General features: G+C 38.6%; 6 protein-coding genes and 2 long non-coding RNA genes across 8 annotated transcripts; 5 read left to right on the top strand and 3 right to left on the bottom strand.

Moving 5' to 3' along the window:
* The first annotated feature begins 16,675 nt into the window (after positions 1 to 16,675).
* On the top strand, positions 16,676 to 21,436 carry LOC117343197 (sodium-dependent glucose transporter 1-like). The gene is made up of 4 exons (XM_033905532.1): positions 16,676 to 16,824; positions 17,660 to 17,987; positions 18,465 to 18,750; positions 20,026 to 21,436. The coding sequence occupies exons 2-4, from the start codon at positions 17,688 to 17,690 to the stop codon at positions 21,078 to 21,080; spliced, it is 1,641 nt and encodes a 546-aa protein (XP_033761423.1). The 5' UTR covers positions 16,676 to 16,824; positions 17,660 to 17,687; the 3' UTR covers positions 21,081 to 21,436.
* Positions 21,437 to 24,906: 3,470 nt separating this feature from the next.
* On the bottom strand, positions 24,907 to 27,111 carry LOC117343196 (sodium-dependent glucose transporter 1-like). Its single transcript, XM_033905531.1, has 2 exons — positions 26,851 to 27,111; positions 24,907 to 26,646 (listed from the first exon to the last, which is right to left on the bottom strand). The coding sequence occupies exon 2, from the start codon at positions 26,515 to 26,517 to the stop codon at positions 25,462 to 25,464; it is 1,056 nt and encodes a 351-aa protein (XP_033761422.1). The 5' UTR covers positions 26,518 to 26,646; positions 26,851 to 27,111; the 3' UTR covers positions 24,907 to 25,461.
* Positions 27,112 to 33,665: 6,554 nt separating this feature from the next.
* LOC117343802 (sodium-dependent glucose transporter 1-like) lies at positions 33,666 to 45,017 on the bottom strand. The gene is made up of 4 exons (XM_033906315.1): positions 44,817 to 45,017; positions 35,885 to 36,185; positions 35,378 to 35,663; positions 33,666 to 35,117 (listed from the first exon to the last, which is right to left on the bottom strand). Exons 2-4 carry the CDS (start codon positions 36,116 to 36,118, stop codon positions 34,819 to 34,821), a joined length of 819 nt encoding a protein of 272 aa, XP_033762206.1. The 5' UTR covers positions 36,119 to 36,185; positions 44,817 to 45,017; the 3' UTR covers positions 33,666 to 34,818.
* LOC117343803 lies at positions 44,967 to 55,365 on the top strand. Its single transcript, XR_004536084.1, has 2 exons — positions 44,967 to 45,053; positions 54,559 to 55,365. It is a non-coding gene; the product is annotated as an uncharacterized LOC117343803 (long non-coding RNA).
* Positions 55,366 to 56,071: 706 nt separating this feature from the next.
* On the top strand, positions 56,072 to 63,307 carry LOC117343419 (sodium-dependent glucose transporter 1B-like). Its single transcript, XM_033905761.1, has 4 exons — positions 56,072 to 56,172; positions 60,733 to 60,997; positions 61,152 to 61,458; positions 61,691 to 63,307. The coding sequence occupies exons 1-4, from the start codon at positions 56,072 to 56,074 to the stop codon at positions 62,797 to 62,799; spliced, it is 1,782 nt and encodes a 593-aa protein (XP_033761652.1). The 3' UTR covers positions 62,800 to 63,307.
* A 6,472-nt stretch (positions 63,308 to 69,779) lies between these two features.
* On the top strand, positions 69,780 to 78,157 carry LOC117344128 (sodium-dependent glucose transporter 1A-like). The gene is made up of 4 exons (XM_033906775.1): positions 69,780 to 69,927; positions 71,420 to 71,741; positions 75,044 to 75,329; positions 75,622 to 78,157. The coding sequence occupies exons 2-4, from the start codon at positions 71,427 to 71,429 to the stop codon at positions 76,767 to 76,769; spliced, it is 1,749 nt and encodes a 582-aa protein (XP_033762666.1). The 5' UTR covers positions 69,780 to 69,927; positions 71,420 to 71,426; the 3' UTR covers positions 76,770 to 78,157.
* A 10,424-nt stretch (positions 78,158 to 88,581) lies between these two features.
* LOC117344374 lies at positions 88,582 to 94,473 on the top strand. Its single transcript, XR_004536166.1, has 2 exons — positions 88,582 to 88,761; positions 92,759 to 94,473. It is a non-coding gene; the product is annotated as an uncharacterized LOC117344374 (long non-coding RNA).
* A 38,215-nt stretch (positions 94,474 to 132,688) lies between these two features.
* On the bottom strand, positions 132,689 to 134,833 carry LOC117343418. Its single transcript, XM_033905760.1, has one exon. It carries the CDS (start codon positions 134,831 to 134,833, stop codon positions 132,689 to 132,691), a length of 2,145 nt encoding a protein of 714 aa, XP_033761651.1.
* Positions 134,834 to 144,179: the final 9,346 nt, after the last annotated feature.

Below are 144,179 nucleotides of genomic sequence, written 5' to 3'. Positions count from 1 at the left end.
TGTTCTCTTCCACTGTTTCCTGTTACGTCAGCGTCGACACTGATGTTAACTTTAAGCTATAATTGGCTCGGGGTAATAAAGGACCATATTAGTACGTGTCCGCCCTTATATCACTACCACTTTACATGTTATACGGCTGTTCAATATATTTCAAAGCAAGGATAGTTATGAAAGGTTAATGAAAACATAAGAAAGAATTTAGGGTCAGATGCTAGAAAATAGTCATTTTGTAGATTTCATTCATATCTTTATTCCCCCAAAATTTGAAGGGTTACAAATGACATCAATAATGTGTTACAAAGACAAATACGAAATGACAAAAATCATTGTAATGAGTGGTAATGAGTGGTAATGAAATGAAGTAAAGGAGGTAAAATAAGAAAAAATATACGATGTCATAGTAGAGACATATTGGAATATATGAAGTCAGTCATAGAACGCAATGACTGCCAACTTGCCATTATGAAAGTATATACACGTATATTACATGCATATGTAGTTTTTACAAAACACGCAGTTTATCTTTGTTAATTAATCGTAACGAGGGATACTTTTCGGCAAAAATACAACAATATCTTGCAAATGATACAAAAAGGCGATCTTCATGACCAAATATAAGTTTTATGACAACAGGAGGACTACCTAGGATCGTTACGATTTGAATCTCCCGCCACGAGAACTGTAGCGAGTAATACGTACACATGGACCGGATAGTCGTTAACTAATTTGGTGAAAAATACGTCACGTGAAGTTAGCACCAAGGGACTAGAACAATCAAGTATACAATAATAAACTGTATCTTCTACAAAGATGTTACAAATTGTGCACATGATAATTCGCAATTAGATGGAATACCACATAGCTTTACGACATTTTTACAATTTTTGTTGAGATAAGGGAAATAATTAGCAAGGTACCATGGTGGCGAAGGACGTATCAATGGGCGTGTCCCGATATGATTCTTTATTGTAGCCGATGGGTTATAACTTTCGCACTGCTTAATGTATTTTAATTGAGGATTAATATATTTTGTATTCCATCGGAGCAGTAATGAGGGCTATAAGTCACATGGTTTTTGAGGATTTAAATCATCTCCTCTCGACAAATATTTTGAATTATAATTGTTTTAACAATTTCACAGCTTTTTTTCATATGGTATTCAAACATTTACTCTCAAAGCCATTATGAACGCAGTTTTGATGTTAATGAAAACACGATTGGATGATATATACAATTGAAGTTTCAACGCGTGGTTCACGAGGACAGCTTACCGTTTACCTTGTTACAGGTGGTCAGTTCCCTACTTCCTATACCGGGGTTAACCGTGGGTAGGGGGGTTCCAGCGACGTATGCACCGTTTTACCGGGGTGTCTTGCTAGATAAGCTTTTCTGTTTACGAATTTACCTCGTGGTGTAGATTGCGTTGTCTAATTTCTAGTCTCTTTTTTCTAAGTGCGCACGTGAGCCGCTCGCGCACGCTGACCCGTGTCACCGGCGCGCTTGAGTCCGTTTTCACTACATTCCCCCCCGTTTTCTTTTTGGGAAAGTCCATAGCCATCTCCGAACGGGCACTAACCCTCACACCGGCATGGCCTAATCAAGATGGGGGCCCTGCTACCGGTCCACACTCAAGCTTAACAGAAGAAGGTCCGGGCGTTCTCCTCTGTGGCTCCAAGGACCTCTCTGACGGTAATGCCTCCCCGTATCTCTGCCACTTTCCTGGCTGTGATATCAATTAAGTGGGGGGCACTGCACGAACTTTCCGCACTTACCGGAAAGTAAGGGGCATCTGTCTCTAAAAGGAGCCGATCTAGGGGAATTGACTTGACAGCCTTTCTCTGGGCATCATTGAAGTGAAACACCAGGCCCGACACACTAAAGTAGGTGTTTGGATAGACTTCCAACCAACTTTCCACTACTCTCGCTGTACCGGAGAAACAGTGGAGTTGAATCTTCTGGCGTGATGATACTCCCTGCAATTGCAGGATATCCAGGCAGCGCATGAAGGCCTCCACTCCTGCAGCATCCCTCTTCATTCCCCTGATGTGCAGCACCAGTACCATGCCTGGACACAGATAGGACAGGAGATTCTTGAGTAGCTGCTCCTGAGGATACCAAGTATCAGGCCGACAGGTGTGATCGAGACCGACCTCACCGAGTCCAGCCACTCCAGGTACCACCAGCAAGTCCACCAGGCGTTGTTTGTCAACCTTGGAAATGCAGTGCTTAGGATGGACTCCAATCACCGCCTTAAAGCCTTCCTCCACTAATCGAGATATTTCGTCGACTGATGGGTAGGTTTCGGGGTCGCAGTATACCGCGACACCTCCCGAGACTTCTAGCTGGTACTCCCCTGGTGTTGTTGGCACCGCTGCTAGTACATCATGCACTGACGCATCATGGTGAAGCTTCAGGTACCTTCGTATCCTATCCAGATGGAAATGGCTATCGAAAGCGCTCATCACCGGTTTGGACTCCTCCATTCGCTTGGACTCTGGTACTGATATGTCCTCCAACGAATCCCCAGCATGCTCTAACCCCGGGTCCTCTGCCGATCTACCGATGGATACCCGAAGTCCTGATGACGTCTCCATGGCCTCTATCGGATCCTTCACGTCGACACCAGCCGTATCCTGGACCTCAGCTTCCGGCTCCACAAGAACCTGTTCAGAGGTAAAGGTGAACCTTTCCCTCAGCTCTTTCATCGTCCCCCTAGCTATCTGATTGGCAATAGCTTTCAGGCACCTCCAATGCAGGAGTGCAGCGGGAGAGTTTATTGGGGACAAGCTGAAATCCTGTGGAACTTCCCAGCCTTGCTCCTCACACAGTCCTACCATCAACTCCCTCTGTCTATCGGTGATCTTCCAACCTGGCTCAATGAACCTGTATCGGTTGATCCAATCACAGAGGTCTTGCAGCCCTGCTGTTGGCCCCACAGTGCATACAGCAAACATGGCCAGACACGAATATCGGGTCCGGTGTAGGTCCACTGTCAACGGATGACGCTCTTCTAAGACATTGGGGAGGTGAGCCTCGACTAGATGACGCTTGGGATACCAAGTTTCCTTGCCACAACCGCCTATCTTGCAAATCTCCCCCTTCCGATGACCTCTGTGAGACTTCTTCTCAGGTGGCTGACCCTCCTGACCTTGCAACTTAGCTTTCCGTTTCCGGTGCCTTGTTGGAGTGGGCTGTTCTTCCGGCTTGGAAGACTCCTTCTTACGGGAATAAGACGAATTCCATATTTCCCTAGTTCGTACTGGTACTTGTCCAACCCCCGAACTATGCTGATGATCTGTCCGTACCCGGACTGAATGAACCTTTGGTCCGGCTCCCCTCGTACTCTGTATACGTGGGGTCGGAGACCTTGCCTCTCTTGTGGAATAGGTTCCTTTGTTCCGTTGATAACTCCTCGGGGAGGGTCTCCGTTTTTGTGAGAAACGTGCCATACTCCTCCCCCTGCTCGAATCCGAGCCCCTTAGCCGAGAGCTAGACTGTCGCTGATAACGGGGGCTACCCCTCTGCGACTTGCCCTGATCCGTCATGTCCCTCTCTGCAGGCATTAATACAACGACACGTTGCGTATCTGTGTTTCCCGAGAACCGGGAATCCTTGCCTTCCGAGCTTCCTCCCCGTAACTGGGAATCCTGACCCTCACCGGTTGACTGATTGTCAACATAAAGGTCCTCCCTTGAAGATTCGCCGGCCAACTCCTCCTGGTAGTCCCCTCCCGAATGATTGGACACGCCCGACGAATACTTTTCCGGAGACGATCTCTTCTCTTCTCTAGGGCAGTCCATTAAGGCATCTCTGTAGGAGCGCTGATCCAACCTAGTCGGGCCATCTTGAGCGCTAACCTCTTCAACATATTTTGGGAGTGTCGGGTCCTGTTGAAGCCGATAGTCCCTCACAAGCTCGAACACCGCCTGCTCCGCGATGGATTCTCGGCGATTGTCACGACGATGACGGCGACCCTGTAATTTGAAGATGTTACCTTCAATCCAGTCGTCTGTAAACAATCCAGCGCTGCGAGCCTCCTCTGCCATGCGCCTTAGCCAACCCCGCCTGCCTTTCTTGATGGCGATCTTGACCTGCCCCATTACCGCTTCCTTCATCCTACGATCGGAGATGTTGGTCCTATACAGGTGGCTCATGACATCTCGAGCGTCCAGGGTGTCACCTTTTCGGGTGGCATCCTCTACTGTCTTGAGGTGTTTAGACATCACCTCAGTCCATCTGCCTCCGTACGCCATGCCTTCACCTGTGAAGAACAGAAAGAGAGAAACTATGCTTGAGTGACCACATTGTTCTTACAAGAAGAACACTTGAACCGGTCAATATCCAGGGCATGACCCATGGTACCATTCCCCGCAGTAGTCGCACTGTATCATAAATTGACCATTCCATGGCTTTCTACAAATACAATAAGCCTCATCATCTGCCTCCGTATCAACTTCACCCTCTGCCTCGTTACCCACCAGAAGATTGGATGTGAACTTGTTTATCCATGCAGGCATTTGGCGGTCCCTGCAAGGCTTGAGCTTATCGTGGTTTAAGACCAAGACCTTGTTGTTAAGCTGAACCCAAACAAGTATGGTGTGATCTTTTCCACAATTATACCGGGCCCTTTCCAGGGAGGGCACAACTTCTTGGATCTGCCTTTAGTTGCCCCACTATCCAGGATGTAGACAATATCTCCTTTCTGATAAGACCGCTTCAATACCCTGAGGTCATAGTTCCTCTTCATCCGGCGCTGTGTCTCCTTCAATTTCTGTCTAGCTATATGATGAGCTTCCTGCAAAGCGCCTATTAATCGATGAATATAGGGTGCAACCCCCTGTTGAAGGGGAGTATTACAGGACTCGAACATAAGATCTGCTGGGAGATTAACCTCCCTGCCCAACATCATCATATTTGGTGTCTGCCCGTGCTCCGGTTTACTGTCGATCTCATTGCTCCCGCAAGCTGAGGAAGTAAGACGTCCCAGTCTTTTTGTCGGTTACCAACGAAACACCTGACTGCGTCCATCAGAGTCCGATTGTAACGTTCGACTTGTCCGTTGGAGGATGGTCGATATGGAGTGGTTCGGGCCTTATGGATGCGCAGAATATCGCATATGGCAGTAAAAAGATCACTTTCGAAATTTCGTCCTTGGTCAGAAAACAACTGGAATGGCATCCCAAACCTTGAGAAGAAAGAGTTTACCGCCGCTTTGGCTGTGACTTCAGCTGTCTGAGAGGATGTAGGAACAATTTCCACCCATTTCGTAAACTGGTCCACCATCATCAAAATGTTCTCGTTCCCATTTTCTGTTCTTGGTAACGGCCCCAGGAAGTCGATATGAACCCTTTCCATCGGAGCTCCCGCATGGTGTCTCACTAGAGGATATCGGCCATGTCGATTTGGCTTCTTACTCCTATTACAGACCTCACAGGTAGTAACAAACCTCTCAACATCCTGACTAAGACCATACCAGGCGAACTTCTCCTTCACTCTTTCTCGTGTCCGTGTGATACCTTGGTGCCCGGCAGATGGCAGATCATGGTGAAGATGCAGCACAGTGCCCCGCAGACCTTTTGGCACTACAAGCTTCTGGATCCCGCAATCCTTTTCTTTCAAAAATAAGATGTCTTCCCTCACTCTCAATCGTTTCTTGTTTATCCAATAAAACTTGGGCGCAGGGCTCGAAAGAAATAGCTCTTCGTTAGCCGGTGTCGCCTGTTTTAGGATCCAATTCAGCACCAGCGTCAAATCAGGATCCGTGCTTTGTTCCCGTCTGATTTCCTCTCGGAAAAATCCCCAGCACATCTCTCTATCTTCCGCGGATTGCACAAAGGACACCACCTCCCCCTCTTCGGTCAGTGTGTGCACCTGACACAACCGTGAGCACGCCTCAATGTATATGGGAGTTTTATCTTCTGTTCCACCAGGGTCCCAGGTCTTCGACGGGAAAATCTTTTCCTGGCCTTGATTTACCGGACCCTTTGCTGCAATGGGGACCACATCATCCACATTTCCTATAAATTCGCCCCATCGATCATGAGCTCGTTGGCAATAAAGGCAACCACCACAAGGCAGATCCTCAAGCCGGGACCCATGGATGTAATGGCTGACCTCTGCAGACATCCTGGACAATGCATCTGCATTTGTGTGCAAACTACCTTTTCTGTGTTCCAGAACCATGTTGTACTGGCTTAACTCCTCTATCCATCGTGCCAACTTACCCTGAGGCTGCTTAAACCGTAACAGCCAAGTAAGACTATTATGATCGGTTCTTACCTTAAAAGGTCTGCCTAAGAGGTAATGTCGAAATTGCCGTGTTAACCGGACAATGGCCAGCAGCTCTTTCCGTGTAGTACAGTACCGCTTCTGTTCCGGGGTTAAAGCAAAGCTGGCATATGCTATCACTCTTTCCTCCCCATCTACTATTTGCAGAAGTTCCCCTCCTATAGCCTCGTCCGATGCATCGGTATCCAATACGAAATCATCATTCTGGTTGGGCAAGGCTAGTACTGGTGGTTGCATTAGCTTAGCCTTTAGCGTCTCGAATGCCTGCTGTTGTTCCCTCTCCCATCTGAAAGGCTTCTTTCCCGTTATGTTATACAAGGGAATAGCAACCGCTGCGAAACTCTGTATAAACAACCGGTGGTAATTCGCCAAACCCAGAAATCTCTCTACTTCTTTGGTAGTAGAGGGTACTGGCCAGTTCTTAATGGCCTCTATGTCGCTCGCAGACATGGCTAAGGTGTCCTCCCCAACAATCCGGCCAAGAAATTCCACCTTTCTCTGACAGAAGACACACTTCTTGGGTTTGAGTTTTATTCCGTAATACCGGAACCTGCTCAAAGCCTCTACCAAATTCTTAAGATGATCTCCGAAATCTTTGCCTAGAATCACTATGTCATCTAGAAAGGCCAGGGCAGTCTTCCAATTAAGGCCACACAGCACTAAGTTGATGACTCTAGAGAAAGTTGCTGGTGAGTTACATAGACCGAATGGCATCTTCACAAATTCAAACAGTCCATATTTGGTAATAAAGGCAGTTTTCTTTCGGTCTTCCTCTGTAATTTTCACTTGCCAATAGCCCCATACTGCATCGAGCTTGGAGAACCACCGATTTCCAGATAGTGTATCCACACAGTCTTCAACTAGAGGCAAAGGGTATACATCTTTCAACGTCAAATTATTTAGAGCTCTGTAGTCGATGCAATACCGAACCGACCCATCACGTTTCCGGACTAAGACTGGAGCTGACGCCCATTCAGAGACAGATGGTTGGATAACCCCTGCCTGCAGCATCTTGTTTAACTCCTCCTCCTCCTCTTTCACAAAGTGGATAGGGGTCCTCCTCATCCGCTGTTTCACCGACGTTGCTCCCTGGGTATCGATTCGATGTTCAATTTCCTTAAAGGTCCCTATGTCGAACATGTGGGAAGCGAACACATCCTGGAACTCGCAGATTACCGATGTCAACTTCTGACATTGCTCCTCAGATAAGTTTTCCGGCGACCGGGTCAACATATCCTTCACATGCTCTGGAATTGCTTTGTCATCATGGCCTTTAGGGTCCTCCACCTCACTAATGTCCAGAGTGGGTTTCTCCGCGTCATATTCCGGGAGAATCTCTACTCCTGTAGCCATTCCGACTACTTTACCCTTCTTGAGCACAGTAAATTTATCCGAGAAGTTAACCACACAGATTGTTGGGCTATCCGAGCTCCGGTGCACTGACCTGGGAATAACCCATCGGGGATTTTCCTCTGCCTCCACAACATAATCTGGGAGGACCTTATCCAGCTGGCATTTTATCCGTGCCACTGAACGTGGGGGTATCATACGTCTCTTTGCTACAGAGACCCTACTCACTCTGGGTAAACCCTCGCTGTTACCAACCCTGAGAGAGGTAGTGGTGGAACCAACCTTTAACAAATGATTCTCCATGTCAATATGAGCTCCTTGACGAATTAGAAAGTCAAACCCTAGGAGCATATCATCCTCAATAGGAGCAACGTGAATGACCTCATTATACACAGAAGCCCCAATCTGGAGTTTTACCGGTCCTATCTTAAGTCCTGTCATAGACATATCCCGCGCTGCCGTGAGGAATTTCATTTTGCACAGTGTTGGAGGCTTGGGGTCCATCATTTGATAAATCCTGTCTGAAAGGATGGTTGACTCTGCTGCTGTATCAACAATAGCATCCACCGTCACATTTCCTACCCGCACTGTGGTATGGTACAGGGAATTGGACTTAACCTTGTTTATTCTCATGACATCCAAATCTTCATCTCTGCCGTTGTCCTCTTTATCCGATGAGACAGCTGACTCCATGGACTGCACCCCTTGTATGGGTAGATTCTCCTGAGCCCAAGAGACTATTGTATCTGGCTGTTGTGTTGGGACAGTGCTGGAAGGACTTTGGTGTTTTATTGGGTTGAGGAATCGTCCTTCTTCTCCAACCCCACAATGTTTAAAGATCCCTCCTCTTTAAAGGTAACCTCCTTCTTAGCCTCTGGACAGTCTCGCATATAATGCCCAGGTTGATTGCACTTGAAGCAATTGCTATGCTTAGGTGATGGGCTACGACTCCGTCCCCGGGATTTGAATTCCGTGAGAAGCATATCAAACTTGCTTCCAATGTCCTTGTTTTGTGCATCCATCCTGAGGGTGAGCTGGGATAGTTGAGACTGCAAGGATGAAACACCTCCCTCCAAAGAAGCTACCCTCTGCTCCAGCGTAGGAGAATTGCTTGATTTCTTCAAGATGGAAGAGATCGGAGGCGTTTTTGTCTGTGAGGAAGTCCTCTTTTCCTTACGTGGTGCACCTGCAAACCGGCGCACCTCCCGTACATCTATTTCCTCATCCGATGACGCTGACGAGTCTTCATAATGCTGCGTCCTATATATTGGTAGTGCTTCCGAGCGGGACTTCTTTTTAGAATCTTGTGGATGATGGATACACCTATACCACTCGATCTCTTCAATAGCATCTTCAAGGGTTTTGTGTTTTTGCATGCAGGCATGCTTTCCGGCTTCCCTCTCCTTACAGCCCAGACAAAACCGCATTATGGCATGCTTCCTAATCCAGGATTCTGGTAAGTCCTTGTAAGCCTTGACAGCTAGACCGAGTACCCGGTCTGCCCAATCGTGCAGTGTCTCATCCAGGTCCTGGTTAGCCATTTGAAACTTGGCTTGCAAAGTTTCCTGAAGCTCTGAGGCCTGGAAGCGCTTGTCGAACTCAGCAATCAGTTTGCGATAGGACATTGAGGAATTCATCTCCGTCAACAGGTGGTAGAAATCACCAGCCTTCCCTGTCAACCCCCAGCATAAGGCATCTCTCCGTTCCTCAATCGTCCAGCCCGCCGCATCAGCATACCGTGTAAATTTTTGCTTAAAAAGGGACCAGTTTGACCGACCATCAAACTCTAGATGTTTGGGCAGGATGGGTGGTCTCCCCTTGCTGCTTCGTAATGGGGCAGTAAATGACAAATCGTCGTCACTTTCCTCATCGCGAAAGTATTTACGGTGTTTACTTGGGGGTCGGGATTGCCTGCCACGCCTTCGCCGGGTGTGGGCATAGTCCTCATCTGAATCCTCACTAAGGCGACCTCGGGACCGTGTACCGTACCTATGTTTGGGCTCAGTTTTCCTCATTGACCGGCGTGGAGTAACACATTCCTCCTCTGACTCCCTGTTATCCGGTTGAGCACTAGCTCCCTGCGCTCGGAATGACTCAGGTAAGAGGGCACCTTGTTGTTCCTCTATCAGCCGAAGCACTTCCTTAATAGCTTCCTGAGTACATGCCGCTTGGTCTGCAGGCTGCTGCTCAACAGTCTTGCACGGATCCCTCCCTACATTACTTGATGGTTGACCTGAATCCTGGTCATTGGACAAATGTGGATTGGGGGCAAAATCAATCGCTTCCATTAACCTGTCCGTGAGACGGATTCTAGGTATATCCCCAATATTATGGCTGGTAACATTACCGTATGTATACCGGTAGTCCATGATATTGGCAGCTACTTTCTTTCCAACATCCGGCAATGAAAGTAATTCACGTTCCTTACACCAATTGATCTTAAGAGCCATATTTGCTGTACCAAGGCAAATAAGGTTAGGTACTGAAGGAAACGTAAATGCAGCTGAGAATCTTAATATTATTGGAGATGCAGACGTGAGGTAAGTAGAAATGAATTAAATCCCCAAATAACCATAACAGCATCAACATAACACATATGCAAGAACCTGGACATGTAATTGGGTCAACATTAAATATCTCCGAAAACCGGAAAACAATATTAAATCTTGGTAAGATATGATCTTGGTACATAAATTGTAAACCGAGACCGGTCAACAATGTAACACACAGTTGACACCTGTGTATTAAAATAATGTATCAAAATTCTAGCCAGTAACCGGCTACAAAATTAATATATGAACACACAAACAATGTAACACACAGTGTCGTTCGATGAGAGCTGCTCACAAAATCAGGTTGATATATTAAACCAACAAATCAAACCTAAGTATCAATTTAGAAACACGTGGGGATGTTTGTTTACATATCTGCCGAAAAACCGGAAGACAGTGCTGCAGGGGATATGACGTCACATACGTGGCGCACGCAGCTACCCCTAAAAAAAAAAAAATATCGACAAAGTTCGCTGAAGAAACAAACAAAAAATAGTGATAGGGTTATAAAAACTATCCCCAAAGTTCTTAAAAGATATACAAATCCAATACTAAAATCAAAACAATTAAACCTAGCGTATGACAGGGTTTCTAATCCTGCACGCCTGCTGACAGAACTTCCGAGATGGAGAGTGGCCCCGTCAGTCGAGTTTTACCTCGTCGCCATTGAAGTGTCAACGCGTGGTTCACGAGGACAGCTTACCGTTTACCTTGTTACAGGTGGTCAGTTCCCTACTTCCTATACCGGGGTTAACCGTGGGTAGGGGGGTTCCAGCGACGTATGCACCGTTTTACCGGGATGTCTTGCTAGATAAGCTTTTCTGTTAACGAATTTACCTCGTGGTGTAGATTGCGTTGTCTAATTTCTAGTCTCTTTTTTCTAAGTGCGCACGTGAGCCGCTCGCGCACGCTGACCCGTGTCACCGGCGCGCTTGAGTCCGTTTTCACTACACAATGTATGTATCTTCGTTTTTTTTTAGCTTAGAACTAAAATATGTATTGTATCATTTTATCAGTTGTAGACGTAAAGAAAACGCATGGGAAATTTTATCTTATTTTCAACGAATAAAGCATAACTGAGGTCTTAAAAATTAGGGACAATATCTGTGATGGAAAGGGCTGTTTTCACAAAATAGCAAGCTGGACATTCGGAGAAATGGACTTGATGTCACCATTGATTTATTTAATTATTATTAATGAGGATCTGGCAATACCTAACTTAACTTAAAACATGTTTATAAAAAATCAAATGAAAAAAAAAAAAAAAAAAATTAGATACATTGATGAAAGTTGAAATCACTCTTCCCGTTAAGTAAATTTCCGTTCCAATATCACCGTTCAGACCTCGACCCCGATTGAGACAATGATGAAGTTACAACTCTATTTCACGTATGACTACTTGTAACGTGCAACAAGGACGAAGCTCTTAAAACTCTGACCTTTGACCTGATGAATATACTTCCGGTTTCTACACTCAATGATGCATCATCTCACGTACATGGCTGATACATTGTTAAATCTCCTAAGAGCTAGTTAACATCAGGACGATCTTCATTTGTTTGTTTAAACACACAATAGAGTATAAATGTAATAAAGCGGAAGTCCCTGTATTATCCTGACGTGATAATATAAATTATAAGCTCATTACTATGACTAGTCAGGAGTGGTCTAATTACACTTAATGCCTTTAACCTGGGACAGGATGCAACTGCTCTACAGCAGACAGCGAGAGTTTGGAGACAACGTATTACCCATTAATGTTTGAAAATGTTATAAGAGCACTTAACTACGTATTCTGTTCTCTCTATAATGCTACGATGTACCTAGCTGGTACTGATGATACGATGTGGTTTCATCCAATATACATATGTATTAAATTAATGATTTATTAGTTTTCATATATTGTACTGTTACAATAGAAAGATCGAATAAGACAGAAGGAGTGATTCAGTATTAAAGTGTTCATACACTCTTCTACTAACTGCTAAAAAACCGTTCATATTTTTTTCTTAATTGTTCTTTCATTATTTTTCTAAACTCTCAAAAATGCGCTCCTGAATGTTGAATTTTATGTGTTTCCGGATAAAAAAAGATTTGAAATAGGACTTTTGTAGAATAATGAATTAAAAACGCTTCATATGACTTCGTATGGGGACATTATATTAGTGTTTCATCCCTCGAGGACTCGTCAGTGATGATGGGGACATTATATTAGTGTTCCATCCCTCGAGAATTCGTCAGTGATGATGGGGACATTATATAACTGTTTCATCCCTCGAGGTCTCGTCAGTGATGAAGGGGACATTATATTAGTGTTCCAACCTTCGAGGACTCGTCAGTGATGATGGGGACATTATATTAGTGTTTCATCCCTCGAGGATTCGTCAGTGATGATGAGGACATTATATTAGTGTTTCATCCCTCGAGGATTCGTCAGTGATGATGAGGACATTATATTAGTGTTTGATCTCTCGAGGACTCGTCAGTGATGATGGGGACATTATATTACTGTTTCATCCCTGGAGGACTCGTCGTTGATGATGGTGACATTATATAACTGTTTCATCCCTCGAGGACTCGTCAGTGATGATGAGGACATTATATAACTGTTTCATCCCTCGAGGACTCGTCAGTGATGATGGGGACATTATATAACTGTTTCATCCCTTGAGAACCCGTCAGTGATGATGGGGACATTATATAACTGTTTCATCCCACGAGGACTCGTCAGTGATGATGGGACATTATATTAGTGTTTTATCCCTCGAGGACTCGTCATTGATGATGAGGACATTATATAACTGTTTCATCCCTCAAGGACTCGTCAGTGATGATGGGGACATCATATTAGTGTTCCATCCCTCGAGGACTCCTCAGTGATGATGGGGACATTATATAACTGTTTCATCCCTTGAGAACTCGTCAGTGATGAAGGGGACATTATATTAGTATTTCATCCCTCGAGGACTCGTCAGTCATGACGGGGACATTATATTAGTGTTTGATCCCTGGAGGACTCGTCAGTGATGATGGGTACATTATATAACTGTTTCATCCCTCGAGGACTCGTCAGTGATGATGGGGACATTATATAACTGTTTCATCCCTCGAGGACTCGTCAGTGATGATGGGGACATTATATTAGTGTTTGATCCCTCGAGGACTCGTCAGTGATGATGGGGACATTATATAACTGTTTCATCCCTCGAGGACTCGTCAGTGATGATGGGGACATTATATTAGTGTTTCATCCCTCGAGGACTCGTCAGTGATGATGGGGACATTATATAACTGTTTCATCCCTCGAGGACTCGTCAGTGATGATGGGGACATTATATAACTGTTTCATCCCTCGAGGACTCGTCAGTGATGATGGGGACATTATATAACTGTTTCATCCCTCGAGGACTCGTCAGTGATGATGGGGACATTATATTAGTGTTTCATCCCTCGAGGACTCGTCAGTGATGATGGGGACATTATATAACTGTTTCATCCCTCGAGGACTCGTCAGGTGATGCCAGGTAGAAAGCAGAAGAAGTATACACTGAACTGATTTCACAATTTAAAACATCAGTTTAAAAGTAATCTCTTTTTTCACATAAAATGCACAGTTAAGGAAAACCAAAAACAAATACAATTTTACAATGAAATCTTTACAAAAAAATAGCTATGTGAACGTTAAGAACGTAAACAAGCGGGAAAAATGACAAAAAAATATACATATTTCCGTTTGTTCACAGTAAATGCACAGTTAAGGAAATATGAGTAAAATGTTACAACGAAATCATTATAAAAATGGGGTTTGTCAACGATTACAACGTACACAAACGGAAAAAATAACAAAAAAAAAAAAAAAAAAAAAAAATACTCCTACACATTTAAAAAAAAATACAATATACATGTCAAGAGCTCTGATCAAATCAATTACGAAAAGGAACATGCAATTATGATAAGTTTTAGTTTCAATTGACACTTAATGTAAACTCTTGAGAATTAGTATGTCAATGTCGCCATTATCTCTCCCGGGCGTGTAGTGATGTTTTTTATACATTAATTTCTTCCGCGTTTTTTTACCCTATCTCATACTCTGCTTAACCGTGTCCTTGAAATGCTTCCGCTGCACTGAACAGTCCTTTAAAATAATAACATATCCTGAAGCATATGAAAACAATAAAGTTTTATTTTGAATCTCAAACATAACAATTCGAAATTTGTAACACATAATAACAATCAAACTTGGCTAAAATTCAACTTGCCCGGTTTACCGGAGAATGAAATGAGATTTCTCTGAAGTACACAAACTTACACTAATAAATGACTTATAGACACATCTCATATCGTCTTCATTAAAATTAGTTCTTAGTTTGAATGTATCCTGCATTAAAAACAAACCGACATATTTTCCTCCGTTCCGGTCCGTCTCCATTCAAGTATATATATACTCCAGACCTAGACTCGTCCTCGGTATATTTTCTAGGTCTGCTACATGAACAATATTGTGATAGCTTGTCCGATTTAGATCACATTTATGATGGGCTTAAGCGTGAGGATTTGAGGAGTAAACAATATCATGGTTGGTTATATATACATTTATAGGCCCTAGACTTGATGTTCTGACGTACCGTAGTGCCGGCGATATCACGTTAATTGTTAAATATTTCAAAATTTTATATGAAATTTCAACGGTTTACCTTTAGATGTTACAGCATACAACCACTACCTACCGTGTAAACACGCGCGAACACCCACAGTAATCCATACATATATGGTCAATACATATAGTTAAGAATCACTTTTACTAATTGTACACTATAATACATATACAAAATGTAGTTAAGAATCACTTTTACTAATTGTATACTATAATACATATAGTCACTGACAGTCTCCATTGGACATTTGTATCATCTTAGCCGTAAACAACTGTCGCCAAGACGATACATAACTAGTCCTCGGTCACCTTCTCCCAACTTCAATCTACTAATAAGAAATATCTTTAAAAAAGATAAACGGCATAGTTTTAATGCTAGTGGTTATAATGTAAAACTTTTTTTCATTTACCGCTACGTTGACCAATCACATACTTCATCTTGACCAGTAACGCCACCTGTCGCGTCATATCCGGGACCAAAAGAATATTATAGGGCTATGCCGAAAAATCACTCAATAGAATCGTCATCAAGAAACATAAATCGTTAACATACCGTGTCACTCACCACGATGTTTTGACATACTGAACAATGCCTAAACACTATTTTTAAACTGCTCCATTAACCTGTCCATATTTCTGATTTAAATATGGATTTGAAATGTAATAATTTTATACATGTATAATCGACTGTTGTTTGGGACGTCTCCTCATCCTTTTTTTTTACAGGTAATGAGTTCACGGACTTAATTAGATGACATGTGTTATGTCAGTGATGCGACCGGCCATTCCTTTTCTTTAACTTCATTTTGGCAGTTAAAGCTTAGTTTTAAAATCAAAAGATTGTATCTGAAAAATTAAACCTGTCATTTATATAGTGTTACCTCTGTTGACATTTAACCCATAGGAATTGGAGGTTTACTTTTTTTTTAATTGACTGTAATTTAAAATCAGTGTTTTGGTTCATTTCATTTGCTTTGAGCGATTTTCCCGTCCTCTTATTTTTTTTAATAATTTAAATAATAAATGTTTCTTGATGGCGGTCGTTTTAATTTGTTTTAGCAAATTGGCATTTTTGACGATTTATTTTTTTGTTTATTTGATTGAAATGAGGTGTGATGCCGTCTCGCACGTGAAGTTGCTAGCCTTGTCCTTTCCACAGTACCCAGACCACTGTTTTTTTAGATAATAATTTTAGATACGAGTGTCTGAACAAGGCGCCATCGAACGCCAGACATACACCATGTAACTGTGTTATCATATATATTGTCCTATAAAAGGCCGATCCGCCGTGATTTAGCGGACGCTTAGCCCGTTAATGATAATAATATGTTTGTCCACAATACAACGATTATTATTCCAAGATATACAATATACTACTCTAACATAAGATAAACTTATCAATTACACAGAACTTTCCGTGATATGTATTTTCCCTAGAAATACCGCACACATATTTATTTGAAAGTTTGAAACCATTACACTTGCGCAGTCGTCCACTTTCTTACTTAACAAGGTTAATAACCGTGCATATATGCTCGTAATACAAACAATGTTACAAATAAATACTTACCAACATATTTTTGAGAATTATCTTTGATATAGTGTTTTTTTAATGGTTTTCCTTGAATGTATTATTTGGTTCTAATGGATAGACGTTGGATAGCGATCTGATTACAATACAGATCATCATTACGTTCTCACGGTGGCCAGTTAGGGCTCATATTCATATGACTTTTCAACCAAACCAATAGTTTAACCAGAATCTGCTTTCCCTCGGCAGCCTCATGGTCGGCCCTTATTAAATAGATAGTAGAGTCCGAATGTCAACCAAACTAAGATGGCTGCGCCCATCGCCAGCCACTTCATGTCAAGAACGAGGATTTTTAGTGCCAAAAGTATTGATAGTTTGTGGATTTACCTTTGTTGTAACGAACAATACCCCGGAAGGAAATGAAGTAGTAGAACAACAAAAGATCGGAGGTACAATTTCAGTACTCTTTCGATAGCCCATTCGATTTATACACACCGCCGAACATGCATAGAAAAGAGACGCGTTTTGATAAACATTGAGGTCAACCGACCCAGTACCGGCCACCGTCAGATCTTCCTTACGTGCTGTATAGCCGTGATCTATATTTTAATCAGATTGCTCTGATATGTTCATTTGACATAGTTTTCGATTACACTTTAACTTTAGTTTATATCGCACAAGCAAAATCCGCCCGGGTCGCTGCACATATACACTGTAGCTATCTGTGGAAATGGATTTACTATTCACCCACTGGTTGAATTAAAAGTAAGAAGAAGCGTTCTGGCATTCAAAATTTTCTATGTGCTGAAAAATAATGGTATTGCCATATACAGTGTAGTGATAGGCTGCGGATATTTTACATAGCAAAGTTCACGGGCTTTAATTACTGCAAGGGATTAAACATTGCTTGATATTGTAAGTACGTGTAATTGAACTCTTAAGCACTTACATAACTGTTCGCAAACATATAGAAATACATTCCATCCATCATGCCATTTCCCTGCTTTGAAAAGTTATAAATGCAACAAAAATTGCTATTTATAACATTTAATTGAAACATTTGTTAATTTTATAGATCCAGTAATTATCATCAGTATTCAAATAATAAATTTAACAAAAGCAGATAAGCCTTCAAATCAATAAAGAAAAATTCAAATAAAATCACTTTGATAGCTTTGGCTATTTCAACATAATAATCAAGAAGAGTCGTAGCTTTTCAGGTTAATATTCACATTTTTGTTTTCAAATTGACAACTTCATTAGACTTAACCTTACCTTTCCCAGATTCGGTCCCCACAAATAGGCTGATTAAATGGACCCCGTGCTAGAATCACCGAGTGAGCTTTGCTTTGAGTCACTTCATACTGGCGAAGGGGACAAATCTGTCTCCGAGGAAGTTACACAAACACCCATTTCAAAAGACACAGAGGATGACAAAGAAGAAGTTATCCCATTGAATGAAGGTAGCGATATCTCGGAATTCCCTGTGGACGAAACAGTGGACGACACACACGGCGAAAGATCAGGAGTTATACAGAGAATAAAACACGACGCTGTTTATAGAGAAAATGTTTTTCTCAGTCTTACTATCTGCTGGACCTTTTTTGTATTGGTAAATATCCATCATAACAGGTCCTTTTTTGTATTGGTAAATATCCATTATAACAGTACAAACTGTCTTCCTTCTGAACTTTGAAAATTATGACATTTGTATAATCTTGGAGCTCTTGTACATCCGTATGAATATTTAAACATTTTGGAACTCAATTCAATTATCTCCTTCTATGTATCATCAATTTCGGCTTTCAGTTTCAATAACGATTCATAAAAGGACAAAACAGCAGTATAGTCATGTTTTTATCATTTTTTTTTATCTTTTCTATTTAACATCAAATTTGTATTGAAACATGCTAATTAATACCGTGAATGTCCATTGTATATACAACCATGTATCAACTTCATTGATATACTGAATCCTCTAGTGTTTGTGTTATCTAATTTGCTTTTGTTTTTTGGGTTTGGTCTCTTCAAGTTCTAAATAATTTAGCTAATGTTACATTGCTCCATAAACCTGTTGTTCTTTGTGCAGGGTTGGGTGGTAGGTCAGTTTGGTCCGGCTCTTCCTGAACTCCAAATCATCACCGGATCGCCCTTAGAAAAAGCGTCGGCGTTCCTAACAGCCGGAGCTACAGGGTACATGGTTGGTTCCCTCCTGAGCGGGATACTGTTTGATCGGTTAAACAAACACCTACTTGTGTGTTCCTTCACCGTCTGTGGTTTTGTCAACTTTATCATCATCCCTTGGTGTTACCGGTATGAACTGATGATCGTGGTACAGTTCTGTCGTGGGATGTTCGGTGGAGGACTCGATGCTGGTAACCTTGTATTTCTCTGAAAATAGTAGGGTAAAGTAAACGTATGAGAAATCTATAATGTTAATCAGAAACGTTTTACACTGTGATAGTTGGAAGTGATTATACATTTTAGTCATATGATGCATATTTGTAAGTTTATCCTATGGCACAGCGTCTGCGGTCTAAAACTCATCAATCATCAACCTTATCTATAAAAACTACTTATCATGAAACATTAATTAATTATTATTCATTTAGTTGAAACATCAAGTAACAAATCATGGAAAAAACCAAATAGGTGTCTTTTTCTTGGAACGGAAGGACGTGGCACGAAAATTGTGTGATTATTATACAAAGAACTCAATAATATACACATGATTGGATATTTTTCTACGTGATAATGAAGCACACTAGACGAAGGAGATTTATTGCCGTATCAATTCACGAATCTTTTCTACATAAACATACAATAGGCCCCGAGAAATATTGGAAGTCCAGCATTGAATCTATTGGGTCTATGCAAGACTGGCATTTTCTCAAATTTCCTCTTCATTCCTCTTTTTCTCTAAATCGCTTTAAACCAAGCGGAACATATATATATGGAATTTGTACCGTAAGAGACAAAGGGTAACCAACATACACAATCCAAAAGAAATTAACTTTGTATATTTGTCAATCTCAAATTTAATCATGCACTAAAATGAACCTAAGGAAACATACCTATGGAAATTGAGAAAAACCCCTAAGACATTTCTCTAGAAATAGACAAAACAAGGATCGTTTACAGACGGGCGGACAGACCGCGGACGACGGGCGGCTTTAACAGCCGGCTATCTAATGTTGGTTGGCCAAAATGTTAATTTGACATAATATTTGTAGGAAGAAGAGGGTTCAAATTAATATACACGAACATACAAGTAAATAAACAAAACGATATACTTATTTAATATACACACACATACATACACACACACTTTGACGATCAGATGTACTTTTTTCATTTTATATCGCCTTCCTGTAAAAAGGATATCCAGTGTGATATAGAATAAAGAGAAGAGAAATGGGGATGAATGTTGAAAAAGATATCGACAAGAACAAGATCTTATAAATTATACTGTTCAGGTTGTATTTAGCTAAACTAATCATCATACATTATTTATATCAGTATGAAATTAAGACACCAAGAGTGAAAGTTAAGCCAATCAAAATTGTTCTACCAACACATTAACATTTGCCAATACACCTGTATAAAGCCATTAGGTCACACTCCTGACTCCAGCTTGGTTCTTTGTCTAGGTGGGAATGCTCTCTTGGTGTGGACATGGGAGGGAGATGGACGCTCCTTCATGCAGGCCATACACTTTGCCTTTGCAATTGGTGGTATAGTATCTCCGATGGTGATAGTCCCATTCCTTTCGAAAATGGATAATGATGCAAATGTGAATCATTCACTTTCATTAACACCCGAGGTTAATATATCTGATTCTCAAGTGTTTACAGGTATATCAAGTCATCGTTCTGAAAAATGGGCCAACAATTTTACGTCATTTTCGACAGCACCATATAGTGACAGACCTGGACAGTCTAAATTGTACGTGGATTTTCTCATCACGTCAGCATTACATCTGTCATGCGCAGTCCCTCTGTTTTTATTATACATTCGCGCAAAGAAACAACATAGCTGTACAAAAGAAAGCAAAGCTGATGGAACTATTTCCCAAGTTCATCAGAAAGTGGACAGCAGCAGGAAAATTGTTGAATTTTGTACAATTTGCTTGTTTCTAGCACTGAACGCAGCTTTGGAAAATACATTTAATTACCTCCTTGTCACGTTTTGTATCGAACAAATGACGTGGACAAAAGTCCAGGGATCTTTTGCCACGTCGCTATTTTGGGCAACATTCGGAACAGGTCGGTTTCTAGGAATTTGGCTGATAAAAATGTTAAAGCCGGTAGTTTTGATTGGAGTATTTACAACATCGTTAGGGTTTGTTTTTTTAGCGTTTGTAGTGTTTTCATATTTAAAAATTGATGCTGGAATATGGGCATGCGCAGTGAGTGCTGGAGCTGCAATGTCAATAATTTTTCCCACCGTATTCACATGGACAAATGAAAGTTTTATCACAATGAGCGGGAAAGTAGCATCTCTCTTTTTGATATCTGCTTCCTGTGGCGCAATGATCAACCCAATATTGTTGGGTTATCTTATGGAAAACTTTACGCCTATGTGGTTTGCATATCTTCTTTTCGGGGACAGCGTTGCAGCAATAGCTGTATATATCATCATGCTGCTTCTCGTCAGGCGACAAGCGCGCACCTGTAAAGAACCTGCTGAAGAGGCCACAATGTAAAATGACCTTTCCAATGACGAGAGTATTTTCACAACCATTCAATGGTTTGACATTAATATCTATTCATGAATCCATCCAGCTCTTACACTTACAACGTGGTGTTGGTGGTTGTGTTGGTAGCTGTGTTTGTGGTTGAGGTGGTAGTTGTGTTGGTAGTTGTGTTTGTGGTTGAGGTGGTGGTGATATTATTAATAACGAAACCAAATCAATTGTGTATATTTTGGTAATGCTCAACCATTTCTTAAAAATTATCCCGGTTTAAAAAAAAAAAAAAAAAAACCATCTTTATAGCTAACGACAATAGCCTTACATGTACCGGCGATTGTTTCCATAATCAATACAAATTGATGAAATCTTCTTGTTGCCCCGTGTTCTTTTTTGTTTTAATCCTACTTAATAGTAAATGTTGGTATATATTTTTATATACTAGTATATATTTTCTCCAGTCTTGATGACTGCGGTGTACCTATGAAAAAAGGAATGAATGGCAATCAGACAAAACAAGATTATTATGATGTGTGAGCCTAGGCCGCATCCTGGCTGGTACTTTTAAATATATACTTGTAGAATCGTACATTATATAGTATATAGTACATAGTATATATTGTATACACCACTCAATCTGAGGATCAACAACGACCGTTGTTGTATTTAACAGAAACGCCAGGACTTGCCAGTAGTGAGACATTTCAACATGCCGAGGTTGACCTTTTGGATTAACCAATCAAATGACTACTTCCATAATCTTGGAAGTGAATTTTATATGTGCGAATTAGCATGACTAGAGTACATAGCTAGCATAATTGGTTAATTTGTTTCAAGTCATTTCTTATATAGCTTAATATATGCTGTGCCGAAATGGTTTGCTTCAGAAGCATACTGTGACGAAATGGTTTGCTTCGATGACATCGACAAATTGACAATACGCCATGAAATTGAAATACACATAATCTCAAAGGTCATCAGAACGTGACCCCTAATGGGATGTTGTTAGATGATCATGTAACGGAGTGAGAGAGATTATCTAGATTTCAATTAGATTGAGCCATACGAATGTACATGGCATGACATGCAGATGGTCCCCATTGACCTCGTGTAGGAGTTGGGATGATCGGCAACGTCTAAAAAAGGAACGAAATTGGATCAACCAACTCCAAACCGGCTACTCACTTGGCATGAATGAAAGATAACTCTCCACATGTTACGTAGTTGGAGGACCAATATCTGTTATAACTAGCGGCTCCACCACCTTTATCTTTCATATGTAGTTCAAATGACGGGATATTTATTCCAAATTATAGTTTCAATTTTCGCCACCCATAAATTGATGTTTTGTACTGGTTTGTAGGATATCAGATATCATGGATACTCGTAAGGCTGATCCCTGGTACTTACAGTGGACGGGGAATTCCAATCTGGGGAACTTCCGCTCTTTTTCACATCTAGACCTACACCATTCTATTCTAAGTAGGAGTATATATGTTTGTTTTTCAAAACCTAAGACTATTCTTAATCAAAACATCGCATGTAGGAAGTACCCATTCCATATGCTATTAATCAGAATACAATCCCTACAAATCTCGGAAACACACATTATTTAGGGACTGTGTGAAGCAGCAGCTGATTGGCTTAATGAGTTGTGCGATTACTTGTACAAGTAACCGGTTTGGTCAGGTATCGTGACCCCCAAAGACAGGAGTTTTCGACCACCCTTTCAATGGACTTTTAATGTTATGTATCATATTATAAGACAAACATTTTAAAGTCAGAAATATGTAATATGACACCTGAAGGTGTCAAGGTGTCATTGTTACCCACTGCCCGCAGGTTTGGCCGAGTGTTGTGGGACGCAATGAACCAAAATGCGAAGATAATCAAAACCATAGCACGCGCTGCCATCACATCGATTCATTTAGGGTAATTATTCTTTTTTCAAAACCTTTTTATTTTGACTATTTTTTCTACCATCTGTACACCACTTAAGAAATTTTCTAATTAATTACAATAAGCTAATTAATTATGGACCCAGGGGAACACAAACATAACGATATTGTTCATTGTTTATCTACTAAACTTGTGTAAGTGCTACATGGTCTATGTCTATATGTGATTGCTTGTAATTTACTAGTGTCTTGATAAACGGGCAGATTGCCTCGAAACTTCGTGATTTGTGTAACTATATATAATATATAATATATATATATAACATAGTAACACTATTGATAAGGAAGACAACTTTATGACTCGTGCCCTGACCTAGCCTAGTCAGAAGACAGCTTTATGACTCCTGCCCTGACCTAGCCTAGTCAGAAATACCCACAGCTTATACCATTGCTCCCCATCGGCGTTCTAAAGAGAACGTTCTATGGTGCAGTGATGGTCGGCCCGAAATCCTGACATGATCATAGTGGAAGTCGTCTATAAGATGATCGGGTGGCCGCGGTGGCCGAGTGGTTAAGGTGTCCCAACACTTATTCACTAACTCTCCACCTCTGGGTTGCGAGTTCGAAACCTACCTGGGGTAGTTGCCAGGTACTGACCGTAGGCCGGTGGTTATTCTCCGGGTACTCAGTCTTTCCGCCAACTCCAAAACCTGGCACGTCCTTAAATGACCCTGGCTGTTGATAGGACGTTAAACAAGAATACTTGGATCGCAATGTATTTACATACATGGATACTAATTATACACATTTTTCAAATGTTCATCGAGTACAACTACGACAGGAAATTCAAATACATGCATATATCTTTGGATCACCACACATAGTGCATATGGTTAATTGTGCTAATTGTTTGATATATAACATAGTAACACAATTGATGAAGGAAGGCAACTATATATGTATAGTAACACAATTGACGAAGACAACTTAATGACGCGTGTCCTGGCCGACTCATGATTTACGGCACCCAATCGCCTAGCCAGTCATATCCACGTTCTGAAAAAGAACGTTTCAATGAAGCAGTGATGGTCGACCCGATACCCTGACATGGTCATAGTGGCCTACTTCGAGCACCTTCTATAGTGACTACCATCTTATATAATAGAACTCACTTTAGTTACCTGTAATGTGCACGTGTAGAGAGCATGATTATATTAAATAGCTGACACACGAAGTATGCCAATGACAAGTAGTCTATGATATTGTGTATATACCTGGATCGCAATGCATTTACACACATGTACCCGGATGCGAATTGTACATACATATCTTCATCTCAATACAGCTACGACAGGGATTGTAATCATGACCTTGGGATCAACAACACATATTGCATATGATACATTGTGCTAATAATTAGATGCATAGTAACAAAAATGATTTTCCTTCGTTATTTGTGTTATTATCTTATCCATATCATGTATTCTATCATGACGTTAACATCAATGAATTATTGATGAGGCATGTCAACTATTGATGTAGTTAACAATGTACTCCAGCTCGCGATCGGTAGCACGCGCAGTGATGTGTACCACTGCCATCACGTGAGGCATTTGCTTTGCGGTGATGTTCCAGTTAATTTGGTCACTGTTTCTATATATGCATATTAAGACGTGTGTGCTTACACCTTGAAGGATGTCCATGGATAATACATAAATAATGTGCTATTTTCAAGATTATCTGCTACATTTGTAGGATTGGGATTATATTGATCAAGTCATTAAAGCGTTATAATACTTTCTGTAGAAATGTCAATTATGTTCATACAAGCTTAAGACTAGAGAAACATTTTCTCCATAACTTTACTTGCCGAAATTAAGTTTTCTATCTTGTTTACTGACGACAATGTTTTCCAGTTTGATCATGAATTGTTCGTTGTAAATCACTGAACTTCGGTCTATATTTTGTTGTGTAATTCTCATGAAAATTGTACCAAAGTGATTAACGCTACACGTCCTTATCCAAAGTTCTACATTTAACACTATGCGGGAAATGAAAATTGGTTGATTCTGAAGGATATTAAAGCCGATTGGAAATGGCGAAATTTATAACGTTTACTTTATTAAGAGAACGTGCAGAAAGAGAGCATTGTTTACTTCTATAAGCTGATAGATCAATTATTAAAATCGGATTGTTAATATTTGTACATACATGTTTAACACGTGGACACTTTTAATTAGTGAAACAGACGAACTCAGTGTACTGTGAAGTCACAAATATGGGACAGGTGACACAGCATCCCTCAACTTACAAAAACCAAACAAGTCCAATTTTGGCCAAACTTGGCATCAATATACAATAAAAGAGATTAGAACATACGGAGGGCACGATAACTGACCATCTCTCTGATCTAAGGGTGTAAAAGGCACTTAAAGGTCTACCGTGCACAAATCTGTATTCATTCACAAGTGTTTTTACCCCGGTAACCTCTCATTTCCTTAAACATGTTCGTTCGCTGTTTCCTCTTTGACAATGCCACGCGATTTACTGACATTAAATCTAGATTCCGACAGCCTCGCTATCAGTACTAGGACGAGGAATAGAATAATCAACACTACGCTCTCCCCAAACAACAGGTATGTGAACCACATAGGTGTGAAGGTTTCCATTAAGTATCCTAAAATGATTGGGTTAGCTATAGTACCACCTGACGATGCCATAATAAAGAGGGACATTATTTTGCCCGAAACCGGAAGTAGTTTGTCTTCTGTCAACAAGATCAGGGATGGATAGATTAGGGACATTGATGCTCCCGTGAAAACTGCGCATGCCCAGATACCTCCATCAATCGAGAAACTTGAAGAAACATACAACACTCCTAAATCAACACACAGAACAATGGTTAACACACAAATTATTTTTGTGGGGGAAACATATTTTACCACCCAAATTCCCGAGAAGCGGGCGAGCCCGAAGACAGCCCAGTACAGCGATGTGGCGTAGGATCCTTGGACCTTTGACCAGGCCAACTGTGTTACGCAGAACGATGCAAAATATGCAGTGAATGTTTCCTCCATGGCACAGTACACTGCCATAAACTGACACAGACAAACGAGAATTAGAATTTTAAATCCAAAAGTATGCTCCCTCGTTATCCGATTAACGGCTGTTTTCTTTTTTGAATTAAGTCTTTGTTGTTTAAGTGATCTTAAATACATAATAAACAACGGTATCGTACAAGATATGTTCATTGCTGCAGTTATGCAGTACGCTATATACAATCTGGATTTATCTAGGTCGTTGGTGAGTGAAAAAGAAGCATTATCAAAAATACTAGAATTGATAATAGTAGTGTTTGTATAGTAAGACACGTTGATATTGTAGTCACTATACGGAGAGATGTGCGTGTCATCAGTGGTAAATGTGTAATTTGAATCCTCAGGTGTGTCCAGGAGGAAAGGTGAAGTCGCCAACGGAGACACGATACCACCAATGGCGAAGGAGAAGTGTAAAGCCTGCATGAAGGAGTTCCCTTCTCGCCCCCAAGTGTACATGAGAAGAGCGTTTCCACCTGTGAGATAAGATTAGAATCAATAACTATTACCGCACGCTTTCTTCACATTTGTCCTTGTAATAAGTTGAAGGTCGAGGAAAGCTGGTCCAAATTGTGCAGACGCCCACCCCTGCAAAAAAAAAAGAAGTTATTTATGTATCAGGTTAAAGTTTTGTTAGTTTCTCTTTTGTTCCTAATGAAACCAACATCAATTCAAATCGACCCTAATTAATGCTTCTCCACGTACATATGATAATGCAATTATTTCTTAAAGGTTCAGTTACAACATACATTTTTTTTGTACATTAAAAATAAGTTTCACTTATCGACGTACCAAGGTGACAAAGGTCCAGCATAAAACCAGACTAACAATAACGTTTTCTTTATAGGCGGAGTCTGTTTTTAATCTGGACATGTAGGAAGTTTTCCTATCAGACGATTTACGGGGTTCACTGTCTATAAAGCCAGTCTTCTCCTCTCGTTCGTTACTATCGGATCTCGGTTGAAAGCTTCGAGACACTTCTCCGTCAGATACAATAATGTCTTCATTTTCTTCTGCTTCTTGCATGCTTGATATAACTTGCGATATATTCTGTTGTTTTAGTTTTTGTCTCACGAAAAGTATGGATGCTATCCTAAAATAAATAAATAAATAAATAAATTTAAAAGATAAATTAATAAAATAAGACGATAAGATAACAGCCGATTTGATACTAACACGGGGAGCAACTATTCTGTGGTGACGGGGTGGAGATATGTGTATTTGGAAGACAGCGATACAATGCTTAAAATACATATTGATTATGAAGACATGTTCACATGGTTTTGATGACTTTACGGGAAATTAGTCTCCATTTTCAAGCAAACCCAATTCTCCTAATAGAAGGTTTTTAAAAGCCTTTTTAGTATAAACATTATTTGACATCATTATCATAACTTTTAATTACGCATTGTACATTTTATAGGATTTGAAAATATTATTGACACAAAGTTCGTTAATTAGGATATTTAAAACTTCCACCAATAGATGACAGTAAAAGCATATAATATGTGAAGCATTGCGATGTCTGATTATAATATGTATTATAAAATAAAGGATAAAAAAACCTTTACCTCCTAGCGCTGGTCGATACGGTCTCCTCTCGTATGTCGGACTGGATTTGATCTTATCTCTAAATGTATATATTGACAGGCGTTACTCATTATATGGGATAACTAACGTTCTGTTTAACATGAAATATCCGCGTGGGGTACTCATTTTCGGGGTTATAAGCTATTGAGATATAGTTTAGTGGTAGAAACATTTTTTGCGAGTAATCCATATACTAAAGTAAACAAAGGGCCTGTTTCCAGTAATGTTAATTCTCCATAGGAGCCTGCCCCGTATAATTTCTTATCTAGTTCAACTACAGTTTTTTTCTTTTCCGAAGAATAATTTTACACCTTTCCGACACCCAGATTTCATAATGTCAGTGAAAATGTATTTTTATAAAATTGTCATTTTGAGCATCAAAGACATAAGGTCGTAAATAAAAGAAGGTTATCTCGAAATTGTAATTCGCAACATAGTATAAATTTCTTTGATACATACTTCCAAAACATCGTGTTTATTCATAAAACATAAAACAAAAATTTTCTCGGATGAAAATGCACTTGCAGAGACACAATTATGAAGAAAATGCCATAAAAGTGCAATTTTCTCCCGTTATATAGTTTTGGATGCAAATTTCCATCACAAAATCGGATAGAGCTTTTCTTGTTTCATATGTGTACCAAAAATCAGCTAATTCCAAGTGGTGGAACGTTCTCATATCGCCGCCTGAATGTGGTTGTAAATTGAAAGAAAAGGGGAAATGAGTAACAACCTTGTTTGAAACCCTATTATATAGCTTATTATATACAAAATTTTATATTGAATATCAGAGATGATATTTTCATGACAGTTTTATGATATCTAAAGACTAAATAAACAGTATCGATATAAAGATTTACACTGAGGACACCCTGATACATGAATACTGTTCTATCTCAAGTTGTCCTCTTTTGAATTTTCTGATCGTGTGGCCTTGTACATTTATCCGTATCTTCTTGTCTTTGTCTATACGTTTACGGAATCATTGACTGGACGCTAGCTATTCTTGTCTCACTTTCTTTGTTTTATTGTCCCATCTGCAAAGCGTTGTGGCTCTGTCAGGGTTGGGACCCTGACTTGTCTCACTTTCTTTGTGCCTGCCGACCACGCCATCGTTCTATTGCGTTCAGGTTCAGTCAGCCAGATAGATCAGGGACAGAGCTAACTTTTCTCAATGCCATCTTATCAGAGAATATGTCAAGGTCATGACCTCGCTATGGGATAAAGAAAATGTCGAAAAAAAATTTCTCGATCTGAGAATTTTCTTCACCGTAAATAAACGAGTATGATGCACTGAGACGGAATTTGAAAAATTTTTGATCATCGGATAAAAAATGACGGAGATATGGCACTTTGAAAATTTCAAAGTTTTCCCCGCCAAAATTCAAAAATCAAGCAAAAATGCCTAAATATTTTTCAGCTCCTTCATTTAAACACATAAAGACTTGATATTTGGCACAACCATAGAACGTAAGAGTGGCTACAAAAGAAGTTATTTTTCACTGACCTTGAACTTCATTCAAGGTCAAATAACAAAAAATAAATAAAAAATTAAACAAAAATTCTTTTGAATCAGGTTCTTTGTTCGTTCGTTTTTTTCCAATGCATCTTGTAGTTCATTGGCGGGGCTCACTTTTCTCCCCAATATGTTATCAGAAAATATGTCAAGGTCAAGGTCAAGGTCTAAGCGCGAGGTCAAATCAAGGTAAAAAAATTAAAATTCAAAATGAGTTATTTTTTGGTTGCATTGCAAAATGCATGATTAAAGAAGACGAACGGTGCAAGTTTGATGGTCGTGCGATAAAAAAATGACGTAGAAATGGCACTTTGAAAAATGTTTGTTTTCCCGCCAAAATTCAAATTTTCCCCCAAAATGCACCTAATTACCCTCTGCTCCAGAATCTTTACATACACAAATATTATATTTGGCACAATGATAGCATGTACGGATGCCTACACACTTGATTGCTTTTCAATGACCTTGACCTTCGTTCAAGGTCACAGAGGTGAAATGATCAAAAATCAAAAATTTCAAATTCTCTTTCAAACGGTTAATTTTTATTGTATATTAAAGAAAACGTTTGTTTGAAGATGTTTGTAACGTTTCCAGGTCAAAACGTCAACTTTATCTCAGAAAAAATACATAGGAAAACATTTAACTGCCAAAATTAAATATTATCCTACAATTACACTTGAAATGTTTTTCCTCCAATACTCTGATACCAACAGACTTGATAATTGGCACATATAAAGCATTAATGACTGGCTACAAAAGTTATGCACATATTTGACCTTGACCTTCGAAGTTCAAGGTCACAGAGAGGGTTGAAAGTCAATTGATGGGTTAAAGAAGGGAAGCGAAGAGAAAACGAAGAGAAAACGAAGAGAAATCGTAGGTAAAACGTACAAAAGCGTTCGTCAGAACGAGAATATGTCTGCAATCATTTTCTAGTTTGAAATCCCGTGTTTTGATCTTGATCAAATCTAGTTTTGTTTGTTGTTCTGTCTATTTGTCAGCCAATGTCTTCAACCACGGGGACTTGTGAAGTAGCCATCTTGGATATTTTTTAAGAAAAAAGTGTTTCTTTCACTTTTTTTCATATCTGTGTACATATTCTCAACATACCGAGCAAATACTCTCGTGTTTTTGTTAATTATCTAAAGAAAGTCGAAAATCGGCAATTCAAATTGGTTTGCATCCAACGCCCATAAAAGGGTGTATTCTCTAAAAAAAACACAGTTTTTGTGTCTAAAATGTTATCATTGAAAATTGCATTTTTGAGATTGTTTCTTCCATAAAACAGCCAAATGGCGCGATGATTTTTTGTCACAATCATGCCATGAATGTATTCTTTACGGTGACCATCATTTAGATTTTCATTAATATTTTACATAGCATGCACATTTTATCAACACTTAGACAGCTTCTGAAAGGTACAACTTTGAGGAGCCATAAAAAAACAAACCAAGTGACCTAAATCTTTATATTTTATAGATTTGTGACCACAACGGCATGGGCAATGTACCACCGACAGGAAATTTGAATCAGAGAAGGGGCCATTTTGGAAACAGGCCCTTTGGCCCATTAGGGATAGCATAACTTTGGAGAAAGATACTTTAAGATCAATTACATATGGTCTGCTTTTCCAAATGTCAGATTTAACAACCATTTAAGTTGAAGAAGTTGTAAAAATGGGATGAATAAATAGATCACAGTGACCTAGTTTTATTTCTGGTCTATTTGCCAATAAACCTTCCATTACTCATTCCAAAAAGAACTTGTTAACAATGTCTGAAAAACATGGGCAACTATTCTGAACCCCATGAGTCTGTGGTGGGGCTCCAATAGGCGTACGGGAACTGTTTTCATATCTATTGATTTTTTTTATGAAACAACAAGTGTGATTTTGACTAATTTGATACACGCACCAATGAGCTTCCTAGACGGACGACATTACTGTTTAAATTATTTTATTTTACTGGTATTCTGTATTTCAATACTCCCAATGTATCTTAGATGTCAGCATCATCATTTGAAAGTCCTAGAAGCCAAGTTAACTGAAAAGATACCGCTTTGTTCATTTTGGTATCATCGATTCACATCTCATAATGGACAAATTTGATTGATATCAAATAAACAAATTATAGTCGACCTTGCATAACTTGACAAGTGGTACTGGTTATATTAACAATGTTCTAGAGGTCTCCAGGTGTAAGAGAGTTGTTGGTCCTGAATGTTCATTTGCAGCACGATATTGGATATTTCGTCAGACCATCGGAGTGAGTTGATAAAATGCGAGTATTGCACATTGGAATCAATAAAAATACAAAAAATATAAACCTCAGCTATTACGTATAGCAAAGATTAGTATTTATATCTGTACTTCGGTTTACGTAAACATATAAACCTCAGCTATTACTTATAGCAAAGATTAGTATGTTAGTCTATAATTCGTTTTTTTTTGTATATATGTAACAGTTTCGTTTCGTCGGGTGGCCGCGGTGGCCGAGTGGTAAAGGTTGGCCGACACTTTATCACTAGCCCTCCAACTCTGGGTTGCGAGTTCGAAACCTACCTGGGGCAGTTGCCAGGTACTTACCGTAGGCCGTTGGTTTTTCTCCGGGTACTCCGGCTTTCCTCCACCTCCAAAATCTGGCGCGTCCTAAATGACCCTGGCTGTTAATAGGACTTTAAACAAAACAAACCGAACCTAACCTAATTCGTTTCGTCGTGTCAGATGCGTTCAGCCTTGAGCAACCAAGTTTCAGGGGAATACTCGCGGTTCCGTCCCGTACCGTCAGAAATACAAGCGTACCACACCGGTACCAAGTAAAACTCAAGACATGTCAAACTATACAAGTAACATTTATTAAACATAAATAGGCGGAGGCAGAAACATACAACGCTACAACCCTCACACAAGCTCAATACCAGCAGACTACATGTAAATAAACCCTAACCTACACGCTAGAATAGTACCTAACATAACAACATCCTACGCACCATCCCACACGTATTCACTAGCCCTCCACCTCTGGGTTGCGAGTTCGAAACCTACGTGGGGCTGTTGCCAGGTACTGACCGTAGTCCAGTGGTTTTTCTCCGGGTATCTGGCTTTCCTCCACCTCCAAAACCTGGCACGTTCTTAAATGACCCTGGCTGTTAATAGGACGTTAAACAAAACAAACCAATCTATAAGATGATATGAATACTTGGATCGCAATGTATTAACATACATGGATACGAATTATACACATATTACAAATGTTCATCGAGTACAACTACGACAGGAAATTCAAATCTATATATATAGCATAGTAACACAATTGACGAAGGAAGACAACTATCTATATATAGCAACACAAATGACGAAGAAAACTTAATGACTCGTGTCCTGGCCGACTCACGATTTACGGCACCCAATCGCCTAGCCAGTCATATCCACGTTCTGAAAAAGAACGTTTCAATGAAGCAGTGATGGTCGACCCGATACCCTGACATGATCTTAGTGGCCTACTTCGAGCACCTTCTATAGTGACTATCATCTTATATAATAGAACTCACTTTAGTTACCTGTAATGCGCACGTGTAGAGAGCATGATTATATTAAATAGCTGACACACGAAGTATGCCAATGACAAGTAGTCTATTAGATTGTGTATATACCTGGATCGCAATGCATTTACACACATGTACCCGGATGCGAATTGTACATACATATCTTCATCTCAATACAACTACAACATGAAATTGAAATCTTAACCTTGGGATCAACAACACATATTGCATATGATACATTGTGCTAATAATTAGATGCATAGTAACAAAAGATATTCTTCCTTCGTTATATGTGTTATTATCTTATCCATATCATATATTCTATCATGACGTTAACATCAATGAATTATTGATGAGGCATGTCAACTATTGATGTAGTTAACAATGTACTCCAGCTCGCGATCGGTAGCACGCGCAGTGATGTACACTGCCATTTCGGGAGGCATTTGCTTTGCGGTGATTTGGTTAATTTGGTCACTGTTTCTATATATGCATATTAAGACGTGTGTGCTTACACCTTGAAGGATGTCCATGGATAATACATAAATAATGTGCTATTTTCACGATTATCTGCTACATTTGTAGGATTTGGATTATATTGATCAAGTCATTAAAGCGTTATAATGTTTTCTGTAGAAATGTAATTTTTGTCCATGCAAGCTTAAGAGAATTAAGCGACTAAATGAGAATTTTCTTCAGACCTTTTGCCGAAATGAAGTTTTCTATCTTGTTTCCCGAAGACAATATTGTCGAGTTTGATTGTGAATTATTCTTTGTAAATCACTGAACTTCGGTCTATATTTTGTTGTGTAATTCTCATGAAAATTGTACCAAAGTGATTAACGCTACACGTCCGTATCCAAAGTTCTACATTTAACACTATGCGGGAAATGAAAATTGGTTGATTCTGAAGGATATTAAAGCCGATTGGAAATGGCGAAATTTATAACGTTTACTGTATTAAGAGAACGTGCAGAAAGAGAGCATTATTTACTTCTATAAGCTGATAGATCAATTATTAAAATCGGATTGTTAATATTTGTACATACATGTTTAACACGTGGACACTTTTAATTAGTGAAACAGACGAACTCAGTGTACTGTGAAGTCACAAATATGGGAACAGGTGACACAGCATCCCTCAACTTACAAAAACCAAACAAGTCCAATTTTGGCCAAACTTGGCATCAATATACATTAAAAGAGATTAGAACCTACGGAGGGCACGATAACTGACCATCTCTCTGATCTAAGGGTGTAAAAGGCACTTAAAGGATCTACCTTGCACAAATCTGTATTCATTCACAAGTGTTTTTACCCCGGTAAGCTCTCATTTCCTTAAACATGTTCGTTCGCTGTTTCCTCTTTGACAATGCCACACGATTTACTGACACTAAATCTAGATTCCGACAGCCTCGCTATCAGTAAGAGGATGAGAAATAGAATAATCAACACTACGCTCTCCCCAAACAACAGGTATGTGAACCACATAGGTGTGAAGGTTTCCATTAAGTATCCTAAAATGATTGGGTTGGCTATTGTACCACCTGACGATGCCATAATAAAGAGGGACATTACTTTGCCCGAAACCGGAAGTAGTTTTTCTTCTGTCAACAAGATCAAGGATGGATAGATTAGGGACATTGATGCTCCCGTGAAAACTGCGCATGCCCAGATACCTCCATCAATCGAGAAACTTGAAGAAACATACAACACTCCTAAATCAACACACAGAACAATGGTTAACACACAAATGATTTTTGTAGGGGAAACATATTTTGCCACCCAAATTCCCGAGAAGCGAGCGAGCCCGAAGACAGCCCAGTACAGCGATGTGACGTAGGATCCTTGGACCTTTGACCAGGCCAACTGTGTAACGCAGAACGATGCAAAATATGCAGTGAATGTTTCCTCCATGGCGCAGTAAACTGCCATAAACAGACACAGACAAACGAGAATTAGAATTTTGAATCCAAAAGTATGCTCCCTCGTTATCCGTTTAACGCCTGTTTTCTTTATTGAATTAAGTTTTTGGTGTTTTCGTGATCTTACATACATAATGAACAACGGTATCGTAGCGGATATGTTCATTGCTGCAGTTAAACAGTATGCTATATACAATCTGGAGTTATCTTGGTCGTCAGTGAGTGAAACAGTAGCATTATCAAAGATACTAGAATTGATAATAGTAGTGTTTGTGTAGTAAGACACGTTGATGCTGTAGTCACTATACGGACCGACGGGTGTGACATCAGTGGTAAATGTGTCAATTGAATCCTCATGTGTGTCCAGGAGAAAGGTGAAGTCGCCAATGGGGACATGATACCACCAAAGGCGAAGGAGAAGTGTAAAGCCTGCATGAAGGAGTTCCCTTCTCGCCCCCAAGTGTACATGAGAAGAGCGTTTCCACCTGTTAGATGAAATTAAAAACAATAACTGTTACATTTTTATGAGTATTTCGGCAACATTACCCAACCCGACGTATTGATTCATACATCTATAAAAACTGTGGGTTTTTTCATTTACACTAATTTGCATTATTCTTTAGAGTTAAATTGAGTGTTGCTAATATGGCTGCAGTCAAGTGACAAAATAATAATTTGATACCAAGGTAACCTGGAAGCGTCAGTAGATAGTAATATAGTCGAAATTGGCTAACTGCCAACTTACTGGCACCGATTCCTCCTTGGTAGAAGCCGGCACAAACGTGCACTGCCATCATGAGTTCGTACAAGAAACACCAGGGCAGGACGGCTGATATCACTGCACCCGCCAATGGAAAGATTGACACCAAAAGTAACTTGCTATATCTGTCAAAAAGAATTCCCGTCAAGATTGAACCTGCCAGGAACCCAACGGATCTAACGGTCAAGAAACCGGACGCTTTCTTCACATTTGTCCTTGTAATAATTTGAAGGTCAAGGAAAGCTGGTCCAAATTGTGCAGACGCCCACCCCTGAAAAAGAACATTTCAAGATAATTATGTATCAGGTTCAAGTTTCTGTTTTGTTCCTAATGACACCAACATCAATTCAAATCGACCCTAATTTATGCTTCTCCACGTACATATGATAATGCAATTATTTCTTAAAGGTTCTGTTCATCAGTTACAACATACATTAAAAACTTGCAATTTAGTTTAATTTCTTTAAAAATAAGTTTCACTTATCGACGTACCAAGGTGACAAAGGTCCAGCATAAAACCAGACTAACAATAACGTTTTCTTTATAGGCGGAGTCTGTTTTTAATCTGGACATGTAGGAAGTTTTCCTATCAGACGATCTACGGGGTTCCCTGTCTATAAAGCCAGTCTTCTCCTCTCGTTCGTTACTATCGGATCTCGGTTGAAAGCTTCGAGACACTTCTCCGTCAGATACAATAATGTCTTCATTTTCTCCTGCTTCTTGCATGCTTGATATAACTTGCGATATATTCTGCTGTTTTAGCTTTTGTCTCACGAAAAGTATGGATGTTATCCTAAAATAAATAAAAAATAAATTAATAAAATAAGACGATAGATAACAGCCGATTTGATACTAACACGAGGAGCAACTATTCTGTCGTGACGGGGTGGAGTGTGGTAGGTTACATAGATATGTGTATTTGGAAGACAGCGATACAATGCTTAAAATACATATTGATTATGAAGACATGTTCACATGGTTTTGATGACTTTACGGGAAATTAGTCTCCATTTTCAAGCAAACAAGTTAACTAATTCTCCTAATAGAAGATTTTAAAAGCTTTTTTCGTATAAAAATTATTTGACATCATTATCTTAATTTTTAATTACGCATTGTACATTTTATAGGATTTGAAAATATTTTGACACAAAGTTCGTTAATTAGCATATTTAAAACTTCCACCAATAGATGACAGTAAAAGCATATAATATGTGAAGCATTGCGATGTCTGATTATAATATGTATTATAAAATGAAAGATAAAAAAACCTTTACCTCCTAGCGCTGGTCGATACTGTCTCCTCTCGTATGTCGGACTGGATTTGATCTTATCTCTAAATGTATATATTGACAGGCGTTACTCATTATATGGGATAACTAACGTTCTGTTTAACATGAAATATCCGCGTGGGGTATTCATTTTCGGGGTTATAAGCTATTGAGATATAGTTTAGTGGTAGAAACATTTTTTGCGAGTAATCCATATACTAAAGTAAACAAATTTGGCCCATTAGGGATAGCATAACTTTAGAGAAAGATACTTTAAGATAAACTACATATGGTGTGCTTTTCCAAACGTCAGATTTGACAACCATGTAAGTTGAAGAAGTTGTAAAAATGGGATGAATAAATAGATCACAGTGACCTAGTTTTATATCTGGTCTATTTGCCAATAAACCTTCCATTAATCATTCCAAAAAGAACTTGTTAACATCGGCAACTATTCTGAACCCCATGAGTCTGTGGTGGGGCTCCAATAGGCGTACGGGAACTGTTTATTTTCATATCTATTGATTTTTTATGAAACAACAAGTGTGATTTTGACCAATTTGATACACGTACCAATGATCTTCCTAGACGGACGACATTGCTGTTTAAATTATCTTATTTTACTGGTATTCTGTATTTCAATACTCCCAATCTCTCTTAGATGTCAGCAATATCATTGAAAAGTTCTAGACGCCAAGTTAATTGAAAAGATACCGCTTTGTTCATTTTGGTATCGTCGATTCACATCTCATAATGGACAAATTTGATTGATATCAAATAAACAAATTATAGTCGATTGTGTACAAGAGTTGTTGGTCCTGAATGTTGATTTTCAGCACGATATTGGATATTTCGTCAGACCATCGGAGAGAGTTGATAAAATGCGAGTATTGCACATTGGAATCAATAAAGATACAAAAAATATAAACCTCAGCTATTACTTATAGCAAAGATTAGTATGTTAGTCTATAATTCGTTTTTTTTTTGTATATATGTAACAGTTTCGTTTCGTCGGGTGGCCGCGGTGGCCGAGTGGTAAAGGTTGGCCGACACTTTATCACTAGTCCTCCAACTCTGGGTTGCGAGTTCGAAACCTACCTGGGGCAGTTGCCAGGTACTTACCGTAGGCCGGTGGTTTTTTCTCCGGGTACTCCGGCTTTCCTCCACCTTCAAAATCTGGCACGTCCTTAAATGACCCTGGCTGTTAATAGGACGTTAAACAAAACAAACCGAACCTAACCTAATCCGTTTCGTCGTGTCAGATGCGTTCAACCTTGAGCAACCAAGTTTCAGGGGAATACTCGCGGTTCCGTCCCGTACCGTCAGAAATACCAGCTTACCACACCGGTACTAAGTAAAACTCAAGACATGTCAAACAATACAAGTAACATTTATTAAATACAAATAGGCGAAGGTAGAAACATGCAACGCTACAAACCTCACACAAGCTCCTTACCAGCAGACTACATGTAAATAAACCCTAACCTACACGCTAGAATAGTACCTAACATGACAACATCCTACGCACTTACCGTCCCACAGTCACCACCCCGCTCCTACCTAACGAAATACAAAGAGAGAGGGAGAGAGAAAAAAAGAAGTGAGCCTACCAGCCAAAGGCTTTTATAGACTCACAAACAATTACAAAACGCCTGAATCTATACTTCGTTGCCCTACAACGAAAATTGCGTGCAGAGTCTAATATGCTCGATCCTGGCCTAATGCTATAGAAAACGTAACCAATATAAATATATATATAAAATTATTGACCAATGAGCAGAAGCGCGTCTACATCCGGTAAAACATAAGACCCTGTGAACATGTCACTTACAGAAAAGAAATACCATTAAATATGACAGAATGTCAGCACTATTACGAACGTAGCCCATATAAATGTAACACAGGGTCGTTAACAGCCTCCCAGAGACCCCGTGTATATATAGATTCTAACACAACTAAAGCTTTTTAACTAGTAAAACCTATTCCCGCTACATACCTCCCCCCTAAAAAAAGACAAATACTAACACAAAGCATTTGGCTAGTATAGCTTATCTTGAATATACACTACACAATCTATATAACACTATCCATTCGATCTGTACACTAAAAATATTGAAAACATGTACATAACACACATAGTTATTTTTGACACGGTCAGCCATATTTGTGACCGTTTATACTACAGTTATTATTGTTGCATTTTCACTGTAAAAGTCCTCACCAGGCTCCCACTTTCCATCACTGGGTGACACAAAGGCACGGGCCTATTGTGCCACTTATTACCATACCGTTCCGTATATATCCAGGACTGGCCACGTACCGCGCACTATTTCACTATTTAATTTTAATTTCAAACATGATTTTACACAGGGTAACCACATCACATCCTTCGCAGACAATACACACAATTAGAACAGAAAAAAGAGGCCCAGAGGGCAGGTATCGCTCACCTGGATTGATGAAATATGAAACAAGAATGCTGATTTAGCATATTTGTCACTGGTATTGCTATGTCAATATATCATAGGCGTCTTATATGAGTACGTGAGGTTTTTATGCCAAAAAATGAATTTATCCATGAAATGAAATTGACTTTGGCGCAACCCCATAGGGATGTTACCACACAAGTGTGAGTGATATCCATTGCTTAGTTTCAGAAAAGAAGTTGTTTAAACCATTTGACCCCTTTTGACCCGAAATATGAGCTGATTTCAGAGAAGTTGCTCATATCAATTTAGTTAAATTGACCCCTTTTGGCTGCAGCCCCCTGGGGGGTCAATCCCAAAATTTGTACAATTTTGAATCCCCACCCCATGACCATGCTGCCATACAAATGTGAGTGATATCCATTGCTCAGCCCCATCATTTGTACAATTTTGAATCCCCACCTAATAGTGATGCTACCAGACAAATATGAGCGATATGCTTTGCTCGGTTTCAGAGAAGAAGTCGTTTATATCAATATAACCCAATTGATCCCTTTTGGCCCCGCCTCTAGGGCCGCTGGGGGGTCAGCCCCATCATTTGGACATTATGAATCCCCACCCCATAGTGATTCTACCAGGCAAATATGAGCAATATCCATTGTTCGGTTTCAGAGAAGAAGTCGCTTATATCAATATAGCCCAATTGACCACATTTGGCCCCGCCCCTCAGGCCCCTGGGGGGTCAGCCCCATCATTTGTACAATTGTGAATCCCCACCTCATAGTGATGCTACCAGGCAAATATGAGCAATATCCATTGCTCGGTTTCAGAGAAGAAGTCGTTTATATCAATATAGCTATATTGACCCCATTTGGCCCCACCCCTCAGACCCCTGAGGGGTCAGACCCACAATTTGTACAATTTTTTTGAGTCCCCATCCAATAGGGATGCTTCTTACCAAATTTGGTTGAATTCTGACCTGTGGTAATGAAGAAGAAGTCAATTGTTGACGAACGGATGGACGACGGACGGACGACGACGGACGCTACGGTATTGCATAAGCTCGCATTGGTCCTTCGGACCAGGTGAGCTAAAAAAAAACCCAGCTTGATTAGTAAAGGAGCTGAACACTTCATCCCTCCCTAGGTCGATTGCCCTCCTCTTCCTGGTGTGCCTGAGCCTAACCTCTCCCGCCAGTCTACCATCTGACTGCGAAACAATGTTTACTTCCTTATCCCTGCACTGATATACCGGGAGTTGTATAGAGAAGTTGGCTTTCCTAGATAATGCCTCCTCGTCCTGCCTTTTCCGCTCCTGCTGAGCTTCCAGTCTCCGCATAGCTTCCCCAGCACGCTATTACTGGCCCTTAAGGGATGCAGGGGGGAAACGTATCACAGTGGCCCTGCGATGGTAGAAAAAATGGGGATAAAACGTATGTAGTACCCCGCCATGCCTAAACAAAATTTTTGTAGGTGGGTGCCATTCAAATACTGCTCTATTTTTTGCAGGATCACAGCTTCTTCCAGCTTTCGATACAACTGTAAATCGGTAGAGCATTAGTAGAGAATTATGTTTTAGCCTTATCTTTCTCATCCCTGCCCACCTGCCAGTAACCATTTGCTAGGTCTAGTGTTGAGAACCACCTTGCCCCATGTAGCATGTCTAATGTGTCATCAATAAGTGGCAGAGGAAAGGCGTTTTTGGTCACCGCATTTCTTGGTCATCAAAACAACGGGAGCAGACCAAGGGCTGTTACTGGGTTCAATTACCCCACTTTTTAGCATCTTATCAAGCTCATCCTCAACCACTTGTTTCTGACTATGGGAAATACGACGTGCTGGTATCTTTATTGGCTCTGCCTGACATGTATCGAGTGTTCTCCTAGGTGTGTACGACCTAACTTACCATCAGGCCCCATGGAAATATCTTGATACTCTATAAGTAACTGCCTGATCTCTGACTTTTCCTCAGCTTCCAACTGATCTGACACCCCTTCCAATATTGGTTCTAAATGGCCAGGTAACTCACTCTCTACATCTGCCTCTTCAACCCTATGAACATTTCCCACTGTAGCTATGTGTGTGTTTTCTAACAACTTGACTGGTTGAGACGGCAAGTTCAATACTGACAAAGTTATTTGTTTCCCTTTCCTCGGTCGAACCAGAGTTTTGGCCATCAACAATCCCTGACATCCAAAATTCTTGAAAGGTTCCAGTATACCCTCTTCATGTACTACCTCACCATCCGGGGGAAATAACACTGTATTTTCAGGAATGGAGACTGTGACACTGACTCGTATCCTAGCACCAGTGTTAGCAGTGGCTACTGCAGGTTGCAATTTACATTTATGCTGGCCTTACCTGAGGACTTTATCCGCATAGCTTATCTTACCTTTATGCTTTGTCAAAAAGTCTACACCTATGATTCCACGAAATCCCACAAACTTTGCCACTACCACTTCCTGTGCAAAATTACTGTTCCCCATCCTGAAATTACACATGCATTTACCATACACTTTCAAATTGTTACCAGAAGCTGTTGTTAACCTTAAGTTACTTCTCTCTAACACAGGTTTACTCTCCACTGATATCTGGTCATACACCTCTATGGAAACTATGGTTACTGATGAACCTGAATCTATAAAATATTTTGAGTTTGTATTGGCTACTGAGGCATCAAGATATACACTGGGTTGTATTTCATTTAACATGGCCACTGGCCCAACCTTATCAACACTATCAGATTCTGGGGCTGTACTTTTTGGCTCAAGCCCAGCCCTTAGAAGTTTTCATGACCTTGACCTTCCTCCCCACTTTTGGAAAGGTAAAGGACGAATGTCCCTTATCCCCACAAACGTAACACGTCCTCTCTGATATGGTAACCTGACTAATGGGTCGTTTAGTATAGTTCCTGGGAGGGGCAGACAGGTTCTTGTTGAGTTTCGGTATTTTCTGTAACAGTAAAGTGCCTATATCTGGGTTCACTATTTCATTTTCTGAAGACCCTACAGCATGAACTTGACTGGCTTCCTCTGACATAGATCTAGGTTTCCTTAACACTTGTTTGTTTGTAATTGCTTCTAACTCTATAGCACTACTGATTGCCTCGTCTATTGTTTTAGGGTGACTGAACTGTACATGTTTCTTCAAGTCATATGTGTCTCAACCTTCAATGAACTGATTCACTATACAATGATCCGTCTCCTCCCCTATTGACTTTGGAAAGGCCAAAGATGACAGAGTTCTTAATCTGTAGCCAAGTTCTACTAAAGACTCAGTGTCTCCTCTCCTTCACTCTTGAATTCAAACTGATAGGCAAATTCCCTACCAGATGGAGAAAAACTTTCTAACAGCGCATCTTTCAGAATGTTATAGTCACTAGCTTGGCTAAGAGTCAAGTCTGACAAAACTTTTAAGGCTGACCCCCTAAAAACACATGATCAGCTGTTGAGCCTGCTCATATTTGTTCCAATGATTCCATACATCCACCCTTTCAAAATGTATTATAAAATCCCGAAAATTCACTTTCCCATCAAATGCCTGTGGTTTCTTTTCCTTGCGCTCCATGGGCCAATTCCCACCTACATTATACAAATTATCCATTGGAATTCGCATAGGGACACTGTGGGGATTTACTTGTCTAGCTTGTCCCTGTGACAGATTGTCATTTCCTTGCCAACTAGTTGTTAGGATTATATGTAGATGTACCTAGCCCCTGTGACTCATGTTCCTGCCAACTAACTTTACAGGTATGCCATTGTATTGCCTGTCCTTGTGACCTATCATGACTGCACTCTTGAATGGCCTCCTGTGATTGTGAAGTACCACTAGAGAATGCACAAGGCTGCCTGGGGACATTGGGGTATCTAGACTGTCCTGTACATGTACCAGGTCCCTGTATAGTAACTGAACTCTGTCTACTCTGATATAATGTAGTAGCTGTTGTATTTGATGATACCCTAATAGGGTTAGAATGTCTTATCTGAACATCAAACTGTGAAGGCACCGGCGTACTCGAAATTACAGCTGGCCCTACATTTGGAGTTTGAGTGTGCCTATTCGGGGTCACATACCGTTCACTCAACCTCGGTTCACCTACAGGGGGCGCTGCTCGCTTTGCCAAATTAGAGAATTAAGAATAGCAGCATAAGGGTCTACTCTGTCCCTATAGGATTCATTAGGACTTGCCAAACCCAATGGCGGCCATTTTGTAACATGATTGCGCAATCAGGGTTTTTCTGAACAACATCTATTTTAAAGTTCTTCTCAAATTCCACCTGTGGGATTCAGATCTACCTTACCAGAAATGATCCTGAGATGGCCCTGACGAAGTGTTATTATTTTACGGGTCGGCCAGAAATCCAAGATGGCCGGCATGGCAGCCATCTTGAAAAACACATTTTAACTTCTTCTCTTGTTCCACTGGTGCCATTGCTGGAAATTGGTGATGTGGTTAAGGAAGGAGAGCCAACAAAGTGTTGTTATTTTTCGACCTCGTAAAAACTGTGACATGTCAGCCACGGCGGCCATATTGTAACATGATTGCGCAATCATAGTTTTCCTGAAAAACACCTATTTCAAACAGCTTCTCAAGTTTCAACAGTTGGATTTAGCTCTAACTTACCAGAAATTATCCTGAGATGGTCCTGACCAAGTGTTGTTATTTATTGGGTCGGTCAGAAATTCAAGATGGCCACCATGGCCAACAGTCCCACTAAATTGTATATACTTGCTACAGAGAATACATAATACAATAGTATAAGGGTCTTTAATTTAGAGTCAGATGACCGTCAAGGCCCTTGGGCCTCTTGTTAACTAGTAAAACCTATTCCCGCTACATATATATAGACCTCAGCTGTAAGTCTATACTTTGATTTATGTAAATATATAAACCTCAGCTTTTACTTATAGTAAATATTAGTATGTTAGTCTATAATTCGGTTTTTGTATATATATATATGAACCTCAGCTGTAAGTCTTTACTTTGATTTATGTAAATATATAAACCTCAGCTTTTACTTATAGTAAAGATTAGTATGTTAGTCTATAATTCGGTTTTTGTATATATATATAAACCTCAGCTGTAAGTCTTTACTTCGGTTTATGTAAATATATAAAGCTCAGCTATAATTACAGTCAAGATTAGTATGCAAGTCTATAATTCGGTTTTTGTAAATATATGAACCTGAGATATTACATGTATTTGTAGTCGAGATTAATCTATAAGTATATACTTAGTACATGTTAATATTTGACCACCGTCTATAGATATCAATGTAAAAGTCTATATTTTAGCAGACTTCTATATATGGTTTCTATACAATTTTGATTTTCAGCCTATATTAAAAGTGAAGCGCAAGAGTGATATGCCCCTTGCTATGGGAAGGTCGGTAGATTTTAGCTCTGATGAATAAGGCGATTTACAGCAGTAATGCGAAGTGTATGTTTCCAGGATTCAGGTAGTATTGTATATAAGGATCTGAATGTTGAAACCTGATAGCAGTTTTTAGTGAACTTTGGCGAGAAAAATCCAATATGAGTCATTTACACGTACAAACATTGGGCTATACAGACATAGCGAATGCCGTGAAGGCACTCAATCGTATCCTAGTTCAAACAGGTAACGCTGTACAGGTAGATGTGTGGAAGTTGTGGTATGAATGTCATGTAGACCCGGCCGTGGTGGAGTGTGATTGAATCTATATGTGTGAAATACGAGGATAATGTTTACCTGTGTATGTTGGCTGCTCCCGGAAAGGACCTCTTGTTACTATTCTGATTCTACATTCGCTTTCTATCTGTAACCTCGCCTCTCATTGGTTGAACTCTAATCTCTTCTGTCATTGGATGGACTTGCTGTAAATTATCCCTATTGTTATTGTTCCGACAGTCTGTAAAATGCTCCTGGAGCTGGTCGGACTCTCTGTTCTGTGTCTCTGTCTGTCTACTAACCTCGTCTGCACGTAAGGTGGGTGTCTTCGTCTTATGTCATTTAGGGTATTTGCAGGTGAAGCCATGCGTGCTGTCCTGTAACGTGAGTGTTTGTTGACTGTATGCTATCCGGTAGCCACCGCTTAGGGGCTTGTCTTGTCATATTTATTGTTTGTCCATGTTCTCATATACTATGTATGGTGAATCCCCAGAATACAAAGCTTCTGGTAAAGTTTCATTTCAAACAAATTTAAGACCTCCAGTGTGTAGTACCCCATATTACACATATGACTCTCAATAATATGGGGATAATAATTTAGGTCCCCTAGAGATGTCTTCGGAACGAAGGTTGGGTTATCAACCTAGTATGCCTTATTCTCCATCTCAGTCTTTGTCTGTAAGCACCACTTTGTTCAAATACAAGAGAGGTCATGAGCACAAATGTTACAAATACTGTCCCTACATTTCCTGCAGGGTTAGGTAATGTAAATGTTCCACATTCTGGTTTTAGACCTCCAACTAGTTCTTCCATCTCTATAAAAAGGAAAGAATATATCCTCAAACGTGTGATGGGACAACAAGTTTTCAGGATTTCCTTATACATTTTGAACAAATTTCAAATTGGAATGGGTGGACAAACTTTGAAAATACCCAACAGATAACTATGTGTTTAAGGGGATCAGCACAAAGGGTTTTGTCAGAGTTGAGGCCCTCAGAAATGTTTACTTTTGATAAAGTAAAAGTGGTACTAACCAATAGGTTTGATCCTCCTGGTAGAGAAGCTGCTTACAAGTCAGAATTCAACAGTAGACATAGAAAAGAAGGTGATAGTTTAACGGTTTACGGCGAAGCCCTGAGATTAGCTGCCCGTAAGGCCTGCCCCAACAGGTAGATTTGTTAGGTTAGAAGGAGATATTGTTGACCAGTTTGTAGATGGTTTAAACAATTTTGAACTTAGTTGACATGTACAATTATTTCATGTCAAAACATTAGATCAAGCAGTTAGTGCTGCTATTAGATTTGAATCTTTCAGTGCGAGACATGTAGGTCAGACTCCAGTTAGGAAGCCAAGGGAATTGAACCCTGAAGCTCCGGCTTTTGTTCAGGCTATTCCCAACGACTCTAACAAAACTACAGAAGGTGGGTCTGAGTCTATTTTAGCATCCCTGATTTTAGAGCAATTTCAAAGGTTAAATAGGAAATTGAATTCCAGACACAGAAATCATCCTAGAGCCAAGAGTTCTGACAATTCCTCACAGAGACACTGTTACATTTGTAGCGGGCTGAAGTTAGCAGCGGATTCGTTATTTGTTATTGGAGATTCGAACAATGAATCAGCTGCAAACAGCGGATTGGGGATTCAGATTCTTATGTTTAAATTATGTTTCTTTTTATTGACATTTTGACGTTTGGATTCAAATAAAAAAATCCGCTGCAGCAGTGGATTGGGGATTCAGTAACATATAAGTGTTTTTCTTATAATATGTGATTGGGGATTCGAATAACGAATCCGCTGCCGGGGATTCGAATAACGAATCCGCTGCAGCTGCCAGCAGCGGATTGGGGATTCAATTACTTTTGGTATTTTTCTGATGAACTATGATTGGAGATTCGATTTTACATTTTGATTTTGTGATTCGAATAACGAATTTGCTGCCAATAGCATATTATGGATTCAGTTCTTGATGTATAATTGACGCATTTTTTTCACAAAGTACGAAAATGGTAATTTGCGGGTATTTCAATGATATAATTACTTTGTAATTCAATTAACAATAATGGGATTCTAGTTCGAATCTGCTGCCAAGAGTTTCTTTTCTTTCAATTGAACATGTATGTAACCAAATCCCCAATCCGCTGCTGGCAGCGGTTTCGTTATTCGAATCTACAATCATATCTTATAAGAACTAGATATGTCTGTAAGACATAAATGGCCCCGCCTTCACATGAAATAAGTTCCCGAAACTTATATTTATATTTTGACCAATAAGGGGCCAGAAAAATGGCTTCCAATTTTTTTTTTTACAAAAATAAATACTGCCATTGTCTTTGTATAGCCAGACTGCATATAATACCAAATTTCATGAAAATCGAAGGATATTTAAATATCGACCAATCAGAAATCTCTATTTGACGGCCATCTTGAATCGTTATTTTGTTGTTTTTGATTGTTTATAATGAGTGCTGTCATGGTATCATCTTTCCCATCAAGATCCATTAGAATCAATCAGATAGAACAAACGTTATTAAAGGATATATTTTCAGCCAATCATGGGCTGTGGCGGCCATCTTGGATGTTTGTATCGAGAATTATTCATTCTATCAACGTGACATTTTGATGAAAAATATCTCTTTTTTGATATGTTTCACTAGTGAAAAATATCACCTTTTCTGATTTGACCAATCAGAACACTGCTTACAAACGACAATGCGGAAAAGAAAGATTTGAAGTTATATGACGTTATAATGTAAGATAGAATATATAACGTCACGATTTTGCGTACATTTGTGAGCCGTTGACAAGGGACCGCAATGAATTCTGGGAGAGATTGAGCTGACTCGGTATATTTTGCTATGAATGTGTAATAAACATAATATCTAACAGTATCTTCAGTAATACCAACTATATTTCACTCCTGTTTTTCAAAAATATCAAAATATTAGCCACACTCGTGAAATATATTTGATATTACTGAAGACACTGTTAGATATCCCCCTCTATACCCCCATCCCCACCTCCCACCATTTCATTGCGGGGGTATAAAAATAACAATTGCACATTAGAAACTGAATCCCCAATCCGCTGCTGCAGCGGATTCGTTATTGACAGCGGATTCGTTATTTGATTCCCCAATTCGCTGCTGCAGCGGATTCGTTTTTCAAATCCCCATTCCGCTGCTGGTATCATATTATAAGACAAATTACTAATATGTAATTGAATCCTTAATCCACTGCTGCAGCGGATTCATTATTTGAATCCAAACGTCAAAATGTCAATAACAAGAAATATCATTCAAACATAAAAATAATGAATCCCAATCCGCTGCTGGTAGCGAATTCGTTATTCAAATCCCCAATCATATATTATAAGAAAAATAACTAATATATATGTAACTGAATCCCGAATCCACTGCTGCAGCGGATTCGTTATTTGAATCCAAACGTCAAAATGTCAATAACAAGAAATATCATTCAAACATAAAAAAAAAAACCTGAATCCCCAAATCGCTGCTGGTAGCGGATTCGTTATTCGAATCCCCAATCCACTGTCAGCAGCGGATTCGTTAATCGAATCCCCAATAACGAATAACGGATCCGCTGCTTACTTCAGCCCGCTCAGGAAAACTGGACAGAGCTGGTCACGGGGCCAGAGGATCAGCTCTTAAATCTGAGAGTGAAGGGCCCGTCAAAGTGCTAATTACAATTCAGCCTAGTTTGTTCGCTGGTGTTGGTGTTGGTGGTTTGAATACTAGTTTTTTAGTGGATTCTGAATCATCAGTTACACTCATTGATATTGACTTATACAGCAAATTAGACCAAAGGTGTAAGCCTGAGTTGAAAAGCTGGCGTCTTAAGCTAACAACAGCCTATGGGAGTAATTTAGTGGTGTTTGGGAAAGCAGATCTTTCACATAGGAAGCTATCGTGGTAAAACTTCAGGAACTCAAAGGTATTTTGGGTATTGGTTTCCTCTCATGGGGGAGAAATGAATTTTGGTGAGAAGACTCTGAAGTTGGGAGGCCACAGGGAAGAACTTAATGCAAAGCCTGTAAGTAAATGTGCCCATTTTAGAGTGTCAGAAACTGTTTCGATACCAGGAAATTTTGAGTGTTACTTCCCGGGGTATGTTGATGTGGAAATGGATAGCAGAATAGGTGTGATGGAACCAAACAAACAAGTGGCCAACCAGGGCTTACTTATAGCCAAAACAGTGATAGCCCCTTGGATGGGAAAGGGAGATAACTCTGTCATTGTTAAACCTTACTGCCAAGGATATAAATATGCATAGTAATACTGTTGTAGTCTGTGTTTCTCCAGTTGCTCAGGTACATGGTATTCAGGATGATAGTGTTACACCGCGTGCTGGTTTACCTCATCATTTACAGGATGTACTAGACAGGACCTATTGGATATTGTTTTTGGAAACCGCTCTGTACAGTCAGCGGTAGCATGCAGTACCAACAGCAAATTCTCGATTTTGGTTGTTAGCCGCCATTTTGACGACGCGGTTCCAACATCAAGAAGGATAACTCTCACCGCCACGAAAACTTAGGAAGCAAAATACAGTTTGAATGAGCTCTTCTAACATTTAATATAAACGAGGGGAAAAGAAAATGAAAACAATACAATGAACAACACAGTGAATTAAGTGTTAAACGCGTGCATCAAGGGTGGGTAGTCACTTGCAAGCATGAAAGGGCAGCCTTTTTCTTTGTTTATTTTTGGGTTTTTTCCATTTTTTTTTAACAAGTTGTGTTTTCAAATACATGAATCTTTTTTTATATTTTGATGCAATATTACAAAAACGCATTTTCGTAAGGCTTTTTTTCTTTTGTTTTTTTTTCTTCAATTTTTCTTCCTTTCTTTTAATTTGTTTTTCTTGTTTTCATTATTTTTTAATTTTCATAATGAGGTACACTGTAAATGATATTCATTGCTTGCAACTTAGTAGTTCAAGCAAATTAATACTGCCAGAAAAATGAAATGTTCAGCAAAAAGATTGACTGATTTATCCTGCTGTCTCTTTGTGCAACACATGTAACAAACATGATACCATGACCGAGATGCAAACTTGTCCCAGGTAGGGTCAGACAATCCTTTCTTGAGGTGAATTTATCAACCAGTCCCCATATGATGCTTTATGTAAACTGCAGGAATGACAACTATTGCTTGCCCTGTCCAGGAAAGTTGTTGGTACATTGAAGGAACACCTGATAAGAGTTCAGCTTTTATGATTAATTAAATACTGCAGGTTTTGATCTGCCTTGTTTACACCACCAATATGGGAAATGTAGTCTGTTATTAGTTCTGGGCAAGATATATTTCCCTGGCAAACTTGTCATCTTCTTGTTTAATAATCTGTGAGTCTGTTTATACCTCTGTGGCAGGTTCGATATGAAAAGTAGAGAGTGCAGTAACACATTTTTTTTGTCTTTCCATACAACAGATACCAGTGGGCCTTTTTTGTACAATATCATCTGGCCTTTTCTGCATGATATCCCTTGGTAGATCATGGCAGTTGGACCTTAATTACTATAGACCTTATATATATAATTACTGTACAACAGTCATAGGTGTTCTCATTCAAAGTGATGTTAAATATAAGAGTCATCCTGGTATACATGTCCCCAGCCTTGACCCTGAATACCAGTCCCCTGTAAACATTTCTTCACAACACTGGCTAGAGTTCATTCTGCATTATGGCATCTTCCTCCAGTTAATTTATTATGAACACACCAGAAAATGTCATTATAATATAGGGATTTATTTGTTATGAGTGGATACATTTTGAGTGTTAATAAATTGTATCTTTGCACTATAATTGTGATTGGGACAGCATTACATATGCACCTTTATGGATGTTGTATGAAGTTTGAGATTCATGTATTCACAATGAGTACAACTCAGTATGAATGTAATAAAAAATGGGTATTAAAAAAATTCAAGTACATGTAGGAGAAAAAAATACCATAATCAGCTGATAATATTGTATCTGATGAAGTAGTCAATTCATTACCATAAAGTTTTACTGACAGCCTGGTTCATGACCACACTCAATGCCATACAAAGACACAGGAAAGCTTTCATTTAACAACACTAACAGCCTTTCAATGCGGCCCTTCCTAGGTTGCTTGCAATTTTGTTTTATTCCGGATTTGTCACTTGTGTCAATTTCGAATTTGCAGTGTTGAGCATATAATTCCGATCTCCTCTATCAGTGTATCAATTAATACCTGATCTAAAAACAATGCCAGATAATCCACTGACTCCTTGTCTTAAGTCAAGGACCTTGTGTTTCCCCTTGATGTAAAAATATGTCGTAGCCTTCTCTCAAAATAATCGAAGCCGTAGAAATTTTCAGATTTTGACAGCACGCAAAATAACTACATGACAACAAAGATCGCTACTTTATTGGTAGATATAATACGTTTCCATGATTGTAACGAGAATGTAAAAAACGATATGAATTACAAGTTCAAAATATTTTAAAAAATCACGCAATTAAATATAAACCAAATCGTGAATTCGTATCAATCGACGTACTCACATGTGTGTGTTTATAGAGCCATCTTGGATAAGATATGGTCATGTGATCATGATCTGTGTTACTAAAATTAGAATACTCGGTCTTCTGTTTGTGTTAAAAATCCGAATTATTAGCTCGTGTTCCCGATAAAGTATCAACAGAAATACAATGAAACATACATATAAAACCATGCAAGTAGTTTTGGAACGATGTCTTTGATAGATGGTGGAGATTTGATCATAAAAGCTAGCGAGTTGGCAGACACTGCCGCGCCGCTGACGTGATGCACCAGTGGTTCATTCAATTAATCAAACGTATCGTTGTTTCTGTGTTTTTAATTCACGAATATGTGAACCATTTGTACAAAACGTCAATTTACTGATAGGTTCACAAACAGTCAAAGGAGTGAAGTCAGTGATTTATAACAGGTCCTGATGGGGCTGGTTTGGTTTGGTTTGGTTTATTTTGTTTAACGTCCTATTAACATCTAAGGTCACTAGGCAGGACAAAATTAGTCAAGCACCCTATAGATACTCAGGGGTTCACACAAATAAAAATGGCACCCAAAAGGATATCGCACACTCAAAAAATAGTGGTAGAAAAGGAGCTAGACAGTATGCTGGAGAAGGGTGTTATTGAGCCTAGCTCAAGTCCCTGGTCAGCTCCAATAGTCTTTGTACAAAGAAAGATAGTTATGTTCGTTTCTGCATTGATTATAGGAAACTAAATGCTTTCATAAAGAAAAACGCATATCTCTTACCAAAAATTGATTAAGCATTGGACACACTTTCAGCCGCTAAATGGTTTTCCACATTAGATTTGGCAAGTGGCTATTGACAGTGTCGCATGGATGAGAAAAAGGAGAAAGACAAAGCTAAAACAGCTTTTGCTACCCACAAAGGGCTTTACGAATTTAATGCCATGCCTTTTGGGCTCTGTTATGCCCCAACAACCTTTTCAAGGCTCATGCAGCTGGTGTTAGGGGGCTTACAGTGGTCAAAATGCTTGTGCTATTTAGATGACGTGATTGTTGTCGGCTCCAAATTTGAAATTGCTATGGCAAACCTGATCAGTGTTTTCGAATGCTTCCGTACAGCTAATCTGAAACAAAAACCAAAAAATGTACCATTTTCCAAACCCAAGTTTCATATTTATTCATAATTTCATAGATCTATCTAGACCTTTGACAAAATTGACCAGGAAGGGGAAAGTGTTTCAATGGGATGAAAAGTGTCAGACTTCGTTTGAAAATACCTTTTTAGTAACTAGCCCTATACTGTCATATCCCTAGAGTACTTACATCTTAGACGGTGATGCTAGTAGTACAGCCATGGGATGTGTTCTGTCCCAAATCCAGGGTGGAGAGGGAAAAGTTTTGTGTTATGCTAGCTAGTTAAAGAATTTTAAAGAGCAATAAGGTATATTCGCTATGTGGATTAGCATTATTGATATGTTTGATTATGACATACTACACCGGCCGGGTAGTCAACACAGTAATGATGTTGGCCTGTCACGCAGACCCAAGAAGCAGTGTGGTAGGGGAGCATGTCCTGACTGTTTTAGACTAGAAGAAACTACAAATGTAGTCTCCTCATCAGATGATGGTACTCCATCGATCGAAGCTCCGAAAATGTTTTCTAATTGGTTAGATTCCTGGGGTATGGATTGGTTAGAGAGGGAACAGTGTGCTGGCCCTCATATTTCAAAGTTCAGACAGCTTAAAGCTGATAGGAGAAAAACCCTAGAAAGAGTGAAACTATTGGTTTAGCTTATGAAGTTAAAGTATACTGTCAGATTGTGGGATATGAGTTCCGAGTCTGGGGATGGGTTATTGTATGTCAGAGATGCTGGACTAGATGGTAACACAATGTATAGGGTCCTAGCCCCTGTTAGGGTTAGAGAGCAGATTCTGTATCAAATACATAGTAGTAAGACCGCATACATCTGGGTAGGGATAAAACAATATATCAGATCAGGAGAAGGTTTTACCAGCCTGGCTTGTCTGATGATGTTAAACGCTGGTGCAGAAAATGTGAAATTTGCGCACGTCGTAAACCTGGTCCTTTAGATAGAATTTATAAAGACATTCTCAGTGGTTTACCTGTATACTGCAAACGGTATGCGTTGTATTATGGTTGTCTGTGACTATTTCTCCAAGTGGGTAGAAGCTTATACTCTTCCTAATCATACAGCTCATAGCATAGCTGACAAATTGTGTTCGAAATTTATTAGTAGATTTGGGGTGCCATACCAGATATTAACGGACCGCGGAGGCGAGTTCGAGGGAGAATTATTTACCCTGTTATGTGAAAAGTTGGGGATTTTAAAGAGTCGTACAACCCCATATCATCCCCCACCAAACGGCTTAGTTGAGAGATTTAATAGGACACGTATACAGATGTTATCAACTTTTGTTAACACCGAATACGATGACTGGGATGACCATTTACCATACGTTCTCATGGCATATCGAGCCACTCTATTAAAGAGCACTTGGTGTAGCCCTAATCTTGTAATGATTGGGAGAGAAAATAACTGTCCATAAGATATAGTTATAGGAGTGCCCACCCCTGCAAAGTATCCAGTTTGTCCAAATTTGTATGTAAAGTGGTTGCAGCACAGTATGCGAAACACACTCGATTTTGTTACTAAAAGTTTGGATGCTGAAAGACAGAAAAACAATTATGACTGGTTTAAAGCCTCGAATCTATGGTGTTGGGGATTTTGTTTTGCGATATTACCCCCTGCTTTGTCCTGTAAACTTGGGAAGGGATGGACAAGTCCATATAGGGTTGTAGGACTTGTGTCCCCTTTAACCTACATGATTCAGAGTAAGCCAAGCTTGAGGCCCATGACAGTCCATGTGGACAATTTAAAACCCTTTGAAGGTGACTGCATCCCAGAAGCATGGAGGGAGAAAGAAGGTGTTGTGTCTGCCAATGACATATCTGTTTCTCCTCAAGCTGACTCTGACATTGACCTTTCCAGTCCTGACCTTGAACCTGTAGAAAGAACTCCTCATCAAAGTCCCAAACTTAGTAGGTTTGGCAGGAAGATCAAACCCAAGGTCATTTACAGTCCCATCTGATGTGCAGAAGTGTCACTGTTCTTGTCTTGTCTTTGTATTATGTTATGTTATTACTGTTTATATTTCGTCTTATGGGGTTATACTCTCAAAATAAAGTTTTATTTGAGTATAACGAATTAATTAAGCTTCTTTAGAAGGCTGAAGCCTGTATATTAAATAAAGATTAATGTCTGCGAACTTCATCTTTAACATTTTTTTTTAGATACAGAAATGGCCAAGGCAACCGAGGTGGAGCTTATGGTAGCACCGGAGGAGGTCTCATCTCTGAACGGGGATCTGAGAACAATTTGAGTTGAGGGAGGCATGCAGTACCCTGTTCCTGCCTGTGGAGTAAAGGTTTACAAAACCTATCTAGGCATGTTGAGACACTGGGCGGACAGTCATGCCGTGTCTGTGGTGAAGTTCCATTGCCCAAGGTGTACAATTTTTCCATATCCGGGGAAACTAGGTGCTTAGACACTTCAGGAAGCGACACTAGCTTCCAGTGGCAGAAGCTAAAAGGCTGGTGGCCACAGTTACATCATGTAGGATGGCAAATCAAAAGTGTATTCCCCCTTATGGAATAAAGGTTCCCCTTCGGAGGACACCGTCTACCAATTTCACTGAGGAATTTAAGGATGAGGAACTGCTGGAGCTCTTCAGTAATGGGTACCACCTAAACATGTGAAAGGGACATTTGTTTTGTGTTCTGCTATGTTGAAGGCCCCTTATAACTGTTGACTGTTAATTGTTACATTTGTTGGATGTTTGAACTGTTATATTGTTAATGGTTAACTGTTACATTTATTATCTAATATTTACATTCTGTGTGACAGTTTCCCATTACTCCTGTGTTAAACCAGATGGTATTGATCACCGTATAAATGAAGACCAGATTACATGACGTCACTTCCGTCGGCGTCAAAAAAATGTTTGGCAATGCGTTGCGGGTGAATCAAACCAGATTTGTAACAGCGTGTATGTATTATTGCGAATACTGTCAAATCAACAGGAAATAAAACATTTTTTATTTTCAGATTTGATTTATTTTGCATGCAATTTTTTTGTACTTAATATTAATTGCACAAGTAAATCTGTTTTAATGCAAAAGAAGTGTAACTAGCTCAGAAGCTAGTTTTCTAATTCGATACAAAATGATAAATTTTACGGTATCTTTCAACCTACAGCCAAAGATGATTGTCATCTGGTTTAAGTTATTATAAAGATAGTCTTAGGAATTAAAATTCTGGGTATATCTTGCAGGTGAAAAATGGAAATCAATATGTTATCAATAAACATTTTGGTCCATTCTCTGAAAATATGCAAATTTCAACACCAGTTTCCTCCGTGTCAATAGACTTATAGTCCGTTTCGGCGAATCCCGCACCCCACGAAACACCGTTGCCAGCTCCCGATATTCTCCCTGATAACTCCGTCTCCCATTTTTTCGCTAATTCATGGCATTGCCACAGAAAACAGACAAATAACACATAAAGAAATAATCAAGGCATCGACTAAGCTATTTATATCACATACGAAGTTTATACAGTACGCAAAACCGTCAAAGACTCGCTGTTTTTAGCAGTGAAAACGTAAACAACGATCCTTCGTCTCCACTCGCGTCATTAATGTGCCTTAGCTTGAGCAAATCGCGAACTCTTCACTGCAATCAACACCCCACAACGATAGATTAGTTATTTCTGAATATGCAAAAATTAATTGAAATTAGATTAGCTATCGATATGTCTCTCCGAGATAGGATCGAAAAGTTCATGCTCGCCGAGCCACCTAATGGAAAGGGACACAAGTTCTGCGCCCTCCAAGTCCATCAATCTTCTCCACGGTGAATTTAGGTTTCGTAGTGATAGGCAGAGATTTCAATAAAGTACTTAACGAGAAAGACAGCAAAAGTAGCATAAGGAATTGTAAAGTACGAAATACATACAAGACATACAAATTGTTAGACATATGGAGAGACAAACATAAGCAAAATTACCAATACACATGGAGACGAAACAGATATTTAGCAAGCAGGATATATTATTTTTGGATAGAAATAATAATTTTTCAAATTGAATCGGATATTAGACCTGCCCAAATAAAATTTACTGATCACCAAGCAATAGCATTGAAATTACTTATAAAAAAAGATAATATAGTCGGTCAAGGAATTTGGAAAAATAGCATTTTAGACAACAAAGAATACATAAGCAACATACACCAATGTATTGAACAAACTTTGCAAGAGAGTAGAGAGGGAGGACTGAACAAAAGGCAAGCATAGGACTCATGTAAAGCTAAAATAAAAAGCGAAACTACATGTATAACATTTTGTATAAAAAAGGCTAAAGAAAAAAGGTCAACAACAAACAAGTTAGGAGATAGGTTAAATTCTTGAAGAATAAAAATAATGTTTCTGCAGAAGAAGAAATAGAAGATGACACTTTGGAAAAAAGAGCTAGAACTATTGTATGAGGTAAGGGCACGAGGGGCACAAATAAGGGCGCGATAAGAATGGTTAGAACAGGGCGGTAAAAACCACTAGATATTTTCTGGGCCTTGAAAAACAGAGACAGTCTAAAAGTGTGATTCGAATTATTAGAGATGAAACAGGAAATGTAGTATCGGAACCTAGCGACATTATAAGAACTATATACAATTTCTATGACAAATTATACATTTCTTTAAATGTAAGTAAAAATAAAATTAATGAATATATCAATAATACAGAATGAGATTATAAATTAACAGATAATGAAAGTAAATCTTGCGATGGCTATATAACTTATGAAGAGAGCACTAAGGCTATTTTTAAAATGAAATTAAATCAAAGTCCTGGCACCAATGGAATTTCTGTAGAATTTTATCTATGTTTTTGGGACAGATAGGGAAAATAGTTACTTACAGAATCATTAAATGAAGCGTACGAACATCAAGAACTAAGTGAAAAGCAAAATGTAGGTTTAGTTTCCTTAGTTTACCAGAAAAATGATATATTAAGTCTTGAAAATTGTAGACCAATCTCTTTACTAAACATAAATCATAAAATCGCTGCATTTGTTTTAGCTTCATGATTGAAATAAGTAATGCCAAAAATTATTTACACAGACCAAAATGGTTATATAAAAAAGGTTTATTGGATATAACATTAGACAAATTCAAGATATTATAGATTATTCGGAAGAGTTTAATATAGACGCGTGTATACTTTTTCTTGATTTTGCAAAGGCGTTTGACACCAAAAAAATAAATGGGATTTCATGTTTTCTTGTCTATCAAAATTGGGGTTTGGAAATTCTTTTATCAATTGGGTAAAAACTTTTTATGCAAAAATAAAGGGTCGCGTTAAAAATAATAACTGGATAACGGAGGATTATGAAATAACAAGAGGTATTCGGCAGGGCTGTCCACTCTCATGTCTTATTTTTGTCATAGCAGTAGAAGCAACAGCCTGTAGAATCAGAAATGATAGAAATATACCGGGGTTAAAAATAAACAGAAAACAAAACAATTGCACAATTGGCAAACGACACTACTTTGAAATTCTTAGACATATCTAATGCTTTAAAGATTATAGAAGGTTTTGGCAATGTATCTGGTCTGAAGTTGAATAAGGGAAACCAGAGGGGTTATGGTTGAGAATAAACAAAAAACAAAAGTAGAATACACGAGGGAATTAAATGGACACGTGATGAAGTTAAATCGTTAGGAGTCTATTTTGGAACTAACAAAAAAGTATGCATTAATCTAAATTGGAAAATAAAGAAGACATCGATAGATGCATTATTAAAAAAATGAAAATAAAAAGAAAATTAACTGTTTTTGGAAGAATCCTAATAGTAAAGTTATCGTAAAATTACGTGCCTCGCTAGAACACAAACAATTACAAAGGAAAAGATAAAAAAAAAAAAAACTTCAGCAAATGATCTATGCGTTCATATGGGATGATATGAGAGAGAAAACGTTATGAGAAATACAATGATTGGAAATTATGATCAAGGAGGGCTACAGGTTAGAGATTTAGAGCCTCATATTGATATGTTAAGGTTAAGTTGGATAAAAAGACTTACCGACGGTAATACTGCCAATTGGAAAATAATACCAAGATTAATGTACAAAAAATATGGAAATGATCTATTCATTTTTAAAATGAATATCGAAAATTTGTCGGATATTGAAAATGTCAAGACTAATATAACGGATTTTTATTATGATATATTAGAGTCATGGGTTAAAGTCAGAGCTACAACTGAAATAAATGGATTTTTAGATATAAAAAAACAATCAATAATATGGGGGAACAAAAATAGTCGCTGTAGAAAATCTTTAATTCACAAACTATGGACAGAGAGTGATATTATTTTCGTAGATGATATATTGAATGAATACGGACAAATTACGGATGAAGAGGTTATTTGTAATAAATTAAACGACAAAAGAAATTGGATAACCGAGACATTAAAAGAAAAAAAGTAATACTTAAACAGTGGCAAAGCATATTCCGATCGGAAGAATCACGATGATATTAGGATCTGTGTCTGCGTATGTCAGTGAGTCTTCTTTTGCGACTGTATAGGCGTCAAACGGATCGAATGAGCATTTGTGTATATTAGTATGTACGTATGTATGCATGCATGTTTGAAGGTAGGAGCATGTAAGCGAGTACGAAAAGAAATAGTAATGAAAGTAAGCAATGAAGCATGAAACATGTAGTGTGTTGTGTAAATTGTAAGAATTGTAAAGAGTCGATATCACTATAGACTTTGGTAAGTTTTGGTTGGCTGATAGTCATAACCTCTTGGCTCTAAATGGGGGGGAAAGTGAAGCGCGTGTATATAAATCTGTCATAGTATGTTAAAAGACAGTGTTCTTGATAAGATAAGACCAAGTGCGACATTCGACAGGTGGCATTATCGACAGGTTACTGTAAGTATTATATCTTATATTCTACATAAACTATCAGACAACATAGCGCTATAAAGTAATATTTAAGTATCGACAGGTTACTGTAAGTATTATATCTTATATTCTACATAAACTATCAGACAACATAGTGTTATAAAGTCACATTTAAATATCGATAGGTTACTGTAAATATTAAATATTATATTTTACATTAACTATCAGGCAACATAGTGCTATAAAGTAACATTTAAATATCGACAGGTTACTGTACATGTATATCTTATATTCTACATTAACTATCTTATAAAGTAACATTTAAGGTATACAAGTACTGATATATTTCTCCAGCAAAATATAAAATAAGGACTGAGAAGCGTTGAGATCTGTCCCCGAACAATCTGACGTCTTTACGTATGAGGGTCTCATTCTTTCGTACAATGAATAATATATAGTTAAGGTCTTTAATAACACAATGTCGTGTGTTGAGCCGCTGGACAATCAAAATCTGAATGTTGTATGTCGTATGTCGAGCTGCTGAACATTCAAAATCTGAATGTCGTATGTCGAGCTGCTGAATATTCAAAATCTGAATGTCGTATGTCGAGCTGCTGAACATTCAAAATCTGAATGTCGTATGTCGAGCTGCTGAACATTCGAAATCTGAATGTCGTATGTCGTATGTTGAGCTGCTGAATATTCAAAATTGAATGTTGTATGTCGTATGTTTAGCCGCCGAACATTCAAAATCTGAATATCGTATGTCGAGCCGCTGAACATTCAAAAGTTCCCTCTTGGCTAGTGAAAACACACAATATGAATGTTTTGAATGTTGAATGTCGTATGTTGAGCTAGCTTCACGCAGTCAATATGTTGTTATTCTGTATGGATGCTAAAAGAACATGAGAATAGTAAGCTAGATAGTAAATACAAATGTACATGAACTAGGGTAGTCACATAACGCACAACACACCCATACATCATACTCATCCATTCAGAAGTCAAACATATAAATAATGAATTACTAATACATATAAAACTGAGTTAAATGTAACTTTGTGATGTTTTATAACAATATAACATGATGTGATAATTGCTTTTCATTGTTGCACTCCAAAACAAAGTGTTTTAATTTACATACTATGCATTATATAACTAGAATTAAAATGTTAATTTCAAATATTTTAGACAAGGTTACATCTCAAAAATAAAACATCTAAGGAATCGCTTTTATGTCTAGAAATAAGAAGCTTCCCCCGGATTCATTGAAACCGTATGAAGATATGTCTTTATGCATAGCTAATGATTTAAATTATTGTTTTGAATTGCAGGTTTATCAAGAATTCTACTGGATCTCCTTCATTCCCTACCAAACCAATTCCACTTAAAGCTAATAAGTTTCCTTCTCGCGTAGTGACAAGATATACATATATATATGACAGGATTTCTTATTGAGCCATTAGCTAATATTTAATTTAATTATCATCTTGTGATACATTAGATTAGATCAGAACGTATCTCCTCATACTCCTGCTATGCATGAAGCAGTGGAAAAATATCATGAAGAAAATATTATTTATTCCAAAGAAGAATCTCAGAACGTCGACTTGACCACGGAGAATGTGGATCGAGGAGAGAAGACTGGATTTATACCCGGAGTACCTCCTGATCAGAAAACTTCCTGGGTGACGAAATTCATATCGGACGCCATCTATAAAGAAAACGTTATTCTTAGTCTAGCTTTATGTTGGGCCTTTGTCACATTGGTACGTCAAAAAGAAGGGGCTGATGTTAAAAAATAATACAATATGTCCGGCAAAATTCAAAGCCTTCAATACAAGGCTCACGACTTATCAATCAGCCCTCGTATTCATTGACCTTTGTAATATATTAAAAACACTTTAAACAATCACCTTAAAGTTGACGCATGTTCTGTTGCAGGGTTGGGCGTGTGGTCAATTTGGACCAGCTTTCCTTGACCTTCAAATCATCACAAGAACAGACGTAACTGAAGCGTCTGGTTTCTTGACCAGCAGATCTGTTGGGTATCTAGCGGGTTCTGTGATCACTGGAATACTTTTTGACAGATTTAGCAAGTTACTTTTGGTGTCGATCTTTCCATTCGCGGGTGCAGTAATATCAGCCGTCCTGCCCTGGTGCTTCCGGTACGAACTCATGCTAGCGGTGCAGTTTTTTGGCGGTTTCTACGGAGGAGGAATCGATGCTAGTGAGTTATATATTTTTACCTTCTATGTATTTATTACCATTAATTAACGGTATCAGGTTGCAGATTTGCTATATAAAGCTATGCGTGTCCATGACAAGGCCATAACTGCCAATGTTTTAGCAATGTTTCTTTGTATGAATAAAAAGCACAAACATATTCATAGTTTTCTCAATTAACTTACCCAATAGTAAAAGTACTGAACAAAATAATGTTCATTTCCTTCATCTTACAGGTGGAAACGCTCTTCTCATGTACATTTGGGGGCGAGAAGGGAATTCCTTCATGCAGGCGTTACACTTCTCCTTCGCCTTTGGTGGTATCTTGTCTCCGTTGGCAACTTCACCTTTTCTCCTGGACACACCTGATGATTCAAATGACACCTTTACGACTGATGACACACTCTTCACTCCGGATAGTGGCTACAATATCAATGTGTCTTACTACACAAACAATACTATTATCAATTCTAGTACAGTTCGCAATGTTATCACTTTCGACAATGACAATGACATCTCTAGACTGTATATAGCATACAGTTTAACTGCCGGTATGCACCTGTCCTGTGCCATACCCCTGTTTATTATATATCTGAGATCACGAAAACCCCAACGAAACCATATACCAAAGATAACAGACCGTGACGATCAACGGATAACGAGGGAGCATACTTTTGGATTTAAAATTCTAATTCTCGTTTGTCTGTGTCTGTTTATGGCAGTGTACTGTGCCATGGAGGAAACATTCACTGCATATTTGACATCGTTCTGCGTAACACAGTTGGCCTGGTCAAAGGTCCAAGGATCCTACGCCACATCGCTGTACTGGGCTGTCTTCGGGCTCGCTCGCTTCTCAGGAATTTGGGTGGCAAAATATGTTTCCCCTACAAAAATCATTTGTGTGTTAACCATTGTTTTGTGTGTTGATTTAGGAGCACTTTATGTTTCTGCAAGCTTCTCGATTGATGGAGGTATCTGGGCATGCGCAGTTTTCACGGGAGCATCAATGTCCCTAATCTATCCATGCTTGATCATGTTGACAGAAGAAAAACTACTTCCGGTTTCGGGCAAAGTAATGTCCCTCTTTATGCTGTCATCGTCAGGTGGTTCTACAGCCAACCCAATCATTTTAGGATACTTAATTGAAACCTTCACGCCTATGTGGTTCACATACCTGTTGTTTGGGGAGAGCGTATTGTTGATTATTCTATTTCTTATCCTCCTACTGATAGCGAGGCTGTCGGATTCGAGATACGGTACCAGTCACTCACATAAAAACGACATTGGAGAATCGAATCAAAAATCGAACGAATATGTTTTGGAGCGTGAAAAATTATCGGCGTAAATGGTAGCAATTCAAAATATCACATAGCAGATAGTATAATAAGATCCTGTTCATCACATAACTCAAGTCACGAGTGTAAGAATATGTTATTACATAACTTGTACTTATGACAATTTAAGTAAACACTTTCAAATTTGTTTCTTCACTTGCATATAAGACAAGGGAATTCCGACTCGGACGTACGTTTTCACTATCACTTTCACAATCGGACGATGTCACAGATTTATTGTGACGTCAAAGATACATTTACATTGGGGTGACTACATAGTGCTCGGTGTGTGTTAGCCTTATGGGTTGCTAACAGTTTCAAAAGTACGAAGCTGAAATTCAATTGAGCCTGCTTCGATCTGACGTTTTGACATGAGACCGTCTGAGGGGGAGAGGGGTTCAAAGTTAAAAAAAAATTAGGAGCGAGCTCCCAGACAATTTCAAAATCACAATTTTGGAGCGCGCTCCCAAATATATTTTTGACTGCGCTCCAACATAATCGATATACTGATTGATGTTGATTAAATTGATTTAAACGTGATCAGGAAACCATTGGAATGTCTTACTGTCCGATTTTCTTGTCATTTGTACGGTTGACGTCTCTCAAACTATTGAGAGCAAGATTAACCTCTCGGACTCGTCAGTGAAAGATGAGGATTACATCCTGAATCTTCTCGGACTCTTCAGTTTGGTTTGGTTTATTTTGTTTAACGTCCTATTAACAGCTAAGGTCATTTAAGGACGGCCTCCCGTGCGTGCGACATGCATGCGTGTGGTGAGTGCGTATGTGTGTTTTGGGAGGCTGCGGTATGTTTGTGTTAAGTCTCCTTGTGATAGGCCGGATCTTTTGCCGATTTATAGTGCTACCTCACTTAAGCATACTGCCGAAGACACCCAGCAGCACACCCAACCTGGTCAAATTATACTGACAACGGGCGAACCAGTCGTCCCACTCCTAATATGCTGAGCGCTAAGCAGGAGCAGCAACTACCATTTTTAAAGACTCTGCTATGTCTCGGCTAGGGGACAGAACCCAAAGCCTTCCTCACAGCGGCGAACGCTCAACTAAAGGCCAAAAGTGAGGCATTGTCAAGGGAGGCATTAGGAAGAAGAAAGTTGTTCAGAAAGAAGAGAAAAGATAAGATCCCAAATTTAGTCGCCTCTTACGATCATGCAATTGGGGCAGCAGGTACAATTCTTACGCCCTACCTTCAGGGCTATCGGACTCTTCAGTCACGGATGAAGATTACATCATGAATCTTCTCGGACTCGTCAGTCACGGATGATGATTACATCATGAGAGAAGATATGGCGGCGTGAGCAGGTCGTATGTGAGAAATGGTTAAAGTGAAAAGTGAACCACCTGGTATGCCTGAGCTGGTAGTAATGTGAACATTTTGACTTTGGTAATGTGTTTATTGGTAATAAACGGAATAGCAAAAAGCGAAGGGTTATCGGAGATCACTAACCCTAACCCATGATCAATAGGCCTAAGTCCAGTGTCGACACGCGTACAAGCACGAGCATTGAGTGTCAGTCTGTATAGAGTGATGTGTGAGCAAGTGCTCACAGTGATTTATTCAACACAGACACAGCCTCGGCAACAGGCTCAGACAGACATGTATTTCAATTCTGGTCTACAAGCGTCATCTTCCAACATTGCCCCGTCTCCTCCGCCGGTACCATGCTATCCGCCCCAACAACCACGACTCGACTTGGTTATTAATGACATATATAATAGACTTGGTAAACTAGACGTCCTGGATCAAATAAATGTCAAACTTCAAACTATGGCTGAAAAACTTGGCAGTATGGACAAGGCTATTGTTGATATCAAACGCCGGTTAGCTGTCCATTCGGACCGCATCGAAAACAGTGACGTTTGGTATTCCATGCTTGAAGAACGTCTCGGTACAGTCGAACAACAGCTTGACGAGGCACAACAACAAACCTTTGAGGTAAAGGAGATGCTGCTTGGGGCTCAGACACGCTCTATGAAGAATAACTTCTTTTTTGGGGACATTTCGGAAAACGAGACTGATTCCGGAGGTCATCCTACTGACACTGAAACTGTGCTGCGTGACTTTATAAACTTTAGAACTAGAAATAGACGAGGAAAATATACCATTTCAAGTCGTTCACCGTCTCCGACCGCGTCGGGATGGTAAACCAAGAACGATCGTCGCAGTATTCAGTAATAGGAAGGACAAGGATAGGGTCAGCAGCTCCTATAAAACAAACCTAATTACCACATCAACGAACAGTTTCCCTTTGAGATCAACGAGCGATGAAAACAACTCTATCCAATCATGAAAGAAGCCAAAAGACGGAACCAACCGGCAAGGTTGAAAGCAGATAAACTCTACATCAATGGTTAGCGATACTTTCCCCCACAGTCCCAGGAAACGACACCCGCAGTCCCAGGAAACGACACCCGCAGTCCCACGATACTTTCCCCCACAGTCCCAGGAAACCACACCCGCAGTCCCAGGAAACGACACCCGCAGTCCCAGGAAACCACACCCGCAGTCCCAGGAAACCACACCCGCAGTCCCAGGAAACGACGCCCGCAGTCCCAGGAAACCACACCCGCAGTCCCAGGAAACCACACCCGCAGTCCCAGGAAACCACACCCGCAGTCCCAGGAAACCACACCCGCAGTCCTAGCTCGACAACCACCGCGTGCGTTTGTAAATGGAGTCCGTGGCGCTCAACAGCAGAATTCCGCTGGATACCACAAGGGGCGCGTAACAAGAGGTCCCCCCTCTGGACATTCACCGAAAAACAAAAACCTTGATGTATCAGTTATAAATGTCTGTGGTCTTAAATCCAAATTGATATTACCAGAGTTTAGAGATGTGATAAAATCAAATGATATAAAATGTACTTGTTGTTATAGAAAGCAAAACAGATGAATATGACGTATTGGAATTACCCATCGGCTATAAATATCATGTTAAGCATAGGAAAACATGCAAAAAGAAATCTGGGGGGATTGTGGTAAACTATAATGAGAAGATAGAAAGTTACTTAAAATTTCATAGCTCAGACTGATTATATCCAATGGGTAACATTCTCAACAAATTACTTAATATAGATTCAGATGCACTTTTTGGATGTGTATACTTACCTCCTAAAAATTCTAAGTATGTTGATAATGATGCATTTAATGATATTGAAAATGAATTACTTGATATGTCGAAAGGACACAAATATGTTGCTCTGATGGTTGATTTTAATGCAAGAACAAAAAAATCTTCTAGATTACTCTGTACCAGATCGAACTTTTTTTGGTTCTCTACATGTTACTGAAAATGATGAATTATATGCATACATGTATGATTTTGAAAAGTTACCATTATATCAAATACCCTTGGAACGCTGTAGTGAAGATAAATCAAACCCGAATAATGTCGGGTATCAGCTGTTAGATCTTTGTAAGAAATCTAACTTGTATATATTTCTAATGGAAGACTTGGAAAAGATTGTCATATTGGTAAAAAACATGTAATGATGCCAGTCTAGTTGATTATCTTCTTGTCTCAGCAGATTTTTTTTAGTATTGTTGAAGACTTTGATGTAAAAGATTTTGATCGCATGCTATCTGACGTTCATTGTCGGCTAGAATTCAATTGTACCTGTAAAGATAGTCACTTTGCCAATTATGCACCAAGGGAGACTATCGAGGCAATCAATTTTGAAAAATGAACTCGGACAAAAACAAGAATTTTCAAAATATATTAATGAAAATGAAACTGGAAGACTAGCAGTGCTAATGGAAACTTTAAATGAAATATCAAATTAATTTGAAATGGATAATGCCGTAATTGAGATACGGACTATATTCTCTGACACGTGTAAATCAGTCTTTGATATCAAAAAATGTTTACACACTTAGTAAAGCTAAAGAATATCGTAATACTGTGAAAAAATGCTTTATGGACTTCCAGGGGAAAATAGAGGGAGAAATAAGAAAATGTCAAAACATGATCCAAAAAAGTTTTGGGATATTTTTAATAAAATAGACAGTACTAAGAAAAGTGTTCATGTGGATAAATCTAAAGAGGATATTTTTGATTATTTTAAACATCTAAACACTGACCATACAGTCATTGAAGAAGAAGAATTTCATATACAAAATTTAGATGAATACATATATGATGATATTTTAAATGGACCAATATCTGAGATAGAAATTCCGAGAGCGGTTCGTAACCTGTGTAAAAATAAAGCTTGTGGAAACGATGAAATTTTGAATGAATATATGAAATATTCAATAGAATCTTTTATGAATATATATGTTAATTTGTTCAATATCGTATTAAATACTGGTATTATACTACAGTCATGGACAGAAGGCTTATCAAACCAATGTACAGAAACATAAATGACCTGGATAATTATAGAGCAATAACTTTAGTATCGTGTCTAGGAAAACTTTTCACAGCTATACTAAATAACAGACTGAACCAGCTATCTGACCAAATTAACCTTATTAGTGGAAATCAAGCTGGTTTCAGGAAAAGCTATTTAACCACAGACAATATATTTATGCTGCAAACACTTTTATCAATATGTCTATCCTTTCAATAAAAAGTTATACTGTTCCTTTATTGACTTTAAAAATGCATTTGATACGGTGTGGACAAGTGTACTTTCGCAGAAACTATTAAAAAGCAATATTACAGGGAAATACTGAAAGTAATTTACAATCTGTATACCGATACTAAGTCATGTGTTAAAATGGAAATGCACATATTTAGTTTGTACAAGTAGTATCGGTTTAAAACTGAAATTTCGAACTTCAAATTTTCCGCTTCCACTGGAAACGGGAAGGTGGATAGGAATCACTTCGGGAGGAAGAAAATGCACACTATGCAATATAGATGAAGTCGGTGATGAATTCCATTATTTGTTTAAATGTGAAAAAGACTCAATTTGCAAAACTAGAGAAAAATGTATGCCAAAGTAGTACTTCACAAACCCAAATACTGACAAAAATGAGGGATGTTTACAGTATGTAACATTATACTTATTGAAAAAAATAAGTTTATTTCTTGTGAAATTACAGAAACGTATTAATAACAGTTAAGATGAATACATTGAACATTATTGGAAGTACCTTACATGAGCTTAATACTTTTTACACATACATTGTATTTACAAACCATATATATATTAAGCTGTGGAACTTTCCAGACTTATATTGTGTATTGCCAACTTTTAAGGATTTTTTTTATATATACATGTATATGACAATGACACTATATATATGTCAATGTAAAAATAATTAACCCTATTGTATAATCTCTAAATACAGTTAAAGGGAGATAACTACTCCAAAATTTACAAAAGTCAAGAGGTTCTTACACTAGTTATTTTCCACAAAAATGAATTTCCAAGTATGTTTTATGCAGCTTCGATATAGACTTAAGCCTACTGTACACTTTACTTTTAGTAGTGGCATAAATTATGTTGTATTGTAAAGAAGATGAGTACGTTGTGAATTATTATAGTACACGTAAGGGGCGATAACTTTCCCCAGATTTCCACCAGTCTAAAGGACAAATAAGCTATTTCTAGTGAGACAAAGAATTACAATAAATCTCTGTATAAGTTATGAAGCTTAGTGTTATTTACACACATGTGTGTATTGTAAACATAACTTTTTATAAGGACTCACACATCTGAATAATTTTTATATGTTATTACTAGTGACCCTATCCCTGTATTCGCTCGTTTGAAGTTCAAATGATGTGAAATGTATATCAAATTAAATTTTGAAGTTTTTTTTTATCGGATAAATGTTGTTATTGTATAGGTTTATGGCATATTAGAGCTCACAGGTACTCGAAAGACAGTAACCCTACTGGGGAACCCCTACCTGGGGAATTCCCGCCTTTTTACACCTCGAATCCTACGCCATTCAATTTTCAGTAGGAGTGTATATTTTTGATTTTCCAAACCTCAAGACCCTACACTTTATTCTCGTATATAGAAAGTACCCATTTCATATGTTATTTACTAACAGAAAACAGCTACAAACCTAAGAAACACATTTTCCTCAGGGACTTGGTTCAGGGGAAACACCAGCTGATTGGCTAATTTAGTTCACTGTTGTGCGAGTCCTATAAGTATGAATTTATTTGCTATAGTGTAGAAGTTGCCAGTTATTGTCAATTAATATTCTACTACATTCATCACGGATGATTAGTATATCATGAATATTCTCGAACTCGTCCGTCACGGATGAGGATTACCTAGCTAATATATAGAGGCAGCGAGAGAGGAAACTCAAAATAGAAAGTACATTTGTAGGCGTTTCTACATTATGTATGTTTGAGGCGCCGTTTGCATGAGACTGGGATTTCAAAAAGAAAAAAAAATTGCCAGTTGTACCCTTCATGCTATAATACTGGATTTGTTTACTTAATCAATTACTGAACGGGCATGAATAAATAAACTTAAAATTTGTTGGTATTGGCCATTTACATTATTGTACGTTTTGTACCACAATATATATAATGGAACCAATAGGCCAGGCCACAGACATACCGGGATACTGACTGAATATAGTTTATATTACAGATTTGCCGTAAAGGTATTGAAAAACAAGTACGCTTTTATAAGCAGTTCTAAGTGAGAAAAAAACGTAACATTTTTTGCACTGCCGGGCTTGGTAAATGAAAGTTTGACATGAAAATTTACAGGGCGAGGCAGTCAAACTTTTGAGAGTTACTAACGTTATAGATTTTTACCCAAATTATGACACGTATCCATTTAAAATCCCTGTCCTTAAACAATCTAATAATTCGACGTGCAACTAAACTCTGAAGTTATACGCAGTTAAATTGAACAACGAATTTTATTACAAGATTGTAGATTTTACATGTCACCGTCCTTCAACTTGAACTAGCCACGTCTGGTGTTGATGCTCTTTGTCGCTATTTCTTGGCATGGTCGGGGATTAGTTTTCCTTCTGTACACATGGATTGATTAGTCACCACAACGTGTGTTATCTAGTCCGGACTCGATCCGAAAGGATGATAATGTTCCGGTCATCTTGAGTTGGGAGTGGAACCCATTTACTTGTGGAGAGAGATAAGTGTGATGCTGTAACAAAGCGTGTCAATATATCGGGTAAGCCCTAGTCTGGTCCGATGAATGCTGACGTCAAAGTATTGACCGATCAGCTGAGTTTGTGTACTAATCAGACAAATCTAAATTGATGGAAATAACATATGATGCTTCAATGAGTTTTAAGCAAGTTCCCCAAACCTAGTCGTCTACAAACAAAGGCTCCAAACAAAGGCTTGGCGTACTAATTCGTTATATTTGCCTACCTACTAAATCTTGTTACCAGTCACCAGAGTCGGTACGTATATATTGGAGCCCTTTTTCTCACGTTTGTTTCAATTAATCCGGACACCTTGTTTTTATTTTGTCCATCTAGGGATAAGCAACTATCAGTATATTCGATCCCCCGAAAAAATGATGAGGGTAGCACTAGCGGATCGGGAGGGGGTGGGGGGTGGGGGGGGGGGGGGGGGGGGGTCAGGACCTCCCCCTTTTTCGGATGAGGAAAAAAAAATTTACAGCCTTAAAAAAATGCAAACCCCGCTTATCAAAAATGTTATCCCTGAAAGGTTACTAAATTACTGGACCCCCCCCCCCCCCCCCCCCCCCCCCCCCCCCTTTTCAAATTCCTGGGTAGGCCTGTGTATTAGCATTGCAGATTATGCCGGAACAAAATCTTTATATCACGTTTTATCTGTTCTACAGGTAGGAAGAGACATTCCCAACAACGGTAGAATGAATTTTAGTGTAACCTTGTTCGATTTCAGTTGCATCCGGCTTAATTTGACAGTTATTTTTAAGGCATTTCCTGTATGGTTGGTTTAATGTGAGGAGACTAGAGACGTACATTTTGTATATATCACAATGAGGTTGACCCCTAGCCCGAGTTTCCTCTGGCCTACACCATACCAGACATGGTATCAGGGTCAGATGAAACTCAGGCTAGTTGACCCCAAACTTGACCAAGTCATACACAGTAACATATTTTGTGCACTAACTCCGAGACCTATCTATTTCTACCACATGTACAATACGCTGTTATTCCACTCTCAAGCCATTGTATAAATGTGCCGACTGTTAGATATATTGAGGTTACACAACGAGTGGTTGTTGGATATGGAATTTACATGTATTTCACACGAGTAAGTTATATTTTAAAAGTTACAAAAGACACAAGCTTTAGTGGGGGTCTTTTGTAACTTTTAAAGAATAAATTACAAGTGTGAAATAAATTCCATATCCAAAATCACGAGTCGTACGTGTGACCTGTTTCTACCACAATAATATTGACTTGAATCAAAGGGAAATGTGGCGAATTTTACATTTTTTAAAAGTTTCATAAGACACTCACTAAAGCTCGTGTCTTTTGTAACTTTTAAAAAATAACTTGCTCGTGTGATATAAATTCCATATCCAATCAGAATATTTCAAATTGTTTGATTTATAATAAATGTCTATGACATTCCCTAATATATTTTATTTGGATTTTAATGATATTCTGTTTGGTGATTGATATTTATATTATATGGATGTATTATTATTGTTTGGTTGTCAGGGTTACAATGGCAGACGATACCAAAGTACCAAATCAGGATGAAATCTTGTCACTACTGGATAAAACCGGACAGAATGATGAAAACCAGCTAAAAACATCAAAAGATGAGAAAAATCAGAACAATTGTGTGGGGGAACCTGGAGATCTGCTTCCTCCAGCTGAAGTAGAGAAAAGGGGAATAACTCCTACAGGATCAAAAGGAGAGATGGAGGAAGTAACCGCAGAGGAGAAAATTTCCTTTATAAAGAGAATGAAAACAGATCCATCATATAAAGAAAAAGTTATATTGAGCCTGAGCATCTGCTGGTCTTTTGTGATACTGGTAATTTATTTTTTGTTTCCAATTCAGGGCTCAAAGTGGCGCCTATTTTAGTGGCCATTGCGCTTTAAATTCACCATTGGCGACCAGTTTTTGACCTATAAGGCTATAACGAGCCTGTATGGCCACTTGAAAAATTGTGTAAATTTGTAATTTGGTCAATCTTTTAAAGCCAAGGTTGCAATTAATGCTAAAATGACATTCACAATGGAAAAAGTTAGAGATGTTATACTTATGTAAATCAATTATTTTTTTTTTTTTTTTTCCAAATTGAAGACAACTAGGCCAGGCAACAAACTTTTCCAATTGGTGTCTAGATTTTATGACTTGGTAGTTACATAGGCCACCTGGTAAAAATATCCACTTTGAGCCCTGTAATTTCTTGAGAAATCATAATCCCCCAGTTAATTAAGGGATTGAGGTATATAGCAATCACTTTTCTGTGCATGTGTTTCCAACAAGATATCTAATTATGGGCCCCAAAGGTAACAATTGAGCATTTTAGAATAAAACAATTGTGTTCATGATATTAAAGAGCTCCTTGACAGATTTATTTTAATGATGATGTGGGGTTGGGGGTATATCTATGTAAGTCCCTACTCAATATTCATTTATAAGATTACAATAACTTAAAACTGAACAAAGAATCATAATTAATAAATTAATTAGTGGAAAAAAATGTGATATACATCAGGTTTATTATCAAATGAAGATGATTGGAAAGAATGTTTTGATATGCCAGCCAACGTTTGTAGGGTGAGGGGTAGGGGTAATCTTCACTAGACCCTATCAAAATGGTAATATTATAAATGAGGGAACAACATGATGACAACAAACATCCAGTCACATTATACTGACAACAAACATCCAGTCACAATATACTGACAACAAACATCCGGTCACATTATACTGACAACAAACATCTAGTCACATTACACTGACAACAAACATCCAGTCACATTATACTGACAACAAACATCCGGTCACATTATACTGACAACAAACATCCAGTCACATTATACTGACAACAAACATCCAGTCACATTATACTGACAACAAACATCTAGTCACATTATACTGACAACAAACATCTAGTCACATTACACTGACAACAAACATCCAGTCACATTATACTGACAACAAACATTCGGTCACATTATACTGACAACAAACATCTAGTCACATTATACTGACAACAAACATCTAGTCACATTATACTGACAACAAACATCCAGTCACATTATACTGACAACAAACATCTAGTCACATTATACTGACAACAAACATCTAGTCACATTATACTGACAACAAACATTCAGTCACATTATACTGATAACAAACATCCAGTCACATTATACTGACAACAAATATCCGGTCACATTACACTGACAACAAACATCCAGTCACATTATACTGACAACAAACATCCGGTCACATTATACTGACAACAAACATCCAGTCACATTATACTGACAACAAACATCCAGTCACATTATACTGACAACAAACATCCAGTCACATTATACTGACAGCAAACATCCAGTCACATTATACTGACAGCAAACATCCAGTCACATTATACTGACAACAAACATCCAGTCACATACTGACAACAAACATCCAATCACATTATACTGACAACAAACATCTAGTCACATTATACTGACAACAAACATTCAGTCACATTATACTGATAACAAACATCTAGTCACATTATACTGACAGCAAACATCCAGTCACATTATACTGACAGCAAACATCCAGTCACATTATACTGACAGCAAACATCCAGTCACATTATACTGACAGCAAACATCCAGTCACATTATACTGACAACAAACATCCAGTCACATACTGACAACAAACATCCAGTCACATACTGACAACAAACATCCAGTCACATTATACTGACAACAAACATCCAGTCACATTATACTGACAGCAAACATCCAGTCACATTATACTGACAACAAACATCCAGTCACATACTGACAACAAACATCCAATCACATTAAACTGACAACAAACATCCAGTCACATTATACTGACAACAAACATCCAGTCACATTATACAGACAACAAACATCCAGTCACATTATACTGACAACAAACATCCAGTCACATTATACAGACAACAAACATCCAGTCACATTATACTGACAACAAACATCCAGTCACATTACACTGACAACAAACATCTAGTCACATTATACTGACAACAAACATCCAGTCACATTATACTGACAACAAACATCCAGTCATATTATACAGACAACAAACATCCAGTCACATCATACTAACAACAAACATCCAGTCACATTATACTGACAACAAACATCCAGTCACATTATACTGACAACAAACATCCAGTCACATTATACTGACAACAAACATCCAGTCACATTATACTGACAACAAACATCCAGTCACATTATACAGACAACAAACATCCAGTCACATCATACTAACAACAAACATCCAGTCACATTATACTGACAACAAACATCCAGTCACATTATACTGACAACAAACATCCAGTCACATTATACTGACAACAAACATCTAATCACATTATACTGACAATAAACATCCAGTCACATTATACTGACAACAACAAATATCCAGTCACATTATACTGACAACAAACATCCGGTCACATTATACTGACAACAAACATCTAGTCACATTATACTGACAACAAACATCTAGTCACATTATACTGACAACAAACATCCGGTCACATTATACTGACAACAAACATCCGGTCACATTATACTGACAACAAACATCCAGTCATATTATACAGACAACAAACATCCAGTCACATTATACTGACAACAAACATCCAGTCACATTATACAGACAACAAACATCCGGTCACATTATACTGACAACAAACATCCAGTCACATTATACTGACAACAAACATCCAGTCACATTACACTGACAACAAACATCCAGTCACATTATACTGACAACAAACATCCAGTCACATTATACTGACAACAAACATCCGGTCACATTATACTGACAACAAACATCCAGTCACATTATACAGACAACAAACATCAGGTCACATTATACTGACAACAAACATCCAGTCACATTATACAGACAACAAACATCCGGTCACATTATACTGACAACAAATATCTTATTACATCATACAGACAGCAAACATCCAGTCACATTATACAGACAACAAACATCCATTAAACAAAAACAAATAAAACAAATAAATAATAATTGTCAGCAGATATCATTTATTGAGAAATGTTTGTTAGAGCTGTTTTTTTGTCTGCAGGGTTGGCTGGTTGCTCAATTCGGGCCTTCCTTCCTCGACCTACGAATCATCACCAATACAGATCTGAAGAAGGCCTCTAGCTTTCTGACCAGTGGTTCTGTGGGATACCTGGTAGGTTCCCTCGTTAGTGGGATGCTGTTTGACCGATTCAACAAGATCCTCCTGCTGTTTATATACACCTTCACCGGAGTGTTTTTCTCTGCCGTTCTACCCTGGTGCTTCCTTTACGAGCTCATGATGACAGTGCAGTTTTGTCGTGGATTTTATGGCGGAGGACTTGATACAGGTGAAAAAAGAATTACATCAAGATTTGTATTCCTGATGTTAACATTGATAATATTTGGATTCTATCCGTTTCTACTTTCCTAATCTTAGTTTTAAACTTAAGTTTTTTACTACAATAAAATAATTTGTGTGAAAACACTAATATTACTCAAGATGAAATAGCTACAAAATGATTTTTAAATTCATCTTTCATTATTTCATGTTTTATTTACAAAAATAAAACTCATCTCGTATCTTTGTTTTCCATCAATCGACTATTTTTACATGTTAATACTCAATCTTAAAATTTTCAGGTGGGAATGCTCTGTTGATTTCAACATGGGGCCAAGATGGACGATCCTTTTTACAGGCTCTCCACTTTTCATTTGCTATTGGAGGGATCCTTTCTCCGTTAGCGACTGCACCGTTTCTATTGGAAGAAGGAAGCCTAAGAGCAGATAACTCTAGTCTGAGAATTAACAGCACAGCATATGACGGAGATTTGAACATATCTCAAATATTTTACAACACCTCAACAAGGTTCCCCTTAGAACCTGGTATATCAACCATGGTTCCGGACCCTGCGGCTGGTTACAAACCTGAAGATTCGAAACTATACATAGCTTTTACTATCTCCGCTGCGATGAATCTGTCGAGTGCAATACCATTCCTTATCTTATATTTACAAGCAAGGAAACGTAAGAGGAAAAATTCCATAAAGAACGTAGAGGAGAGCAAGAGAATAACGAGAGAGTTACCACAGACATACAAGGTGCTAGTCCTAGTCAGTGTGTGTTTCTATCTAGGGATGTATTGCGCCGTCGAAGACACATTTAACTCCTTTCTCACAACATTTTGCGTCCAACACATGGGATGGACCAAGGCTCATGGTTCCTATGCTACCTCCCTGTTTTGGGCTGTTTACGGGTTGGGTAGGTTTTCAGGAATTTGGTTAATCAAATGGATTAAACCTGACAGAATGATCTTTGGGTTTACAATAGCTTTAGGATGTGTATTAGGTGCGTTTCTAGGATTTGGACATTTTAAAGTTGATAGTGGTATCTGGGTTTGTGCAATCCTGACAGGAGCAGCAATGTCGATCATATTCCCGACGGTGTTTTCTTGGACAGAAGAAGAACTTTTGCCGGTATCTGGAAAAGTTGCATCTTTATTCCTGATTTCAGCGTCCAGTGGGACTATGATAAACCCCATTGTATTAGGTTATCTGATGCAGGTTTTGTCTCCGGCTTGGTTCACCTATCTACTGTTCGGAGAAAGTGTAGTGTTGATTATTCTGTTTATCATACTTTTATTGATAGCAAGGTTACTTAAATCTAAATTTGGTACAAGTTGTACATTTAAGGATGTAGAAATTGAGTTGAAGACCAGTGACGACATTGAAACAGAAAGTCTGGTAGAACCTGTACAAACAATACTATCAGATGAAAACAAACAAGTTTGATCACTTTTTGTATTATGTGTCTCAAATTATGGCCGAGAAAATGATATATCAATTTAATGCGTTTGTAAGGATAGTGGTGACCAGTCATTGTCAAGGGCTGTACTAGACAAGTTTTACCGGGGACTTCGCATTTTACATACCCTGTTTTACTACTGGGATTGAGTAGATGTTTTTTAACCCAATCGATAAAAAACACCATTTGCAGCCGAAATATCGCCCTTTTTGAGAAGAAGTTTTCTGTATTCTGCCCCTTCCTTTCAACAAAAATGAAAAATATTCATGCATTTTATACTTATTCCCTAAAATATATCATACTGTGTTGATTTGCCATCAAACACCAACCTAAATTGGACAATAAAAATGTCACCAAAAAAAATAATTTCTGAACTCTACAAGGTGTCTTTAATGACCGCTGCCAGGAGCTGATGCCCGACTAAACTTTCCCCAAATGACAAGAGGACAACTAACTGTATCTTTCCAGATAAACTCCCGGTAGCCTTTACAAATATTCATATTATATTCATTTTATAACATAAAACCGAATAGATTTTTTTTTTTTTTTTTTCTCTCTTAAGGTTTTATAAGGTTAGATAATGAAGGACTTTTGCTTAGATTTGACCATACTCGCATATTTACAACAAAGTATTTACTGAGGTGCTATGTTACCAACAAATTTACAAGTACTGGAAGGAGGAAATCTTATAATATATTGTAGATAGCTCTAGTCTGACAATTGTTAACATACATATATTGTACCTCTAATGTATTACAATACCTCAATGAGCTCCCTCCATTCCAGCATGTTTCTAGATTTCTGCCATCAAGGGCTTGTAACAAAATAAGTCTTGTAAATTTGATCATTTTATTTATTATCCTTTTTCAAGGAATTGATCTTTTATTTGATATATATTGTGCCACAGACTTACATGTTGTTTTTACCAGAGTATACCAGTGGTTGTTTTGTTTTTACCAGAGTATACCAGTGGTTGTTATCTATAGCATTTAAGCATTACATTAAGTTTTGATATATTGTAGTAGATTTGGTAACATTTGTTCATTCATTATTTTTAATTTTGATGTGTAAATTAAAGTATTTTCTGTGTCGAGATATGATAAAGACTTACAGCCCCAGTCAATCAGTTATGATCGGTCACACAAATGAGATAACCTATTTCTCACAAACACTTTCTATATTTATATATATCTGTTTGCTATATACCATATGCTATCGAGCTGCTGGCGTCAGTAAAGATGTCTGTAATTGGCCAACTGTGATCATTGTGATCAGATAAAAAATCATGGAGATATCAATATTTTTTCTAAAAAAGATAGGCACTTATGACATCAGTTTCAATAATTATGTTTAGAAAATAAAATGTTTGACAGAATCAAAGGTTTGCAGTTAATCAATTATATAGAATCAAACACCCACGTGATGTGGACCAAAAAACTTACCTTTTGTTGTTAATAGTTTATCTGTCAGGAGTCAACATCTGTTACAGAATGACAGGAACAAGTCCTTGAACAATGTAGGTAAGGTAAGCAGGAATGATGCTATCTGGAAATGGAAAATTAACAAAAGAATCAACGGTAATCATTCAGTTTGTAGTTGTAAATTGTTCAATAAAACATGGTTATGTACGGAATATCGACTTACACAGAGGTCCTGGTGTTAACAGTAATTCTAACTCAGAACTAACAAAACGATGGTTATGTACGATCGACTTACACAGAGGTCCTGGTGTTAACAGTAATTCTAACTCAGAACTAACAAAACGATGGTTATGTACCATCGAATTACACAGAGGCCTTGGAGTACAATGATAATAAGACAAGGTGTTTCAGAAGAGTAAGCGTCCTATGATTCATTATACCCCCGCAACGAAGTTAGGGGGGTATACTGGAATCAGGTTGTCTGTCCGGCCGTCCGTCTGTCCGTCTGTCTGTAGACACATTTTGTCCGGACAACTCCTAAACTAATGGGCCGATTCCAATGAAACTTCACACATATATTAATGATCATTTGTAGATGTGAATGCCACTTTCTTTTTCTCAAAATTATGGTTGCTTTGGCAACTGGTCACTATAAACAGGTTTTCCAATAAGAACCATAACTTTAAGTTTGTCCGGACAACTCCTCCTAAACCAAAAGGCCGATTTCAATAAAAATTAACACAAATATAGAGGACCATGTGTAGATGTGTATCTCACTTTCTTTTTCTCAAAATTATGGTTGCTATGGCAACTGGTCACTATATTACTGGGTTATCTTAGTTAGCCTCTAATTAACAGTTCCAATTCACCATTGACTCGTGCAGATTGCGGGGTATTAGTCAGCCATCCTGGCGACAGTTCTAGTTAGAAACACAGTTTTCATTAGTTAAATTTGAAGGAAAGGTGTTAAAAAAACCCAGGAAAATTAAGACAAGCTATGCTTAGATACCAAGCACATAAAATAATATGTTTGAATAATGCGTTTGAACTATGAACGCATTCTTTATAAATGACATGTTCAATTCGCGTAGATAAAATAAGACATACTGCGAAATTCCCCGTAAACATATCGCATGTGAGGGGTTGTTGACGTGTAGTAGTATTTATAGCCCCTGATATCTAATCATTGGTAAATAAAAATAAACCTGGAGGAATTTTACACAATTTTAAATAAACAAAACCTAGAATGATTACAAATTTTCCTTGTGTTATCGTACATTAAGGTAAACAGTTTTACAGAGGTTTAAAATATGTGTCCCAATTCATTAACAATATTCTGAATTTATTATGATATATGTACCATTATTAACTTTTATATATGTATAAAGGTGTCGTGTTTTTTAGTCGTATGACTGAAGTTTTCAAAACGAGGAGAATAATTGTTTATTTGACTGGTTATTTCCTGGTTAAACTCCAAACACTTACGATTATATTTTGTGATATGATTTAAAAGGCTCACTATCACATCACTCCGATCTTACGGAAACCATATGTTGGACTATTTACACACACTGTGACGTAACGACCGTGAACGCACGTGTCTCGAGATATTTACTCTGTAACTGCGTGATTGTCTCGGATTCCTATAAAAACTACAATCCAAATTATTATACAATGTACTTGCTAGATTTTTGATGATATATATTGTGGCCACAGCTTCCTTTTTTTTATTGAACTCCCGCGCGCTTCCACATATACATATGACTTGTCCCAAACCACAGAATCAAAAATGCAAATCAATAATTCAATCAATCGATACAAATCAATAATTCAATCGATATAAAAATAACGTATCATCCAAACACAGGTCCGATCTAGGTCTACCCTCATTCGAGTGTGTATGGCTGCACCTTAGTATATCTTGGAAATGATTACCTCTTGCTTTGATCACATTCCCCACTCCATTGAACTTGATTTCAACACTAATATACCTAATATAATGATAACTGGTGATTCCAATGCTGACCTCGACAACAATCACTCCTTACATCTTAATTAACTACGTACTCCCAATCTAACATAGAGCGTCGCCAGGAAATCGTAATTGTACTGCTTGTTGCTTGTGTTAGTTTATAAAGTTTAAACTAATCGATACAAACCCATAATCATTTAGTACAAATCAGTTATTTCGTTTACGGAAAAATATAATTTCTTTCGGTTGAATGCAATGAATTAGAATGAAATTGTTTTCTCCTATTATGGAGAGGGCCGCTGGGTGGCGTACCCGTGTCGGGTAGCGGAAAGTGCCGAAAGTTCCCGAGTAAGAAATCAGGTGTGCAGGTAGCGCACGTGCATTGTTCATTCAGCGAGACCACGTTGAAGGCTAAACACCTGTGCTAGTGTTACGTATTTTTTTTTACGAGTATGTATTTTGAATTCTTGCAGTGTATTGTCAGGAACAAGGGGAGAAGGAGGAATTTTATTTCATGGGTTTAATATTTTCTTAGATTTTGGTGGTTAAATTCAGAAAGTGGTGTACATGTATTTTGATGTATAAGAGTATTGGACACGTTTGTGGGTAATAAACGAACTAGCACTCGGCGTGGTCGAGCCCTTGCAATTTATTTCGGAGTTGTGTTATTTCTTGATATGAGATTATACGTAGGTTTTTGGACCGATACAGAGTCATTGGAGAACGCAATGTTCCCGATTGGGTATAAGTCACGTGATGTTTACGCCAAACTCCTGTAATTTTGCGTGATTTCCCTTTGTAATGTATTGGTACGGAATAAAAGGTATTTATGTTAATTTTATATATGTCCTCTGCTAGATGTCTTCCACCATGATATATAATCATAATTTGGCCTTTTCGACATGAATGAATATTAACGCATTTTTTTCAGGAATTAATTTGATCATTGACGCTTTGAGAAAATTAGTCAGATAATAGGTGGACGACAGACATTACTCCACGTTATAGCTGCACGCGCTGTAGACGTATGACGTGTAAGTTAGTGCCATTGTCAATGCACGGCTATCCGCCAAGTCCACGTGGTATAAAATCTGATTTGTTATCGTTATGGCACTTTTATCTGCTGACAACGATTGTCGTCACACTCTTAGAGAATTGGATTGTGAGCTGTCAGGGATGTACTGTAGTAAAACCCGACCACATTGTCCAGTACTTACGGACAACAGTTGCCAGTGACTCTAGGACTCGCATGCTTGAATATACTGGTATAATAGATATACAATGCTTTACAAAATCTTCAATAGTTAACATGGCAACGACAGAGCTAAATTGCGTGTACAGTACATTTTGTATGTCAACAAGGGATTATCACATTAAGACAAGCCATAATTCTAACTCAAAATCAATAACGGGAGGGAAATCATTTAACAGGTGACATGGAAAAAATAACAGGTTGTCCAGAAAGAGTGAACGTTATCTTTTACATGAGCGTCCTAAAGCTCGAGTCTGTGTTACACTCTTAAACTGAACACCTGAGTAGTGACAGGAGATCCATGATCAAGCATCGAAATTGTTGTCGACTCTCACGGTCCTCACCTGAAATATTTACCATAAATAACAGAAAATTCTATTTGTATCTTTGTGTCAGAGAACGGTGTGTTTCAGTCTGAGACTTACATTCAATAAAACCTTTTTCGAGTCGAAGACAAACATTCTATATTAGGTAGCGCGTGACATTTCCTGTCTTGTTCACGAGAATAATCAATCAATAAATTTCGTTCAGGACATCTAAGTAACCAACCTTTTCTGTCCTTATAATGTGACAGATTATCGGGTTGGTATTTTACTGGCGGAAATGGTGGTAAGCAGAGCCAACTTTGAAAATGCCAGTGTAGACAAAATGTCACGTAACATCGCTGAGAGGTCACATAAGGTGGTACAATTCACGTATCGGACATTTGATGTTTATGAAGAAACAAAAACATTTTACAAACACCGGAAATACAATTTACACGACCGGAAATATAGCACACATACCGGAAATACAATTTACACCCGAAGTGCAACTTACACTACCAGAATATCACTTACACGTACCAGAAATAAAGTTTACTTGTGCTGGAGATATAATATACATCATTCGAGAGGTCTGGGAAAGTTAAAACAGGGTCCACCTTCACCAAAGGGTCTATGAGCTACTTTCGCCTATAACAACAGCAACGACGAAGACGACAAAGAACATGGCGATGGTGATGATGACGAAATAGCACTCTTGCATGCAGACCACATTTCTATGATGCCTCTCTTGATATCAATATCAGCTACAACACCTACCACTTGTACGTGTCACTAATAATGGTCTGCCATCACTTCATTCCGTTATCACCTTTCAGACTCGATTGGGATTTGTTTTTAGTTCTTTTTAATTCATACAATTTGCTCAGTTGTTGCTGTTCAAAATGGCGTCCTTTTGAACCATACATGTATCACTGTTAAGATGAGAACATTTTGTTTTTATTGTGCACGTGCGAGTAACGATGTTATTCCTGTTCAAATAGTTTGACCAATGAAAACCGCCTATATAGATCTGATGTGATATCGATCTAGAACATTAATCTGACTCCGATTTCCAGAATTCATGTAATATTTGCCATCTACTGAGACTGTCCATTAATCAATATCCTATTAATTACGTAATGGTGATATCAATTGTCCGACGAGATTAAAATAATGTATCGTCGAATTTGGTGTTCAAAACCAGACAGTGGCAAACGTCCTCTGCTTAAGTGATTACGTCGGCCATGTGTATGTCTAGTCAACTGGTCAAAAGTCTTTAAATGAATAGAATGGTCGAAATTCATCATTTTACAATCATACAGTTTTGTAAAGTAATTTGACTGCGAGATTTGGTTGTTTTGATTTTAAAGTTCATCAGTAATTACGTATACTTCTCATGGTGTATGACTGGCCTAGCTATGTAAGCGTTATGATAGCGATATAATTATATAGCTGTCAGTCCTTTGAAGACTGTGCTGGACATTTAATCAGAGACAGTATAGATTTCCTCCTGGAACCATCATCGATTTTTATCTTTACTGTATTTGAAGCGATTATGACGTAGCAAGCTGAATAAGGTTTGACACGTGCTACATAGACATCTGAAGTTTTGAGTACTTAAAATAAATATGGCATCAGAGGTGTCTCTCGAGGGATACTATAAATATACATGACGTCGTGTACGTCTCGTGGGGTATAATGTTCTATGAACACGATGTAGCCATGGAACATTTCTTCGCTCTTGACACGACTTACGTGCTGATTTTAATATTTTGATATGAATTCTCAGACGATTTTGTCTATCATCGGCTACCTACAGTAATGTTCGTAATATTCACGGGAGAATTAATTTGCTATATTTGCGGTCATCAAAAAACCCAGTGAATAATATATATAGTGTACAAAGTATTTCCTGCAGAATATTACCAGGCGTAGTTGCACGAAATCTAAAACCCACGAACAAGGTTCGACTAGGTCAACCACAAAATCTAAACCCCGCGAACAAGGTTCGACTAGGTCAACCACGAAATGTAAAACCCGCGAACAAGGTCCGACTAGGTCAACCACGAAATCTAAAACCCGCGAATAAGGTTCGACTAGGTCAACCACGAAATGTAAAACCCGCGAACAAGGTCCAACTAGGTCAACCACGAAATCTAAACCCCGCAAACAAGGTTCGACTAGGTCAACCACGAAATCTAAAACCCACGAACAAGGTCCGACTAGGTCAACCACGAAATCTAAAACCCGCGAACATGGTTCGACTAGGTCAACCATGAAATCTAAAACCCGCGAACAAGGTCCGACTAGGTCAACCACGAAGTCTAAAACCCGCGAACAAGATCCGACTAGGTCAACCATGAAATCTAAAACCCGCGAACAAGGTCCGACTAGGTCAACCACGAAATCTAAAACCCGCGAACATGGTTCGACTAGGTCAACCAAAAAATCTAAAACCCGCGAACAAGGTACGACTAGGTCAACCACGAAATCTAAAACCCGCGAACAAGGTTCGACTAGGTCAACCACGAAATGTAAAAACCGCGAACAAGATCCGACTGGGTCAACCACGAAATCTAAAACCCGCGAACAAGGTCCGACTAGGTCAATCACGAAATCTAAAACCCGCGAACAAGGTCCGACTAGGTCAACCACGCAATGTAAAACCCGCGAACAAGGTCCGACTAGGTCAACCATGAAATCTAAAACCCGCGAACAAGGTCCGAATAGGTCAACCACGAAATCTAAAACCCACGAACAAGGTCCGACTAGGTCAACCATGAAATCTAAAACCCACGAACAAAATCCGACTGGGTCAACCACGAAATCTAAAACCCACGAACAAGGTCTCTTTGCAAACAAAATTTGTTTCATACCCCGATGAAACTAAAAAAAAATGACATCAATGCTTAAACATTTTTGTTATCCGTGCATTTATTAATTAGTTCGTTAATTTATTTCACCAGCAGTTTTACATTATAACCACCAGCATTAAAACTAATGGATAGATAGTCCGAATTCGGACTATAGGTTGTGAAGAGAACAATGTTATCTCGCATTGTGTTCTGTCGTTTGTTTCAGGGTAAATTTAACATATTAACTTGGATATATATAGTAATTCGCTTAGCGCCATCAATTTCATTCTTAATCATTATACAGGAAGGAAGTTCCCCTGAGACCGTTAATGTAAACACGGTAAAGAATCAAGTCTGTTCGGATCTGTGGAATGAAACAGCAATCAATAATAGTGGCATGAGTTGTTGTTATGGAAACTCACAAAAATATTATTTGATTACTATTTTTTAAAGCGAGTTGTTCGATAAAACAGATAACGTGTCTTCTGACATGTCGTATGATAAAAATACGTATAGCTGAACAGCAGTTTCTCAAGTGGACGAACGATTATACATTCCAGGGTCGTTTATTTTCACTCATATATACGCAATGCACTACATGTCATTTAATCTATTTCTCAACTTAAGCACGTTGTCCACTAGTTTAATCAATTTTATCCACTTTTATTTCTTGGTTGGCCAATATTAAAAAAAAATGCATTTACTTCATAAAGTATCATCATAAATACACACAAGAATATTCTTCTTACATGCTCTATGTACTGTTAAGGTAATATCAACTTAAGTGGTAGAGGTACATATTTTCTTTTCAGGAAAACTCGGTAGATGGCGCTGCGGTTAGTGTTTGATGATTTTTAGAAAAAAAAGACCAAAATGACACGTGTTCTACAGTGTTTAATCCTTAAAGAGGCAACAATAAAAATCAAATCTTTCGCTTCCATGCACCACTTCTCTGGCACTTCGTGGACCACCATGCACCACCACCTCCTTTGACATGTCGTGGACCGTCATGCATCCTTACCTTTGACATGTCTTGGACCGTCATGCATCCTTACCATGTCGTGGACCGTCATGCATCCTTACCTTTGACATGTCGTGGACCGTCATGCATCCTTACCTTTGACATGTCGTGGACCGTCATGCATCATTACCATGTCGTGGACCGTCATGCATCATTACCTTTGACATGTCGTGGACCGCCATGCATCATTACCTTTGACATGTCGTGGACCGCCATGCATCATTACCTTTGACATGTCACGGACTGTCATGCATCATTACCTTTGACATGTCGTGGACCGTCATGCATCCTTACCTTTGACATGTCGTGGACCGCCATGCATCATTACCTTTGACATGTCGTTGACCGCCATGCATCATTACCTTTGACATGTCACGGACCGTCATGCATCATTACCTTTAGCATGTCGTGGACCGTCATGCATCATTAACTTTGGCACGTCGTGAAACGCAACGCACCAGCTACTTCGAGACGTCTTGGGCCGACATGCACCACCTCCTTTGGGATACTGTGTTCCACCATGCACCACCTCATTTGGGATACTGTGTTCCACCATGCACCACCTCATTTGGGATACTGTGTTCCACCATGCACCACCTCATTTGGGATACGGCGTTCCACCATGCACCACCTCATTTGGGACACTGTGTTCCACCATGCACCACCTCATTTGGGACACTGTGTTCCACCATGCACCACCTCCTTTTGGATACTGTGTTCCACCAGGCACCACTTCCTTTGAGATACTGTGTTCCACCATGCACCACCTCATTTGGGATACTGTGTTCCACCATGCACCACCTCATTTGGGACACTGTGTTCCACCATGCACCACCTCATTTGGGACACTGTGTTCCACCATGCACCACCTCCTTTTGGATACTGTGTTCCACCAGGCACCACTTCCTTTGAGATACTGTGTTCCACCATGCACCACCTCATTTGGGATACTGTGTTCCACCATGCACCACCTCATTTGGGACACTGTGTTCCACTATGCACCACCTCCTTTGGGATACTGTGTTCCACCATGCACCACCTCATTTGGGATACGGCGTTCCACCATGCACCACCTCATTTGGGATACTGTGTTCCGCCATGCACCACCTCCTTTGGGATACGGCGTTCCACCATGCACCACTTCCTTTGAGATACTGTGTTCCACCATGCACCACCTCCTTTGGGATACTGTGTTCCACCATGCACCACCTCATTTGGGACACTGTGTTCCACCATGCACCACCTCCTTTGGGATACTGTGTTCCACCATGCACCACCTCATTTGGGATACTGTGTTCCACCATGCACCACCTCATTTGGGATACGGCGTTCCACCATGCACCACCTCATTTGGGATACTGTGTTCCGCCATGCACCACCTCCTTTGGGATACGGTGTTCCACCATGCACCACCTCCTTTTGGATACTGTGTTCCACCAGGCACCACTTCCTTTGAGATACTGTGTTCCACCATGCACCACCTCATTTGGGATACGGCGTTCCACCATGCACCACCTCATTTGGGATACTGTGTTCCATGCACCACCTCATTTGGGATACTGTGTTCCACCATGCACCACCTCATTTGGGATACTGTGTTCCGCCATGCACCACCTCCTTTGGGATACGGTGTTCCACCATGCACCACCTCCTTTTGGATACTGTGTTCCACCAGGCACCACTTCCTTTGAGATACTGTGTTCCACCATGCACCACCTCATTTGGGATACTGTGTTCCACCATGCACCACCTCATTTGGGATACGGCGTTCCACCATGCACCACCTCATTTGGGATACTGTGTTCCACCATGCACCACCTCATTTGGGATACGGCGTTCCACCATGCACCACCTCATTTGGGATACTGTGTTCCACCATGCACCACCTCATTTGGGATACGGCGTTCCACCATGCACCACCTCATTTGGGATACTGTGTTCCACCATGCACCACCTCATTTGGGATACGGCGTTCCACCATGCACCACCTCATTTGGGACACTGTGTTCCACCATGCACCACCTCATTTGGGATACGGCGTTCCACCATGCACCACCTCATTTGGGACAATGTGTTCCGTCATGCACCACCTCCTTTGACAAGTCGTTGGCCGCCATGGACAACCTCATTTGACAAATCGTTGGCCACCATGGACCACCTCATTTGACAAGTCGTTGGCCGCCATGGACCACCTCATTTGACAAATCGTTGGCCACCATGGACCACCTCATTTGACAAGTCGTTGGCTACCATGGACCACCTCCTTTGACAAGTCGTTGGCCACCATGGACCTTTATTGAATAATTTGGCTATTGACCGTCTAATCAACAGTTTGACATTTTTTTCGATCTGTTTTGAATTCACTGACAAAGCCTATAACGACAAAAGTGTGATGCATTTTAATTGGGTCTACTGTATCTTACTGTTTAGTTATGATATCTTCTGTATTTTGACCTCTTATCAAAAGGTCAACAAAGAGAGGCGATAACAGGTCTTTATCACTTGGTCTTTTCCTTCTCGTACTCCAGGAGTCTCCATAAAAAATCTATATTTTAGTTTACATTTTGCCCTCTTGTAATCGATTTTGAGTTTTGATCATGGTTTCTTCATTATGTTGATATTATTTAAATTAAACATTTTTAATCAGTTTTGAGTTTGACATTATTTCGTCATTTTGTTGATATTTAATAAAATAGATGTGTTAACCGTTTTTTTGTTGTTTTTTTTTGTGGTTATTTTTCTCAATATAACACAAACGTGAATTTAAGAGTCCGTCTCCTCGGCGATTGCCCCCAGTCACTTGGGAGAGTAAATGTCGTAACCTGCCAGCAGCCTTGTCGAACAGCTGTTGATGATAATCAATCACTCATCCCTGTCCTAATCAATTGTTTGTTGTCCACTCAGTATACCATCACAAACTATAGAACAAATACTGGCATGGGCTTAGACGTCACAGTGGGAATGAGGTCAGATACGAAAAGGCCGCTGTGTGGCGCTGTATCGTCCAATTGTCAGTGTCTTTCACACGCTTGCTCCCTGATGACTACCCACTCAATATCTAATTCCGCGGCAGTTAGACCAGTGATGTGCAGCGCTCAGATAGCGATAGGATTCATAGAAAGACAAGGGAACATCAATGGAGGGAATCTAACGGTAGGTACAATTGTACTTTACTTTAATGACATATTTTCTTATTGACTTCTACCATACACTTTATTTCGTAAGTACGGAGTGATTTTGATTACGATGTGAAATTGTGAAGTCTAAATTACTACCTAATGCCCATTTGTGTCATGTTAACAATAGTTACACTGACAGGTAAAAATGATGAAGAGGCGAGCTTAATAGATAATGACACTTTCTGACCAAAGATATAAAGTCCTATAGTTTATATACTTACTGTGTATGTCCAATGTAGTTTAACCAATTCATGACTCTACATATTTTCAATAAGCAAATGAAAATACTATAATTTTATTTATTCTATGGTAGTGCTATTTGAACATTTAAGTACGATCTCACATGCTTGATATATATTAGGGAAATACATGTTCATGATATTCCTCTACATGTGATATTTTATACAAATAAGCGTTTATATTAATTGTTGATAAAAATAAATAAGACTATTAGACGTACAGGACACTTCCTCGATCACCAATAAATAGATTTACAGATTAGATTTCACAGATTTCGTTTTCTTTTTTTCACGATTTTTTTTTCGGATTTAGCAATGTGGTTTTTATTTGAAACACTAGATGTTCTTCGCTATAGTTCCTTTCTTGCTTTTTTCAGTCTTTATAGTTTTCCTTTTATACGTGTTTCTCTGTATAGTCTTACATTTTCAAATATATGCATCTGTTCCAAGTCACACTTGTTGTATATAGATTACATTTTTATTTCAAATTAGTTTATTCACAATAAAAAAAACGAATTGTTTTTAGATAAGTGACCGTATGACAAAGATCAAGACAGAGACACGGTACTCTGACGGATAACATTTATAAAAAGTTAAAGGAGTTCGAGTGTTTATCTACTTTACTCTGACGGATAACATTTATAAAACGTTAAAGGAGTTCGAGTGTCTATCTACTTTACTCTGACAGATAACATGTAAAAAAGTTAAAGGAATTCGAGTGTTTATCTACGTTACTCTGACGGATAACATTTATAAAACGTTAAAGGAATTCGAGTATCTGTCTAAGGTTAATACTGTTGTATGGTCACCAGGTGAAAATGATCGATATTTTGAAATTTTGTTACCATTATCATTTTCGTAAAATTAAATAAAGCTTTACGTGTATTTGATGAGAAGGTACACTTAATTTATTCAGAAGACAATCGATATACAGGCATTACTCAAAACAGTTTGAGAGTTAGATATAATCGAGCAAAAATTAATAAAACTGCATCGAAAAGTTGATGATAAATTATCACATGTTTTGTCCTGAGTTGCTACATTAGTGAAAACGTTACAGACATTCAACACACATATGGTATGTAGGGATTCTCTTGTTCTTATCGCGCGTCGGAACATTTGTGAATAAATAAACAATAGCAAATTCACAGGATGAGGAACTCGCGAGTTATCCAGCAAGGTTAAGACCGCTCTACTGTTATACTGTAAACACTGTGCGGTCACAGAGCGATTCTTGTCTCGTTCGTTTGTATAAAAGCAGTTTGCTTAAAGTCCGTTTTACATTGATGTACCGGTCTTTGTTTACGTTAGGTGTACGCTAATGTGCAATATTTTGGACTTAAATACTCGACCTTCCAACAACCGACACGTTAACTTCATCTTTTCTCGGTACCCAAACTAACTATAAGATACTACCATCAACAGTAAATCTCATATCTAAAAAATATCATATAAATATATAGAGGATATCGAATGGTTTCCCGTTTAATATAACATATATTTCACGAGTATGAGAGAATATCGATATTTTCACGAGTGCGAAGCACGAGTGAAAAATATCGAAATATTCTGTCATACGAGTGAAATATATGTTATATTCAACGGGAAACCATTCAATTTTCTTTTTATTGCATTTCATCAACTTAAAAACAATATTAAAAACATCGAAAAATTAATACTCAAAAAGTGCAGGAATCAGTAATGACGTCATCTTTTTGTGACCTTACTCCACGTCAACTTGACGGCGCCATTTTGAAAGGACTGATCAGCGCAATTTAATCGTTTTCTGCTGTTATCGGAGAATCTGTGCATGAATAGCTAACGTCAAGTGAGTATTTAGTCAAAAACTAGTCAGAATATTTAAGAAATACAGCAAAATAACCAATTTATCTATCTCCGCTTCAATTGGAAAAATCGGCAAGTTTCAACGAGGTGAATACAAAGGTCCGCTCTGATTGGTCAAAAACGGAAAACTTATATTTTCACTGCAAAATCTTATATTTTCACTGCTCATCGCAGCAATGAAAATGTAAGTATTATTAGTTTCATAAATCTCTATATTTCACTGGCAAAAATGCAATAAAAAGAATTATTATCTAGCTTCAGATTATACAGACACTGTATCGAATAACAATAACCCCGACACCGCGACATTGGACACGTTCACAAATACAGAATGTGTTACATACTTAATATTTTTGTGTGCGTGTTTTTTGTTGTTTTTTTATGAATTTATAATAACTAATTACAATTCCGGAATATCTGCGCGCATCCAGATCCTTTTTATTGAATAATAGTTTTGTACGCCTGCGAAGTATTAACTTCCGTGAGAGAATAAAATGTCACATGGAAAGAACTCATGTTTGTGATCCTGAAAATATTTGCAAAACTTTCAGTCACATCATGATATACAGACATAATCATCACACACTGACTTAAGGACTTGAGAGTTAATATAACCGTAATTCTAACTCAAAATCGACATGACGAGACCAAAATTAACAACAACAACAACACACAAAAAATGTCTATTTTGAGGCAATTTTTGGATCCTTAAAAAATACGAAAAATGTCGGTATTTTTTGCCAATTTTTGTCCCATTTTTATCGTTTTTCGTTGGAATTTCGTTTTGGTTACCACCTCTCATTCTCGCCATGTTGTTTTATCTACACAGGAATAAATTCTGATTAAAACTGTATAATTTTATACTAGTAAGGTGCCGTACGCCCTATAAGAGGGAGAACTGTGGTAAGCAATTTACAGCAAAGAATTGACCGATCTCAGGTAACAATGAACATCATACCCTCAAAACCGAAACTAAGTCAGATCACCTGGGGTGATTGTGTGGTTTGCGGTTGGGGGTCGGGTTGTGGAGTGGGAGTATTTTTGTCCACTAAATATAGTTTTTGTATACTTTGGTTTGTTATAGGAACTCTCATTTCGATTTTTCCTGATGGGTAAAGCAGTCATTTTGCTTTCTCATTGTATAATCAGTATCTATTCCAGTACGTATCAATGTTCAGTCTGATGGGATGTATCTGACTGGATGTCATATCACAGGTGTCTACTTCTGGTAAGTATTAATGGGAAAATATATTAGACCTTCTCCTACTATATCAACAAGGTGTAACACTTGAGGATCTATAAGATGCATCGACTGTGGAACGGAAGTAGACTTGATTGGTCGACAATTATAGTTGGTATTGTTTACAGAGCTGTCCACCAATCAGATTGCCTCCCTACATACCGCTCCAAAATATACAAACTACTTCCGTTTCACAGTCGATGCATTGTCGGCTATCGCGATTGCTTTTGATCCATCTTCTCATCTTTAAATCATTGTCACATGACAAAATAATAATGATAATTTTATGTGCACTTTATATTTTAATCGGATTGAACTTAAATTCAAAGTGAATCAAAGCTCACCCCTCACTCCGCTTTTTCGAGTGATACACTATGTTGATATAGTAGAAGTAGTGTATACTATATTTGTTCTATTAATACTAACCAGAAGCAGACACCTGTGGTTATAGTGCCAATAGTTCGGGTGGGTGTCCTATCGGTAAATCATCTTTACGTGGAATGGGGCAATGACACCAAAGGTTCTTATTCCGCATAAACGTCTTAACCAGGTAAATATTTATATTAATGTATGTATATTATATATATAAACAAATGTTTTTATTTGTTTTTGTCGTATGTTTATGAAGGTTTCGTTTTATATGACAGATGTGACGAGAGAAATCATCAAAACGTGAACAGCTGTACTATCGGAAGTCTACCGGATGTAGTTATGACAAGTTAATAAAGACACGGAAATCGAACGATGCGGAATTTCTGACAGAAAACATTTGGTAATTCTTTACGTTCAGCTCTCTACAATGTTTGCCAAAAACTCTGCAGGTCCTGGAACAGTTTTCAATAACACTGATGATTATATGATAAATAAAACGGATATCTTACGAACAGGGAATACTACAACAGACACTCCGAGGTGGAATATATCCGATATAGGCCGAAATGCGTTAACAACTCATGCCATCGAAAAAGAGGACGTTTTAAATATGATTGATTCCCGGGAGGTGTCTCGGAATTTCCAGAGAGAAAATATCTCCAATTTGTTTGAAACAGGAAACCATTCCATGTTGTATGGGAACTCTTCTTGGCTGGTGAACGCTACTACGTCATCAAATTCTACTTCCGTTGATGAGCAGGGCCTATTGACTCGTGAGATTCGCCTCATCAAGGTTATTGTTTTAGGGGTTATAGTATTTGTGCTTCTCCTCTCAGCCAGCAAATTTGTTTTTAAGACGTTCTCGAGATACGGAGATAGTAAACGGTACGACATCGAGTCCTAAATTTTCTCTCTACACTGGAATTTGAATTTCAACCTTGAAAAACATGATTTATCGTATAGAGCTGGTCAAGGTGATACATGTATCTCATCGAGGGAAGATACTGAAATACAATAGTGATATCCTTCTATGGAAGTATGGGCATGCTCGTATGGAAATCGCCCTGGCGATAACACAATGACAACTGTTGTACGTAATGGACCTTTAAGATGTGATATTAAAGTCTCGTTTATTACAAGAGAATGTATTTAATTACCAATTAAATAATAATGTTCACAAATGTTCCAAACGTTAAAAGACATAGCCAATATTATTATCGTAATTAACGGGTTGCTACTAAGTGCCGATAAGGTTTCTTTGTCAATGTCGCCACTATTACGTCACAGTACAGTAATAATCCTACCTTTGGGCTACACTATTACTCTTGTAGGGTCAAAGTTCATTTTTATTGTCGTCCAAATTTCCGCGAATGTTGTCTGGGTTTCGCCAAACAAGATTCACCTAATACAATCCGGATTCCGGACAAATATTACTACGTCGATCATGACAAGACATTTTCGTTTTTATACTGAATTTGAAATCGTTTTTATGATTTTATATTGATAGACGGCAGCACAATTGTTAATTTTAAATGTAATCAAAGAGTGCTTCTGCCTTGTCACGTGGATCTACGAATATCCATCGATAGAATAAAAGATGAAATCTAGGATCAAGGAGCCATCAGGTCGATAACTGCTATTACATGAGATGTATTTTATATATATCATTTTTTACCACAATAGGTGGGCGTCATTCAACTCCCAAGGCATGCAGTAATCATTACAACTGTTGAATAACATTCAGTTTATACCACAAGAATAAACTCTAAATACATTTTGATTGGTTGTCACGGTAACCTTCGATCGGGACTATTTTTGATCACGTGATCCAATACATTTTGATTGAGTAACACTAGATGTCGCTTCACGAGGTCCCAGAAATGATAACGCCAAAGAAGTAAATATCACTTGTTTTTGTCATGTTTTTGAATATATATAGATTTCTATGAATTTGTTGCTTTGAATATAATAAAATTGCTTTATAATTTGACGGGATTTGTAATGAATTATAAGATTTCCACGTATTTCAGAAATTGTCAGTTTGCATATATATACCTCTATATACAACAACCACTCGCTGTGTAACCTCTATATACAACAACCACTCGTTGTGTAACCTCTATATACAACAACCACTCGTTGTGTAACCTCTATATACAACAACCACTCGTTGTGTAACCTCTATATACAACAACCACTCGTTGTGTAACCTCTATATACAACAACCACTCGTTGTGTAACCTCTATATACAACAACCACTCGTTGTATAACCTCTATATACAACAACCACTCGTTGTGTGATCTCTATATACGAAAACCAACCGTTGTGTAACCTCTATATACAACAACCAACCGTTGTGTAACCTCTATATACAACAACCACTCGTTGTGTAACCTCTATATACAACAACCACTCGTTGTGTAACCTCTATATACAACAACCACTCGTTGTGTAACCTCTGTATACAACAACCACTCGTTATGTAAACTCTATATACAACAACCACTCATTGTGTAACCTCTATATACAACAACCATTTGTTGTGTAACCTCTGTATACAACGGCTACTCGTTGTGTAACCTCTATATACAACAGCTACTCGTTGTGTAACCTCTATATACAACAACCACTCGTTGTGTAACCGCAATATACAACAACCAACCGTTGTGTAACCTCTATACACAACAACCACTCGTTGTGTAACCTCTATATACAACAACCACTCGTTGTGTAACCTCTATATACAACAATCAACCGTTGTGTAACCTCTATATACAACAATCACTCATGTAACCTCTATATACAACAACCACTCGTTGTGTAACCTCTATATACAACAATCAACCGTTGTGTAACCTCTATATACAACAACCACTCGTTGTGTAACCTCTATATACAACAGCTACTCGTTTTGTAACCTCTATATACAACAACCACTCATTGTGTAACCTCTATATACAACAACCCCTCGTTGTGTAATCTCTATATACAACAACCACTCGTTGTATAACTTCTATACACAACAACCACTCGTTGTGTAACCTCTATATACTACAACCACTTGTTGTATAACCTCTATATACAACAACCACTCGTTGTGTAACCTCTATATACAACAACCATTTGTTGTGTAACCTCTATATACAACAACCACTCGTTGTGTAACATCTGTATACAACAACCACTCGTTGTGTAACCTCTATATACAACAACCACTTGTTGTATAACCTCTATATACAACAACCATTTGTTGTGTAACCTCTATATACAACAACCACTCGTTGTGTAACCTCTATATACAACAACCACTCGTTTTGTAACCTCAATATACAACAACCACTCGTTGTGTAACATCTATATACAACAACCACTCGTTGTATAACCTCTATATACAACAACCACTCATTGTGTAACCTCTATATACAACAACTACTCGTTGTGTAACCTCTATATACAACAACCACTCGTTGTGTAACCTCTATATACAACAACCACTTGTTGTGTAACCTCTATATACAACAACCACTCGTTGTGTAACCTCTATATACAACAACCACTCGTTGTATAACCTCTATATACAACAACCGCTCGTTGTGTAACCTCTGTATACAACAACCACTCGTTGTGTAACTTTTATATACAACAACCACTCGTTGTGTAACCTCTATATACAACAACCAATCGTTGTGTAACCTCTGTATACAACAACCACTCGTTGTGTAAACTCTATATACAACAACCTCTCGTTGTGTAACCTCTATATACAACAACCACTCGTTGTATAACCTCTATATACAACAACCACTCGTTGTGTAACCTCTATATACAACAACCACTCGTTGTGTAACCTCTATATACAACAACCACTCGTTGTGTAACCTCTATATACAACAACCAATCGTTGTGTAACCTCTGTATACAACAACCTCTCGTTGTGTAAACTCTATATACAACAACCTCTCGTTGTGTAACCTCTATATACAACAACCACTCGTTGTATAACCTCTATATAAAAGAACCACTCGTTGTGTAAACTCTATATACAACAACCACGCGTTGTTTAACCTCTATATACAACAACCATTCGTTGTGTAACCTCTATATACAACAACCATTTGTTGTGTAACCTCTGTATACAACGGCTACTCATTGTGTAACCTCTATATACAACAACCACTCGTGGTGTAACCTCTATATACAACCACTCGTTGTATAACCTCTATATACAACAACCACTCGTTGTGTAACCTCTATATATAACAACCACTCGTTGTGTACATCTGTATATACAACAACCTCTCGTGGTGTAACCTCTATATATAACAACCACTCGTTGTGTACATCTGTATATACAACAACCTCTCGTGCTGTAACATCTATATACAACAATCACTCGTTGTGTACATCTGTATATACAACAACCTCTCGTGGTGTAACATCTATATACAACAATCACTCGTTGTGTAACCTCTATATACAACAACCACTCGTTGTGTAACCTCTATATACAACAACCACTCGTTGTGTAACCTCTATATATAACAACCACTCGTTGTGTAACCTCTATATACAACAACCACTCGTTGTGTAACCTCTATATACAACAACCACTCGTTGTGTAACCTCTATATACAACAACCACTCGTTGTGTAACCTCTATACAACAACCACTCGTTGTGTAACCTCTATATACAACAACCACTCGTTGTGTAACCTCTATATACAACAACCACTCGTTGTGTAACCTCTATATACAACAACCACTCGTTGTGTAACCTCTGTATACAACAACCACTCGTTGTGTAACCTCTATACAACAACCACTCGTTGTGTAACCTCTATATACAACAACCACTCGTTGTGTAACCTCTATATACAACAACCACTCGTTGTGTAACCTCTGTATACAACAACCACTCGTTGTGTAACCTCTATACAACAACCACTCGTTGTGTAACCTCTGTATACAACAACCACTCGTTTTGTAACCTCTATATACAACAACCACTCGTTGTGTAACCTCTGTATACAACAACCACTCGTTGTGTAACCTCTATATACAACAACCACTCGTTGTGTAACCTCTATATACAACAACCACTCGTTGTGTAACCTCTTTATACAACAACCACTCGTTGTGTAACCTCTATATACAACAACCACTCGTTGTGTAAACTCTATATACAACAACCACTCGTTGTGTAACCTCTATATACAACAACCACTCGTTGTGTAACCTCTATATACAACAGCCACTCGTTGTGTAACCTCTATATACAACAACCACTTGTTGTGTTATCTCTATATACAACAACCACTCGTTATATAACCTCTATATACAACAACCACTCGTTGTGTAACCTCTATACAACAACCACTCGTTGTGTTATCTCTATATACAACAACCACTCGTTATATAACCTCTATATACAACAACCACTCGTTGTGTAACCTCTATATACAACAACCACTCGTTGTGTAAACTCTATATACAACAACCACTCGTTGTGTAACCTCTATATACAACAACCACTCGTTGTGTAACCTCTATATACAACAACCACTCGTTGTGTAAACTCTATATGCAACAACCACTCGCTGTGTAACCTCTATATACAACAACCACTCGTTGTGTAACCTCTATATACCACAACCACTCGTTGTGTAACCTCTATATACAACAACCTCTCGTTGTGTAACCTCTATATACAACAACCACTCGTTGTGTAACCTCTATACAACAACCACTCGTTGTGTAACCTCTATATACAACAACCAACCGTTGTGTAACCTCTATATACAACAACCACTCGTTGTGTAACCTCTGTATACAACAACTACTCGTTGTGTAACCTCTATATCACCATTACCTAATTCTAGTAATGCACATTGAGCGAACATCTGTTTGTTAGGATCCTGTACCTATATAGGAACATACCGTCGTTACTACGTACAAGACTTCATTATCATAACAGCGGCATACTTGATATTCAAACGTGAATTAAAGACATAACGCAGTGTAGAAACATAAGATTCAAGTACATGTTGTCCGGAATTGTCCAGATCCGGTTCCTATAATAGTCTTGCCGTGCGCAATGATATTACACGATAATACAGTTCAGGAGAAGCCTAACATGCCGAAATAAAGTCTATTACGAACCTGGAATTAATTGTGTTGAGGACAACACAGGGCATACCGGAAATAAAATTGTCTTTAAATGGGATGAAATAAGTACGGAACGGGGGTTTAGAAGTAATTGTTTCACTACGATGTAGACCCGTGTGCTTCTGAAGCGATTATCTAATTGGAATATTGGAGCAATATTTCCTCTTTGTCCTGTAAACAGAGATATTAATGTATCATCATTTACCTGTGTATGCCATCTGATATCGAATTTTCAAGCTTTTGTGTCGGTTGCCCTGGGTACCGGATATCAGCCAATGAAATGCAGTAATTTTATTCATGAGCTCACACAAAGCCAAACTACTTCCAAAAATAGAACCAAATTGAATCTTAAATCTACGTCAATGGTTGATTTATTTTGTTCAGAAGTCGTATGTTTGTGAAATATCTGAAATAATCTAAATTTAGATGAAGCTACGAAGAGGTGAAAACCTAACAGTGTCGATATGACGTCAGTCGTATTTACCTGACATTACCTGCATTATATAAAATCGCTATTGACGTAGGTTGTAGGATTTTTCGCAGTTTCAGTGTGTGTCACTTGTATGATGACGTTAATGAGTCGTTTCTGGAAACGGTTATGATTAACATTCTTTGAAAGAGATGTTGCTGTTTATACAATATGTATGCCGCATGTGAGAAACTTCCATATTAATGACGTCATTGGCGCCAGTTCATTATGTATGTTGTAATTATTGATTGATAACTCACTATACTGGATACCTAGGTCAGCTAATACTTGTTACACAACAATAAATGTTAACATCTCAAAAATTTACAATGTTTTTAAAGGATAATTCTCAAGAGATTCTTATACGCCTACGTTTAAATACACGTATGTAGTGTTCGGTCGATGGAACAGCTGATGTTTTCGAGGGATGTTCTGTTGATGTCGTCGGAAACCGTCAGAACACAGACAGTAAGCAAAGTGGTTTCACGGAAATTTCAACAAACGAACATTGACAAATTTTTATCAAAATTCTTTTTAATGTACATTTTTAAAAGTGAAATGAAAACTTATATCAAAGTCCAGTATAAGCTTTATTCACTTAACCTCGTACAGTGTCTCCCGTACCACACGGTACAGTACCGTTAGTATACTTTCCCGTACCACACTGTACAGTACCGTTAGTCTACTATACCGTACCACACTGTACAGTACCGTTAGTCTACTTTACCGTACCACACTGTACAGTACCGTTAGTCTACTTTACCGTACCACACTGTACAGTACCGTTAGTCTACTTTACCGTACCACACTGTACTGTGCCGTTAGTCTACTTTACCGTACCACACTGTACAGTACCGTTAGTCTACCTTACCGTACCACACGGTACAGTACCGTTAGTCTACTTTACCGTACCACACTGTACAGTACCGTTAGTCTACTTTAGCGAACCACACTGTACAGTACCGTTAGTCTACTTTACCGTACCACACTGTACAGTACCGTTAGTCTACTTTACCGTACCACACTGTACAGTACCGTTAGTCTACTTTACCGAACCACACTGTACAGTACCGTTAGTCTACTTTACCGTACCACACTGTACAGTACCGTTAGTTTACTTTACCGTACCACACTGTACAGTACCGTTAGTCTACTTTACCTTACCACACTGTACAGTACCGTTAGTCTACTTTACCGTACCACACTGTACAGTACCGTTAGTCTACTTTACCGTACCACACTGTACAGTACCGTTAGTCTACTTTACCGTACCACACTGTACAGTACCGTTAGTCTACTTTACCGTACCACACTGTACAGTACCGTTAGTCTACCTTCTCGTACCACACTGTACAGTACCGTTAGTCTACTTTACCGTACCACACTCTACAGTACCGTTAGTCTACCTTCTCGTACCACACTGTACAGCACCGTTAGTCTACTTTACCGTACCACACTGTACAGTACCGTTAGTCTACTTTACCGTACCACACTGTACAGTACCGTTAGTCTACTTTCCCGTACCACACTGTACAGTACCGTTAGTCTACTTTCCCGTACCACACTGTACAGTACCGTTAGTCTACTTTACCGTACCACACTGTACAGTACCGTTAGTCTACTTTACCGTACCACACTGTACGGTACCGTTAGTCTACTTTCCCGTACCACACTGTAAGGTACCGTTAGTCTACTTTGCTGTACCACACTGTACAGTACCGTTAGTCTACTTTACCGTACCACACTGTACGGTACCGTTAGTCTACTTTACCGTACCACACTGTACGGTACCGTTAGTCTACTTTACCGTACAACACTGTACAGTACCGTTAGTCTACTTTACCGTACCACACTGTAGGGTACCGTTAGTCTACTTTCCTGTACCACATTGTACAGTACCGTTAGTCTACTTTACCGTACCACACTGTACAGTACCGTTAGTCTACTTTACCGTACCATACTGTACAGTACCGTTAGTCTACTTTACCGTACCACACTGTACAGTACCGTTAGTCTACTTTACCGTACCACACTGTACAGTACCGTTAGTCTACTTTACCGTACCACACTGTACAGTACCGTTAGTCTACTTTACCGTACCACACTGTACAGCACCGTTAGTCTACTTTACCGTACCACACTGTACAGTACCGTTAGTCTACTTTACTGTACCACACTGTACATTACCGTTAGTCTACTTTACCGTACCACACTGTACAGTACCGTTAGTCTTCTTTACCGTACCACATTGCACAGTACCGTTAGTCTACTTTACCGTACCACGCTGTACAGTACCGTTAGTCTACTTTCCTGTACCACATTGTACAGTACCGTTAGTCTAGTTTACCGTACCACACTGTACAGTACCGTTAGTCTACTTTACCGTACCACACTGTACAGTACCGTTGGTCTACTTTACCGTACCACACTGTAGGGTACCGCTAGTCTACTTTACCGTATCACACTATAGAACCGTAGTCTCTGTTTACAGATGTATATCTCAACACTGCAACAAGGTTCGGTAATGACTCTGGACATTATTGTTTTCCGCCCCCGTCATCAGATATTCCTAACATTACCTATTGTGACAATCTGTACCACCGCTACTGGACCACGGAACTTGCCATGTGTATAGCTCCTGAATTACCATAGAAATAGTTTATATATTTTCTCCAATTTGAGATTCGTCTAACTGCTACTTCAATTACTGGAACGTAGTTACGGCCACAGGCGCTTGCAAAGGAAATATGACTTTTAATTTTTTTTTTTTTGATATGACAGTGGTATGTGTAATCTGTTAAGCTGCAATATTTGTTTTGATATGCAACAAGGTTCGGTAATGACTCTGGACATTATTGTTTTCCGCCCCCGTTAAGCTGCAGCTTAACAGATTACACATACCACTGTCATATCAAAAAAAAATATTGAAAGTCATATTTCCTATGCAAGCGCCTGTTGTTACGGCGTGTTAGATTAAGAAAGAGCTACCAACAATCAAGATAAAATAATGTGAACTTAAGTTTAACAAAACGTCTACTATGAAATATCCGTTATATCAGTACAGACATATACTGTGATATTTACACGTTACCAATATTTATTTATAGTTCTGGTATATTTTTTCGATCATAGGACAAACATCTTTGGAATTTCTGGTAGGTTTATCAGGGACTGTTTATTTGTTTCAATCATGTTTAATCCTGGCGGGCATAACGTATGTCGGCACATATACACCATTCCTGTAGGTTTGTGTGTTTGAATTGCACGTACCAATGCACGGCCGTGTCTGTGACGTCATGCATGTGTACACGTGATGACAACTGTTTATATACGCCGCTGTTGTTACTGGCTACGTGTCAAGTCCGGACAAGGTTACACATACCGGTTTATACGGAGTTTGTTTTTTCTGTTGCATGTTTCATAAACACAATATCGTACTTACCTTATCAACAGAGTGGAGCCATATACATATATAGGTACTGTTTTTCTACACTGTAACACATGTGACATTTTATAGTTGTATAACGTTAACAGTTAACATATACATTATTATCAAGTGTTAATTTCCACGCCTCCTGATTGGCTAAAATACGGTCACATTCGTCCTAATCAAGAAACATTGCTGGTAAAAAACTGGTTCACTAGAAGTTTTGTTTTGTTTTTATATATATTCTAAATGACTTCGCCTTGGCAGGTTCAAGTGATGTTAAATATTTTGCCCACCATTGCAACATACTCGTAGATAAACACAATATGGAATTACTGGTTATTTTATTTATCAATGTATTTATCAAATCAATTTATGATATATTGGCTAAATGACATAATCAAGCATTTTCAAGTGTGTCATATTATAATCCGTTTCAATTTCATACAAGCAATTGCAAAATAGGCAATCATTAACTTAAGGATTTTGAAAAAGGACATATTATTATACCTATTATTAATGAATTAGTGTACTAAACGTTTTAATGCGCGAGGTTACTGTTTGTGCGATGTTGAAAACCTATTCAAATATTCTCATTTTTTTCTTATCGAAAATGGTCATTATTTAATAAAACTCTTATAGCCTTTTCATTTCTTTTTCCTGGGTTGATATTTTCTCTCAGGTTTATACAACCACGTATCGACCTTATCAAAGAGCGTTAACTGTATATAAGATATACATAAGGGATTGTTAGTCGCTATATGTGATGCAGATTGACAGTTACCAGCGGTCAGTACGCCTCTGGACAGTGTTACTGTCCAGTACAGACATCATAGAGTGTGATAGGCAATATGAGTACTGACAGACCAAGTTCATACAATGGTTACACTACACGGGGCTACTCTCACTGTACATCGTTAACACTAACAGTGGAACTGCTACCATTTTATATAGTCAGTACGCTATAATGGTCAGTAACGAAGGTATACTCATATTTCAAATACGCCAATGTATATTTCCTTTGATAGTGCATAGCAAATTAACAGGGCTGTATCAGTTTAATTGAAAACGTGATCGAGTTTCTTCTCCCATGTTCAACTTATCCGACTGACGGACGAGTATTACACACCGTTCAGGAGAAAAACCTCGGGAGAATAGTGAAAACAGAAAATCTTTGAAAAGATTGTAAACTACAAATAAAAATTACTAGGAGAATATGTCCAGGAGTTACGGAAGGGGCTGCGTCCCCATCGTCCACTGTGTAAATATATGTGACGTGTTGATACAATTAGGTATTCCTTACATATTCTTTTATCATAAACAAAGAGATACATGTACTAACTCTGTGATGTACAATGATAATTACGATGATCACATCACATAAATGTTTTTAAACGGACAAGTGGGCAACAAGCAAAATATCAAAAGTATCCTCAGCGACGCGCCGGCCGAGATGTCCCAGCAGTCACTGGTTAATGAAATGCGTTCCGTGCTGTCAGTGATAATATCTATCAAAGACAAATTGAATCAATCTGTCAGGCTCTAATGTAAAGGGATAGCGTTTTCCAATATCATTTGCTTCAATATTGGACCAACACTACACATGCTATTGACAGTAATCGTAATCCCCTCAACAGCCATTCTTTTCCATAATCGATAGGAACCATTTCCATGTTAGATACTTGTTTTCTTTTGAAATCCAAACATTTAGATTTACGAATTATAATGAATTGTGGTGCTATTGTATCTTCCCATCTAGATTAGAGTCCTACAATGTATATCTATCTGTTTAGTCCCCGCCCCCTCTCCCCCCCCCCCCCCCCCCCCCCCCCCCCCCTTCCCGGCTCCTGTTGTATGTAGTAGGACGTTACAAGAGTGGAATAACACAGCGTATTGTGGTAGAAATGATACCCCCCCCCCCCCCCTTGGTACATGTGATAATCCCCTGTGGTATATATGATTACCCCCCCCCCCCCCACCCCCACCCCTCCCCCCTCCCCACCAAACAGTGATCATCTTCATGTTGTTGTCCCGTTACTTGATTTTTCCCTTTAGCTGCCTCAAGGACATTTAATGATGAACAATACACAAACCAGATTTGTATTTAACGCCCCCCAGTTTTTATCGCCAATCCCTAGTCGCATAAAACGACCTTAGCGATAAGTTAAAATCACAGGAATGCTCGCCTGTCATTACGGATTGACACGATTGCGGAAATTGTGTATTGTGGTTTGAGTGTTTCTCGTGACTTCCTGTTTCTATCGTATTTTCATACTGTATATTATTTGATTTTCGCGAGAAAATATTTCGCGATTGTATTGGGAACTAGTTATTGTGGTTAGCGAAGCTGATGTAAATGTCTATACAAATGTACAGACATGAGTTTCGTAATAGATTTCCCTTTGTGCAAATGACTGTAAATATAGTGAAATTAAATCTCTGCGATATAACAACATTTGTAGCTAAATTTCCCAGCTACAGCAACACGAAGAATTATTGTCGTTTCTACTTGAATAAATGCTAAGAACAAAAACCCTAATTATTTTTCAGCTTTATCATTCATTTTAAAACACCTGACACAGAATCTATATGAGTAAGGGTGATAATTCGCCCAGGGATAACATCCAGTTCACGACAAAGCAGTTTCTAAATAACGGCATTGACACAAATGTCTCTTTCAGAGGGGACAGGCAAATGGGTGCCTTGGATCTGGACGCCCATACTCTTTGAGATTCTTCCTTGCCCAGGATCGTATAATGGGTTCCCTCCAGTAATTCCTGTGAAGCATTGGACTTCGTTAGGTAAGCCTCCTCATTAACCACGAGTCCAGATGCCACCATAGCTTGCACTTTACTTCTCTGCGGTGCGAATGATCTGGTATGATGGTCCAGCTGAGCCCGTCTGGGGAGCGGAACAGGCACAGAGAGCAGAAGAAATTGCTGGCCTCCGATGGAAGGTGTGTCTTGTATATGTGTGCTACAATACGCTTCTTCTCTGAGATATGTTTGTGTGTTTGTATTTTACGGCCCATCGACAGCTAGAGTCATTTAGGGCCAAACAATATCATTTTGTTTAAAATTATGACCTTAAAATCAGATAAAATTGGTTATTTTTAAAAGCATTCATATTGTATATTTAGATCATTACAATGAAAAGGTCAGTTAAAATAGTGAAAATATAAATGTATATATAACGAACAGTTTATGTGAACTTTTTGATATATATTCTACGTCAAATAGAATAAGGTAAAAGACATCAAAGCTTATAAAATAGATCGATTTCTAGCTAAATAATGTTTTCGAATCCACGGAACTGAATAGCTTTCATATCCGGGACTCGAAAGTATTTATCACGAATGTGCTTGAAATCAAAACATTCTAGTAGAAAATGCTCTACTTTGAATTGAGTGTCACATGCATTAATTATCGGTGGATCTTCTCGTTTTAAAAGGAACGAATGAGTAGGGTATATGTGCCCGTTACGGAGTCGAGAGAGGACTATTTCCTCTCTACGATCCTTCCGACTCGGAGTGGATGTTTTAAGTTTCGGTAGTACTTTATAAAGTTTGTTTGCTCGTCTCGAGAGACCAGCGTTGCTGCCATTTACTATGGATGGTAAGCACTAATTACAGGGTTGAAATCAGAGTATGGTATTTTATGGTATTTGTTTGTTGCAGATTTAAAGCATGTTTTGCTTGGTGGGCAACAAGTTCGTTGCCTTTAATTCCGACATAGCTCGGAATCCATAGTAAAGTCATTTGCATTTTTTCAAGATACGAGATATTCGAAAGACAAGGTTTTGTATGAGTACGAGATATTCGAAAGACAAGGTTTGGTATGAGTACTTTTTGTAATTGTAAACTCTGAATGACAGACAGAGAGTCAGAACCAATAATCGCCTTTTTAATGCGTTGTTCATCGATATGTCCACCTGATCGTTATACTGTGGATGACGTGATGATGTCCTGGTCTTCTTCATCTCCAAGAGACGACATAACTCTCTGAAGATTGAACTTTTATAATTTCCACCCTGATCAGTTTAAGGATAAAGGGCACCCATAACGACTAATGACCTCATTCAATATGACCTCCACGCACGTGTTCGCAGTTTGGTCTGGTACAGGTAATATGTCCACCCACTTCGAGAAGTAGTCTGTCACCTAATAGAATGTATTCGCTTCCCCTAGGAGTTATTGGAAGTGGCCCCAATACCCAGGTTCATGTCGGCATCCTTCTGGTCACACGAAGTAGCCGTATCTAGTTTAAATCTCTTCCTGGCGCTGCAGAGTCCCTAGGCAGATTTGCTGGCTTTTGCTGTCTGAAGTTTGTATTGTATCTGCGAACTGGATCTTTTCTGTAGGCAGCAGGAGCAGTGGAGTGGTTTGCTTGGTAAGGACAATTCCTCGTAAAGTGACTAGGATTCCCACAGAGATAACCAGCACCATGTCGTTGCCTAGGTTTAGAGTGACCATGTGGCTTCACGACTGTCTCCTTAATTTCTACCAAGAGTGAAATGTGTGTCCGAGTGTCTAACGAAGTATTGGTCTTATATCAGACAAGAACCAAGAGATTGTAAAGCTGAGTGACCAACTTGATGCTGTCCGAGAAAATCTGAATATGGCAGAGAATCTACAGAGGAAACTGGAGCCCTCCCTGAGGAAGCCACTACATTATAAATCGGCAAAAGTTCCGGCCTATCACAAGGAGACTTAACACGAACATACCACAGCCTCCCAAAACACACATACGCACTCACCACACGCATGCATGTCGCACGCACGAGAGGTCGTCCTTAATTAACCTTAGATGTTAATCGGACATTAAACAATATTAACCAAACCAAACCAAATCACTGTCCAAATTGCTCTCTTTTCTTAAATAATGAATAACTAATTGTTTTCCCTCTATCATTAGTTTTAAAGTTTCCCAAAATAATCCACCCGGTCACATCATACTGACAACAGGCGAACCAATCGTCCCACTCCCAATATGCTGAGCGCTAAGCAGGAGTAGCAACTACCTTTTTAAGACTCTGGTAAAAAAAAAAAGGCTACAAAAGAATATGGAACAGATTCCTTTCAAGCAGCCCCTGATGTAACACCTGACCGGCTAGAGGAATTGAAAAAGGATTACTTAAAAACACATATCGAACTTGATGAACTAGAGGTAATCACAAGAAATCAGTATGCATCAGCAGTTTAGGAATGAAGAACGAAGAAAAAGAATAACCTCATCCCATTTGGACCAGTCGTTAGAAGAAATCCCAAAATTCAAGTTAAAAACTTAATTAAGAAACTCATTAACAACATATTTAGAGGGAACAGTTTCACAAGGAAGGAAATTGAAGATGAGCAAATGTCAATAAATGAATATATATGTAAGAAGGCAGAAAGAAATATGTTGTCAAGGTGGAACCATCTGGACGGGATTGTAAAAGAGACACAGACACAGGATTTCTGGAAATCCTGTGTCTGTGTCTCTTGGAAACTCAATAACAGTTATTTAGAGAATGACGAATATGTAGACTTTGTTAAAAAAGTCATTGATGATGTTATTAATGGCAATGAAAAGTTGAATCCAACTGATTTATGGGATTATTGTAAAGTTATGATTAAACATAAAACTATCGAATTCTGTAAAGAAAAGAGCAAGAAAAAACTATGCATTATAAATCGTCTAGAAAGGGAATTGGCAATTGAGATTGTAAAATTTGACGAAAATCCCAGCAAAGAAACACAAGATAAAATTAATGATTTTGAGAATCAGTTAAACCTCCTCTACCAAAAACGAGCTAGAGGGGCCCAAATAAGAGCACGGGTGGATTGGGTAGAAAACGGGGAAAAAAATACCAAGTATTTCTTGGGCATAGAAAAACATAGACAATTAAAAAACACGATTACACAATTAAGATCGGATAATGGGGAAATCGAAAGAGATCCAGAAAAAATCCTTCGTGAAATTGAATTGTTTTACTCAAAATTATACCAATCCGACAATCCTGATAAAAACAAAATAAACACTTATATCGGAAATTGTAAGGTAGATAATGTACTTAATGAAAAAGAGAAAACTTCTTGTGAAGGAGAGTTGACCATGAAGGAATGTGAAGATGCTGTAAAACATATGAAATTAAATAAAAGTCCGGGAAGTGATGGTTTAACTGCCGAGTTCTACAAAACATTTTGGGGAAAAATAGGAAAAATTGTACAAGAATCCCTTAATAACTGTTATAGAAGGGGCGAATTAAGTTCTTCTCAAAAAAGAGGAATTGTATCACTGATTTATAAAAAAAATGACCCATTAAGTTTACGTAATTGGAGGCCGATTTCTCTTTTGAATACAGACTATAAGATAGCTGCCTACGCTTTGGCATCTCGAATCAAACCTCTCATGTCAAAGATTATCAGTACTGATCAAAATGGTTACATAAAAAATAGGTTTATTGGCTACAATATCAGGCTAATTCAAGACATAATTGACTTTTCGGAAAAAAATAACAGTGATGCCTGCATATTATTTTTAGATTTTTCTAAGGCCTTTGATACGATTGAGTGGGATTTCATGTTCAAAAGTTTAGAAAAGTTTGGTTTTGGTATCTTTTATTAATTGGGTAAAAACGTTATATAATGATATTAGAGGAAGTGTTAAAAACAATAATTGGCTAACCGGAAGTTATAAGATATCACGTGGTATAAGGCAAGGCTGTCCTTTGTCTTGTTTATTGTTTGTAATAGCAGCAGAACTTTTAGCTTGTACATTGCGTAATGAAAAAGAGTTACATGGCGTCAAAGTACGAAAAAAAGTTATAAAGTTATCTCAACTAGCTGATGATACGACATTGTTCATGAAATATAATGACATTGAAATGGCGTTGAAGTTAGTGGAGGAGTTTGGTGAAGTATCTGGCTTAAAGTTGAACAAGGATAAAACAGAAGGGATTTTTGCCGGAAGAAATAAAAATAAAGATGAAAGTCATGCAGGTATCAAATGGGTCACTATGGTTAAATCGCTTGGGGTTTACTTTGGCAGAAACAGTAAAACATGCTCAAACCTTTGTTGGAAAAAAAAATAACAAGCATAGACCTTCTACTAAAGAACTGGAAGAAAAGAAAACTTACTTTACTCGGAAAGTCTATTATAATACAAAGTTTGATCATACCAATGATAACATTTCTTGTAAACACCATCGGAATTGATAGCAAGACTATAGCAGTTTTAGAAAAGATGACATACCAATTTATAAGGGATGGAAAACCCGACAAGATAAAGCGGAGTATAATGATTGGCGATTATGCAAAAGGTGGGCTAAACGTAAGGGACATTGATTGCCATGTTAATGTATTACGCATATCATGGATAAAACGTCTGTTAGACAAACAGGAAGCTAACTGGAAACTAATTCCAAGTTTATACTTTGAAAAGTTTGGAGATGATTATCTTATATTCAAAATGAACACTGGTACTATAAAACTTCTGCCAAAACACCATGGAATTACAGATTTTTATTTGGATCTACTTATTGCATGGTATAAAGCTCAGTCCGATACCAATGTTAAGAAAAACTTCAGAGAAATCAAACAGCAGGTGATTTGGGGAAATAAATACATCACTTTTAATGGCAAAGCTTTATTCTTTAAACATTGGTGCGATTCTGATTTAATTTATGTAAATGACATTATTGGAAAGGACGGAATTATCGATGAAAATCTTATACATCAAAAATTAACTTGCAAAAGAAATTGGATTGTGGAATTATTAACAATTAAACGCGCAATACCTAGAATTTGGTTACAGGAGCTGAAAACAGAGAACTCTAAATCAATTGTGCAGATTTTATGGAAAGAGGTCTGTCTATACAATTCTATTAAAAAGTGTGTAGTGTCATTGGCAAATTTAAATAACCATCACATTTACGCAATACTTAGAAAGGAAAAAACTTGTGATACCCTTAATTCAGTTATAAAGAAAGATATACTAAACATCGGAGAGGGGACTCACAATCTAAGAAACCTATTTCGTTTTGTCTTTAAAATGATACCTGAAAACGATGAAAAAATATTTCGCTGGAAATTGCTTCATAACATTATCCCTAACGGTATTCTGTTAAAAAGATGGCGCATTAAAGATAGCGAAAATTGTCATATTTGTAATATAAGGGATGACTACAATCATTACTTTATTGATTGTTGTTGTGTCGATCCAATTTGGCAACACATAAAGCAGTCAATGGATAGACTAGCTACACCATTGATTTAAGAAACTTGAAATATATAGTTTTCGGCTACAAAATTACTTATAATGCATATAATGATATTAACACCCTTTGATCATTGATTGGTTTTGTAATATACAAATGGTTCCATCTCAGTGAGTCAAGAACGAATTACGTGGATATACAGCAGCTATTTAGGTACGAATTGAGAAGAAAATTGTACCTGACAGTTTACAAAAACATGTCCCTATTACCTAACTTTCTGTAAAAGACTTGAGGTATAGTGCATACAATACATTTAAAAATAGGCAAGCATTGCTGAACTAACGTAAAATCAAAAGAAAAATTGTAACAATATAATCATTTTTTTATGATGCATTTCTTAAAAAATGTGAAAATTGAAAAATAAAATAACAAACCACTATGATGAAACGAGAATATGAAGTGTGAGCATTGTATCATTTCAATAATAAATTATGAATATTTCAATGGATATATAAATATAATAATACAATATATGTATGTATGTATGTATGTATGTATGTATGTGTGTATGTATCTATGTATGTATGTATGTATGTATGTATGTATGTATGTGTGTGTGTGTGTGTGTGTGTGTGTGTGTGTGTGTGTGTGTGTGTGTGTGTGTGAGTGTGTATGTGTGTGTGTGTGTGTGTGTGTGTGTGTGTGTGTGTGTGTGTGTGTGTGTGTGTGTGTGTGTGTGAGTGTGTGCGTGCGTGTGTGTGTGTGTGCATGTGTGTGCATGTGTATGTATGTAATGTGTACCATTCCCATGTTTGTAACTACATGTGTGGTGCTTATATGGGTGTATTTATATGATTGTAAGGAAATGTTAATACAAAATTAATGTAAAGAATGATAAGAAAACTACTCACATCAATGAATTATTCTCTTATCTGAGTGAAAAAAAAAAAAAAAAAAAAAAGGATTTCTGGAAATCAAAACTCTTCTCCAAAACAAGCCAGTAACTCTCTATGAAGCAGCGTCAGCTCGTCTAAATAGTTTGTGTTTGCAAATTGAAAAACACGACAATAAGCTGCATTTGAAAAATACACACGACTATTATTATCAGGTGCAAGGTCAAATGAATATTGGTAAAAAAAACATGGACCGACTTTGTGGTCAGAACGGAAAAGCTGTATCAACTTTTTTATCGAAAGGATATACCGAGATGAAATTTTGAAACAAAATTTGTTACCAAAGCTTGAAGCGTTTTACAACCTTGCCATGTTACCGGAACTTGCTGTTCCAACTAATAATGCAATTCTTGGAATTCGAGAGCCAGGCCTTTGGGTAGGTTATAAATTATAGGATAATAGATGCATATCATTTATTTCCTTAATGATATTACTAGATTATGAACTATTTATGACATTGTGACATATGGACATCGATAAAGTGTTCCATTTCTCTGTCCGTATAATTCCTTAAGTTTAAAGGTACTAAATGTGCTGCCTATATAATAAAATCAACTTTAAACACTAGTATGATTAACAACGAGTGTTTGTTTTGAATGTTAAAACATTTTATTGACGTTTATATAATTTCCTTTTTATGTTGAAGTACACAGATTCAAGCACTACAAATTCTAAAAAAAAACCGGCTATCAGTTCTTCATCAAGTCCTGGTTCGCTTCCTCAGCCTCCTTCATCTGGTGATCCTTCTGGTCCACATGCACCGCCATCATCTTTTGTTCCTTGTAGTCCGCAGAATTCTTCATCAAGCATTCCTTCTGATGTGCAGTCTCAGCTTCAAATATTTCAAATACTGCTTGTTCTGGTCGACGACAAAGGTAAGTTCGTCATTATATGATGCATTGTATACGGGTGTTTAACTTGGGGTTTCCCAACATGATTTATTTGTTATGCATGGTGTCTGCCCTGCAGGCAGGGCGTAAGAATTAAACCTGCTACCCCCATTGCATGATCGTAAGAGGCGCCTAAATTTGGGATCTTTTCTCTTATTCTTATTCTAAAGTTTGAATTAAGACTTACCTTCATGGAAGCTTGCTGATTGTTGCAGGTCTCGAGGATTACAAAGAACTAAATTTGTTGGTAGGCGTATATGTCATGAATGGATAGAGGATGAACAACATTCTTCACAATTATCGCTATAGGACCAGTGTTGAAAACTCCATTTAAGCAGGACGGTGGTAAACGTTAACATTATCGTCTATGGGAAATCGTTTGGTTCCGTGGTTCCTATAGGGAGCTACCGGATATGACATTTTATGCCATTCAGCGTCCCTGTAGACCAGATGATGGGACCACTCCGCACATACCCACAACGTCAAAACGTATAGAAGTTATTCCTTCCGACTGTTCATTTAAACAACTTGTTCCTGGCAGTTCGTCGCTTCTATCAGTTAACATCATCCTTATACATATTGCAGAAGGGATGCTAGAAATGGAATAATGACCACCAAACAACATACGATTTACATCAACCCCAGCAGCAGCATCTTGGGAGTACATGTAGGGATCATCTGTGCCCGATTCCCGAACTGGCAACAGCAATGTCGCTTGGCCATATACTTCTGAAATGCTTTGCACAAAATTGCCTCCAATGCCTCCCAATGACTGCTCTTACCATCCGTCGTCCCTCAATTGCTCAATCTGGGGTTGAGAACACAGGGATTGAGTGCGTTGAACGCGTCAACATCCCATCCACCTCATGCATAAGGGCGGTATAAAACAGCGTGTTGAAACCTATTAAATGGATCTTCACACTGAAAGAACTTGCTCCCATTGTCTCTTCACTAAATAAATTCCCTTCAAGGGTCTTCTCATCATAGGAATACTCCTCCATGGCCTCCTTGCAACTTGAACCTAAATCTAGGGCTTTCTTATTACAGGAACCCCTACCCATGGCCTCATCACAACAGGAACCCCCATCGAAGACCTCTTAACAACTGGTCCCCAAAGCCAGAACCTCTGTAGCATCGACAACCATATCCTGAGTTTCTTCCCCACATCAAACCCCAACCTGGGCCTCCGAACACGCGTTCTGCGGGGCATCATCACATGCGAAGCCCGTCTACGATGCCACTATACAACATAAGTCCCCCTTCTCTGGCCTTCTCAAAACAGTTATTCCCTTCGGGGTTTCATTTCGACAGGTAATCCCCCGGTGACAGAAACTCCCCTCAAAACATCGAGCTCCTTCGGAGCCTTTATCGTGACGAGACTCTGAAAAAAACGTTTTCCGGACAAAATGCATGCGGAGATGACTCCCAAAAGTGCACCTGGTGACAGTCGATTATATAATCGCATGACCTTTCAACCCCGTATGTAAATGAAGAATCTGGACAGGCTGAGGGAGCCGTTTGAAAAATGGCGTTCAGAGCGAGGAATTCTGCGATGTTTTCACGGATTATTGTGTTTTGGATGTAACAATTTCCTCTGCCTCTTGCAGTTTGGACACAACCTTATGATTGAATTTGAACTGTTCTTCACAACCCTTTTTTGTGAACTTATGGTTGTCGACGCCTATTATGTCCTGGCGAATTTGCAAACATTGCGTGTTTGAGATGTTCAATTGCTTGGCGTGATTTTTATCCCTCAAATTCCCCAAGCTTGTCGGGAATTAAAACGTCCAACCGAGAAAGCATAGCCGTTTGAACCTCCGGGGACCTAATAAGTCTGTCCAGTTCTTGATTCACTTCCACGTGTACATACCAATATACGTACCCAGCGCACTCCATGCACGTGCAACGCACGACCGTCATACAGTGTCGTTTGAGACAAATAATTCCCACTATACTGTCGAATCGCGGGAATATTTAATTACCTGCCGGCCGACTGTTCGGGCACGCCATCCGAAGTTCGGTGAGATGCTCAGTTGGCTCCATCGTTAATGACATGGGTCGACGCTCTGCTCAGTTCGTGAGCGGCCGTTGAGTTCCTGCTACGAGAGAGGGTGATACATTTTTGAAGTTTGTCATACAATGACATTGAGGTTGAACTTATTGTTCCGATTCAACTGCAGATGTTGATGCTAATAGCGCATTCCATTATTAACACGAGGAGGGGTGTTGTGAATGTACGTGACGAGCTGACTTCTCTAAGCGAAGGTGTTTATGTCACCTCGTCCCGAATGTGATGTTCGGCCGTGCGTGACTACCATCGGCGTAGTCTACACCTGGTCAAACTTGTATACGTACGTATTTACGTACCTCACCAGCATGAACTATTATTTCTTTGGACAGCCTTATTCAGAAATACCGAGTAAATATTGATTTCATAAATTACAATAGTATCATAAGTGCACTACCCAGAAGCCGGAAGAGAATGATCACCAATTATAGAAAAAAATATTGAAAATGTTTCACATAGCAGTTTGAGGCAACAAAAAATTTTGAAAAGTATATTGAAAGTATTTCTATCACAAACCAGTGTCTACTGTATTGATATATCATCAACAAACTCATGAAACGTGGAAAACATTCATACTCTTCCATTCAATGACAAAAAGATTCAAAATTACCTTGTTTACAATAGAGAATCATTTAACTCCACGAAAGAGTGGATGCGCTTTAGCATAACGACCGAAATAGCCAGACGGAAACTGCCGTTTGTCTCCTGTGTTTTGTCTGCGGCTATAACATTTAAAACATTCAAAACATACATCTTATCCGGGCTATCTGATGAAACGTGAAATGTTTGTCGTACTATAAAGTCTTATATATTCGAATGTCTCAAAGAGTCCAAAAATATAATTTAGATGCTGCTAGATCCTGCGCATTGTGTGCATTCATGAATCCACCAAAACAGGTTCATTCTTATTATAAAATTGTTAATATTTCCTTTATATCAAAAACAAATAGTCGATTAAAAATCAACAAAAATAAAATAATCACAAAAAATAAAGATTGTATAATAGTATAAGTGACTGTTGTCCGCCACTCCCACTGAGCTGTCTAAATGTCATCACTCCAAAGAGAAATCCTCAAATGCTACGCTTTCCTCTTCAGATGTACATGACAAGCTATGTCATACGGTGTAACTACGAATCTGTCCTCTCAAGGATGACAAGTTATGTCATACGATGTAACTACGAATCTGTCCTCTCAAGGATGACAAGTTATGTCATACGATGTAACTACGAATCTGTCCTCTCAAGGATGACAAGCTGTCATACGGTGTAACTACGAATCTGTCCTCTCAAGGATGACAAGCTGTCATACGGTGTAACTACGGATCTGTCATCTCAAGGATGACAAGTTATGTCATACGGTGTAACTACGAATCTGTCCTCTCAAGGATGACAAGCTATGTCATACGGTGTAACTACGAATCTGTCATCTCAAGGATGACAAGCTGTCATACGGTGTAACTACGAATCTGTCATCTCAAGGATGACAAGCTGTCATACGGTGTAACTACGGATCTGTCATCTCAAGGATGACAAGCTATGTCATACGGTGTAACTACGGATCTGTCATCTCAAGGATGACAAGCTATGTCATAAGGTGTAACTACGAATCTGTCCTCTCAAGGATGACAAGCTATGTCATACGGTGTAACTACGAATTTGCTCTCTGAGGTATGACAAGCTATGTCATACGGTGTAACTACAAATCTGTCATCTCAAGGATGACAAGCTATGTCATACGGTGTAACTACAAATCTGTCATCTCAAGGATGACAAGCTATGTCATACGGTGTAACAACGAAATATGTCATCTCAAGGATGACAAGCTATGTCATAAGGTGTAACTACGAATCTGTCCTCTCAAGGATGACAAGCTGTGGCATACGGTGTAACTACGGATCTGTCATCTCAAGGATGACAAGCTATGTCATACGGTGTAACTACGAATCTGTCATCTCAAGGATGACAAGCTGTCATACGGTGAAACTACGGATCTGTCCTCTCAAGGATGACAAGCTATGTCATACGGTGTAACTACGAATCTGTCCTCTCAAGGATGACAAGCTATGTCATACGATGTAACTACGAATCTGTCATCTCAAGGATGACAAGCTGTCATACGGTGAAACTACGGATCTGTCATCTCAAGGATGACAAGCTCTGTCATACGGTGTAACTGCGGATCTGTCCTCTCAAGGATGACAAGCTATGTCATACGGTGTAACTACGAATCTGTCCTCTCAAGGATGACAAGTTATGCCATACGGTGTAACTACGAATCTGTCATCTCAAGGATGACAAGCTATGTCATAAGGTGTAACTACGGATCTGTCCTCTCAAGGATGACAAGCTGTGGCATACGGTGTAACTACGGATCTGTCATCTCAAGGATGACAAGCTATGTCATACGGTGTGACTACGAATCTGTTCTCTGGAAGATGACAAGCTATGTCATACGGTGTAACTACGTATCTGTCCTCTGAAGTATGACAAGCTATGTCTTACGGTGTAACTACGAATCTGTCCTCTCAAGGATGACAAGCTGTCATACAATGTAACTACGCATCTGTCATCTCAAGGATGAAAAGCTATATTATACGATGTAACTACGGATCTGTCCTCTCAGGGATGACAAGCTATGTCATACGGTGTAACTACGAATTTGCTCTCTGAGGTATGACAAGCTCTGTCATACGGTGTTACTACGAATCTGTCCTCTGAAGGATGACAAGCTTTGTCATAAGGTGTAACTACGAATCTGTCCTCTCAAGGATGACAAGCTATGTCATACGGTGTAACTACGAATATGTCATCTCAAGGATGACAAGCTATGTCATAAGGTGTAACTACGAATCTGTCCTCTGAAGGGTGACAAGCTATGTCATAAGGTGTAACTACGAACCTGTCATCTCAAGGATGACAAGCTATGTCATAAGGTGTAACTTCAAATCTGTCATCTCAAGGATGACAAGTTATGTCATACGGTGTCACTACGAATCTGTCCTCTCAGGGATGACAAGCTATGTCATACGGTGTTACTACGAATCTGTCATCTGAAGGATGACAAGCTATGTCTTACGGTGTAACTACGGATCTGTTCTCTGAAGGGTGACAAGCTATGTCATACGGTGTAACTACAAATCTATCATCTCAAGGATGACAATCTATGTCATAAGGTGCAACTACGAATCTGTCATCTCAAGGATGACAAGCTATGTCATACGGTGTAACTACGAATCTGTCCTCTCAAGGATGACAAGCTATGTCATACGGTGTAACTACGAATCTGTCCTCTCAAGGATGACAAGCTATGTCATACGGTGTAACTACGAATATGTCATCTCAAGGATGACAAGCTATGTCTTACGGTGTAACTATAAATCTGTCATCTCAAGGATGACAAGCTATGTCATACGGTGTGACTACGAATCTGTCCTCTCAAGGATGACAAGCTATGTCATACGGTGTAACTACGGATCTGTCATCTCAAGGAAGACAAGCTATGTCATACGGTGTAACTACGAATTTGTCATCTCAATGATGACAAGTTATGTCATACGGTGTAACTACGGATCTGTCCTCTCAAGGATGACAAGCTATGTCATACGGTGTAACTACGAATCTGTCATCTCAAGGATGACAAGCTATGTCATAAGGTGTAACTACGGATCTGTCCTATCAAGGATGACAAGCTATGTCATACGGTGTAACTACGTATCTGTCATCTCAAGGATGACAAGCTATGTCATAAGGTGTAACTACGAATCTGTCCTCTGAAGGATGACAAGCTATGTCATACGGTGTTATTACGAATCTGTCCTCTCAAGGATGACAAGCTATACCATACGGTGTAACTACGAATTTGCTCTCTGAGGTATGACAAGCTATGTCATACGGTGTTACTACGAATCTGTCCTCTGAAGGATGACAAGCTATGTCATACGGTGTAATTACAAATCTGTCATCTCAAGGATGACAAGCTATGTCATACGATGTAACTACGAATCTGTCCTCTCAAGGATAACAAGCTATGTCATACGGTGTAACTACGAATCTGTCATCTCAAGGATTACAAGCTATGTCATACGGAGTAACTACGGATCTGTTCTCTGAAGGATGACAAGCTATGTCATACGGTGTAACTACGAATCTGTCCTCTCAAGGATAACAAGCTATGTCATACGGTGTAACTACGAATCTGTCCTCTCAAGGATGACAAGCTATGTCATACGGTGTAACTACGAATCTGTCATCTCAAGGATGACAAGCTATGTCATACGGTGTAACTACGGATCTGTTCTCTGAAGGGTGACAAGCTATGTCATACGATGTAACTACGAATCTGTCATCTGAAGGATGACAAGCTATGTCATACGGTGTTACTACGAATCTGTCCTCTCAAGGATGACAAGTTATGTCATACGTTGTAACTACGGATCTGTCATCTCAAGGATGACAAGCTATGTCATACGGTGTAACTACGAATCTGTCATCTCAAGGATGACAAGCTATGTCATACGATGTAACTACGAATCTGTCCTCTCAATGATGACAAGCTATGTCATACGATGTAACTACGTATCCGTCATCTCAAGGATGACAAGCTATGTCATACGGTGTAACTACGGATCTGTCATCTCAAGGATGACAAGCTATGTCATACGATGTAACTTCGGATCTGTCATCTGAAAGATGACAAGCTATGTCATACGGATACTTTATCCGGTTCCTAGTCACAATCTTTCTCTCCAATAGGTGAAATCCGATGACCACTTCCCTCGGGGTTTGTGATACTGCATACGTTAACGTGTCCCGTCCTGTCGAATGCTAGCCCTCTGATGTCTCTACAATCTAGACCACGGTACTGGATTAGCGTAGTTTCATCGGGAGTACGACAAACAATGGCTTCTCCGTCCGGGTAACAATATCTGCCCAGTTCACTACTAACTGCTACGTATGTACATGTTCCGTTTTCCCGAAATGGTCTCACGTAAGGTGTTGTCCATCTCAAGCAGCTGTATCGAACCATTGTTTCCAGATAAAGAGTGTTCTTGTACACGCCGACACCAACACATGTGGCCTCCAATGGAAACTCGTCAGCTCCTTCATCACATGCGGTCACTAGCCTCCAATGAAAGCTTGTGTACCAGTAGTTCATCACGGGGTCGCTAGCTTCCAATGGAAGCTTGTGTACCAGTACTCCATCACATACGGTCGCTAGCCTCCAATGGAAGCTTGTGTATCAGTACTCCATCACATACGGTCGCTAGCCTCCAATGGAAGCTTGTTACTAGTAGTTCATCACATGTGGTCGCTAGCCTCCAATGGAAGCTTGTGTACCAGTACTCCATCACATGTGGTCGCTAGCCTCCAATGGAAGCTTGTGTACCAGTAGTTCATCACGGGGTCGCTAGCCTCCAATGGCAGCTTGTGTACAAGTACTCCATCACATGTGGTCGCTAGCCTCCAATGGAAGCTTGTGTACCAGTAGTTCATCACGGGGTCGCTAGCCTCCAATGGCAGCTTGTGTACCAGTACTCCATCACGTGGTCGCTAGCCTCCAATGGAAGCTTGTGTACCAGTTCTCCATCACGTGGTCGCTAGCCTCCAATGGAAGCTTGTGTACCAGTAGTTCATCACGGGGTCGCTAGCTTCCAATGAAAGCTTGTGTACCAGTACTCCATCACGTGGTCGCTAGCCTCCAATGGAAGCTTGTGTACCAGTAGTTCATCACGGGATCGCTAGCCTCCAATGGAAGCTTGTCTACCAGCTCCTTCGAGGAGGAACAGGAGCGAGGAGCCTGAATACGACGCTCACATATAGAAACATAGAAACATATATGGAATTCACATCCGGGATATTAACCATGTCGATCCAGGTCTGAGAGACGTATGGCATTAGCATACCTCGGTCACTTCTGGTGTTGATAAAACATCCATAGCAACAAACTGCGCATTGGGGTTTAAATGCATCTAACACGACATTTGATAAGAATTGAATATGAATATGAAACGGTAACAAATGAGAAAGTTTAAATATGCGCCGGTATGCGTGAAGATATAAAATAACACCGATCAAACCATTATCACTCCTACACCAGCGATCAGAACCTCGTTTTGTATATGTTTATTTTATTTTATTTTATCTTTTATTCTATTTTTTTAATTTTATTTTTTTTGTGCTATTACACATGAACATGTATAATAAACAAACAGGCTATTAATATCAAAGCATGCTTTGTACTAGAGCTCCTCCGCAGATGTAGAGACGGTTCGACAATCCCTACCTTTAAAAACACACCCTTCTTGTCAGAATATATATAATGACAATAACCTTTATATATGAATATCTATAAAGAAGAAGTGTTTGCGAATAAGCCCACAGCCACGACTATTAAGGATCCCGTAATTAGATTTGTGATATATCCGTAGGAATTCTTAATAAAGAGCAATGTCTTCGTTTTCACATACGGTTGTACAAATTATACACACATGCCAAACGCACCTTTGATTGAATTCAGATCAATTACAATACACTGGCCCTTTAAATGTGTCCGTGACTATTTAGGGGTTATATAAAGGAGTGTGTATGTCTTTGATACAGATAATACCTCCGGGTATAGGTATGGGTTTATTTATGTCCTATATAAACCAGTCCTATTTCAATACAGAAGGAAACTCCTATTAAATACACACCCTTATTACGGGTTGACATTGGCTGTATGCAGTGTAGGAAAGACTAATAGGACTCTGTTACCTACGATCAGATTACTTAACAGGGAAACGAAAAGTTTAGATAATGGCAGGAAAATATAAAACTCAGGATGAAATAAATGGCATAACTACATTTTGTAATTTGCAAGAATTAGATGCAACAGATACCTTTAAGATTTTTCATGTTAACCAAACTCGAATTCCGGCTATACAACATCGCGGCCATCACCACTTAACACTTGTGATCTGATACAACAATCACGGATCACGGCCATCATTACTTAACACTTGTGATCTGATACAACAATCACGGATCACGGCCATCATCACTTTACACTTGTGATCTGATACAACAATCACGGATCACGGCCATCATTACTTAACACTTGTGATCTGATACAATAATCGCGGATCATGGCCATCACCTTTTAACACTTGTGATCTGATACAACAATCACGGATCTCGCCCATCATCACTTAAAGGGTTTTGGACACATAGGGTATTTTTCCATTTTCTGTTAGCTCGACCCCATAAATGTTGGCTGACACAGGTTTTACCTCGCCTTACAAAGCTGTTAATCTATTTTAGGCCAGTAAGGGGATATTGCTGCTGGCTGAAAAATTTTAATGAGCTAGGTGGTCACGTGGTCCGACGGGTCATCTGGTTCACCTCACCAGTACCACTAGGCTAGAATCTGCCTTGTTATATGCATTTATACAGGGAAACTTCAAAGAGCCCCATATTATTTTGTAAACATTGAAAGCAATGACAGTAAATGTCCTGATTTTATCATCTTACATGTTTAGATTTTCTTTCCACACCTCATGTCTGTAATTGTATAATCAAAATAGTAGACCAGCGGACAATATTATAACCTTGGTAATTTACTAATATCACATGTCATCTTTTTATATTTTTTTTTTTACTTTAAAAATTCAAACAATGGTATATACACTATAGGTCTACTCAGAGATGTAAATATCACATATGTGATATATACATCTCTGGTCTACTATACAGTGAGACAAAATGATCTCACTTGTGAAGTCTTTTTACGGTGATTACTTTTCCTAGCATTGTTAACCATTTTATTTTTGGCATAATTTGATTTTGTACACTTTTAAGAACATTTTTTACCCTTTCCTGACGTAATATTAACATAAAAATATCCATTTCTTAATTTTGCAAGATAAAGATTTGATAAAAATGCAGTAAAAATTTGAAATACAGTTGTCTCATCCTGATGTAATTTAATTAGATAGTACGTACTCACAGAACTGATTTTTTCTTATCTGAGACGATACATGGGTTTTTTGTACATTGAACTTTGAGGATTTCCTTTGTACATATTAAATCAAGAATTTTTAAATATTGGTTGAAATTAAAGCGTCCAGATAATTTTTTACTCAAAGCATGTTATGATGACATGTTGGAAACTAAAGATCCTTGGATTCTTTATTTAAATCAGTAACTTTGAACTGTCAGTCTTGGGTAAATGTTTGAAGAAATCAGTTACTGTTCTGATCAATTTTACAGTATTGTATTCAAACAACGTCCTTTTTTGACAATTTCCTTAAAGAATGTTTTATGAAGGTTATGAAGGAAATGTATTTGATGTGGTGAAAATGTTACGCAGATATTCGTATTGATTTGATTAACATATCATTTTAAATACCAATAAGTTGTAAAACAACTTATGGAATAAAGTTGAATTTAATACAGTTGTTTAATGAATAACGGGATCATCACTGGAGTACATGTAACCAATTCACTGTTGTAACCCAATATATTAATGTAAAGTATTCCCACATCACAAAACCTTTGGTAGATAGTGTGTAAATAGTGATTTAATGCGACACACATTTGGGTGTTTATAACGTTAGTTAACTTATACTATCATCTCGGCAGCAGTGAACCTGTGACGTAGGAGGCTTACCGACCTCGTTATCAGAATGAAATTTTGCATATAGGTCAGTTGTCCAGATGGACCCATGCTGTGCCCTGTATCTCAGCGTGTATATACACAACCCCAGGAGTGTGAGGGTAATTTGACTGGCTTTTCAGAAAACCAACCTATAGACAACTTTAACCTTTTTGTGTCTAAAACCCTTTAACACTTGTGATCTGATACAACAATCACGGATCTCGCCCACCATCACTCAACACTTGTGAACTGATACAACAATCACGGATCAAAGTCATCATCACTTAACACTTGTGATCTGATACAACAATCACGGATCACGGCCATCATCACTTAACACTTGTGATCTGATACAACAATCACGGATCAAAGTCATCATCACTTAACACTTGTGATCTGATACAACAATCACGGATCTCACCTATCATCACTTAACACTTGTGATCTGATACAACAATCACGGATCACGGCCATCATCACTTAACACTTGTGATCTGATACAACAATCACGGATCTCACCCATCATCACTTTACACTTGTGATCTGATACAACAATCACGGATCACGGCCATCATCACTTAACACTTGTGATCTGATACAACAATCACGGATCTCACCCATCATCACTTTACACTTGTGATCTGATACAACAATCACGGAGCACGGCCATCATCACTTTACACTTGTGATCTGATACAACAATCACGGATCGCAGATCGCGGTCATCATCACTTAACACTTGTGATCTGATACAACAATCACGGATCTCACCCATCATCACTTTACACTTGTGATCTGATACAACAATCACGGATCACGGCCATCATCACTTAACACTTGTGATCTGATACAACAATCACGGATCACGGCCATCATCACTTAACACTTGTGATCTGATACAACAATCACGGATCTCACCCATCATCACTTTACACTTGTGATCTGATACAACAATCACGGATCTCACCCATCATCACTTTACACTTGTGATCTGATACAACAATCACGGATCACGGCCATCATCACTTTACACTTGTGATCTGATACAACAATCACGGATCTCACCCATCATCACTTTACACTTGTGATCTGATACAACAATCACGGATCACGGCCATCATCACTTTACACTTGTGATCTGATACAACAATCACGGATCACGGCCATCATCACTTAACACTTGTGATCTGATACAACAATCACGGATCACGGCCATCATCACTTTACACTTGTGATCTGATACAACAATCACGGATCGCGGATCGCGGTCATCATCACTTAACACTTGTGATCTGATACAACAATCACGGATCACGGCCATCATCACTTAACACTTGTGATCTGATACAACAATCACGGATCTCACCCATCATCACTTTACACTTGTGATCTGATACAACAATCACGGATCACGGCCATCATCACTTTACACTTGTGATCTGATACAACAATCACGGATCGCGGATCGCGGTCATCATCACTTAACACTTGTGATCTGATACAACAATCACGGATCTCACCCATCATCACTTTACACTTGTGATCTGATACAACAATCACGGATCGCGGATCGCGGTCATCATCACTTAACACTTGTGATCTGATACAACAATCACGGATCACAGCCATCATCACTTTACACTTGTGAACTGATACAACAATCACGGATCACGGCCATCATCACTTAACACTTGTGAACTGATACAACAATCACGGATCTCACCCATCATCACTTAACACTTGTGATCTGATACAACAATCACGGATCGCGGATCGCGGTCATCATCACTTAACACTTGTGATCTGATACAACAATCACGGATCACGGCCATCATCACTTAACACTTGTGATCTGATACAACAATCACGGATCTCACCCATCATCACTTTACACTTGTGATCTGATACAACAATCACGGAGCACGGCCATCATCACTTTACACTTGTGATCTGATACAACAATCACGGATCGCAGATCGCGGTCATCATCACTTAACACTTGTGATCTGATACAACAATCACGGATCTCACCCATCATCACTTTACACTTGTGATCTGATACAACAATCACGGATCACGGCCATCATCACTTAACACTTGTGATCTGATACAACAATCACGGATCACGGCCATCATCACTTAACACTTGTGATCTGATACAACAATCACGGATCTCACCCATCATCACTTTACACTTGTGATCTGATACAACAATCACGGATCTCACCCATCATCACTTTACACTTGTGATCTGATACAACAATCACGGATCACGGCCATCATCACTTTACACTTGTGATCTGATACAACAATCACGGATCACGGCCATCATCACTTTACACTTGTGATCTGATACAACAATCACGGATCGCGGATCGCGGTCATCATCACTTAACACTTGTGATCTGATACAACAATCACGGATCTCACCCATCATCACTTTACACTTGTGATCTGATACAACAATCACGGATCGCGGATCGCGGTCATCATCACTTAACACTTGTGATCTGATACAACAATCACGGATCACAGCCATCATCACTTTACACTTGTGAACTGATACAACAATCACGGATCACGGCCATCATCACTTAACACTTGTGAACTGATACAACAATCACGGATCTCACCCATCATCACTTAACACTTGTGATCTGATACAACAATCACGGATCGCGGATCGCGGTCATCATCACTTAACACTTGTGATCTGATACAACAATCACGGATCACGGCCATCATCACTTAACACTTGTGATCTGATACAACAATCACGGATCTCACCCATCATCACTTTACACTTGTGATCTGATACAACAATCACGGAGCACGGCCATCATCACTTTACACTTGTGATCTGATACAACAATCACGGATCGCAGATCGCGGTCATCATCACTTAACACTTGTGATCTGATACAACAATCACGGATCTCACCCATCATCACTTTACACTTGTGATCTGATACAACAATCACGGATCACGGCCATCATCACTTAACACTTGTGATCTGATACAACAATCACGGATCACGGCCATCATCACTTAACACTTGTGATCTGATACAACAATCACGGATCTCACCCATCATCACTTTACACTTGTGATCTGATACAACAATCACGGATCTCACCCATCATCACTTTACACTTGTGATCTGATACAACAATCACGGATCACGGCCATCATCACTTTACACTTGTGATCTGATACAACAATCACGGATCTCACCCATCATCACTTTACACTTGTGATCTGATACAACAATCACGGATCACGGCCATCATCACTTTACACTTGTGATCTGATACAACAATCACGGATCACGGCCATCATCACTTAACACTTGTGATCTGATACAACAATCACGGATCACGGCCATCATCACTTTACACTTGTGATCTGATACAACAATCACGGATCGCGGATCGCGGTCATCATCACTTAACACTTGTGATCTGATACAACAATCACGGATCACGGCCATCATCACTTAACACTTGTGATCTGATACAACAATCACGGATCTCACCCATCATCACTTTACACTTGTGATCTGATACAACAATCACGGATCACGGCCATCATCACTTTACACTTGTGATCTGATACAACAATCACGGATCGCGGATCGCGGTCATCATCACTTAACACTTGTGATCTGATACAACAATCACGGATCTCACCCATCATCACTTTACACTTGTGATCTGATACAACAATCACGGATCGCGGATCGCGGTCATCATCACTTAACACTTGTGATCTGATACAACAATCACGGATCACAGCCATCATCACTTTACACTTGTGAACTGATACAACAATCACGGATCACGGCCATCATCACTTAACACTTGTGAACTGATACAACAATCACGGATCTCACCCATCATCACTTAACACTTGTGATCTGATACAACAATCACGGATCGCGGATCGCGGTCATCATCACTTAACACTTGTGATCTGATACAACAATCACGGATCACGGCCATCATCACTTAACACTTGTGATCTGATACAACAATCACGGATCTCACCCATCATCACTTTACACTTGTGATCTGATACAACAATCACGGATCACGGCCATCATCACTTTACACTTGTGATCTGATACAACAATCACGGATCGCGGATCGCGGTCATCATCACTTAACACTTGTGATCTGATACAACAATCACGGATCTCACCCATCATCACTTTACACTTGTGATCTGATACAACAATCACGGATCGCGGATCGCGGTCATCATCACTTAACACTTGTGATCTGATACAACAATCACGGATCACAGCCATCATCACTTTACACTTGTGAACTGATACAACAATCACGGATCACGGCCATCATCACTTAACACTTGTGAACTGATACAACAATCACGGATCTCACCCATCATCACTTAACACTTGTGATCTGATACAACAATCACGGATCTCACCCATCATCACTTTACACTTGTGATCTGATACAACAATCACGGATCTCACCCATCATCACTTAACACTTGTGATCTGATACAACAATCACGGATCTCACCCATCATCACTTTACACTTGTGATCTGATACAACAATCACGGATCACGGCCATCATCACTTTACACTTGTGATCTGATACAACAATCACGGATCGCGGATCGCGGTCATCATCACTTAACACTTGTGATCTGATACAACAATCACGGATCACGGCCATCATCACTTAACACTTGTGATCTGATACAACAATCACGGATCTCACCCATCATCACTTTACACTTGTGATCTGATACAACAATCACGGATCACGGCCATCATCACTTTACACTTGTGATCTGATACAACAATCACGGATCGCGGATCGCGGTCATCATCACTTAACACTTGTGATCTGATACAACAATCACGGATCTCACCCATCATCACTTTACACTTGTGATCTGATACAACAATCACGGATCGCGGATCGCGGTCATCATCACTTAACACTTGTGATCTGATACAACAATCACGGATCACAGCCATCATCACTTTACACTTGTGAACTGATACAACAATCACGGATCACGGCCATCATCACTTAACACTTGTGAACTGATACAACAATCACGGATCTCACCCATCATCACTTAACACTTGTGATCTGATACAACAATCACGGATCTCACCCATCATCACTTAACACTTGTGATCTGATACAACAATCACGGATCTCACCCATCATCACTTAACACTTGTGATCTGATACAACAATCACGGATCTCACCCATCATCACTTTACACTTGTGATCTGATACAACAATCACGGATCACGGCCATCATCACTTAACACTTGTGATCTGATACAACAATCACGGATCACGGCCATCATTACTTAACACTTGTGAACTGATACAACAATCACGGATCTCACCCATCATCACTTAACACTTGTGATCTGATACAACAATCACGGATCACGGCCATCATCACTTAACACTTGTGATCTGATACAACAATCACGGATCTCACCCATCATCACTTTACACTTGTGATCTGATACAACAATCACGGATCACGGCCATCATCACTTTACACTTGTGATCTGATACAACAATCACGGATCGCGGATCGCGGCCATCATCACTTTACACTTGTGATCTGATACAACAATCACGGAGCAGTAGTCAACACTGATGATACAATAAAGGAAAAGACATATACTTTGTGTAATGTGTTTACTTCAATGAATAAATAAATAAATAAATAGATAAATAAATAAGTAAATGAATGAATGAATGAATGAATGAATGAATGAATGAATGATTGAATACTTTCATACATCACAAATTCGTTACTACAAATAAATCTCGAGCTGTGATCTGATAGTTATTGCAGTTAGTTGATCTTACGCGATAGGTTTGTAACAACACAAGGACAAATACTTCATAATAGTTCCCACGGAAGTTATTACTGTACAAAATTAATTTCCTTAAATTTTCAATTGTCACCATTACAATTTAAAGTGTTTCCGTACGTGCGTGGTCGATATTATAACTCTTTGCCTCTTTGTGTAATAACTTGATTAACATCTTTATATAATGAAATATGTCTGTCGTCTACATATATAATCCATGCACAATAGGATTTAATTATATGCTTCCTCCTGATGTCCATCTTGTGTAAAAAGGCACTCCTGAATGTCACATACAGTGTCCCCCTACAAGCGGCAATATGCGGCGAATAATCGCGATTTCCTTCCGTGTATTTTACAGAGGAAACTTTGAGGAAGCTTTTTTAAAATCCAATTTTGAAAATTATGAGATTATTTAATTATGAGGCTATGACGTGCCCATCTAGATTTTGACATTTCTCTCTGACGCCCCATAAACACTAATACTATAGTAGTTCCTCACATGTCCTCTCTGACGCCCCATAAACACCAATACTATAGTAGTTCCTCACATGTCCTCTCTGACGTCCCATAAACATCAATACTATAGTAGTCTCCCACATGTCCTCTCTGACGCCCCATAAACACCAATACTATAGTAGTTCCTCACATGTCCTCTCTGACGCCCCATAAACACCAATACTATAGTAGTCCCTCACATGTCCCTCTCTGACGCCCCATAAACACCAATACTATAGTAGTTCCTCACATGTCCTCTCTGACGCCCCATAAACACCAATACTATAGTAGTTCCTCACATGTCCTCTCTGACGCCCCATAAACACCAATACTATAGTAGTTCCTCACATGTCCTCTCTGACGCCCCATAAACACCAATACTATAGTAGTTCCTCACATGTCCTCTCTGACGCCCCATAACACCAATACTATAGTAGTTCCTCACATGTCCTCTCTGACGCCCCATAAACTCCAATACTATAGTAGTTCCTCACATGTCCTCTCTGACGCCCCATAAACACCAATACTATAGTAGTTCCTCACATGTCCTCTCTGACGCCCCATAAACACCAATACTATAGTAGTTCCTCACATGTCCTCTCTGACGCCCCATAAACACCAATACTATAGTAGTTCCTTACATGTCCTCTCGGACGCCACCTAAACACCAATACTTCCAGCCCTTTACATCACTATTGAGTGAGGACCAGACAGCTGTATGATACAGTTACATTTTAGGCACTTCCCTATCTAACACCAACTTGTATTTTGTGTATTTTATACAGTCGCTTGGTGAATTGCTGTCTCTATTGCACACTTAAGGTGACACATGACACTTGTACTCTCCATATTACTCCAGCATAAATATTCAACATCATCAAATATAATAACGGAATCCTAAAAGAGTATACAATTATTATATCTATGCCAACTAGTTGATATCAATAAATGACTGGTGCTGATCACTAATTGGCACAAAAAACTTTTGTATGAAAATTTGACAAAACTTTTCTAGCCGTCGAACGTTTGGTCTGAATGGCAACGCACGTGCACAGGTATCCGGGTCGTCTGTGTCAAGACCTGGAATAAGTCTACACGGGTTAGCCAAACGCTTACCAATGTGTAGCGGATGTTCATGTCAGATTAAAGACAACACCGCAGGGTTCGTTGTAGAATTATCATATTTATTGAAGATTATTTCAATAAATAAATAAATCATTCTGAAACATACAAAGATAAAAATATATATATATAATCTCTACTCTCACATCACATGCACGAAACTCAAACTCATTAGACAAATTACATTTAATACAAGCGAAATGATATAATTTCACTTCACTTAATATATATATATGGGTTTATCTTAAATCATAACATCAAATATATACACTGTATCATATATTCAGTAAAAATAACAACACACTTACAACACGTACCGTGTATCAATGTTGATTTGCGCAAAGGCATATTCTCCTAGTACGTCACAATAAAGCATCACGTCCATACACGTTCTACCGAAATTCTCACCACGATGACGATACCCGTATCCCAAGTGACATTGGTTATTCACAGTTCTGTTGATTTTTCGGCATAGCCGTATACTATTCTTTTAAACCCGGATATAACGCGACAGGTGGCGTTACTGGTCAAGATGAAGTATGTGATTGGTCAATGTTGCGGTAAATGCAAAATACAGATATGCAGTTAAAAACGAAACAAAGTTAGATTGAATGCAAGCTGAATAAGTGAATGTATCTTTTTAAATGACACATTGATAAAATCATATTCTCTGATTCAAAGGCAGTCTTATTATCACCATAAAGGATTCAAACAGATATAATTTTGTTATCCCTGCTGAAACGCATTAGTTCGTTGATTTATTTCACCAGCAGTTTTACATTATAACCACCAGCATTGAAATTATGCCGTTCATCTTTTTTAAAGATATTTCTTGTTGATCTGTTTATTTTAATATTTAAAATCTTATTGCACATGCATATGTTTCTTATGTCAGAGTTATATGTTGACATGATAACCAATGTGTGGTACGTCACAGCAAAGTGATCACATTGTGTGTGTAGTACGTCAGAGTTACGTGTTGACTTTATAACCAATGTGTAGTACGTCACAGCAAGTGATCACATTGTGTGTGTAGTACGTTAGAGCTACGTATTGACTTTATAGCCAATGTGTGGTACGTCACAGCAAAGTGATCACATTGTGTGTGTAGTACGTCAGAGTTACGTGTTGACTTTATAACCAATGTGTGGTACATCACAGCAAAGTGATCACATTGTGTGTGTAGTACGTCAGAGCTACGTGTTGACTTTATAACCAATGTGTAGTACGTCACAGCAAGTGATCACATTGTGTGTGTAGTACGTCAGAGCTACGTGTTGACTTTATAGCCAATGTGTGGTACGTCACAGCAAAGTGATCACATTGTGTGTGTAGTACGTCAGAGTTACGTGTTGACTTTATAACCAATGTGTGGTACATCACAGCAAAGTGATCACATTGTGTGTGTAGTACGTCAGAGCTACGTGTTGACTTTATAACCAATGTGTAGTACGTCACAGCAAGTGATCACATTGTGTGTGTAGTACGTCAGAGCTACGTGTTGACTTTATAGCCAATGTGTGGTACGTCACAGCAAAGTGACCCCATTGTGTGTGTAGTACGTCAGAGTTCGTGTTTACTTTATAACCAATGTGTGGTACATCACAGCAAAGTGATCACATTGTGTGTGTAGTACGTCAGAGCTACGTGTTGACTTTATAACCAATGTGTGGTACGTCACAGCAAAGTGGTCACATTGTGCGTGTAGTACGTCATAGTTACGTGTTGACTTTATAGCCAATGTGTGGTACGTCATAGCAAAGTGATCACATTGTGTGTGTAGTACGTCAGAGTTAAATGTCCATACCAAACTGCGATAGGTCACATAAGGAATTGATTACTTTTATAACTTATGACAGACACACAACAAACGTGACATTTCCTTGATTTCCGTCACTTTGCCATGCAAGCAAACGTAACAGATTCAAAGGCAATGCTTTCTTGAAATGACGTCACAATAAACTCGTGTTTTTTCGGATGGTACATCACGAAGCGAGGGCGTTTTATACCTCCCTGGTACGAAAGAGTGCGTCCTTTTTGTCCATTTTTTGGCAGTTGGTATATGTAACCTCTTGGACTGGTAACGCAGCACACGTACAAATGGCCGTACATATCTAAACACATTCCTCGAACTTTCTTGCAATTATGTTCTTTCCTGTTTTGCCTGTACACTTCACTGCCGTCCATCAAGCAGTAGACAATGTCCTTGTTGTGTACGTAACAGAACTGCTTGAGTGTCCGACAGACGGTTACGGCGTACGGTTTCCCCTCCCGTTTAATGACCCGCAGCACACGTCCCTCCTTGGTCATCAGTATAACGGACTCGAGAGAGCCTACGACGATAGTATCCTCATAAAGTTCTATACCACAGTGATGGTTCGAACCGTGAGGAAGCTCGATAGTTCCCAGCTTTCTTAGTCCATGTTTATCGAGACTGAATTTGGCAATGTGTATACCCGTCCGGACATAAATTGTATTTTGCACCTCGCAGTACGCGACTTCCTGGGGTCCTTCCTCCATTCTCTCCTTCCTTATCACGTTATATCTTTCATCACAAAGTACGATTTGTCCGTTTCCGAAATCAGCCAATATCAGTCGACCGTCCGGGAGATATGTACCACCGGTTAGCCACGTGCGATTTCCTAAATCAGAGGCTTTTACACTGACCACACACCGTAAGGAGCTATCTAGGACCAAATCCGGTCTACAAGGTACACAGGGTCGAGGAAGCTCAGAAAATCCAGACCGGGGAATATTCGGTTGGGAATACTCCACCGTTGGTTGTTTTTTATAAGGTATTTTCGGTATCGTTTCATCCAGGGATGTTTCTACTGACGGAGAATTTAAACGGAAATATGAGGAATCGTCTTTGTTCTCCGATCCGGTTGAACTCGAGTGCTGGTCCTTCCATGGATCTGGAGTAAACTCCAGTTGCATATCATTTAAAGCATCCTTAAAGACTACAGAGTTATAACATGTCTCAACGATGCCACCAACAGAATCCAGTGTTTCTATATCCTGTAACGTATCCGCTAACTTCAGCTCCACTTTGATATCGATACATCCGTTGAGAAGTTGTTGGATAGTTTGAAAATGTTCTCTAGTCTGTTCCGTTATCTGTGTCATTAATACAAACGATTGTTTCCGAGCCACGTTCTTTGTTACTGTGGAGCAGATCCTGGTATTATTCTCTAACTCGGTCTGAAACATTCTTGTTTGCTGAAGTATGTCCAGTTGGTGCTTCTTTATCTTTTTCTCTTCCAGAACTTTCACCTGGAACATTTTGTGTAATCTATCCAATCTGTCTTTGACTTCAGTGATTTTAGCATTCATTGTTACAAGATGTTCTCCGTATTGCGTGTCCAGTTCTTTCAGATTTTGTTCCTGTTGATAACATAATTCTGATATTTTTCTGGTCATTTCTTCAAAGTTTACACTACCTACATTTCTCTGCGATGCATCAGCTATCGACCACAATTCACAGTTCAGGTGGCGGCGTGAAGTTCCACACTCGGGACATAGTAGCTCATAGTGCACAGAACAAAACGACACAAAGCTCCTACCATTGTGAGACGGGCATTTCTCATCTACACTGAAAGTGTTGACATCATGGTTCCTTGCAGTCCCGATGTCGATGACATCGTGATTCATTGATATCCGTCGTTTTCTGTGATCGATCGTGCAATCGGCACATAGCGATCCTTTACACTGCTCACACCACATTGTCCCTGGCCTGGCCACAGTGTCGGCTGGACAGTGGTCACAAGCTCGCATGGTCACACCTGCAGATTTCGTGAGCGACACATACATTGCATTCAGTGGGAAAGACCTGATCAACTCATTCACTGATGTAGTGGTGTCCACAGTCACGTGACAACCTACCGGACACACAAAATCCACACCAGAATGTGCTTTTATGTAAAGTTTCAAACATTCCTCACAGAAAGTGTGGTGGCATGGCAAAGTCCGTGGAACGTTGTAATCCTTGAAACACAGTAAACATGATAGCGACACTCTTGTTGCCAAGTCGGTCGCCATTTTCTCAATGAACAGCTTCCTTATTCACAAGCTAATGTTGTAGCGCTGAGCGGCGCTGTAAAGGATTTTTAAAACTATAAATATAGACGTCAGTCCACCAGGTATTCTTCCTTAACTAAACAGTATCAATTGCTGTCAGTCAACTGCAGTGTCGGGTTACCTACTTTTGTTTGATTTAAAACGGTATACATCCTCATAATAATCAACGTAATAAGAAATAATTCGTGTTTAATGAACCGGTCGTGCGAGTTGCTTAAAGCTTTCACAAACAGTCTCAATGTGTATTCAACAAAGAATTCAACCCTTAACGAGCTACATGATGTATATATATTCCGTCTAGCTGAATCGACAATCTGAATAGTATAGACGTCTCCATTGTCTTCAGTAATAGTACATCACATAAAAACAGTTTCATAAGCGCGGTTAGGAGTAAAACAAAGCTCCATCGTGTCAGCCTAAACAAAGCTATGATATATAGGGAAGTACTGTGTACGTGGTTATTCCCAAAGAATAAAAATAAATTACTATTATACTGATTTAACTTTTGCGACCTGAAGATGAACATTTCTGGTGTTTTTTCAAATGTCAAGTTTCAAACATGCCATATTGAATCGGATTTGACCTAGGTATGTATGGCGGGTATCGTCGATTTGACCTAGGTATGTATGGCGGGTATCGGTGATGTGACTTAGGTATGTATGGCGGGTATCGTCGATTTGACCTAGGTATGTATGGCGGCTGTTTGTGATTTGACCATAGTATGTATGGCGGGTATAGTCGATTTGACCTAGGTATATATGGCGGGTATCGGTGATTTGACCTAGGTATGTATGATGGGTGTCGTCGTGACCTAGATATGTATGGCGGGTATCGGTGATTTGACCTAGGTATGTATGGTGGGTATCGTTGTGACCCTAACGGGTTCCCATGCCATTTGCCCACCATACATCTTGCTGCCATATCGACAATAACAACATTAAAACCACTGTTCATTGCTTAAATACATACAATATCAATGTGTACATACAATATCAATTAAGGAGTATATACGATATTAATTAATGTTTACATACAATGTCAATCAAGGTATTCATGCAATGTATATTAATGAATACATACAATGTCAATTAATATGTACATACAATGTCAATTAATATGTACATACAATGTCAATTAAGGATTATATATGATATCAATTAATATGTACGTACAATGTCAATTAATGTGTAATTACAATGTCAATTAATGTGTAATTACCATGTCAATTAATGTGTAAGTACAATGTCAATTAATGTGTAATTACAATGTCAATGTGTAATTACAATGTCAATTAATGTGTACATACAATGTCAATTAATGTGTAATTACAATGTCAATTAATGTGTACGTACAATGTCAATTAATATGTACATACAATGTCAATTAATATGTTCTTACAATGTCAATTAATGTGTACTTACAATGTCAATTAATGTGTACTTACAATGTCAATTAATGTGTAAGTACAATGTCAATTAATGTGTAATTACAATGTCAATTAATGTGTACTTACAATGTCAATTATTGTGTTCTTACAATGTCAGTTAATGTGTACATACAATGTCAATTAATGTGTAATTACAATGTCAATTAATGTGTACTTACAATGTCAATTAATGTGTTCTTACCATGTAAATTATTGTGTACATACAATGTCAATTAATGTGTTCTTACAATGTCAATTAATGTGTTCTTACAATGTCAATTAATGTGTACTTACAATGTCAATTAATGTGTAATTACAATGTCAATTAATGTGTACTTACAATGTCAATTAATGTGTACATACAATGTCAATTAATGTGTACTTACAATGTCAATTAATGTGCAATTACAATGTCAATTAATGTGTAAATACAATGTCAATTAATGTGTACTTACAATGTCAATTAATGTGAACATACAATGTCAATTAATGTGTACTTACAATGTCAATTAATGTGTACATACAATGTCAATTAATGTGTACTTACAATGTCAATTAATGTGCAATTACAATGTCAATTAATGTGTAAATACAATGTCAATTAATGTGTACTTACAATGTCAATTAATGTGAACATACAATGTCAATTAATATGTACTTACAATGTCAATTAATGTGTACATACAATGTCAATTAATGTGTAATTACAATGTCAATTAATATGTAATTACAATGTCAATTAATGTGTACTTACAATGTCAATTAATGTGTACGTACAATGTCAATTAATGTGTAATTACAATGTCAATTAATGTGTACGTACAATGTCAATTAATGTGTACATACAATGTCAATTAATGTGTAATTACAATGTCAATTAATATGTAATTACAATGTCAATTAATGTGTACTTACAATGTCAATTAATGTGTACGTACAATGTCAATTAATGTGTACGTACAATGTCAATTAATGTGTACGTACAATGTCAATTAATGTGTAATTACAATGTCAATTAATGTTTAAATACAATATAGGAAATATCAAATGTGACTAGTTGACGAGATAATAAAATATGGTTATCGGTTAAATGTATGATACATGAACTGTATGCATGCACTTCTGCCAAAAACGAAAACCACATAATGATCCCGATCTAACATTAAATGGTAGCAAAATTCCAGTTGTCGAGCAGACTAAATTCCTCGGACTAATGTTCGATTCGAAACTTTCCTTTGTTCCACATATTAAACACCTGAAGGATAAGTGCTCAAAGGCAATGAACATTTTATCCGTACTATCGCATACTGACTGGGGTGCGGACCGTGAAATGCTCTTGCGCCTTTATAGGGCACTTATTCGATCAAAACTCGACTATGGTCCATCGTTTATGGATCGACAAGGAATTTTTACCTGCAAATGTTGGATCCTATCCATAATCAAGGATTACGTCTAGCACTTGGTGCTTTCCGAACAACACCAGTGCAGAGCCTTTATGTAGAGGCAAATGAACCATCTTTAAATGACCGAAGGGAAAAACTTGCTCTTCAATATGATCTTGTTGTCAATCTGCTATACCGAAACATATTCACTCAAAACCAAAAAAAAACTCTTACCAACATTTGGCATTAGAATTTCGAATTTTCTTCATGAACTTAACATAAGCTTAGACAACATATGGGAGTACACCGTATCGGATGTACCGCCATGGCTTGTCGATACACCGGATATTAACCTTACTCTACACGAGAGGGCAAAATCGTGTGCATTACCCGAATAACACAAATCCTCCTTTCGGGAGGGCATTAAAGATTTTCCCGATCACGTTCAGATCTACACTGATGGCTCAAAAGATGGAGAAAAGGTCTCCGCAGCATGCTACACCGACCACCATTGCTCTTCAATCCGCTTACCAGAAAGTGCCTCTATTTTCTCTGCGGAAGCATGTGCCATCGATTTGGCCCTCGACCATATCGAAGAACAACGCATTAGAAAGGCAATCATTTATTCCGACTCGCTATCTGTCCTTCAGAGTTTACAATTACGAGATCCAAAAAATATACTCATACAAAACCTTGTTTTTCAAATATATCGTATCTTAAAAAATGCAAAACAACATTACTTTTGATTCCGAGCCATGTCGGAATTAAAGGCAACGAACTTATTGACCGCCAAGCAAACCATGCTTTAAATCTGCAGCAAACAAATATCAAAATACCATATACAGATTTCAAACCTGTAATTAGTTCTGCCATCCAGAGTAAATGGCAACAACGCTGGTCTCTCGAGACGAGCAACAAACTTTTTAAAGTACAACCGAAACTTAAAACATCAACACCAAGTCGGAAGGATCGTAGAAAGGAAATGGTCCTCTCTCGGCTTTTAGCTTACTACCATTGACGTTCTATATATATCATAAAGTTCACATAATCTATTCGTACATATATTATTATATATATATACATTCTGTATTACCATTTTTAACCAAATTCTTTATCATAATGATCTAAATATGCAATACGAATGCTTTTAAAAATGACCAATTTTATCAGATTTGGACGTTAAAAATAAAAACGATAGTATATTGTTCTGCCCTAAATTACCCTTGTTGTCGATGGGCCGTAAAACATAAACAAACAAAACAAACAAGTATGATACATGATTGAAATGATTTTTTCAAATTTTTTCCTTTGAAATTAAACGCCAAAATATGTTAGTAACATAGAAAAACTTTACTGCATTGTAAACAAATTATGTAATTAACATCTATAACAATTCCTTTTATGATAAACTCCTTTGTCCATATATAAACTATGATACAAATATACCTATCAATGGCGAAGCCTTTTCAATATTAATCGAAGGGGGATAACTCGTGCGGTAGTGCAACATGTCGAATTTGAAACTGTTAGTAACGGCGTAGCAAGACGACATCGAATTTTACTACACTACCTTATTGTAAACCATTTTTTCAAAAACATCTCTTCCAATCGTTTCAATTTTTGAATCTGTAAAAATTTGAATAAATTCCACGTCCATTGATTAGGTTTTTGTAGCAAATGATTTTGAGAAAATTGTTCAAATTTTACATAAATTAATGATTTTATGCAATAGCCGCTCAAAGTTCATAGTAAATAACAATTATTATCGAAATATGCTACCTCATTGTAAACCACTTTTCTTCAAAAATACTCGTCCAATCTTTTTTCATTTTTGGGTAAGTAAAAAGCTGAATAAATTCCACGGGTACTGAGTTTTTGAAATAAATTTTTTGTTATAAAGTTATGAAAATTGTATCTACATTTTATGTCCCTGCTATACATCAGATCATCGTATAGCCATTGACGGGATGGGATAAAAATACAAACGACTAGAAATAACTAGAGCACAGATACGTTAGACAGGGACCTTATCAATACGTCTGATCATTATGGTGAGGTGCAGGTAAGTGTTGAATTATAGATAGGACACTTACATACCTTATCAATACGTCTGACCTTTGGTGAGGTACAGGTAAGTGTTGAATTATAGATAGGACACTATACCTTATCACTACGTCTGACCCTTGGTGATGTACAGGTAAGTGTTGAACTATAGATAGGACACTACATACCTTATCACTACGTCTGACCCTTGGTGAGGTACAGGTAAGTGTTGAATTATAAATAGGACACTATACCTTATCAATACGTCTGACCCTTGGTGAGGTACAGGTAAATGTTGAATTATAGATAGGACACTACATACCTTATCAATACGTCTGACCCTTGGTGAGGTACAGGTAAGTGTTGAATTATAGATAGGACGCTACATACCTTATCAATACGTCTGACCCTTGGTGAGGTACAGGTAAGTGTTGAATTATAGATAGGACGCTACATACCTTATCACTACGTCTGACCCTTGGTGAGGTACAGGTAAGTGTTGAATTATAGATAGGACGCTACATACCTTATCACTACGTCTGACCCTTGGTGAGGTACAGGTAAGTGTTGAATTATAGATAGGACACTTACATACCTTATCAATACGTCTGACCCTTGGTGAGGTACAGGTAAGTGTTGAATTATATATAGGACACTTTACCTTATCACTACGTCTGACCCTTGCATGGTGAGGTACAGGTAAGTGTTGAATTATAGATAGGACACTACATGCCTTATCAATACGTCTGACCCTTGGTGAGGTACAGGTAAGTGTTGAATTATAGATAGGACACTACATACCTTATCACTACGTCTGACCCTTGCATGGTGAGGTACAGGTAAGTGTTGAATTATAGATAGGACACTACATACCTTATCAATACGTCTGACCCTTGGTGAGGTACAGGTAAGTGTTGAATTATAGATAGGACGCTACATACCTTATCAATACGTCTGACCCTTGGTGAGGTACAGGTAAGTGTTGAATTATAGATAGGACACTACATACCTTATCAATACGTCTGACCCTTGGTGAGGTACAGGTAAGTGTTGAATTATAGATAGGACACTACATGCCTTATCAATACGTCTGATCCTTGGTGAGGTACAGATAAGTGTTGAAATATAGAGACATTACACCTGATCAATACGTCTGGCCCTTGGTGAGGTACAGATAAGTGTTGAATTATAGATAGGACACTACATACCTTATCAATACGTCTGACCCTTGGTGAGGTACAGATAAGTGTTGAATTATAGATAGGACACTACATACCTTATCAATACGTCTGGCCCTTGGTGAGGTACAGGTAAGTGTTGAATTATAGATAGGACACTACATACCTTATCAATACGTCTGGTCATTATGGTGAGGTACAGGTAAGTGTTGAATTATAGATAGGACACTTACATACCTTATCACTACGTCTGACCCTTAGTGAGGTACAGATAAGTGTTGAATTATAGATAGGACGCTACATACCTTATCAAAACGTCTGGCCCTTGGTGAGGTGCAGGTAAGTGTTGAATTATATCAATCAATAAATCAATAAAATATTTTATTATAGTGTCACATGTTAAAATATACACATATCAATTACAACTTTTCAAAATACATAAAACTATATCAGCATCCAGCCATTACTGGCTTACGAGACACTTTGTGTCATTAAAACTATATTTCATCAAATACACAGGGATTATTATAGATAGGACACTACATACCTTATCAATACGTCTGGCCCTTGGTGAGGTACAGGTAAGTGTTGAATTATATATAGGACAGTATATACCTTATCACTACGTCTGACCCTTGGTGAGGTACGGGTAAGTGTTGAATTATATATAGGACACTACATACCTTATCAATACGTCTGACCCTTGGTGAGGTACAGGTAAGTGTTGAATTATAGATGGGACACTTTACCTTATCAATACGTCTGACCCTTGGTGAGGTACAGGTAAGTGTTGAATTATAGATAGGACACTACATACCTTATCAATACGTCTGACCCTTGGTGAGGTACAGGTAAGTGTTGAATTATAGATAGGACACTACATACCTTATCAATACGTCTGACCCTTGGTGAGGTACAGGTAAGTGTTGAATTATAGATAGGACGCTACATACCTTATCACTACGTCTGACCCTTGGTGAGGTACAGGTAAGTGTTGAATTATAGATAGGACACTACATACCTTATCACTACGTCTGACCCTTGGTGAGGTAGCAGGTAAGTGTTGAATTATAGATAGGACGACTATACCTTATCAATACGTCTGACCCTTTGTGAGGTACAGATAACTAGATTTTAACCCTGCTACTTTCGGATGTAATGGTAATAAGAAACTAGTGTTAAAATCATTTATGCATAAATTAGAAAGTGTTGATAGGATGAACTGGTTCAATGAAATTTGGAATGATAGTGGTAATATTAATGGAAATAAGTTGAGAACATACAGATTATTATATAAACATGTATTGTCACGTGAAAAATATGTAGAATGTAATATTCCAAGAAACCACCGTCGCATTCTAGCCTCGTATGGATGTGGTAACTTACCACTGGCAGTTGAAACTGGCAGATATACCAAACCGATAACCCCTCTATGCCAACGATTATGTATATATTGTAAAAAAGGGGTGGTGGAGGATGAAAAACATTTTTTAATAAGCTGTGATTTTTATTCAGATATCAGGCATAGCCTTTTTACCAAAATGCAGTTGGAAAATGGCTCTTGTGATAATATGAGTGATACAGAAAAGTTAAATTGTATAATGCAGAGTGCAGAACCACATTTCTAGCATCTACCATTTTTAACATGTACAATCGCAGGAAAAATATGCCAATAGCATTGTTATAGCATATGTATCATACTGCGTGAACCCTGGTATGTTTAATTCTTCTAAAAGTAATATCTTGTATGTTGTAATATATGAGGGTTAGCCAGAGACTAACCATGTTCTTCACTACATGATGGTTTTTGTGGAATTAATTAATTACTAAGTTGAGCAATTTGCTCGTTGATATACGGTACAATTATGGTATTTACTTAATTCAAGGCTGATGTATGTTGCCTGATAATACCATTACAGACTAATGTTAGTCTCTGAACCTCAAAATAAGTGTGATATTGATAAAATGATAATCGATAAATTTTAATCATTGTAGATATCAATGATAATGGATAGCATTTCTGATAGCTTATATTAGCAGCTACCATTTTTAATACGTACAAATGCAGGAAATATATACCAACAGCATTGTTATAGTATGTTTAATTCTCCTGAAAGTAATATCTTGTATTTTGTATTTATGAGGGTTAGAGACTAACCATGTTCTACACTATAGGATGGTACAGTTGTAATTTTCATATATCCAGTGCGAAATTTAATTAATTATTAAGATGAGCAATTTGCTCATTAATATGCAGTACAATTATTTACTAATTAATTCAAGGCTCATGTGTAGCCTGATAATACCATAACTATTACAGACTAGTGTTAGTCTCTGAACTCCAAAAAATAAGTATGTGACATTGATAATCTATATATTTTAATCATTGTTTAATTTAACAATAACGGATAGCATAATTGATAGCTTTTAATAGATTTTAATCGTAATTAGTGTCTCATAAGCCAATAATGGCTGGATGACAATATGTATTTTATTGTTCTTATGTACATTTTTTTTAATCAAGTATTGTATTGACATGTGACACTCAAATAAAATAAAACTTGAACTTGAACTTGATAAGTGTTGAAATATAGAGACATTACACCTTATCAATACGTCTGACCCTTGGTGAGGTACAGGTAAGTGTTGAATTATAGATAGGACGCTACATACCTTATCACTACGTCTGACCCTTGGTGAGGTACAGGTAAGTGTTGAATTATAGATAGGACATTACATACCTTATCACTACGTCTGACCCTTGGTGAGGTACAGGTAAGTGTTGAATTATAGATAGGACACTACATACCTTATCACTACGTCTGACCCTTGGTGAGGTACAGGTAAGTGTTGAATTATAGATAGGACACTACATACCTTATCAATACGTCTGACCCTTGGTGAGGTGCAGGTAAGTGTTGAATTATAGATTGGAGACTATACCTTATCAATACGTCTGACCCTTTGTGAGGTACAGATAACTAGATTTTAACCCTGCTACTTTCGGATGTAATGGTAATAAGAAACTAGTGTTAAAATCATTTATGCATAAATTAGAAAGTGTTGATAGGATGAACTGGTTCAATGAAATTTGGAATGATAGTGGTAATATTAATGGAAATAAGTTGAGAACATACAGATTATTATATAAATATGTATTGTCACGTGAAAAATATGTAGAATGTAATATTCCAAGAAACCACCGTCGCATTCTAGCCTCGTATAGATGTGGTAACTTACCACTGGCAGTTGAAACTGGCAGATATACCAAACCGATA

Source organism: Pecten maximus, chromosome 15 (genome assembly GCF_902652985.1).
Source record: "Pecten maximus chromosome 15, xPecMax1.1, whole genome shotgun sequence".
NCBI classification, from domain to species: domain Eukaryota; kingdom Metazoa; phylum Mollusca; class Bivalvia; order Pectinida; family Pectinidae; genus Pecten; species Pecten maximus.
The sequence above is the reverse complement of the archived record's forward strand: the minus strand, read 5'-3'. Positions and strand labels throughout refer to the sequence as shown.

Bases quoted from the DNA above. Each gene is read 5' to 3' on its own strand.
- LOC117344128 (XM_033906775.1), top strand. From the start codon at position 71,427: ATGGCAGACGATACCAAAGTACCAAATCAGGATGAAATCTTGTCACTA. The intron at 71,742-75,043 runs GTAATTTATTTT...TTTTGTCTGCAG, and splicing joins GCTGGTCTTTTGTGATACTG to GGTTGGCTGGTTGCTCAATT. The intron at 75,330-75,621 runs GTGAAAAAAGAA...TAAAATTTTCAG, and splicing joins TGGCGGAGGACTTGATACAG to GTGGGAATGCTCTGTTGATT.
- LOC117343419 (XM_033905761.1), top strand. From the start codon at position 56,072: ATGTCTCTCCGAGATAGGATCGAAAAGTTCATGCTCGCCGAGCCACCT. The intron at 56,173-60,732 runs GTGAATTTAGGT...GTGATACATTAG, and splicing joins GTCCATCAATCTTCTCCACG to ATTAGATCAGAACGTATCTC. The intron at 61,459-61,690 runs GTGAGTTATATA...TTCATCTTACAG, and splicing joins CGGAGGAGGAATCGATGCTA to GTGGAAACGCTCTTCTCATG.
- LOC117343418 (XM_033905760.1), bottom strand. From the start codon at position 134,833: ATGGCGACCGACTTGGCAACAAGAGTGTCGCTATCATGTTTACTGTGT.
- LOC117343802 (XM_033906315.1), bottom strand. From the start codon at position 36,118: ATGCAAGAAGCAGGAGAAAATGAAGACATTATTGTATCTGACGGAGAA. The intron at 35,664-35,884 runs GTACGTCGATAA...GTTCTTTTTCAG, and splicing joins GCTGGACCTTTGTCACCTTG to GGGTGGGCGTCTGCACAATT. The intron at 35,118-35,377 runs GTAAGTTGGCAG...TTCATCTAACAG, and splicing joins CCAAGGAGGAATCGGTGCCA to GTGGAAACGCTCTTCTCATG.
- LOC117343196 (XM_033905531.1), bottom strand. From the start codon at position 26,517: ATGTACACTTGGGGGCGAGAAGGGAACTCCTTCATGCAGGCTTTACAC.
- LOC117343197 (XM_033905532.1), top strand. From the start codon at position 17,688: ATGGACCCCGTGCTAGAATCACCGAGTGAGCTTTGCTTTGAGTCACTT. The intron at 17,988-18,464 runs GTAAATATCCAT...TTCTTTGTGCAG, and splicing joins GCTGGACCTTTTTTGTATTG to GGTTGGGTGGTAGGTCAGTT. The intron at 18,751-20,025 runs GTAACCTTGTAT...TTCTTTGTCTAG, and splicing joins CGGTGGAGGACTCGATGCTG to GTGGGAATGCTCTCTTGGTG.